The sequence below is a fragment of the Chamaea fasciata genome, unplaced genomic scaffold, assembly GCF_029207755.1.
Source record: "Chamaea fasciata isolate MVZ Bird 193981 ecotype frontalis unplaced genomic scaffold, bChaFas1.0.hap1 SCAF_65, whole genome shotgun sequence".
NCBI classification, from domain to species: domain Eukaryota; kingdom Metazoa; phylum Chordata; class Aves; order Passeriformes; family Sylviidae; genus Chamaea; species Chamaea fasciata.
This window is the reverse complement of record NW_027094150.1, coordinates 483,516-627,694: the sequence shown is the minus strand read 5'-3', so window position 1 is coordinate 627,694 and position 144,179 is coordinate 483,516.

Here is a 144,179-nt window from a genome sequence, read left to right as displayed (position 1 = left end):
AAATCATCGTCCTTCTGTCTCCTGAGCCTCTCCTGCTCTTCTGCTCTGCAAAAGAAAAGCGGCAAAAGATGGTTTGCCCGGAGGGAAAAGCCTGCCAAAGCAGGGAACTGCTGTTATTTGAGTGTTAGTTCCTATTTTAATGTTGTTGTTGTTGTTTGAACACCTAGGAAACGCTTTGGGGCAGCAGGTGAACGACCCTGAGAGGCGCAGGGCTCAGTAACTCAGTGTAAAGAAAGAGAGAGGCTGATTTCTGCAGGTTCCTTTTATTTCACTCCAAGATTTCAGTAGAAAGAGAAACCTTTTGGTTTTTCCCCAGATTACAAGGTGCTCCTTTTAGGATTTTTTCAGATGTATCTCAGGAGGAAAGAGCATTTACCTCTCTCACCTGTGGAAGCAGCCTGGGTTTGTGCACACTGCCAGAAAGAGTCAAACATGCCCACAGGCTTCAGTGCGTGTTGCTTAAACACATGCTCTGGACATTTTCCTACTGGCAGCAGAAAGGATGATGGGGACAGTTACATCAATCGAACTGAACTCTAGAATTCCATATCTAGTTTTTTAGTTCCTTTTTTTATGCATTTGCAAACCATCATCTTACCTTCTGCCCCTTCTCTTACTGTTATTGGATATTGTCTTGTTGGATGTAATGTTTTAGGGTAGCTCAAAATAAATTTTAACAGCTTGAGATTTCCTGACACCTTAATTATAGAGGTTGTAAGTCAGTCCGTATTTTTTTCTGACAGATGCCTCATTTTTATACCTCAAGCTTAGTGTATTAAAGTCTCTACTGTTTCAGAACCCACAGTTATCATGGATACAAAGAACAGTTTAAAATGCATCATTTAGTAATAGATACAAAGCTGAGGGGCAAATGGGCATCATGCACCCTTTGTGAGAAACCAACTCTAAAAGCTGTACAGACACATTGCCACTCACATCTCAGGGAAGGGATAGATTTTTTCATTTAGGTCAGCAGGAAATGGAAATTTTCTGGCAGTTTGAAACTTATCACCAACTCCTGAAGTTTTGTGCAAAATCCCAGTGTGCAACATCTGGGTATTTTGCAAAGTCACCTGGCTGCAAACCTCAGCCTCCAACAAATGAAGTGCAGCTCAGCTGTGAGGATTTTTCTGTAACATCTTTAGAACATAAGAGGTAATTAAAACCAGTTCTGTTGCCTAGTGTTACAAAATTGATTACAACTGCATGCAGTAACTGCTTTAGACTTGGGAGTTATTTTTAAAAGAAAAAAAGTCCACCGCATAAAACATTGCCCAAAAAATCCCCTTGCAAGGTAGTTTTAATGAATCTTTCATGGTTCAATGAGCTATTGTATTAGGTCATTCTCCTGATGAAGCAATGCTCCAATCTCATTACATTTAGTCAGAAAGAAATAAGCTGCTAGTGTTATTGGATTTCTTATAATTAGTTAAAAAGCAATTTTTTAGGATTTCCTTTCATAGGGTTGGGGGAGGAGGGAAGTTGAGACAAGTAATATTGTGCTGCATATAAGTAAAATATAGTGCTCCACACACAATAACCATTCCCAGCTGAGATGTGCTTTAAGGTTTGGGTAAGTCAGCCTCTTTCTCCTGTATCCTTCCTTCCCGCTCCTGTCATCTCTGCTTTTCCAAACAGCAAACCTGAGAACAAGCTCAAAAGGCTGAAAGTCCAAAGGAAAAACACCAGGCAGTCCCCATAGCTGGTGGTAATTAATAGAAAGTGAATCAGTTGCTTTGTATAGCAGATAAAGGAAAAGCCCAGCCAGAATAACCTGCCTCATCACCACATTGTGTTCCCAACAGAAATTAATTCTGTGAGCTGTGGGAGTTTGAAACAAACATGTGAGGGCTAAAAAGACCTAATGCCATCATCCCAGCGTGGAGAGGAAGATTGAAAGGTGCTTTCAGGAGAACGGCTGCAGTGTCTGGGTAGGGACAATGTTTTCCCCCCTGTGGCCTTTATGAAAAAAGAGTAGAATAAATAGTGCCACATGTCTGCACAGCTGGAACATCTGTGACTGGTTGGCACAAATTTACAATCCTACCTGACCGCCTGAATCTGGCTGTAATTGACAGACACGGCCGTAATGGCAACATCCTATCGATCTTCCCTGGGACCAGAGCACCTCAGGCTTGAACGACTAAATTGTGGTAAAGGAGCACGAGATCCCTCAAACATTCACAGAGAAAAAAAGCATTCTCACATTTTAGAACGTACGCCTGATTTTTCATACGAGCCCAAAGGCAGCCTGCACAAGTTGATGTAAAGGCATCTGATGAAGGTTGCTAAATACACAGAAGCTCATTAAGTGCCTGCTTCAAAAGAGCTGGAGCCTGGAAAAACTTTTCAAAATACCAAGTATGCTTATCCGGCATCTGGGTAGAAATCTGCTGCCAACACAGCTAGAAATGGGCTCATTGAACTCCATGGAGTTCTCCTAAATCCTTGTTTAACACGAGATACAACGGATGTGATTGCAAGTCCTTGTATGTAGGTGATAAAGCAGCCCATCCACAACAAAATAAATGCTATTTTATAAAACTACAGCTTCTTATTCAACATGCTGAAGGCACCTAAAAGTTTTGCAGTGCAGCATGAACTATATTAGCCCAAGTAAACACCATGAAAACACAACTGGTGCGAGCAAAAACCCTCTCAGGTTTTCAATACCTCCACTCTCCTCCCCACATTCGAGTTTCCTCTAGATTCAAGATTATTCTAGTATAAATTCCTAAAGACATGATTCCATCTTTATACTAGTTGGCATTTTTATTTATTCCCACTAAAATGTGTTTTGCAGAAAAATATTTTCCAATACAAAACTCCAAAACATTTCACAGACATACTTCAGAAAAGAAGAAAATCATAGGTTTGCTAAGGAATTCACAGGCCTGCCGTGCATAACTACAAACCTCTTTCAGCTGTGATCAAGACACCTTCTGTATTTATAAATCTTAAAACTTAAGTCTTATTTACTGGATAGAAGCTTGGGGTTTTTTTGTTTTAGTTTTTTGGGGGCTTTGGGGGGGTTTTTTGCTTGGTTAGTTTTTGAGGTTTTTGGTTTTGGTTTGGTTGGTTTTTATTTTGATTATGATGGTTTTACAAGAAAGAAAAAGCATGCTGTGATAAGACTGTGAGATTTTTTTTTCCTGGGTTCATTTCTTGCTTTGGGAAGCACTGCCTTTTTAGCAATATTTGCAAAAGAGGTTCAGGGATACACTGAAACACACTCTAAAATACTACAGAGATAAACAGGGATCCAATCCCTGTGCCCTGGATTCCTATCCCTCATTCCCACTCCTGGAAATGCTTTTGATAACAATAAAACATGTTGAACTCTTTTTTGTACTCGCTGACACCACTGCTAAATCCCAATAAGATATAAAAGTTTGGCAGCTTGCTTGGATTTACATCCAAAAGAAACAAAAGGCACAAGACCGGGAAAGGGTGAAAAGTCCTCCACAAAAGCAGTCATGCTTTGCAATGTCCAAATGAAGGAAGACACACAAATATTTTCAGGAAGACCGAATGTAGAATGGAAACACTTGGAGACGGGCAAAAATAACAGAAAAGTGAGCAACCTGAAACTCCTGGCATGCCCAGAGACCTCCTGACACCACGCCAGCCTTAAAACAGAGCTACTGCTGCTCACAGAATAACCATTCTAGGGAGGCTATTTTGAATTATTTCACACAATTTCAGTTCCCAAAGGGGCTATAAAGCACTATTGGTAGTCATCTGTACTACAATCATTGATCTTAACTTTAATTATTATTAATGCAAAAATATTTATGAACCAAAGCTATTCCCTTCCATTTCTCTGTCCCTTTCAAAGCTGCTAAGAGCTGGATAACTAAGCAAAGGAGTGCCCTCTGGGAAGTCAGCGGTGATTGCCTCATCCTCAAACGGGAAATTGGGAATTCAGAGTAGGGCAAGAAGCTTAACTCCAGCTATTGAGCAGCTGCCATAAAAGAAAGAGTTAAGTAGACAAGGGCACTTGTGTGGAGAAGAGGCAGCTGAAGAAAAGGTAAAAACCAGACAGCTGTGAATGCAGGCACTGAACAGAAAGCAATGATTCTTTTTTAGAAGAATATGGAAACATCAAACTAAACCAGCAGAATGAAGACCAGGATTCCTCGCAATGTGCAATGGGGACACTTTTGGACAATCCTATGTCCCAGGTGCACAGTTAGGGACTCTTCCAGAGCCAAAAGACTAGACTGGAAATCTCCTTAACTGGATTTAGCACACGCCTGCAGCTTCATTGTGTTCAGAGGAACACTCACCGTAAAGGTAAAATCCCCAGGAAGCCACACACAGCACACTGTGGAACAAGCAATTTCCTCTTAACCCATTTTAGTTCCTTTGCCAAGACCCAAAACCAGAAGAATGCCAGCAAAGTGGATTTTTCCCCTTATATACCTAATCTTTCTATCAATTAAATGTGTTCCCAAATGCTTTAATGGACGGGTTTTAATTATTACTTCTACCACTTAAAAAAATAGTCTCAATAATTTCCTTAAAAATCGCTGAAGCAAGGCACCGTTCAAATGAAGGATACAATTAAATGGGGCTATTGATAAAAATTTTCTCCATATTCAGAATTTTTCCTGTGATTTACATGCATTAGCAAAAGCAGTATCAACTCTTCCCTGCCAGAGTAGTTGAGCATCTTCCTGCTACTAATTCAGCACACATATTTCAGCCATTACCCAGGGAATGCAGTGATTAGGCAGCTTTCCAGTAAACAGTCCTTAAAACAGTTCATAAAAATTCCATTTAGAAAAAGGTTGGTTTCCTGCTCGAGAATTTGATAAGATGTTGCAATTACTGCTTAGGGATATATTTCAAGTCCACCAAGTGAGGTAAATTCCATTTCCACACACGCTATCATAGCGTTTGCAGGTTAAAATGCCATAAAGTAGTTCTTATGTACTCAGAAGATGGAATTAATTTGGGTGCTGCTCTTTTAGAAACACACGCTTAGAAAATCCTAAAAACTTGCAATGAAAAAAGTGAAAATACCCATAAAACAGGCCACAAAAGGCAGATGCTCAAGTAGAAATCTAGTGGCATTGTCTGAATCACAACTTGCCCAGATCAAAAACTGTTCCTAGTAATGGAGAGAAAACAGCATCACAATCTATATATTCTTTTGACATCCCACCTGAGGTAAGACCCCTAGTTCAAAGGTCCCAGAATAACCAGAAACAGTCAGTTTTACAGGTTACAAGGAAATCAAAGAAATACTCAAATTTTGGCACAGTAATTACTAAACTTAGAGCATCAGTTTGTTATCCATAAATGGAAAGCATTTAGCTTGTTTTAACAACTTCCTAAAAAAAACAAGATTCAATTGCAACATTTATTATCTAAAAGCGTTCTGGTCAAAATAAAAATGAAACTCAAAATTATGAACTCTTTTTATGAAAATAGCTGATACTTATTAAGCAATAAACTCTTGCTCTCTCCTGTTTTTATTTCCTCAAAAAAGCAACATAAACTAAAACAATGTAATCTCATGTGTTCAGGCTCCATATTTGTTGTTTTGAGAAAAGGCTTTATAACAGCTTCATTGAAGGCTCTTTAAGAAACTAAATCTTTCTAGTTTAATAGAGTGACAAGGTGTACATGAGGGCATCAAATGAAAAGGAAAATGAGCTGTCACAATAAAGTACTACTGAAAGCCTTAGCACAATCTGCATGACAAGCTAAAAGAAAAAGTATTATTTTGTTCCTTTTGCTTTAACCAAAGTCCTAACACTTAGGACCTGCAAACCGCTGCCATTTTAGAGCCAATCTGTATTTTAAGTGGATGTAACTAGCCCTAGCAAACGTAGCAAAAAGTGAAATGTTCTCAAATTGGTCTTAGCATGTGCACTAATCCATCCACACCACATCAGACGTATCTTGTAGTTGATAATATTTTACATGCTTACAATAATTACTGTAATTCAGAACCTTGACACCCATTTTCCTAAGATAAATCAACGTAAGAAAAATTATTCAACCTCCCTTTTCTTCTAAGGGTAAATGCAAAGCAGTTTGAAGCTCACTGTAGGTTTAAATTTTAATCCAAGGGCTGATGGTCTGCAATATGATTACAGTCCTTCCAATGTCAAAAGTTAACAGAGGAGTGGAGTCTATTTCAAATGACTGGCTCTAAACATCTCATAATTACATTAGATAAATTACACTTTACACATAATTGCAACAAGTTTTTGCCGTATTAGGCACCGGTCTGAAATACTTGGCAGTTTCACAGTGAAACACTATTCCTCTTGATGCATTTGGATGAGGTCCTTACCCTTCTACCATCACAGTCAGGGATCTGCCACTGGCATAAAATTCCAGATGGATAATGCCAGCAATCCTAACTACTTCACAAAACAACAGGTAAGGAGGGAAATTGATTAATATGCTGTTCTTATCCCCTTTCAACTGACAGAAGTTTTGCATGCTTAAAAAAAACAATCCGGTTTTTCCACGACATCATTCGGCTTGAATACTAATGCTTTTCCTTAATGCAACTACATGTACACGGATGTACAACTTCTCTTCACACAGAAGCAATGCCCAACTTTACATGTTTTTCTTTACTCTGTTTCCCCTGATTATAATTCTAAGATCCTTTCTGATTTTTATGCCATTTCCCTGTCTTAATTCTTCAGTGTTGTTAAATGAAGTGTCCCTCTCCATTCTGTGAAGATAGAGTGATTTACAGCAGCTGAAAATCAGGGGATTGTGCAGTAATTACAGCTTTTCTCAGTAAAGTAGTAGTATTGGATTCATTAACAGTGTTTGGATTCATTAACAATTAAAGTTTATTTCACTGAACAACAAGAACAAAGCTGGGTCAAGCTCCCTTGTTAGGCTTTGACACTTCCTTCAGGAAGACTACAATTCAACCCAGGGTTTCATTTTCTGTTTGGCTGCTTGTAAAATAGAAGGCATCTTGAAAATGATACTTCCATTTAGGGCTCTTACTGTGGACCTTACAGGCACTGTAAATGTGGAGTGGCTTTGTCTTAAACAGCCTAATCCTGCCCATTCCACAGAACAGACATTTGGAGTACAGCGACGATGGAAGCATGAAAACGCAGCATTAACAACTTCTTCATTGCAAAGAGTAAGCGCAATCCAAGTCTTGCTGTTTCCTTGGTAAGACCATAAGAAATGAGGCAGGGAAAGTGAATGTTTTGGGCTTGCAAGCCATTTTCCTTGAGCTGGGACATCTGCTGATTGCAAGGGGTTTCAGTTTTGAACTGAAGGCATGCTTTTTACACCGCTGCCATTAGACAGATTCTATCTGACACCCTACTTCAAAATTAAAACAGCAGGCAAGTGGATAAATAGGAGCAAAAATTGAAATTTTCAGTACTTGCTCACACCTTATTTTCAGATATTCTCCAAAATAGGGAGCAGCACCAGTGAAAAGCACGTTTGCATCAACAGGGCCTGGATGGACTATCCCAGGTGATACAACCACTAACCCACAGATGACGTGAGAGGTTTCACAGCACAGTGTTTAAAATTCAAGCAGCAGAAGCCCTTCCACCAGAATTTCACCCTGCTTTGGGAACAGATCTTCTGTCTGTATCATTAATTTCTTTGTTTTCCAACTGAGTTGCCGTGCAGCAAGTATTGCAGCATCACTAAAGAAACAGAGCTGGAGCACAGAGCAGCTCAACTGAGTGAACTTGCAGCTCAAACCATCAGAACCACCAAGAAAAAAAAGGCTGGGCCAGCTTTCTCAGCAGCCTGCTTGTGGCACTCAGACCTGAAATTACTCACTGCAAGTGTTCTCTCTAGGGTCTGACAGGACTTACATATATTGGAATATATATAACAAAATGATAATGCAGCTTCAAAGAGTGACTCACAGAAAACCGGTGCTGGAGCACTCAGAATTCATAAGGGACTTTAACCACAGTCACAACCCTCAGTTATTTGGTTGGCCTCCTTTATTCCTTTATTCTTGGGCTTTTCTTCCAGCTTTCTATCAACTGTGATATAAAACCATACTAATTAATCCAAATAAGCACATGTGCTATGTATTTTTTTCAAGATGGGATAACTACACACTCATCATTCCTGAAAACAAGCCCACAGTAACCAAAACCGGTCAAAGCAACACTGTTGTTATAAATTATAGCCCACAGCCATGGGTGTTCCTTGATGGAAGAAGAAGAAATATCAACCCAACCTCCTGGTCTGCTATGAGAACATTTGTTATAAATCATGTTTTTCCAGTGTTCTATTTCAACTGCATAGATCAGTATCCAATAGAGAGCTCCTGAAGTCACAGACAAACCCACAAAAACTGCTTAAGACCAACATTCCACAAAAACATGGCAAAAAAATTCAAAGCAACCTTACAGTAGAGAAAATGCGGATTTAATAGGAGCTTAACATTAAGAATCCCATCCTCAAAATAATGCAAATTGATTTAAAGTGGATTTAGGTTTTTAAATGTTAAGAGCATAAAATTGAAGAATTATTGAATTTACTGTCGGTTCAACATTGCTAATGTAAATGATAGATAACTGTATCGGTCATTCTTGACTAAATTAAGCGCTATCTACCATTATTACATGACTAAAGGCTTTAAAAAATTCTGTTGTTAAATGCAATCAACTTTAAATTAAACTATGTGCATTCAGTCAGTGTCTTAAGCAATGATGAGGCAGAGATGCCTTAAGGTGGTAGTAGGGATTTAGACCTCCACAACTTCTGATGTAAAATTTAAATAAGTTAGAATTTGAAAAAGCAAATTAACCTGTACTGCATTTTGCCCACAAAGCTCTTCCTTCCATTTTGATTTACCACTGGTCTCCACTCATTAGATCAAAGCTCACAAAGTATTTTTGAGACCAACCAGCACTTTCAGCCCAATTTAAAAGTCACTGAAGGCAATGAAAATTACTTCTGTCGGCTTCAGTAAGGCCTTCCACAATCTCAGTACTCAGTAGCTACAAGGAGTAGGACGGAGAGGGTCTGACCAACTTTGCTGAGGATATCACTTGGCAATCAAACATCATTGGAAAAAATCAGAGATTACTATTTATATTGCTTCAGCACAGCCGCTGCTGTTCTGAGATTACCTGCTGCACAATGGAAAAAGCAAAAAAAACGGATGTGAAAATACATATACCGACACCTGACTTATACACATCAGTATTCATCAATTAAAAGAGCCTGTGATGACTTCTCCAAACTGTCACTGGGGAATGACAAGCAACAGTCATTTCAGCCAAACTGGTACTCACATATCCTCTTGGCTGTGGGAATTCTGGGTCACACCCATTTCTTTTACCATTTTTTCCTGCAATGTAACTGAAAGTGACATTGACATTTGTCCCTTGGAAAAGTTACTGTTATCCTCCTTGTTGTCAGGATTATTCTACTGCCTGATGTTTTGTTTATTTTCTAAGCAATTGTCAAGAATACTGTCTGTGCCTGTCATCTGTCTACATGTTGACTGGTATCCACGCATCACACTGGAAGATCAGAATCCTTAAAAGAAACTTTCCTTCTCAACTCTTGAAAAGACATTCCCAACACTGCCGGTAGAATCTGAAGATGCCAGCTATTAGGAGACAGAATTGACCACAATTTAGTCAAAGTGCACCATCACACCTCCTACTAAGAAGGTTTTAAGAACTGGAAAGTCCATTCTTGTGGGAAATCCGCAGCGGGAGAAATGTGGCACTCAATATGAGTGATCGGCAAATCTCGTTTATTGTTAATTCACACAATGCTTTTATAATAACACTAATAAGCTCATGCACATTGCAAAAGTTAAGCTCAGGATTGGTGCTCAGACTAAAAGTCAGCTACGCCTCTTTCTACATTTCTTTGTGGTTACATAGTTTGAGTAAGTTTTTGTTTTACCGTGCTTCTCCCTCATATCTTTCAGCTACAAGGCCTAACAATCCAGGCTCGTATCCCAGCTGTGCTCAAGGACATGCGAAGCTTGCCGCCTTGCTGGTTCTCATGAGAGTGCCTGTGTGCTCAGCAAAGCTCTCTCATGTCTACGTGACCTTTTGCAGCTAGCCAGTTATCAATCACACTCTCCACATGTTCTATTCCTACTGTACAAGTCCTTGACCACGTAATTCCCATCTCCTGCGCTGGCCACTGACAGCTTTTCTACACAAAGTACATTAAGCAATCATCAACTCATTCAAGTTTGACTGCTGAAAAGTGCCATTAAGTATTAGCAAACATTAGACACAATTAGTTTTGTCTGAGGGCAGGTAATGTTCCTAATCACATTTCCCTCACTCCCACATTTTAGGGATGAAAGTAGATCTTCTGACAGACCTGAGCTTGCTTCCATCATAAATCAAACGGGGTAAATTCCTGCAGCAATGGGTTCAGAGATCTCTTCCCTGCTTTGGAGGAAGGAGGAGGCTGGACAAGCATGGATGGGGTTGCTGAGGATGCAAAGAGACTCCACAAACACTGGATGGACATGTCAGACCCCTGAATAGCTCCGCTCCTGTGAAATTCCCAAGCTCAAGGCATGATTCACTAATAAATTGAATGGATTATGCAGCATTTGCTTGAGGACAGATGTATCACTGCCTTCTGCAGGACAAACTGTCAGGCCCTCTCTGTGTTCATCAGTTTACAATTTTCACACCTTCTAGTGGCTGATCTGGAAAACACATCAGCCATTACCACGATGGATATAAACAACTAATATCCAAAATTCTTGTGAGGCAGCCCCTTCAGTACAGCTTGATAGCACAGGACATAGGTAGCCTAGGATAAATGCCAAACAGAGCAGAGAATTTCACCCCTGAACTGACATTTAAGAGTACATTTCAATGGCTTATGCAGTGCAGACTTTCTGATGTTCTTTCTCCATCATTTTGTTAAGATTACACATCCAAACTTTCAAAGCACAGCATCCAAAATACAGAAATGCTCTCCCTAGACTGAATTTCTCCCCAGAGTTAATGACAGGATCAGATCAGCTGCAAAGCTACTGGTATTCAGATGTAAAACTTTTCAATTGAAGCAGACTATTGTCTTGGACAAAATCAATTAAGTGCAATAAATTTCATACATAGACCCCAAGGCTGGCAAGTGTCCCCTAATGTCACACTGAAGAAACCTGAGCCAAACAAATACCACCCTCCTCAGTCCTTTTCACGTACTCTTTTTGCTCATCAGTTGCACGAGAAAAGAAAATGCCCGTTTTTCCTGCTTGCTGGAGAATAGAGATACACATACCTTCAGTTAGACGTGGTTTTGGTAACACAAGTGATCTATAAAGTGTTCCTTTCGGGGTACAACAAAGAAAATAACACCTTCCAACAGTTTCCAACATAACCTTAACCAGCTGAGGAGACAATTCAGAGAGAAGAGCATTTAAATTACTGTACACGCTCAAATAGAACATTTTTGTTCCTCAGCACATTGCTAATGTACAGACTGCTGCACCTTGTGACAACACCATGGAGATGGGCCGCTAAAAAACTACCCTTTATTTTTTACCTTCTATTAGTAAGGGTGTACGACTTTTCATATGCTCCCAGATAGATGCAAGATAACAGAAACCCACTCCATAAAATATTTCAAAACACACTCAAGAAATTTACATTCCAGAAGCTTGGATTCTTGATGCCTATTCCTGCTACCTCATGTAAAGACCTTTTAAGGAAAGCACACAGTAAGCAGTATTTCTGATTCTGTTTTGAAGAACTCCACCATTAAAAGGAATTATTTATCTGCTTTTTTCTACAACTTCCTAAGAAAGTATCATTTATATTACACACTTATATTATTTAGACTAAAAAGGACTGATTTCAGCATCAAGACTGTGTAGTGATCTCAGTTTCATCTTTCTATTCAATCCCTTTAAACTCACATTAAAAGAATATTTAAATGCATAGACAGAATATTTCAAATGCAAAAATACTATGGCAAACACATGGATACAAATGGACAACTAAAACTTAGCCTGCCAGGCCTACATGCAATATTTTTCTCTCTCTCTTAGGTTAACTGTGCAATTTAACAAACACAAAAAATGGCACGCAAATTATGGATGTTGAATGTGAATGCTCTTGTAAATTAGGTGACACAGCAAACAAATCAAAACGAAAATACACTAAGAAAAAGAAAAATTGGAAATATTAACATAAAGCAGGCTTCACAAATGTATTCAGGAAATCCTAACAGTTGCTTAGGGAAAATAGGAAATTAGCAGCTGCATTTTTAAGGAACTACGTAGTGTTTCAATAATGTATATATGTGTGTGTATATATATATATATATATCTCAAAGATACAGAAACAAGAATGGGGGGAACAAATTTTGAAAACACCTTAATGTACCTTGATAATGTTGAAAGGCAGAAGTCATTTAAACAACAGGAAACCCACAAACCCAATAGCCAACATGAAAGAAACAATACTAACACTTAAGATACTGATAACAAATATTAGTTTTCATTAGGAATGTAAGTGTACCATCAGGCCCATAGTTCCATTTAACCCCATCAGAAGGGGTTAATTAACATTAACTTTTGGTAAATTTCTGCATAAGAGTTGAGCTAGTAAATACTGAACCTCTCTGAGCAGAGGTGAGCAGGCAGGAGCAGTACAGCATTACTCAGATCACAAAGGCCATCGTGACCCCAAAGAGCTGTGACAAACCTGCAGCAAGCAGAGGGTATGGCTCTCAGATGTGGACACCAGGAGGATTAATGGTCAATTTAGTCGAAGACACAGGGTTCAGAGGGCTTTGCTCCCCAGACTGTCCTTTAAGCCCTACAGAATCTCCAGATTTATGAATTTATGCAGGGAGTCACAGAAAATACAACTCCCTTCTTTTAGAAGGTATATGGAAATGCAAAATACAACTCCCTTCTTGAAAAAGGTGTATGTAAATATATGGAAAACCTACACATGGACCCACCAACACAATCCAGTCATTTCAATGTTGGCCTGAATGTACCACCAACATGTAATTTTGGAATACATTCAAGTTACACTAGAAATGAGCATAAAAAAACACAGAAAATCCTGCCATATTTCTGACATTCCTTGAACGTTAGGAGACTACATTATTTTCCAACTTATTATCAACTCTATGAAAATAGAGAGTGACATTCCTTCTAGCTAGAAGAAAACATGTTTATATTTAGTTTACTCAGAACTGCAACATTGAAAGAACATTTATTCTCCCAAATGTGAAATAGCCTCCTACCTTGAATGATCTGTTCAGCGTGTTGCTTTTCAAATCAGCGAAATGATCTTTTTTTTTTGACAGATCACTAAATAAGCTGGAGAAGGCAGTGCATCAGCAGCACAGGACAGTTATTGCCTCCGACACCTGGCTGCGGCAGAGGAATTCCTTTGCAATGGAATGGAGAGTAACTAACCCATGCCTCTGCTGACTCCAGCTGTCAGTCAGCACTGCCAGCTGGATGCATCACACACCTCAGAGATGGAACCAGAGCCCCACACTGGACAGACAGCAACATTACGGGACTGGATTTGGACAGCCAGAGGAACACGAGTGGTGTTAGTGAGTTTTAGACACTCGAAAATACCGTGGGCCGTACACAGAGTTTGCCTTCCCCTGTTGTTGTTGCAAAGTAATGCTGGAGACATAAGCGTAGTGCTTGGGTCGGGCACGAATCCTACAACCAGGGAATGCGTCCTGACAGTGTCTGAGCCTCAGCAGGGACAATGCACAGCAGCGACCGAGGGAATTCCTCCGCCACGGCGCAGGAGTCAGGCCTCTGGATCTGGGCTCAGCACGGCCAAGTTGCCGTGTTTGGAGCGGCTCGGGGGCTGCCCCCGGGGAGCGCGGGGCTCGAGCGTGGAACGGACACGCGGACAAACGGCCCCAGGGCTCCAGTTGCAGCGGCGGCAGCGGCAGCAGCGAGTCTACGGAGTCTACGGCGCCTACGACCCCTCCCCGTCCCTCTCTTGTTCCTCCTCTCCCTCTCCCGCTGTGCCGCACTCTGTCTCGGTGTCCCGCAGCCTCTCCCGGTGTCCCTTTCCCGACCCCCCCGGCCCCTCTCGGCGTCCCCGTCCCGGCCTGTCCCTCTCCCCCCGCAGGGCTGGGCCACGCCCCGGGCCCGCCCCCGGCCCCGGGCGTCCGGCCCCCGCCCCCGGCCCCGGGCCCCGCCCCCGGCCCCGGCCCCGCCCCCGGCCCCGCCCCGGCTCCTCCCGGGCCCCGCGGAGGACACACGCGACGCGGCGCGGCCGCTCCCGCCGCCTCCGCCGCGGCTTGCCCGGCCCGAGCTCCGCCGCTCGGCAGCGCAGCCGCCGGCCTCGAGCCGCCGGGGCCCGGGGCGGGTGGGGATGGCCGGCCCGGGGCGCTCGGGGGGCGGTCGGGGGCCGTGTCTGGCCCCGGGCCGAGCGCTGAGGGCCGCGTGTCGCCCGCAGGGGAGGCGCGGGAGGCCCTGCAGGACCGGTCCCGGCTGGGTTCGCTGCCGGGGCGCGGAGGCTTCGGCAGCGTCTGCTCGGGGACGCGGCTCTCGGACGGCGCCCCGGTGAGCGGCGGGGCTGGCGGCGGGCGGAGGAGGAGGAGGAGGGCGGAGGAGGAGGAGGAGAAGATCGGGGCGCGGCGGGGCAGGCGGCGAGCTGAGCCCGCTGCTGGCCTTTGCTCGCAGGTGGCCATCAAATGCGTGCCCCGGGCCCGCATCCGGCACTGGGGCGAGCTGGTGAGTGAGCGGGGCCAGCGGGAGAAGCTGGGGCCCGGCATTGTGCAGGTTGCATTGTGATTTTTGTGTAGCATGAGGTGATGTTGAAAAGAGCAGTTGGAATAGAGTTTGCAAAGGCAAAACTGTGATCTTAGAACTGTCAAACAGTAGAGAATTCCTTCAATATCTTTATCCCCCATCAAGTTCAGGTGTGGTATTCAGTGAAGTTAGTGGAAATTGGAGGGATTTACTACTGTACAATCTCGTGCCTATTGCAATTAGAAGAATAATGAGATTTTAGTAAATCAAAAGGTAGTTTTCATTCAGTTTGGACTTGGATACGTAAATTACTCCTGTTGGAAAAAAATGGATTAGAGATTGTAAATGTTTAGAAGCTGAAGCATAATCCCTGCTTTGGCTATAAATAAGGAATATCATACACAGAATGAATTATTCTGAACCCCCGTCGGAGGCCTTCAGAGTCAGCCTTACAGGTCTCATGGTATCAAAACTGGGAGGAACTATCCTGTATCTTTTCTCTTAATTCTTGCTCTTTAGAACTTTAATTATTCTGGATTACTCAAATAATCCACAGGAATAATAGAATAGGCATGATGATAGGATGATATGGCAGTATATCTTTTTGTGGTAATTATGTAATTATGCTCAATGACTTGAGAAAGGAAAATATTTAAATGATCAATCATATTCTTGAGCTAAATCTTGATATCAATACAGAAGGTTACACATGATTTCAAATCTATAACCTTTGACTGTATGTTTAAAAGACATTAATTATAAGTACATAAAAATATTCCAATGACAATAAGCATGGTAATTGTAGTTTATGAATTCAGTCTTTTGGAGTGGATAAATTAAGCAAGCAGAGAAAGGCTCATGAGGAAGCATTCAGAGAATGCAGAAATTGTGCCTAATATGAAGTGAACAATGATAGGCCCTATCCTTTCTCGACTTTATAATGGTCAATAAGGCAAAAAGTTAAACCCAAGCATGATAATATAGCACAAAATTGATCTAATTAAATACTCTGAAGAGAAATTAGAAGGTGGGTTCAGTGGCACTCAAACTGGCACCAAGCAAACTAATAACAAGGCCAAAACCTCTGGGGAGAGTAGTGAAAGGCCCCAAGGTTTTTTGTGGAGAGTTGCAGTGAAAAGTGTGTTTACAAACTTCAGTCTCATGTTGGCAGCTGCTCTAATTCTCTAGACTCCATCCATTTCCCCAGTGCAGTGTTTTGGTGGACGCATGGTTATCTTCTAAATAATCTTGGACTTCCTCCTAATTGTTCTGACTTTTTTTCTGTGTGAGAGAGACAATTTTAGGCCAAGCATTGTTTGCCATGCTCTGGTTTTCATGGCTCTACTCTAGTACCTTTACGTGGTGTCCACTCTAGCCAGAAGATCAGGCAAATGTCTTCTTTTTGGCAGTATTTCCTGGAGTGAATGTCTGTCATACACTGGTCGGGCAGAGCTGGAATTTATAAGACAGGATAGCCCACTTGGTTTGCCTAGTAGCTTGGAAGATAATAAAGGTGATGAACAAATCTCCAGTAACTCTAAATGGAGTTACCTAGATATACTAACTCTAAACTGAGTTACCTGGATATCCTGAGATGAGAACAAGTCCGAGGGGTTCAAGAAGAGACTGTAGGAAAAGCTCTTGAATGTTGACCTCTTAGATGTTGATGTGAAATGAGGAGACAGGGGAAGGAGGCAGCTCTTAGGAACAGAATTATTCCTTTTATCCTCTATATGCCTGTTGAAGTACTGCCTTCCCTTAGGGGGATAACTCAAGCAAACACCTGTTGGATGCCATTGTGTTTTTGTGGATGATTTAGGGATGGCTGCCCATTTCTAGTGATCCTGTTCAGAAGTGATTTAAGATGTGCGGTAGTGTACACAGAAAGTCAAGCTAGAGCTGCTGTGACAGTGCTTCCAGCATGTGTCAGCATCCTGAGTGTTGTGAGCTAAACCTGAAATTTGATTTGAACTGCCTGATATCTGCCAAGGGGCAGGATATCCTTGCTAGAGAGAAATCCTCTCATCTTCCGCGACTCCATCCCCAGTCAGATGGAAGAACAGGTTGGTATCCAGAGGTGAATGGCACTGGACCTTTGCGAGGCACAGAAATCATCCATATCCCCATGCTTTTAAGGAAAAGGATTCTGAGCAGAGGGCCCTTTGACTCTGCAGCAGAAACTGTTTGGAAAAACTTGCTTTAATAATAAGATTCTGACTGAAGGCTTTTGCAGAGGATGGTCTGTTTATGGAAATGGTCAAGTGGTTGTTCTGGTATTTGGACACCAGGTTACAAAAGGAGGAAAACTACTGTATCGGTATACATGAAGTGAATGAAAAAGAAGATTAAAGGAAAAGTTCAGAAGCCAAAGCTGGAGAGAGGTTCAGAGTAACCCAAAATTGCCATCCAAGATCTTGGGGAGGAGGGTTGTAATCTTTCTGAAATATTACTGCGCATGTACTCCCTAACTAATACATTGAGTGTGTTAGACCAAACCAGACAATAATTTTTAACACAGAAGGACTTTGAGGACAACTCTGACACCCAGAGGAAAGAAAAGGCTTTATGGAAAGTTTGCATCTTAGAATCACCGCTAAAGTAGAAGTGCAGTTTTGTTAGTGGAAAATGTCAGTGAAATTTGCAATAATTGTGTCTTCCTGAGAGGTGTCACTACAGTAAATCCCCTTTGTGGAATGGTTAAGTCACAATTGAAATTTGGTGGTGTGCAGTAGTCCATTGTTCTGGTACTTAAACTCTTTGGGGAACAGTCCCCATAAGGGGTAATGATTTGCTGGTGGCCAAGAAGTGTATTTTCTGTATGATCCAGGTGGAGAAGTAAAGGCTGAAATGCTGTGAAATAGACACATTTTTTGTACACCTTCACGTCATTACCGTGCCAACCCATGACAGTTAATTTTTTGGCAAAATGAATCCATAAGGACAAATGGTTTCAGTCGATTTCTTCTGCAGATTCTGCAGTAGCTGTGCAGATCTGTTGATTAGCTCAGCCTGCTTGGAAGAATGAGGACTGCCCCATTTGTTGTCCTTGGGGACAGTCATGGCTGGGTTATTTCTGTGGGCCTGTCAGCTCACAAGGAAATGCCCTTCAGCTGACTTAGATCAGCATGAGGAACATCATGACATAATAGTTAATTTTTTTAATAGTTTTTAATGTATTTGTTAACTTGTACTGCTGCTGCATAAATTCGTTAAGAGTCTCTATGGAATGCTGAGCATGGTTGTGGAAAATGAGTTTTGCAGATGTGGACTGGTGGAATTGCAGTTTGCCCTGCAGTGTGTTTTAGTCTCCTTTGTGAGTGTTTCCCCACCCCTCACCTGGCTGTAAGATGTATAAGTGCCTAAGTGAGCAGTTATTTACCTGTGGCAAGTCTGTTGAACCTAAACTCAGGAAATTTTACACCTTCTGGCCCTATTTACCTTGATCTTATTCCATAAAATCTTCATGCTGATAATCTGTGCGGCTCAGAGGCACGGAAAGATGATCTGCAAACAGAGGGAATACTTGCTCTGAACTCTATGGAGGCCCTCAGGAGTCATTCTGATTGATGTCTAGGGATTTCACAAGGATTTGACCTGCTTGATCTTGAGCTTGTAATTAATTGTCAGAGCTGCTATCAGCTTTCGAAATGGGTTTCTACTAACTGGCCCAAAATAGTGATGTTGGGCTTTGAAACTGTTGCCGTTTATGTGTGAAATCAATTGCACCGAGAGCGTGTTCTTTTCCCCAGTAACAAAAAGGATCCTGTTCTGTAATGTCATCCTATCTGTTAGAAAATGTAAGCACCTCTCATTTCACAAGGTTTTTTTTTTTTTTTTTTTTGTACACGGCAAGGATGCATTAAATTTAGTCACATGCAGAAAGAAATCTGCAACTGGATACTCGTAAAGGCACTAGATATGTGTGATTTCTCTGTATTTTAACACTTATTTGAATACAATATACTAAGCTGCTCAGATGATGAAAGGGCTCTTGGGCTATTGAAAGTCCTCTTGCCCCCTCATCTCTCCTACTGTCAGTGTATGCCTGATAGTTAATAATAGCTTGACACTGGTATAGTTTCAAGCTATTTTTTCCCCATTTCCCTCTTGGTTGCAATAAAAAGAACAGGTTCTATTAGGGGAGCCTTTCTTCCTGCAAGTAAATGGATGTTTAGTGAAGAGAAAATGCATGGCAGTGGTGGAAACTTAGCAGAGCTTCCTGCTCCTGCTGCACTGCTCATCATCCCATTTATCCATGGGGAAGGAAGGCAGTGTCTCTCTTTAGGATATCATGGCCGGACTCGGGGAGATTTACCTGGTGGTCCCACCCCAGAATGGTCCATAGGAAGCCTGGCAGGCTGCCAATTTCTTGCTTAGACCAAGGAATCTAAGGGACTAAAACCAGGAGAATATGTTCTGCCTGTGTTACATGATAGACATGAGCAATGTGTTATCACAAAGATGTGACAGGGACCTCGTTAGGCCCAGCAGATGTTTTAGTCCTGGCTCTCACACTCTGAATGTGAGAGCTGGAAACATGCTGGAAGTGTAGTGCACATCCTCAGAGGACGGAAGGTAATTTGACAGCTCACTTCAACCCTCTTCAATAATGTTGACTCTTCTGGCATCTGTTTGTTGAGAATGTGGCTTCTCATGTGGAAAACCGAGACTTCTTGCAGTAAAAATAAGGATTTCTTTTCCTGATTTGATTTTCTTTTTTTTCTGGCTTAGGTTAGAAGAGAGAAATATTTGAATGTAGCATTGATGTGTTTAATTTCTAAGCTTTATTTGGAGACTTTGAAAAGGTGAAAATATGTAAGCATTATTGAGGGAAGAAAGTGTTCTTGTTTGATGCATTAAACTGTTTTCTTTCTGAGAGTCTGTGTTTTTAGAGATCCCAGGCAGTACTTTTTCCTTTAGCAGTACCAGAGTCCTGCTGTCTGTCTCAAGAGAAGCCAAAAAAGGTCAGATAAGAACTGTTTAGATAAGATAGGTGGCATTTCTGTCAGTTCTCACTAGCTGGTGAAGCAGATGAGGAGCTGCACAAAACTGAAAACAAACAAGTAATGTTGCTCTGTCCCTGTCCCCCAAGTCCAAAAACTCCTCTCAATGCCCTTAAGCGGCCGTCTTTGTGAAGGGAATCTTTTCTCTTGAGTGGAAGTTTAGAAAGTGTTTTGTTGTACTGGTTATGTTAATTCAGGCGATCTTTGTTTCACAAGACAGGAATTGAGAGGGCTGTCCTGCTCTGCATAATTACCTGTCACAGCAAAGAGAATATATTAAGATGGGAAACTGAGATTGGTGTAAAATTCTGTCTTATCTGCAAGGTATATCAGCAGTGTATTTCATAGAGCTTGATTGTATCCAAGATTCCAGGGGGCTCCTGGTGTCAGGTGAGAATCCTTCTTTACGGAAAGCACTTGGTCTTTTCCTGTTGATATTGGTGAGCCAAAAATACTATTTTTTGCTGCTTCTTGTAGCAAACCGAGTGTGAAATGTGAGATGTAACAGCGCTGCCCAAGGCTCTCTGGCAGCCTCATGCATTAGCCTGCTTTTAATATTGTTTGGTAAGATGACAGCACTTTGCTGCCGGTCTGTGAGGTATCCATGTAAGGTGGGTTATCTTTGCTCAGGTGCCTGGAGACTTGTTCTTACAAGAGATACAAACAATGCATTCGAGAATTTGGCACATCTGGGACATTTTATCTTGCTCTTGGAGAAAAAGGTCAAATGCTCCACAGCCTGTTTCTCTTAAATAGCAGAAAATCCCAGCCTGGATTGAAGATTTGACCCCCATTAAAATACATCGCTTCATGTCTAACCTAGCTATGGGGTTTTAGCTGTGTGCATAAATACATAACTGCAGATGAATATTGAAGTACTCCTAGTGTAAACAGAAATACGCAGATGCACATGCTAGGCATACTCATGCATGCCTACAGCTGCAGAGAAAATGTACAGCAGGCAAAGGACTTTCTGATACAATGAAATGAATGTCTTTATTAAGATCTTAGTTCCTCATTAAAAATGCTGAGAAGTAGAACTTGTATGAAAGACTAAAGCTGGGATTTCAAATTAATGTGTATGATAGTCAATATGAACTCAATTCTGAAACGTAAGAGTGTCTATGGAGATCTGTTGAACTGTATTCATATATATCACTGTTTTTTCTTGTCCCAAGTTGTTTTTTTTTTTAAATTTGGGGTTGCCATTGCGGTTTTGGGAAGGTTAATATTTAGTGCAATTTAGAAGTCCTAAAGAAAACAATTGTTTTAATACAAGACATTTCTCCCATTGTTTTAAGAGGAAAAAATGATCTTGTGTCAATGGTATGGACTCTTATCCTCCTGCTTCAGTATTCAATTCTTTTGATTCTTCTAAATTTTCAGCATCACGTGCATATGAAATTGGTCTCTTAAGTGATAGGTATTTTTTGAAGGTTTGCTCAATTGTGCTTTCAGATTTTTCATTCACCTTCTGGTGGCTTGGCTGGGTCTACATACACAAGTGCATGAACTGAACTATCATTAGCAAGTTCAGTTTTTCCTCTTGTACGCTTTGTGGCCTCTAAGTTTTTCTTGTCTGCTGTCTTTGCAAACCAGTTTTTCTGCAGGGTCACTTTAAATCACCCAGTGTAACAAACCTGAGTATGACAAATGTGTGCATTAGGGAATGTGTCTTGCTGGTTGTGGCCATCAAAATAGGTTTCACATGGTAGAAATTTGATAGTGTATTTACAGTTCTCAAATCTTGCTTTTGCCAGTGTCCTTGAGTTCAGTTTTTTAACAGTCTCAATGAGTTACTGACTAACTGGCATTGGATAAATTTGACTTTATCCTCAGGGGCCACTGTAGGCTTTGTTCTGATAAATACTTGCCCAAACGTCCCCATTATTTTTTCTTCAAGACATAAAATGTGACACAGGGTCTTGTGCCTATTATCTCCCACCTGGACTTGTTTGGTTGTGGCTTTTTGGGGGGTTTTGGTTTTTTTTTTTGTTTTTTTTTCCTTTGAGAGAAACTTCAACCTTTTTATTCATTGACCTGGTGAATAGTTTATCAATGTATTAAGGTCCTTTTATTAGTGTGGATTTTTTTTTGAAGTTTAAAATAAAAGTCAGGGAAATATGCTATTTGTATGATTTATGTGGTTTGCTCTACTCTAGAAGAAGGCTTAATTGTTGAAGTATTTCTGAGTTCCTTGTGTTCTGATTTTTTGAGTAGTCTGTGCTAAGTCTTGAGCAGAAGCTTGCAGAAGAGCTGCAGGATTGAAGGAGAGCAGAAGTGACACAAAGTAAAGCTCTCTTGGGAAATCTTATGGAGGTTAAGCAAGTGCAGCAGGATTTGAGCAATGCTGCTTAGTCCACTTGTTCATGTGTGGATGCCAGGGTGGAGGAGACTGGAATTGGGAGCCAAGATCGCTTAGAGGTGTGTCTGTGAGAGAAGCCAACTGCAATCTGCTGGTTTCTGGTGATTTTAGAGGTACCTGTCCAGTGTTCGTCCTGTCTCGTACTGGAGCAAACTATTGATCACTTGGCCAAAAATGTTGCTGCTTTAAAGAACTTCCCCAAACTTTAGGGAATAGTGGGACTGTCATTAAGAAAGAGATGTAATTCCCAGCACTTTCTCTTGGTTTTAAATGCTGACTTCATGGGGTTTTTTCCCTAAGAGTAGGAGAGCTTCATGTAAGTCTTGAAACTGCTGGTGGTTGATAGGCTTCTATTTATTTAATCAGGGCAGTGCATGTTACAGAACTGACAGCAAAGGGATCAGGACTGGAAATATTTTTTACTAGACATCAACGTGCTGCTGTGCTGTTGGGAGAAAGTGGAGATTGCTTTGCCAGCACCATCTGGGAGCCTCTGCTTGGCTGTATGGTAGGCAGACCTTTTGTGAATCAGAGAATTGCCTTTGGAATAAAGCCTCTTGGTGACAGGTTTTTTTAATCTGCTGCACTGACAGAACTGCTCCATCTTGTCCTCTTACTGCAAGCGTGTGTGCCAAATCTGCCTGAAGGGATCTGTATCCAGGAGAGAAGGAAGTGGTGGTGCCGCTGAAAGGTGCTTGCCTTCTTTTGCGAGACAAAATAAACTTTTGGTGGCTTTGTGGGGCTGCAGCCGGCACTCTTGGGTTATATATTCTTCTTATATAAATGTAGTACACACTTTAAATTTATTGTTAGAGGAAAGAATAGAAATGTTGGCTATAACTTGCAGAGGCAGACAGCATATGCTGTGTGTATAATTGTCATTCAGCCCAAAAGATGTGTTGAAAATGTGCACTTTTTTTGTGTGGCGGGCAAAAAAAAAAAACCCAACCAAACATTTGTTAATCTTTGTGCTTTATGGGAGCAGGTTACTCAGTTGTCCTTAATAGTTGTGATGGAATGACCAAGCAGATTGTGGGTAAAGATACTTTTGGGTTGAGGTGGTTACACAATTAAATGAATAAAAGGTGATAGTTCTGCATTGCCAATACGTCAAAAACTTAGAGCTTTGGTAGCAGAATTTTAATTAAATCCATAAGACAGTCTCGGCCGAATTAAGAAAGCCAAAATTATGCATCACCACTACTTCTGTCCATGTAAGTATTATAATAAATGTAAAAAGAAAGTCATCACTATCATTCAGAATGCTAGGAATAGAAATTGGACAATAACCTGGCTGGCGTAAGCATTTATAGTTCTAAAAGAGCGGAAATATATTTAAATCCTCTTCCAGGTTTAATGACCAGGCAAATATAGGGTAAAGTAAAACTTTGAAAGTTGTTATAAGTTGAGTTTTGTTGCGTCTTTTTAGTTCTTGAATATCTTTCAAAGAAAGTCAAATCTCAGAGCTCTGAGACCACCTGTAGCTACAAAGCCTTGAATCCTGTTTGCTGACTCCCAAATTCAAATCTCAAATTTGTGTGGACTGCCTGGAGCCACGAATGACACAGTGAGAGCATTCAGGCTCAAATACTGTCTGCTTTTCTCTAGCTCTAGGGGCAGATTAGGCAGCACTTCAAGTCCTGTTTCTGGTTTCAGTCCTTCCACTCTTCTAAAATTCACTCTCCATCCAAGTTGGCCACTTTGTTAATGACTATATTGGAGTTCAGGCTGTCTTGTGGCAGTGAATGGTAGTATCTTCAGAGCACGAGCAATAAGGTTTTTTCTTCATCTTTTAAGTGTTTCAGAAAACATGTTGATTGAAATAAGCTCGTTGCCATCAGTGAGACAAGAGAGAGAATGGTGTGCTTGCAAAAGAAAAGAGTGCTCAAATTTTGTACTGTTCAGTAGGTGTTTTCTGCAATTCCCTTCTTCCAAGTGGCCAAGGATCAGAAGAGAGGTCCTGACCTTGTGCAGTTTTGCAATTCATAGATGTCCAGCGTGATTTAGGATTTTGGAATTAAATGGCTTGAGTTTGCTAAGTTGTAATTGAGCTGTTGGATTTCATTCACAAAACATAGTCTGGTCAAACAACTGACCCGTATTTTGGTTGGTTATTTGATGTTCTGAAAAATAACCTGCCTTGTGAAATGCAAAATTGAGGTCAAGCCTTTCATGTGCCTCATTCAAAGGAGCTTTTCGCTCAAAATCACTTGAATTGAGCCACGTCTTGGTACTGTGGGGAGTTTGTCTAGAGCTAAGGATTATGGTTTATTGTCTTTGAAATCTATTTTTCTGTTAAATTCTCAATGAATACCCTCATCTGAAAGTAGATGTCGTGGTGGTATTTACCGTTAAATTCCTACTTCTTGCTCAAAAGGTCTGTCTGAACTTCTCTATCTGGTATTGACAAAGTTTGCCTTTTTGTCTGAAAAGATCCTTCATAGCATTTGGTTAGGTATTGTCCCTGCCCCATCCCAATATAAGCTTGCAAAAAAAGGAGGTCAGAGAGAGCTCTTAGGGATGTGTTTCTCCTCCCTTGTAGTACTACCGTGAGAACAGTTTTTCATGTTTTGCTTCATTGCAGGGAGGTACTCTTTTGGGTAGGTTGTACAATGTGTAAAACCTTTCACTTCCAGGTATAATAACTATGGTAAGGAAAGAGCAGTGAAAGGCAGCCCTGTTCAGTTCATGTCCCGGTCAGCACTGACAGTTGTGCTTCATGCAGATTCTCACTGGGCTGATGGGCTTTGGTACCCAAGCACTGGGTCTCTCATCCTTACACTATTGATGGTGTGACTGAACTGCTCCCTGCTCTGGCTGTGCAGTTTGCTTTCTTGACAAATATCCCCTGCTCAGGAAAATGGGTACTTCTGAGGGAGCTGCTGCTGACAAAATAACTTCAGTTGCTTATCCTTTTGAAGTAAGGTTTCTTGAGAACCTCAAGGAAACAGTCTGTTTAACTTTTATCTCTTTGCAGACAGTCATGTTTAGTGGAGAGAAGTATTTCAGCCAGATGCCCAAGTGGTAGTAGTAGTTTAGGCTGTAAATTCATAAAAGTCACACCAAACCATGTGCTCTGTGTTGGTAACATCAATACCCTTGCTGGTTTCTAAAAAGTATTTGTATTTCTGGATAAAGAAAGAGCTTCTATGAAAATTGACTCAGCTGCTTTAGAAATCTTGTTTTGCTTCCTTTGGATTCACTGTGTGTTTTAGAAGCTCTTAGGAAGGGACATGGCACAATCTGGTCACACTCGTAAATAATTTGTAAATATACTTCAGGCGTAGAAGCTGGAGAATCACCTCCCTCTTTGGAGAGTGCATCTGATTTTGTATCAGGAGGTGGAAATAATCTGATGAGTGTGTTACTTATATGAAAAGGAAGTGTGCTGCCCTGTAGTGGAAAGATTGCTGTCCAAACATCTGAAGACCAGCCTTCCAAATGTTTGGAAAGTAAGATAAAGCAATTTTACAGAGATTTGTGCACCTTGAGAAAAATTAGATGTTGAAAAAGCACCATTAATATTCTATTACCTAGTAATCAGCAGTCATGAGGTAGAAAACCAATTTGTGATGCATTTTGTGGTCACAGTTTTTGCAAATGAGCCTTCAGTAGCAGAGCTAGATATAAACCATTTCTGTCAGTGTCTTGGAATTGGGATTTGTGAAGTTTTATCTGTGGTGGGTTTTGTTACTGTTTTCTTACTTCCTCTGGCAACTTTTGTAAATTTGTGATACTCTAAAAGAAAGCACAGTTATCCCTGTGTTTTCAAATGGGCCAAGAGGCTTTTTGTTCATCTTTGAAAGGCTTACAGTAAAATGAATTTGATTGAATCTTTCAGGGGTTTCTTTGTATGCACAATTCAGCAAAAAAAAGTCTTGGTAATGAATTGCTATTTCTGATCCACAGGCTGTTTTTCTCCAGTCAGACAGTGGTTCAATACCTGCTTTAGATGTTTACAGATCAGTATATTAATGACACTCTACTGTGCAGTTATTCTCACTGGAGCAGTGCCCATTCCTACAGAAATGCCAAGGAGAAACACCCAGCATAGAGCAAGCAAGACCAAATGTCACTGGTCAGAAAGGGGGGAACGCTTGAGAAACTGCTTAAAGCTTTCTCTCCGGTCCCTTAAAGTGTGGGAGTGCCTTCCTGTCCTTTCCCAAATTCCTTGGTGTTTCAGGCATTATTGAAATCACTGATTTGGGTTTCGTGGTGAGTGATGGATTTAAGCCTCCTGCAAACTAAACCTAAACGTCAGTCTGGGATAATGCAGAGAACAAAGCAAGTGAATTGTGGGGACAGCCTCAAATTGCTGATGTCCACCAACAGAATTAGTCAGAGGAAAAATGTTAATTACTTAAAAAATTTAGTAATTCTATAAGCATAAAGGAGAAGCTGTTTTCAGAAAGGATTAAGCCGGTCTTTGAGATAGGACAATTACTAGGATGCTCAACAAAAACAGCATTTGAAAGAATTGTTTGACGTAGCAATGGCACTTAGGGTAGAATGCAGTTTTCTCTCATTCTGACAGTATACTGGATGTAGGAGGAACAGTGAAATTAAATGTGGAAAAATTTAAGTTAGTCACCTTAGCAAAAACAGTTTTCTGGACCCAAACAGAGGAATTTGTAATTCTGCATGGAATCCATGAGGGACTTTGTTCCCAGTACTTCCCCTTCTTAAAATGGGCGCAGATATCAGGTAATATGGGCATTTTAAACACTGGCTGGGTAAATCATCACACTCTACACAGAGCAGCTCCTGTGCATCAGCTGCCTCATGGGAAGGGTGCCTGAGCAGCCACTGGCCTTTGTTCCTCACAGTTTGTGCTGTGGAGCTGCTGATGTGCAGATACACTTGTCTGGTTTTCTGTGAAATTCTTGCAGATGTGGATCCTAGTGAGTTTGGATTACAAAAATAACTCGTTCCTTAAGCCATGTTGCAACTGATTTTAAACCTAACTGCTACCCTACATTGACATGTTTGTAAGGCAGCTGTATAGAGTACACTGAACAAGCAGAAAGGACATCCAACTCCAGAATTGCCATTGTTATGCCCAATGGCATCCATGTTCACGTGCATAAACATAGTGTACAGCAGGTAATTTTCCATCTTGCTTTCCTATGGTCTGTAAAAATATTACAGTTTCTGGTTGGGACTGAGACATTTGAAAGCATCCACGTGGTTAGTGGAAATGAACGGCAGCTTTAATGATTAGGCCACTCGGAGAATTGCTGGCTGGCACACTTACTAACATTTTATAACCAGTTTTAGTCCACTCCTCTTTATGGGAGTTGGGAGGGAGAGTAAAATTCAGGTGTATATTTTTTAAGGAGAAATAACTGATCAATAGGGCAGTTCAGTCAGGAACTTGAGAGAATTGCTCACCTACAGTTAAATTAGTTCAATGTGATGCATAAACCTTTATATGCAGTGAATGTCTTCTAGCAACACCAAACAAGGAGTGTTTCAGCTGGAGTATGAAACAGCTCAGTTACAATTATGTGCTGGTAAATTAGTGTCTCATCTTCAAAAAAAGAGCTTTTGTTATTTATTTATTGGTAGTACTTGGATGCTGTGTCATCCTGAAGTTGCGACACAGTTTGGAAATCGATCATTAGTGGACCTAGAGGTAGAACAGACTGCATGAGTTGTAGGACATGGCTGTGATTTCTCTGAAGGGGTGTCACGATCCGCTCACACAAGCGGGGTTCGTGATGGTTCGTTTTAGGGATCTCAGAGCACAAAAGACACAGCGGGGGACAAACTCAGTTTACTCAATCACAAATGCACCTTTATTTAGTGCCAACAAATGCGATAGTGGGGAGAGAAAAGGAGAATAGTAAGAAGGACAGAAAAAGAGGGGAAGGGGATTATAGCTACCAACATGGAGGGTCGAGTCCTCGAGGCTTTTGAAGATGTTTATAGACGCGAGTTTCTCCAGTGGGATGATCACACAAGTGAGCGGGGGTCTCCAGGGTTTTTATAGTCCTCTCCGAAGCGACAGGCAGTTGGCCAAACAGGTGGGGGAAATCATTGCAGTGTGTTCATTTAGAGAACCCAGAACAAGTCAGTCGTCAGCAGGTACAGCGTCAACCAGTACAGTGTCAGCAGGCACAGTCACTTCACCGTGACTTGCGCATCGTTTCTGCTCAGGTTCTGATGTTCCCATATGGGTGCTGGGTTTTTCCATCGAACACACCTGCAGGCAGCACTTGGCCAACATCCCACCTCAGCCAGGCCAGAACTCCTGTATTGAGATTTTAAAGTCCCTTTTAGGGGTTTCAGTCTCTGTCCTTGACGATGGTCGTGAGGCAGATGAGGGATCTTCAGACCGTCTCTTACACCACCCCGTGACTCATGATTGTCGTCAAGAGAGCTCCTTCTGCAGGGTTCCGTAGTCTTGCGAAGTCTTCAGGACTCGTCCATGTCAGTAGCATATCCCGGAAAAAACAGGGACAGTAGAGAGTGTGTGTGAAAGAGAGAGAGAGAGAGAGAGAGAGAGAGAAATAGGAAAAGGAAATAAAAACAAAACAATATCAATCAATATTGATTTAAAACAATTTCTTCAAAATAATCAGAACAAATCGTCAAATTTCTTAAAGTTATAACAATTTTCAAACAAAAGCTTAATTTTGACTACAATATAACATAATTAAAACAAATAACAATAATCAAAACAAGCCATTAACATTTTCAAATTAATCTGCTGTTGGAGGCCTAATTTTTACTGTTAGGGTAGTACATCTCGTGTCAATAACTTTGGGAGTGTCTTTTGCAAAAGGGGTATTGATTAAACTGTGTGCTTCCATTAGAAATGCCAAGTGTGTCAACTTTTTCATCATTTTCCAATTTAGGATGTATAAAATGACTGATAAAACAAAACAAATCAAAACCAAAATCAAAAAAAACCAACAGTGGGATGACACACTTTGTTCAGGATACCTGTAGCCGTAGGTGACCACCCAAAAAGGGTATCCCACCACCTGTGTTTAGCATCTTTTCTTACCCTTTCCATGACATGATGTATTTCTCTCACATTGTGATGAATAGTTACCAGGGCTTTCTGCCTGTTTTTCTTGATCTTTTTCAAAATCTCAGGTAAGTCCTGATGAAGCAACAATTGCTTCACCAAAGTAAGATTCATCCCATTAGGGGGAGGCAATAATTTGTGCATCACTGTATAATCAGATTGTAAAAGGTGATAAGAGGTAACTGGGGCTATGTACAAAAAATCACATCCTGTAATTGTAGTAAAGTTACAAACACAATAATTTGAGTGATTCTTAAGATTCACTACTATTTTTTCTACAAACACTACATCACAAGCAGTTTTAAAGCATGCACAGCCATTGCCTATATATATTAGCACTGTTTTAGAAGTCTGGTTAGGGTGAATTTCAAAGTGGCAGATATTTTGTTCAGTGTCCAGACAAATGTCTTGAGCTATGATTGCATTACTCTCACAGATGAAACCTTACTGTTCCTGAACAATACATGATTCTAAACTAACAGTTTGCCATCTCTTGCCATTTTGACGGGCCCATTCTCTGTGCTCAAAAGCATAGAGAATAGCTCCATCATGATTCAGTCCTAATGCAATGATAGGAAATATCGAGTGTACAGAGGCATTACATATGGTTAACACAAAAGTTGTAACTGTGTTGGTATTGGGGTTATAGGTAAAGTTTACTAATTTCCACCAGGATTGGAATTGTTTTTCAAAATCATTTGCATTGTCTCAAATTATTTTCCAAATTTCAGTAGGAAAAATGCCTTTTTCTCCTTTCCTTATGATTGAGGCAACAACTGTCTGCATCCAAAGCTGTGTCTGGATGCAGCTAAGAGCCAAAGAAACATTGTTTTGTGTAGCACCAAGAGCATCAATTATCATTTTGTGATCATTCACATTTACCTTTTCCCAATTTGGTAATATGTTTGATAGCAACCACTGATGTGTCCCCAAAGCCAATAAGGATAACTGCAATGGTTGTTGTAATTTGGTCAAATCCCTAGTTTTGGCAGCCAATTTTTTTTATTAATACTTCTAAAAATTCCCAATTTAAAATATTTATCATGGTTTATATGGCCTTCATGTCCCTCGGAGTTCTCCTGTGAAAAGTAAGCACAACAGAATCTGCCACCAGAAGGCAGAAAGTTAGAATGATGGAAATTCTCCAGTGTGCATTTATTCGATACTCTTTCCCTGGAGCATCAAAGGTTACCCATGTGTATTTATTCAGAGGGGGTTTTAGCACTAGTGGTACCTCTCCCACTGTGGGGAAGTCCACCAAAACAGGTTGTCCAGGGTAACGTGCTGGATTCTTGGAATCACTTGGTCCCCGTAGTGAGGGAACTATGCTTGGAGCTGTTGGGCCAAAAGGAAAAGCATCAGTAAACCAAGGAATTGCTGACTGTTTGGGAGAAAAGGGAGGGGTAATGACTGAGGCAGGTTTGTCTTGGATGCTATCCAAGTTTTCTGCTTCTTGTACTGCCAGTTTTTTTTCACAGCTCTTTCGGTTATTGAGAAGATGTTACAATAATATTCAATCTGAGCACACCACTTTCTTACTGAGGCTGTTTGGGCCACCCTGTCAGATGGGGGAGTCCCAGTAGTGACTGACTTAAAAACTTGGAAAGGCCCTCTCCAAACAACTGGTTGTTGTTGTATAATCTTCTCTACTTCTATGAGAACTAGGCTAACCACAAACAAGCCTTTTTCCCAGATAATATACCTCTTTTCAGCATCTCTGAAACCACGGGAATAAAAACCAACAGGCCATGTCGGACCCTCAGGACCCCACTGCCATATGTGTACTGACAACCCTGAGGAAGCAAGTCCCCATTCTACCTGAAAAGGAGCTGTTGAGTGGATCGGGCCTAGGGCCTGATGAGCAGTTGCTTCAAAAATCAACAGTTGTAATGCTTTTTCCTGAGAAGGGCTCCAGTCCCATTTTACTCCCTTTCTCAACAAATCATAAAGAGGTTTGGCAAAAATTGAAAAATCTGCAATGTGTTTTCCCCAAAACACTAATAATCCCAAGGCATGCTGTAGATCTTTCCTGGACTCAGGCACTTTAATTTGATCTAAGGTGGTTAGGGTGTCAGGTGGGATGCATGTCATACCTCCTTTCCACCAGATACCCAAAAATTTTCCTTCTTGAGAAGGTTTTTGTATTTTTTTTGAGGGGATTTGCAAAACAAGGCTTTCTAAGTGGGAAGTTATTTTCTGTTGAACACCCCCCACTTGCTGTGTCTCATTGTTTAAAACTTGTGCTAGGGAGTGCTGTGGCTTGTTGCCCAAGGTTTGTGGAAGAGGAGGTGCGCTGGGTTGTTGGTTGGATGATTCCAACACAATGGGTTTGGGACAGGGCCAATTAGAAATTATTTTAGCCAATTTATCATAAGGCAATTTATCCATAATTTTTTGCGGCACTCCCCTTTTCAGTCCTAGTGACCACAGCTGCTGCTGGTTGGAAATTTGTTCTCCCTTTTCTGATTTTTCATTAGGAGAAGCAATGTGCCTGACTCCTCTGGGTTTTTCTGGTTTGTCCTCTGAGTACTTCACTGGTCCATATTTTCTACTGTAACTTATTAACTCTTCTGCTACCCCACTCCATGTCCAAACTTTATGACTGCTGTTATATTGTGTGCTAGGAGTAGTAAAAGGTGAGGAGTCAGTTGAGTCAGTGGAACCAGTTCGATCTCTTGTATATCCAAGAAATCTTTCAAGTCTCTCTACCGGAGAGATAGATGCTATTGTTTTTTGAAGAATTGCTGTTGGTTTAAGAGACTCTGGCAAACCTCGAATTAAAGAGGTCATAATCTCAGGTTTGACAGGCTGTTGCATTGGTGACTCATAGCCAGAGATTAATTTCCTTTCATGTATCATTTGCAAGCATGCAGCTTTGTGCATGTTTTCTAGGAGTTGGTCTGAGGTGCCGACTATTGCCAGAGGGTCACCCCTCTCAAGGGGGTTTAACTCCCCTGCCCAGTAAGCTGCACGCTGTGTCAGGGACCATGGAGCATGTGTGTTTCCTGTTGTTAAGAAAACTCCATGTCCCCAATAGCCACTTGCTTCTTGTTCACTTAATTTAATTTGGTCGCCCCCTGTGAGGGAAACTCTAAAAACATACTCCGTCTCTGATTCACTAGGGAGGCGGGAGTATTCTTTCTTTAATTTAGCTAATTCAGTGGCTGTGTATGGTATTTGGTGGTTATGTGGGGATCATGATCCTCTTCATTTATATAATTATATTCTGTTTTAATGAGAGGTCTCAAGTTGGAGCAACAGTGTTCCCCACAATTTTGCACGTGTACTAATTCTTTCTGAGGGTATATTTGTTTAATGTTGTATGTCTCCTTTCCTTCTATTTCTGTGGATGAATCTGCAGATTTTAAGTTTTTGCTTCGCTCTTCTGCAAGGGAAATCTGCAGCAAATAATTCTGATTTCTTTCCTGTTCTAATTGTTTTTGCAAAGCTTCTACCAAATTTTGCAGGGATTCTATTACTGCTTTTTCTTCACTTACCCGTTCAGAACGGGTTTCTATGGCTGCCAAAAGGCAGGCCTCCAAAACTGAGCAAAGAATGGTTTTATTTCTGCCCAGTTTGTATCTAGCATCATGTTGCAAAGAATATATTCTATCTACAATGTTTTCAAAGTTAAACCAATTATTCTGTGCCCACCTTTCTCCGTCTGGAGAAGGTCTAGCACTATGTTTTGCTAGCAAAGCATAAAATGCATTCTTACGTTTTTCACTCATTTTGTGAAGGGACCAAAACCACTCTCAGGGAGGTATGCTTAAAGTTACACCAAAGGCACAGCTAAAACTGTGTTTCCCTTCGCTTCCCTGGAATGGGCGAGGAGACCAAAACTGCCTGGGAGGTTCACTTTGGTTACAAATGGTTGTCTCCTCAACTACACCAAGCAGCCCAAAACACACAAAAAACCTAACTACAGTCTCATCTTTTGCACAATGAGATCCTTTTGTGAAAATCCTGATGACAGGGAGTGCTATACGCCTGGGTATATACAGTTTGCGGGAATTTTCCCTCGCCCCCCTTGCTTTCTAACAGCGCTCACCGAAGTGGCGTGCTAGGTGCGGCTGAGACGAGGGTCCTTCCCCTGTTACAAACTATATAAAACCCGCAATCCCTCTGTCCATCAAGATCCTGTCCGTGACGCCAATTTAATGTCACGATCCGCTCATACAAGCGGGGTTCGTGATGGTTCATTTTAGGGATCTCAGAGCGCAAAAGACACAGCGGGGGACAAACTCAGTTTACTCAATCACAAATGCACCTTTATTTAGTGCCAACAGATGCGATAGTGGGGAGAGAAAAGAGAATAGTCAGAAGGACAGAAAAAGAGGGGAAGGGGATTATAGCTACCAGCATGGAGGGTCGAGTCCTCGAGGCTTTTGAAGATGCCTATAGACGCGAGTTTCTCCAGTGGCGTGATCACAAAAGTGAGCGGGGGTCTCCAGGGTTTTTATAGTCCTCTCCGAAGCGACAGGCAGTTGGCCAAACAGGTGGGGGAAATCATTGCAGTGTGTTCATTTAGAGAACCCAGAACAAGTCGGTCATCAGCAGGTACAGTGTCAACCAGTACAGTGTCAGCAGGCACAGTCACTTCACCGTGACTTGCGCATTGTTTCTGCTCAGATTCTGATGTTTCGATATGGGTGCTGGGTTTTTCCATCGAACACACCTGCAGGCAGCACTTGGCCAACATCCCACCTCAGCCAGGCCAGAACTCCTGTACTGAGATTTTAAAGTCCCTTTTAGGGGTTTCAGTCTCTGTCCTTGACGATGGTCGTGGGGCAGATGAGGGATCTTCGGACCGTCTCTTACAAGGGGGAGCAGTTTTTAGTGTAGCCTAATGACACCTGCAATTCTTGGGTTTGGTGAAAATACACAGGTATAAATAAGCCCTTTTCTTAAGTAACTGCAAATTGCATAAATCTATATCTCCGAGTCTGCTGTATTATCCTACCACAAGTGATTTGAGGCTTGAAATAACAAGTATTTGTGAAATGGATTTAGAAAAGTTGCCTTATCACCGAATTTATATTTTTTTCTCAAAGCCTTTGGCCTTTGGCATTGATATTTTATCACAGGGGGAGGTGTTTCCAGTAGGCAGTGCTGGTGTGGCTGTGCATGCGGGTGTGTGCACACAGCCTGGTGTGGACCCTTGTTTGTTTTGCAGGTGTCCTGTTAGCTTGGCTGTTTCCTTCTCCTTCAGCTGTAGGACAGAATTTTCTCGTTGCCTTGTTCCCTCCTTAAACTGTCTTTCTCCCTCCTCTGAGGTGCTGCTGTGCTGCAGTCTCCTTGTTACATTTCACAGTCTGTAAATAGCCCAGACACAGAAGTCGGGGTTGTCTGGGGCAGCATGATTCCAGTGATGAAAAGGCGTAATAATAATTCCCCCTCAGTCCACTTGCACTTAGTGCTGTTTGATCCTGCGACTCAATCAGGAGTGGACAACATAGCTGTATTTTCCTGCTCACTTTGCCTGATTAGTGACTGATCTGATTTCCCCCAGGTTTGTAATTAATTTTCCCACAGAAGTATGCTTAGGTTTATGGCTTAAATAATAAGTGATGGTGACTTGTGCTACTGTCTACATGTTTTAATCCTTTTCCACGTCTAGATGGACTAAACAAATGCATAGTTGTTGCATCTGCCCTGCTGTAATGATTACTGTGGTGAAGACATTTTTTATTTTAATTTTTGTAAGCTGCTGTTTTATTTTGCAAGAAGTTATTGAATTACACCTCCAGAAGGCTACTAAAGTAAGAGGTTTATGGCTTTTATTGTCCTTCTGTTCTATGAACAGTTAATGGACAAGTAGGTAGAAAGTACTGAAAATTTGGGTTCTACTGTAAAAATGGCATCAAACCCAGTCTTTCCTGGATACAATTACTGAGGTGTATAGTCCTATGTAAAAAAATCCCAAGCATTAAAACCTGAAGCAAAATCCCCCAAGTCATGAGTAGATATCGAAGATAGAAGTGAAGGCAATTAATATTTGGGAGAGCCAGTGAATGCAGCACGATGAGCGTGACAAAATGTCCTGGGAGTTGGGTGCGTGTAAGGGCCAAATCTGTGCTATTGATTTATACTCTGAGTTTTCTGGGTGAACTTGGAAAGAAAGGCAGTATTGTTGTTGGGAAATGTAAATTGCTGTATTTCATTTCTCTCTAAGGGAAAACTTGTCTCTTCAGGAATTTCCCATCCAGTATTTACAGCTGCTTCTATCACTTCTGACTAAAGTTACTTTTCCAATTGTCTTCTTAGTCAATCTTTTTTAAAAAGTTGACTTTTTGCTAGAGTAGTTCAAGATGAAATGCTGTTATGTGTGGTCAAAGATAGTTATGCTTGTTCTAGAAATTGTTTCATTTCCAAGGAAAACTTGTTGTAGGAGAATTTGAGTGAAATGGCTATTTAAAGCTACTTGTCACAAGAGGAATTAGCTAGAGATTAACCTGTTGGAGCAGGACTTTTTTTTCTCTCAACTTCCATTTAGACTTCAATTTTATTATCCCTTGTTTTGGCATGAGTTTGTTTTCTTGTGTGCTTGCAGTTAATAGTGACATCTGACTTCTCTCAAGACGCTTACCCTGCTATGTTAGAAGGAAAGAGAAATCTCTCCTGTTTCCATCAATATTGTATGGCTGATGAAGAAAAAGCAGTGGATATTCTATATTAGGGGGATGTATTTTTGTTATGCTGTTTCGTTGTTGGACTCATGTCTGTGTTGCAGTGTAGTTGTGAAAGAGATATATATTTATCCTTAAAATAAATAACTTTTAATATGCTGAAGTAAAAGTGAATTCTCATGCTAGGTCGTATCTATTTATCAGGGATAATTTGGTTGGTAGAAATGCTGAACACTGATTATGTGGCTCCTCTAACTGCCAGTGGGTTTCTGTACCTTGTCCTATAAAGAAGGTAAAGCTGAGGATGCCCTGGTATATTTGAAATGCTACTGAAACTTAACAGGCTTCAGTCACAGCATTTAGGAGTTGAAGGGAGGTACTTCTTTCCTAAAATGCCCTGTTCCATTTTACAAGTGGCATAAAGCATGAATGAGGCCAGGTCTGATAAAAAACCACTGTACTTAAAACTCTAGCAAGACCAAGTTCCTTTGCAAGTGAAGTTCTTGGATGTGGTACCAAGACCTGCATTTACATGCTTAGAAAAAATCCTTTTTTTAAATTTATTTTTCTGTGTTTAGAAACTACCCTTGTTTTGCCACCCTAGTCAAGATAGAACGGTGTTTTGTGGGCTAGGTGATTTTGCTATTAAAATCTCACGTTATTGTTTTAAATGTGTTGTATTGAACAAAATAAAGCACCTGACTTTCAGCAGTAATTTAAATAACAAATAGTTTATATACAAAGAACATTTCTTAAAATGCCTCCCTGAAAGTAGATGTTCCTAAATATTCAGGGAGACCTTACATCCTTTGTGATTAAGTAGTGCTGAAATTATTTCAAAACCTAAATTTTTGAAATGCTGCTGTAATTAATGATTAATAGGGAGCTTAAATCCAGCTAAGTATCTGCCTGAGAAGTGCCAGTGCTGCTTGGTTTTCTGTGTTTGCCTCTCCTAGCAATGCTTTTTGTGTTCATGTCGAAACTGGAGGTAAACAGTTTACAGATAAAATGGAGCCTCCTCCATAAAACTGCGGCACTGGGGAGATGTCAGGATACATCCAGTTTGGAAACAAGCCCTTGACTGTTAACAAGAACAAACAAAGCGTGTGACCCATGCCGTGCAGCTGGCGAGGGGGCTCAGAGACTGTGCAGTGATTCTCCCAGCCTGATAGCTCTGGCAGCTGGGCTGCAGCACATTGTTGGTGTGGATTTCCTGCAGGGCCATGTTTATGTTGGAGGCGGTGCACAAGCTGCTGTGTGGACATCAAATTATTCTACTGGTTTGAGGATCAATGAGGTTAAATTAGCTCAGTCGTTTACTGCACGTTTTGTTGAGGTTCAAGCTGTCCAGGCTGTTGCAGTTAATAGGAGCAGCCCAGAATGCTGCCGGTTAAATGTGAGTTACTCACCAGGGATCCAGAGTTCATTATTGGAAGGAATAGGACAACTTTACTCCTGAAAAAGTTCAGCTTGTTGGGAATACTCTTCCCTGTGTTGTTTGAGAGGCAGAACTGGAGAGAGTATCATTGATCAGCAGCACAGCAGGATACCTTGATGATAGGTTTAGGGTGGATGTACTGCTCTCTTAATAGCTGTTGTACAGATAGAAGTATTGGTGATAAAATAAACTCCTTTGGGCCTTTGATTTGCATAAAAAATAATGTCCCGTTCACTAATGAAAAAATTATTTGGAGCTAGAGGGAAGTGAAGAGCTTGGAATGAGTATCTCTGCTTAAAAACCAAACCAAGGTAAAGGCAGCCAACTGAAGCGTCTGTCAGAAGAGTTGGGCCCTGTTTGGGAACAACTGGAAGAGACGTTCTTTTCGTCTTAATCTTCTTCCCTTTCTTTTCAGAAATACTACTTTTAGAGCTATCCTGATAATACTTTCTAAGCCTAAGTGCATTGTATAACACATGGCATAAGTGATGAGAACATAGGCCATGGATCTGGTTCGATATTAAGGAGAGATTCTTGAATATACCACATTGGGCAATTCTTTCCATTTCTGGATCCTTGGCTTCTGTTGAATGGCAGTGCTACAATTGAGTGCAATTATGTGGGATATGTCAAATAGGAACTTTGACTCTGTATCACTAAATTAGGAAGCCAGAATAATACTGTGTTTTAGACTCTGTAAGCTTTCCTAAGCATTAATTTGGTTGGCACTGGGTGCTTGCTATGGTTTTTTAACAACAATTTGCCTTCTTTTTTTTGAAGTTCAAAGACTCTCCACGGTTTCTTTGTGGTTTTTTTGTTTGTGTGTTTTAAATTTTTTGTTGTAGCTTCTTTGCTTTCCCATTTCTGTGCCTATTAAAAAATACTGAGAAGCTGCTGGAGAGCTTAGTGATCCATCAGGACAGTTGGTGCGGTCAGTGACAACAAAGCCATCACCTTTGCAGGTCAGACAGTTTGGAGAAGTGAGTTCAGGAAGCAACCTTGACCACAAATTGTCCTCCTTATGGAAATGATGTTAGTGAGGCTGATGGGGCTGACAGGCAAAGTCTGCTGAAGGCTTTTTTTCAGGTGTTGTCCCTTTGTCACTTCTTAATTGATGCTCACGTGGGAGATGCTGTTAGTTATGTCTAACTCTTCAAATGGGTTGGGAAGGTCTTCCTTTACTAAGTCTTTGTGATCTCTTCTCTTACCTGTTTTACCTCATCAGTCCAGAGTGCTTCTGGACCCGAAAGCAGATATCCCATAGAATGGATGTACAAAAGGAGCTGAGCAGAGGTTTTCTGGTGAAACAGGATTTATCTGGAGTGGGGAAATGTGATTTCATAAAAATGGGAGCTTGTTTTGTAGACTTCATTTCAGTGAAACTTTAAAGAGGGCAACCCTGCCACTCTCCCAGTTCCAGACTGTCAAATGTAGGAGGAGGGAAAGGGGAAGAGATCAAATCTTACATGTCATGCTTCTAGTTAATGCTCTGGCTTATTAAACCAGACTCTTGCATATTTCCTGGGGGTACATGAGAAGCAACCTAAAAACTCTGCACTCCTTTGGGAATAGTGGCCTTTCTGTGACTCGTGGAACAACTTCTGATCATCCTGAATTTCATTCCATGTGTACCCTTTTTTCTCCTATGAATACACCTTGAGCTTGTTTGGGGGTGGTCTCACTTCCACGTGTCTGCAGTCCTGAAGGTTTGACTACCCTTTTATCTCCTACAAATGGACCTTGAGCTTCTTTTTGGCAGTCTAACTTCCATTTGTCTGCAGTCCTGGAAGCTTAACCACCCTTTTTTCTCTAAAAATTGCACCTGCAGCTTCTTAGAGGGGTGGCACTTTCATGTGTCTGCTGTCAACAAGCTTATGGTCAATTTACAAATGAAAAAATGGTAGTCAAGCTTCCAGGACTGCAGACAGAGAAAAGTGACACCCCCCCAAAAAAAAGCTCAAGGTCCATTTGTATGAGAAAAAAAGGGTAGTCAAGCTTCCAGGACTGCAGACACATGGAGGTGAGACCACCCCAAACAAGCTCAAGGTCCAATTTTTGGAGAAAAAAGGGTAGTCAAGCTTCTAGGACTGCAGACATATGGAAGGGAGACCCCCCCCTAAACAAGTTTAAGGCTTATTGTAGGAAAACGTCAAGTAGTCAGGTTTTAGGATTGCAGACACATGGAAGTGAGACCACCCCAAACAAGCTCAAGGTCCAATTTTTGGAGAAAAACAAGGATAGTCAAACCTCCTGAACTGCAGAGACATCAAAGTGAGAACACCCTGAAAGTTTTGCTCCCCGTTTTTCTCCTACAAATGGACCTTGAGCTTCTTGTTGGGGATCTCACTTCAATGTGTCTGCAGTCCTGGAAGCTTGACTACCCATTTTTCTCCTACAAATGGACCTTCAGCCTGTTTGGGGGTGGTCTCACCTCCATGTGTCTGCAGTCCTGGAAGCTTGACTACCCTTTTTTTTTATTATAAATGGACCTTGAGCTTGTTAGGGTTTTATGGGGAATAAAATCTCGAAACAGAAGGTTCATATAAAGTGTCTACTTAAGTAATCACAGTGTTCCGTGTTGTAAATGTTTGTATCAATTGTTAATGCTACGTCACACCTGTACCCTTGTTAGTGCTCGTAGCTGCTCATGCCCCATTCCGTAGGGACATAAGTTACCGTTCCACGTTTACTAGGTTAAAGACTTATTTAAAGACTTATCCATTTGTATCCGTTATTGTTCCAAGTTTGCATGTGAATAAGTTCATTTGTATACCTTTACCGCTCTCCCTCACCCCCCATTTTGTAGCGGTGTCCATTTTGAAACTGTCTCCTTCCCGTGGGGCCGTGCTTCCGCTGCTCCCCTCACAGCCCTGATGGCGACACGCAAACCAGAGAACTCCCTGGGACTGCAGTGCCCACAGGAAGTGGAGTGGACACCTAAAAACCGGGGCAGCGGCTTGAAGCCAGCGCGCCCGTCCCGCCCGTCCGGCAGCGGCCGCGCCCTGGGGAGCTGCTGGGAGCCGCAGGGCGGGCGCCTGCGCCCCTCCCGCCCCGCCGCCGGCCGCTGCCTGTTGGCCGCGCTCCGGCGCCTGATGCGGAGCAGGAGGTCGGGGCGGTCGCGGCGAAACCAGGGGTTGGTGTAGTGGCGCCAGGCGCCGGCATCGCCAGGCCGGCCCGGCACCTAGCGGCAGCCGTAGCGGTTGAGCTGGCGCAGGAAGTTGCGCAACCGCGTGGCCCGGAAGGTGTGCGGGGCCGGCCCCTGGGAGCCGCCCGGGCCGAGCGGCTCCCGCTCCAAGAGGGAGCGCTCGATGAGCAGCCTCCGGGCCTGGCTGTCCCAGTGCACGGAGCGGACGCGGGGGCTGTTCGCCAGGCGCCACAGCTTGGCGGGGAAGGTGCCGGCGCTGAGCCCGGCGGGCAGCGGCAGCTCCGCCATGGCGTCCATCGCCGACTGTGGCCACAACGGCCGGAGGGCAATGGCCGCGGCTCGGCTCGGCTCGGCTCAGCACAGCTCGGCTCGGCACGGTAGGGCACGGGAAGCCCGTGGCCAGGGCGGGCTCTGGGAGCAGTGGTGGACTCTGTCCCCACGCTGCATCCTGTACCTGAGTCATCGTCGGTGACGGAGGAAAAGGACATTGCTTTGTCTTGGCTGGGGAAAGGATGAAAAGGGGACATGGGAAAGCATTCTTTTGGTCACCTTTTCAGCAGACTAGCTGTTTTTTTCTCGCCATCTCTGCCTGTTTTTTGCAGAGTTGGAACATCTCTCATGATTTGGAGTCAGCAACAGCAGCAGGAAGGGGCAGTGATTTTGTCAGCATTGTCATCAAAACGCTAGTGCTGCCCCATGGATGGATGTTGCTTTAGGCAAGGGATGAAAGGCCTTCACTTGTAGGGAGCTCATGCCGGTGTCTTCCCAAAGGACGTTGCCATTTTCTTTCCTCAGGAATCGCTTCTTCTGTTTTTCCCCCCATCAGGGGAGATTTCCAATGCAAATGCCTCCTGCAGCCAGCTCCTGCCAATGCAGACTGACCAAGGAGATCTTGCAATGGACAGAGACTCCCTCGGCTGGTGTGGAGAGGTGAGGGGGCAAGGTTTGTCCTTTAGTCTTGAAGTCTTGTTGGGGAGCTGATTGTGCTTTGGGGGACTGACAAAAATGATGTGTCCTGAAAGACCACAGAGACTTTGGGGTTGTCATGTTGGGGCAGAAATTTCTGTCTGAGAACTTTTTGAAATGCTTCATTTATATATATATATATAATTTTTTTTTAAATTTTTTTTTTTTCCCCCTCTATAGAGAACCTTTTCGTACCTTTTGGGGAACTTCCCTCTGCTGGTCTCCCAGATCCGGACGTTTCCCAGGGTTCCTTCCCAAAGTGAGGAGTAGCCCATGGCCTCCACTCTCCAGCTGGAACAGAAAGAAGCACAGAGCTTGCTATTGCAGGAGAAGAGGTTCTCTTTCCTGCTGGCTTTCCCTTTGGGGCAGGTTGGTATGTGCTCATTTGATAAAGGGTGGTTTAACATCGGGAGGAGTTGCATTTCAAACTGCTCCAGCCTCGAGCTCTTGTGTGGGTATCCTTGGACAAAAGGCCTCCCTGTGTGAGCTCCCAGTGGGCTGGTTCAGTAAGGAAGTTGATATTTCAGGCTTGTGACTGCTGAAAGCAGTTGGTTTCTGGAGGTGTCCGGAGCTGGGAGCGACGACTTTTCTCGCCTGGCTGCAGAAAAGGTAGTTGGAAAGTGGGGATTGCACTTGCAGAGATGGCAATCAGGGGTGTTTTCCGAGAAATGGGCTGGCAGAGAGGCAGGTCTTGTGCTCAACTGGCTGTGTGTTTGTTTTGGTGGTGGGGAGATGTTGTAATGAATCAGCCGAGACTCCATATCCTTCATGCCGATAAAGCCAATTCTTTATTCACATCACTTATTTTATCCAGTTTTCAGGGACCTCATGTGCAGCACCCATTGACTGGTAGTTTTCTTACTGCCTCATTTATTGGTCAGAAGGTCATTTGTGTGTATGTGCTAAGTTTCAGGTTGTTTACATTTTTCCTTGGTGGGTTCTGATGGAACAGAGCTAATATTTATGCAGATGCACTTGTTTTTCTCCCTAAGAATAGGTTGTTGTGTGAACAAACTTCTCTTTCTCTAAACAGTTTTCAACTGGGAGCTTGCAGGCTATTGCTAGCTGCTTAGCTAAAGTAGCATGGCCTCATCCATATTCCATAAGACCTTTCTTTGATAACATTTTTTACCTGTCTGCAACAGGGAGAGACAGACACCAGCTGAAGCAACAGTGTAATTTACTATCATGCAGGAGTGCAAAGGCAAATCAGAAAAGAAGAAGGTAAGCAATGCACCTTATCACTGGTACAAAAGGTTGCCTCTAGTGGTTAAGAAAGATACATCAGCAGACACCCTTTTTATTTATCCTTCATCCAGATCCACTCATCAGGTGGGGAAAGCTGTCCCAGCAAAGCTCGGGAAAGTCACTGCGAGGAACTAGGAAATCCTACACTGCCTCCCCCCTTCTTGGCCACCAGGCTTCTGACTGCACTGTGAGAGTAGCCCAGCTTTGACAGTGGTGAACGAGCAATCTGACAGACCTTCTGGGGCAGGAGATCTGATTTCCTTCTCCTCTTGGTTTTCTCCCTGAGCCTGTCCAGGGCTCAAGGAGGAAGCAAGGCCAGATGTGGCCTTGTCTGATTTCTTCATGCTGAAAGATAAAGACGTGTTTCACCAATGAATGAATGCATCGATCCTATTGATAGTAAGGCTTGGTTAAGGAGCAGATCATTGAACGTTTGGTTGGAAGGGTCATCCAGAGGGCAGATTTAGCTCAGGACCTGTTGTTCAGGCCTTAGTCCTTCAGTATGTTGTGGTGCAAATCAATGCCCTGGAAAGCTGGAAACAGACAAATCCCGCTTGAGCACGTTTCAGACCGGGAGCAGGATTAGCCCTGCAAGGCCGGGCTAGGGCTGAGAGCAGAGGGCCAGCAGGCTGCATTTGCCCAGAGGCAGCCGTCCAGACCAAGAAGGCCACTGGTGCCCAGGGCCTGAGGTGCCCGAGGCTGCCTCCCCGCTGTGCAGCTCTGCAGAGCCCGTGGAGCGCAGGGTCCCGGGCAGCCAGGGCGGCCTGGCTGCCTTGGAGCACGAGGGGTGTCCCAGAGAAGCTGTGGCCCTTTGCTTTTTAACTGTTGCTCAGAGTCTTGTCATTAGTCCACACTGTCTGACATGTTTTCCTTTCCTCTCACATATTGAAGAGAGCTTTTTGAGAAAAGTGGCTGATGTAGTTTCTGCTGGTGCTGGTGCTTTTGTCTGCAGGTCAGGGCAGGTGGTTTGAATCAAGGACGGAGTCCGCAGTTAACACTGCAGTTTTGCCAAATCAAGAAAACCGTTCACAACTGGGTGACCGATGCTGAGCCGCTTTGCTAGTTTTTGGAAAGTTATGACCTTAAAAAACCCAACAAATGTTCCTACATGAGGGTACCAACAGTGTACCAAAGATCCCAACTTTTTCCACCTCTTTTCTGTGTCTTTGGTGTTTCTAAGTTCCCCATTCCCCAGCAGGAATGAAAGCATGGATGATAATGTGAGTGATTTGAGAGCTGTGTGTTGTGCCCTGCCACATCAGCGTTGATGACAGGCTGGACATGGACAGGTGTGTCGAGTTCAGTTCATCCCAGTTCTGTGCCAACAGCAGCCCCAAGATGCCGAGAAGAACAAGGACGGTGGGTGGGTGTGCATGCACAGCCCTGTGGCCTGACTGCTGTGTGGGCAGAAGGTTCTCAACAGCAGTACATCTTCACTCCCCCAAGTGGGAAGAATATATCAAATCTATATGAAATGAAAGTATTTATGAAAATGCACTCAATGGTACATATTTATATGTATCATATATGCAATTTATCAAATATAATGCTGCATATTATATATTCTGATATGCCATAATCAATAGAATATATCAAATATATAGTTGATCTTTTCCTAAGCTATTGCCTGTGGGTCCTAGAGGCCATCTCCTAGTGTTACTACGTTTGTGCCTTCTGGTACTAGTTCTTATAGCAGCAACTCCCCTGGGAGTTCCTCCAGGGAACTTCACAGCAAGGGCTTCCATCACTGTCGTGGCTGTGGGAACTTGTTGCTTGCCAGTTCTCCCCCAGAATCCTTGTGGATTCTGGAGCATGTCAGCACAGGTGTCCATGGCCCTTCCTTCATCGCCGGCCTGCAGCACTCACAGCCCCTGCGGCCTCCCCCTTGCTGCAGCTCATTTGCAAAGTGCTGCCAAAGGCAGCGGAGCTGGCTCAGGATCCCTGTTGGCTCCTGGGCTCCAGGATGACCTTCAGAGGGACACTTGGAGCGCTTCCTGAAGAGCTGTCCATGGCATGGGGGGTGGATTTGTCCTCCCTGGGTGGCTCTGGTTGGAGCTGGATGCTTCGTGGAGTCCCAGAGTTTTCTCAGCTGCCTTTGTAGCGAGTTCTCAGCCAAGGTGTGGCTCTGCTGCCATCCCAAATCTGCACCTGCCCTGCCCAGCCTGAGTGAAAGTGGGGCATGTGCTGGGCATGGATGGAGATTTCCACGGCCAAAATCCTCCAATATTTACAACTGCTCATTGCTCTGGACAGCACAAATCACAAAACACCCATCGCAGTTGACAATTGTAATTTCTTGCAGATTCCTGCAGCTGCGCTGCTGATCAACAAGTACACCAGAATTGATTTCACATGGAAAATGTCATTTATTACAAATCGCTACACCCGCGCTGACAATACAGAACTATGCTGATGTCAATTTAAGTTTAAAAAAAGGAATTTATTAGATTTTTACAACAATGCTATGTAAAAATATAGAAATACCCACTTCAGTTAAGAAAACCTTAATTTATTGCCAACATCTACAACAACTGACTAGAGACAAAGATCAATTAGGTGTTTAACAACTTAATTTATTACATATTACTGCAAGCCTAAAGCCCATCTAGGAATACAAAAATATCAGTATTTCTATCTAAACAGTCCTCTAGGAAGATCTCAATTGATACAATGATGCAACTATACATCTCCATACATGCTGAAATAAAAAGATACACCCAGATACACCCACCTCAAAATACAGAAGTAAATGCACATGTGTAAATATAAAGCTAGATATATTTATATTGCTCTTTCTCGTACGTGGGAAGATCGCACATAATCAATATGATTTATAAGCAAGCCTCACTTTCTTGATCAAAAGGCACACATTATATTGAGGCTACTTCTTATTATGCACACTTGTTAACATTTGATTGGTTACAGTAAAAGAAAACTATATACTTGTTATCACTAAGCTTCTCCCTCAAACTTCTGGACCCCAAGGCTTTGTTATGGTAACACAGCTGCGTTCAGGGTCATGCTGACCTCGCAGGCTTCTGTGCAAGTGATTTCAGCAAAGCTCTCTCATGTCTACTTGGCCTTGGTCATGTAGCCATTCCTCAACATATTTACTTCTAGGAATACCAATATACCTATTTAAAGAGCCATATAACTCCAACTGCATAAATAGAAATACCTACACAACTGTATTCATAGGAAATAGAATTAAACACACATAGAACAGCGTACTTACATATACATATACTTACATCCATATATACATATGTATTACAAAGACGTATGCATATATACAGACACAAAAATACATAGCATACATTTATAAATATAACAACATACAGATAGAAATATTCCCATACAAATAGCACATACCCACATGTATAAATATCCATATAATTATCCCTCTCTATGTTCAAGTCCATATATCTTTAAAAAGAACTCTAAGCAGAGGGATTCCAGCCACCCCATCTTCAAAGCCTTTCACTCCATCCTTGCTTTCCCCCCTGCAGAGCAGCACCCCTGGACAAGGACAGCAGATGGCACTGGCTCAGGGGACAGTGCCTGGGGCCACCGGCAGCTCCCAGCGCTCCAGGGACACCCGGGGCTGGAACTGCTGCTCCGCCCGGCCCGGCCGCCAGCTGGGACCCAGCACAGCAACAGGGGACACAGGGGGCACAGGGGGAGAAACAAGAGCTGAAACAGGCAGCTGAGCGGGGAAAGAGGTAAAAATGCAGCCTAGGCCTACACAAACATCAGTCTCTCCATCTGTATCAACTCACAGACCAAGGCAGAGCATTTGCTTTGTGATGTCAGGGCACGGTTGCCACGTGGACGTGGTGACATCACAAGGTTGCCTTGCTGCACGGAAGGCCTCAGGGGTGTCAGAGCAGCTCTTGAGCTTGCCCAGTGCAGGAGCGTCCTGCAGCTTGAGGCGACTGTCAGTGGGCACGTGCACACTGACAGGAGACTTGCTTTTTGATAGTGTTAGAGAACAGTTGGCAAACTTGCACAGCAGTTGCCACAATGATTGGGCAACTGGCTGCTGTAGTTTGCTCCGTTTATGGAGTTGGATATTCCACCTATTTCCTGACTCACCTGGCACGTAAGTAGAGGTTTTCCCTGGGTGTCACCTAACTTGCCTTTTGTATGTCTTCCTGCTCTTTCTTGGGGACTGAGTTGATTTGGAAACAGAAAGACCTTTTGGATGCCACTTGGGTAAAGGTGCTGTCAACACGTTCAGCTCAAAATGGGCTGTCTGTAGCCACGGCCGTGCGGGCAGCATTTGCAAGGGAACCTGCAGGGGTTGCGTTCCCTCCATGGGAGCGTCTGTGGCAGCAGAGTCTGTCATTTCCTCCATTTGCTGAGTCAAGCAGGACAACTCTGAAAATGTAGACTGGGAGGCCTTCTTGGAAGATCTTCTAAAAATGCTGTGGTTGTCTCCAGTTTTCTCAAAGCATCTGCTTCATTTTCCCTTGCCCACTGCAGGTCACCTGAGCCGGGTATTCAGAGGTTCTGATGCTGAGGTGAGTAAGAAAGGCACATTTGATGTTCTTGGCGTTTAAGAATTGTGCAGCAAGCTGTGAGCTTGGCCTGTGGCAGTAGAGTGTAGAGGGCCAGCTGAGTAGGCTGCAAGAAAATCCATTTCCATGTCTACAGCAGGAAGAGCAAAGGCATCACCGGCTATTTCCTAATTTTCCATTCCAGAGCTTTAAAAGAACTAAAAGCCCAGTTTTGCTGAGAGAACGTTGCTTCCTGATAGTAGCCAGGGGGGAATATCTAATTCAGAGGAATTTGCCAAGTCCAGTTGAATCAGCCCATTAGAATTTAGTCTGAGGGACTTAGAATCCCATTGCTCTCCAAGTTGATGATTTGTGCTTAGTAGAGCTGGTTCTAGAGCTGAAGAGAAAGAAGGTTCTAAATGAGCCTGTGTCTCACGCTCCTGTCTGTCCACAGATCACTGAAGGAAGAACAGACTCCCCTCCGGCTTCCTCTGCTCCTGGACGAGAAGCCAAGGAGGAGCCAAATGACCACAAGGCTCCAGCTGTGGTCACACCACAGCCGCAACTTTCCCAGCCAGTAAGTGCCACTTCTGGAGGGTGCTGTCTTTAGTGCAAGGCAGAGCTGCAAGTTTCTGAGCAGCCAGCTCGTGCTGTTGGTGGCTGAGGATGCCGAGTGCTGCAGTCCTGCCAGACCTAGCCATTCCTCTCAGCCAGTGACAGCTGGAAAATGGGCTTTGAGCTGCCATGTTTAGGCCCCAGCTTGCTGGGATTCTGATAGAGGCCAGCCTGGAGCAGGAAGGTTCCCTGTGTGCAGAGGAGGGAGCATGTCAAAGGCACTGCGCTCAGCCTTGGTGGATACGTAGGGGACGCTGCGGTCTGGGGACACCTGTCCCCCTCCACAGACTCGCCAAGTACCCACAGGCACAAAAAGTATTGATGTGACAACACAAGCTTTTTGGGGCGGTTTGTCCCCACGAGCTTCTTGGCTGTGCTTACCTGGGAGCATTTCAGAGACACACTGGGGACGTGGAGTTTCTGCTTCAAGTCAGGGATTTTGGTGCCTTGGTTGCCAGGTTGTTCTTTTGGTAAAATGGAAGCAGAGGTGGGCAGGGAAGCAGAAAGAAGTGGCTGAATTAATGTGAATTGTGGGCAGAAAGGTGAAAAAGCTGAGCCTGACAGCAGCTCCCAGTCACTGGCTGACAGCACCTTCCTAAGGGCTTGCATTTAAAATGGGATCTGGGGCTAATCTCTGCCAGCCACTTTTCTGACACAAACTCTTTTGTTGTCTCAGATCTCCACAGGCTCTTCTATTGAAGCTGCAGCAGCAGGAGCAGCAGTGTCACCTGAAGGGGCCTGGCCTGCCCCAGCTGAGCAGTGGAGCCTGGGCAGTTCCTTCATCTCCAGCACTGACAAAGCTGCTGCTCAGCAACAGGAGATGGAGTATGATGAGGATGACTTCCTGGGGTTCATGAGTACGTCTTGTGTCTTTCTTCTCTGAGGGACAGTGTATTGTGAGCATGTGTCAGCATAGCTGGACCCATTGATCCTCCTCATCTCAGTGCCCTTTGTGATTGTACAGCACAAGTCATTGAAGCTGCTTCTTGCCCAGAGCAGCTGCCCGTCCTGTGCCCTCAGATAAGACCTGGTGGGGCTGAGAAGAGAGCCCAGCTGACTCTCTGCCTCCCATCACCTGTTGGCACAAAAGGGCACTGACGTGCACCTGGGTGTGTCTGCTCTCCAAGCCAATCCTGCTGTGTCCTCAGTGGGGGCAGCAGCTTGGAAGGGGCTGGGTGTGGCCGTGCCTTCTTGCCATTGCTTGTCAGTGCTGGTGCCTGGGCTTTGGCAACTTTGTGGCGGTGGCTGCCCTGGCCCTGAGGGCTGGTGTGAGCGCCGAGGCTGGAGCCTTCCTTAGCTGGGAGAATGCCGCTGCCGGCCGGCCGCTGCAGCGCGGAGCTGCCCCGAGGCAGCAGCCCCTGCTCTGGGCCGGCTCCTGCACGGCCTGGGCTGGGCTCACAGAGGGTCAGCATCTCCTCTGGGCAGCTGTCCGTGTCCCGCCGGCACCTGAGGAGCACTGCTGTCCTTGCTGCCCTTGCCCGCTGCGGGAAGGTGGGCACGTGTGCGGGGCTGAGAGGGCGAGTGCAATGGCAGGGACTGATCCCTGCTGTCAGGGGGAGGAGAAGCAGTGTGGTTCTTCACATGGGCCACGGGCAAGGGCGTCTTCCAGCTCAGCCTGCTCATCAAGGGTGAGGGTCCTGCTGCTGAAGGCCCCTTGGGGTTGGTTAGAGCATGAGCTGCTTGGGTTTACAAAGGGAAAGGCATTCCTTTGGGAAACTGGTGCAAGGTGGGGAAGATGCCCTCCTCTCCTGGGAATGCATCTCCCTGTGCTTTGTTTTCTGTCAAGAGATCTCTTCAAAGGACTGTAGAAAATCATTCTCTGTGCTGATCTGCTTGTACTGCAGAGCTGCCTGTCATGTTGCAATTGTTGTTGTTGTTGTTGTTACCCAGCTGGCCACAAAGGACTCAGAAGGCCAGACTGTAGAGCCCCAGCAGGGCTGCCTTTTGTATCTCTTGGATGGTGGGATGTCTGCTTTCAAGTGAGCATTTTGCATTTTGTTTCCCTCAGGGCAAATGGTGAGCACAGAAAATCCCCGGAGGAAATACACCGAAAAGGAAATTGTTGGCAGAGGGTGAGTCCAACCACAGTTGCTTCTACACAATCATGGGGCAGCTGATTTGCTGCTGGAATATCTGTCAAGTGTGAAGTCAGGCAAGCTGCAAACATATTCAGACACTGGGGTTAGTCTGCCCCATCTCTCAGTACCGGCCAGAATTTGGAAGTGTGGTCAGAAGGCATTATCAAAGACACTTCTATTTCATTACCAGAAACAGCAACCTACCCCCTATCATAGCAGTCAGATAACACTTCTCAGGAGCATTTATTCCCAAGAGTTTGCTGAAAGAAATTGTGTGTGGTGAGGATAAAAACCGCCCAGTTTAGAAACTGAAATCCACGATGAAAGAATCACCTGGCCTTTGGAGCTGAGGCACTAAACCCCAATGCTTCAGAAACAGGCCCAGTGCCCATGCACTGGAGAGGAACATGCATCATCTGCCTTCTGGCAGTGCCCTCCTGCATGCTGCAGGTTGGAGGCATTTCCAGCAGACATCTCCTGTCTGGGCTGGCTTTCACTCCAAGGTCTAAATGGCTTCTCCTTTCTTTGCTGCTGTTTTGTTTCTAGGGCTTTTGGAGAGGTTTGCAGAGCGATCGACACTGCCACAGGAGAACAGGTAAATGTCAAGAGCCCCTGCAGATTCTGCTGCTCTCCAGGGCTTTCCTGTCTCGTGTCAGCTGCGGCTGCAGCTGTGGCTAGAGCTGTGCTGCAAAGGCACAAGAAGCACAGACTGGTGCCAGCCTGCCAGCTGCATTTGGGACAGTCTTTGTCCTGCTCAGCTGCCAGAAGGAAGGCAAGGAGGGCAGCGGTTCCTTTCAGAGAAGGATGCTCTCCCTGGCTCTCAGATGCTCCAACAAAGGAGCATCTCACTGCTCTCTGGGGCTACGGCTTCAGAGTCCTGAATTCTCATTTCTGGCTGCCAGCAAATACATCTGAATGTTCCTGGCAGTTCCTTAGCCACCTGCAGTGCTGCACTTGGGAACTGCACATAGGGAGAGATCTGCAAGGCGTCCCTAAAAGCCCCAAGCCCTGCCTATAGCCCGAGATGTATCCACAGAGTACCAAGTCACGCATTACTTCTTCTCAAGTACAGACAGACAGAGAGTGTGCTCAGAGCTTTGGGGATGATAGTTGACACACCATTGCTAACAAGTGGACAAGGCAAAATGTGGTCAGTGGCCACGTGTCCTGGATCTGGCTCCCAAAGGAGCAGAGAAATGGGCTGTAGGAATGTCACTTCCTAATTACTCCTTTGTCTAATTACAAGGCACTTTGGCACGGCTTGGTGGTGTCATTGCAAAATCTCTCTCCCCATGTGTGTTTTGGTCTCATTCCGCCAACTTCTAAAGTTACTGATTTTCAATGTCATTCTAGGTGGCCATCAAGAAAATCTATCTTCGGGGACCGAGCGAGATGGAGGATATTGTTACTGAAATCACGGTCATGAAGAGGAATATGAGTCCCCATCTTGTCCATTATTTAGACGGGTGAGTGGTCATGGTCTCATCCCATGAAGGTTTGTTTACATAGTAAAAGTATGCAAGGTTAAAACCCCACTTTGGACACTGGCAGAAAAGAAAGCTGTTAATTATTACTTCATTATTATTTCTCTACTCATCTCCAATGGATGGGAAGAGAGTGCAGTTTATCTCCGTGAGTCATCCCTGGCTTTCCAACACATAGTTGAAAAATTGTTCAAAAACCTGCATCAACTCTACCATAAGAAGTCAGTACCCTGTAAGTTGGCTGCCTCCATGTTGTCTCAGGATGGATTTTTTAAGGTTTCTTCAATGCTGATGAAGCATGCTAGGGAGGATTTCCCTTGGATTATTGCCCCTCTTTTCCAGGGCTGACCATGCCAGGAACACTAGGTGCTTCTTTCCAGAAATACCACGCGGGACAGGTTTTTCATCTTGGCTGTTACTAAACTGCACTTTTTGATTGCTGGCCATCAGAGACATCTCCTTTTGACAGATGTGCTGTTCTCCTTGAGACTGCACAGACTGCAAACAACCCACAGCCCGGAGGGAATGTCTTTAATTCTTTTAATTCTGTCCTTGTCACAAAGCAACCCGGAAACAAGAATCAAGCAAAGGAGCCAACGAATGCATGTTCATCTGCATGGCCTTGTTCCCGTTTTTCAGCTACCTTGTGCATGAAGAACTGTGGCTGGTGATGGAGTACATGGATGGAGGCAGTCTTTACGACACAATCCAAAAGACTCGCCTGACAGAAGACGAGATCGCCATCATCAGTCGGGAGGTCAGTCGGGGATCCCAGCTGTGCTTCCCAGAGCTTGGGCAGGATTGTCTGGGAAAGGGGCTCAGAACAGGAGCGATTCCATGAGCCAGGCTTTGTTTCTGTGTGGCTGATATGCTCTGGGCAAGCAAGAGCATCTCAAATGAACTGCCTGCCAGTGCCCCTGCACTCACTGGACTCTGTTCTTGTCCTCTTCTCTCCTGCTGTTGCATTTTCACTCTGGCTCTTGTATTTGCTCTTCTCCATCTTGCCTCTCTAAACTTTGATCTGTTGGCACTGCATTCCTTGCCTGTAAAAGCAAAGGTGGTGATGGTGGGAGCATTTGAAAGGACCAGCAAAGAAGAAAGAGAGACTCATTTCTCTGAGTCCTCAGCTGGAAAGGTTAGCAGTGCAGCCAGAGTGCTCTGTACTCCTGAGCACATCCAGTGCAGCAGCAGTCATCCTGGCTGGTTTGCAGGGCAGAGTCTACACCAGCAGTTGCTGTTGCTCTTTGGCAAGCTGACACGCCTTTCTTTAGAAAGGTGCTGCTCTGCCTGTGTTGGAGCAGCGAGCTCTTCCCCTCAGTGGCACTGTGTTCTGCCATTACTCCTCATTCCCCTGGAGAGGGAATCTTGGAGAGCTGTTTCCTTTCTTGTGTGATGAAATCACATCACTGATTTTTGCCCTCCTGTTTCTGGTTTCTCTCTCAGTGCCTGCAAGGACTGCATTTTCTCCACGCCAACCACGTGATGCACAGAGATTTGAAAAGCCTCAACATCCTTCTCAAAACGGATGGCTCTGTCAAGCTGGGTCAGTATATTCTTGGGCAGGTGCAGCGTTCCAGGGATATGTGGGCTGTGGGGCTGCTTTTGAGTGAGTGCCAGCCCCCCCAAAATGGCGCTGGTGGCAGTGCAGGGAGCCTGTTGTGAGCTGACCACGCGGTGGCAACGTGCACAGACCTATGGCAAGGCTCGAGCAGTCCACAGTGGCATTGCTCTGTGCGTGTCCCTTCCAGAGGGAGGGAGCTACATGTCTAAAGTTTGAAAAGCCCCTGCTGGAGGCCGTGTAAAAAATGTGGGGATTTCTGAAGCAGCCAGCACCATAATTCCTTGGCTAAAGTCCTGAGGAAACAGAGCAGGGACAGTTGTCCAGGAGATTCAAGAGCACATTCTCAAACTTCTACCGGGAAATTCTTTTGCGTGCTTTCCTAATTGCACAGGATTCAAATAAAAACGGTCTTTTGCTCTCTCCCCAGCTGATTTTGGCCTCTCTGCTCAACTCACCCCTGAGCAGAGTAGACGGAGATCGGTGGTCGGGACTCTTCAGTGGATGGCACCTGAAGTGAACGGTGAACCCTATGGGCCCAAAGTGGACATATGGTCTTTGGGAATCGTGGTCATTGAAATGGTGGAAGGAGAAGCTCCTGACTGGGAGGAAAATTCTGCCATGGTAAGGTGTAAATACTCTCTGATCCCGCTGTCTTTCTCCCCCATCCCACTTTGTGTGTGCCACTGGACAAAATGCCATTGCCATCTGCTGGAACTACTTCCACCACAGTCCCTTTCTGAAAATGTCCCGGCAGCACATCAGCATCTGCTGGGGTTTTGGTTGCATCCGTGGGGGAACTCAAGCCTTAGCCCAGGCAAACAATCTCCCTTCTCAGGCAACACTGGGCTTTGGCTTAGAAGTCGTTCCAGCTCTTTTGGCTTTGTAGACAGCCCTAATAGCAGCAAACAAGCATCTTAGAAGTGGTGTTATCTTTCCTGAAATGAAGGAAAGTAACCCAAACCCGAGGATGTTTATAAAACAGTGGTTTGGAGAGAAGAAGTGCACCCCCATTCTTCTCACAAGGAAATTTGCCTGAAACCTTAACAAGAGGGTGTGAAGGCCACAGAGTCTCTTGTGCTTCTTGTGCGGTGCTGCTGAAACACTCAGTGACCGTCTTTCTTTCCTAACCCAAGCCGTCACCTCCATGTCACTAAGATGAAGCCTGGCCATGTGGAGAGCCGGCCAAACCCACCCCTTTGTTTCCAGGCACTTTCTAGGATGGCCATGCCATTAATGCATTGACTTGAGTGTCCAAATGAGCAGAGGGCTACCACATGGATGGCGTTTCTCCCTCTTCTGCTTTGACCACCAAAATTTTCCTTTTGCTGCCTAAGGGAAGCTGAAATTTGCAGTCTGATGAGAGACGGAGGTGCAGGTGTTTCCTGTGTGCCCAAAGAGGCATTTTCGTCCCAAGACATTTGTGCATGCATCTTCATGTGTCTGTGTGGAAGATGAGATTCCAAATGTTTGTTTCCTTACCTGAGGAATAACTGAGGGATTTCCTTTCTTTGCTTGCAATTCCCATTGTTTTCAAGAACCAAGGAAAAAGCTTGATGACTTTGGTTTGATGGCAGCTGTGCTTAAGGGACCAACAAGAGCTGCAGAGATGCTTTTCATGTAATTATCTTTGGAAATAGTAGAGTGAGTTAGTAGAGCAAAGTCCCTCTTCCAAATAGCCTGTCAAGCTGCTCAGGTGAATCCTCAGAGAAGGAAACCTGCTTTTGCTGCTATTGTTTCCACTAACAAGGCCAGTCAATGAAATCAACTGCCAAGGCAAGAGCTGCTGGATGCAGGGAAAGCTGTGGCTGCATTGGGCTTTGGGTGTTTTGTTGGTCCAGGAAAGTCATCTCTGCCTGTGTGCCACGGCAGAAACTGCCACTTCAGAGTGCAGCTGAAACAATGGGATCTGGGAGAGCAGTTCCAGACGTGAAAGAAGCGGGTGAGAAACTCGTGTTTCCTTTTTCTCCAGGCTCAACTCCTGAAAGCCACCAAAGGGATCCCAAAGCTGCAGCAGCCCAAGCTCCGCTCCCCTTTTCTGCGTGACTTCCTGAGCTGCTGCCTGCAGAGAGACGAGGAGCGGCGCTGGTCTGCCAAGGAGCTGCTGCAGGTAAAATGCCAAGGGGCTGCAGGGGAAACAGTGTCCCAGGGACGGGCTCCTCCTGCACTGAAGTGCAAGGCATCAGGGGAGCCTCCTCCTCCTCACCTCCACTCTTGGTGCTGTTCAAATGAGAACAGTCAGGAATCCTAGACTGGGCTGGGCTGGCAAGGGCCTGTAAGGGTCATCTGCTCCAAGTGCCCTGCAATATGACCAGGGACCTCTTTCAAGAGATCAGGATGCTCAGACCGGAGATATTTCCAGGCCTGGGGCACTTAGCAGCTCTTGCAGCAAGCTGTGCCAATGTGGCCCCACTGTTGCTCCTTAGACGTACTCTGATTCAGTCTCCTTTTCCTTTGATAAATATTTCCCTGCCTTTGGGGCTCTTAGCTTCCAAAGTAATGGTTCATTCTTGTTTTTTTTTTCTTTGTGCAGCATCCATTTGTAACATCAGCCAAGCCTGTGTCCAGCCTGGTGCCACTGATCACTTCAGTGAAAGAGTGGAAGGAGGAGACAGGAATCAGACAACTGTTTTCTCCAACACCAGTATAGAGAAGGATTGTAGAATAGGACTGTAGAGTAGGATTGCAGCTAGGACAGTGGAGTAGGATAGTAGCATAGGATTGGAAATAAAGTTTGTGAAACCTCAACTCCTTTCAAAGATTCCCCTCCTTCTGAGCCTCTGACAAAGCTCAACATTTTCTTCTGAAGTGTCAGTTTTTTCTTAGAGGTGGAGAGTGACGTTGATGGCTTCTTTGGTACAGTTGGAAAGTGGGGAAGGCTCTCCCGAGGGGAAGCGTGGCCGTGCTGGGCACAGCACAGACCGGTGGCATCGGCCGTCCGGAGCGTGCACAGGAGCAGAGAAAGGCAAACCACAGGCGAGGGCTGCAGGCCTGGCTGAGGATTGCCACCCTTGTGCCGGCTGCCCTCTAACTCCTGGCCAAGGTGAGCAGTGTGTGCAGCGCTCTGGGCACAGGGGAGGGAGCCGGGCTGCTCCTCAGGCTCCGGCACAGGGCAGCCTCCTTCAGGCACGGCGCTTCTGCCAGGGGAAGCGAGGCCAGCGGCAGGCAGGGACAGCTTGTCAGCTCACATCTGCAGGAGCCGGGGCCTCACACGGCTCTGGGAGGAAGCGCCTGCAGTGCTGGAGTTGTGCACTGAGCCAGAGCAAAAGAGTGAAATGCAGAGTGTTCTGCAGAAATATTCCGGGGCGCCAGGCCAGCCTGCTTTGAGCTCTCTGGCACACAGCAAGCACTGTGCAATGCAGCCCTGAGCTGCTGGGAGATAGAGAGGTGTTAGAGAGGAGCCAACTGTCAGATGAAATTTAATGGGGTGACAACGTCATCAAAGCCAAAGAGAACTGTTTTTTAGGATGGATTCACCTGAGCTGGGTGTGTATCTCCCTCTCCCAAGAGCCAAACACACACACAACACACACACAGAAAATGCTGCTATTTATTGCCTTTCCCAGCCCAGGGCGAACCGTGTCCCCTTTCCCTTTGGCCGGGAAATAGGAAACTTGTATTCTGTCCCCACCGCCTCCTTTTCTGTCCCCTCCCCTCTTCTCCTACTTCCCTTTTGGTTTGGTCTTCACGCTGGCCCCTCTCCCAGCTCACAGCAACACCCAACAAATCAACTAGAACAAACCCAAACCCTAAATAACAACCCCAAGAACCAACAGCTTTCGTTCTTTCTTCTCATAACCCTGCAGCTGCAGCAGAATATTACCTCCTATCTCACAGAGGGAATCGGGCAGGAGCCTGTGGCTCGTGCTTGAGCAGTGAACTGATTTGGAAGGGAGCAGAAGGGTTTCAGCAGGCAGTTTGTGTTTTTCTTCTGATTTGCTGAAGGAAAGACACAATGTGGCTTCAGTCAGCAAAAACATTTTCAAGGTGAATTAAAGAAATGCTTGTGAGCAATGCCCAGAGAAGGCAGGTTTTGAGAAAATATTGAACTGTAACAAATTGTGAATTCCCTTTGCATTAACAGACTGTTGAGCCCTCTATTCCTCCAGAGCAGTGATTGATGTGTGCAAGTGACTACCTTAGCCTTGAGAATAGTCTTCCCAAGAATGTAGCTGGAATGCATTCAAGGGGAAAAGAGTGGTTGTAGGAGGCTCTTGAGCATCAGAGGAGAATTGCAGGAATGGGATGTTCCCCAAATGACCAGCCGAGACTCTCAAGAGAGCCCTACTCTCCTGTCAGTAACTTCTGAGAAGTGATTTAAATATGTCAACTAATTTGAGGGAATGTTTAGCCTGTGAGTTTCAGCAAAGTAATGAGTAGGTCTTATTTCCATGGTTACAAATGAGTAGGTGGGATTTCTGGCTGAGCACGTGTTAGGAAAGTGATTCCCCACGCACCCAGCACTGAAATAAAGTCAACTATTGACAGGTGAAAATGAAACCTTTTCCAGCTGTTCCCCTCGGGTTTACCTTTCTGGGGGCCAAAGCTCTGTGCTGCAGGTGGCCCGGGTGTGTGCAGAGCAAGGCAGCCTCCACAAAGCCCTTGGTTTCCCCACAAGTCGTCATGATTTGTTGCCAGGTGTGCCCAGCTGTGGCAGGAGAAAGAGCCCGCAGTGCAGTGGGCGCCGTGCCCTGCCCGGTCAGGGCTCTCTGGCACAGAGGAGCAGCAGCAGCACCTTTCAACCCACTCCTGCCCTGGCCTCACCTGGGACACAGAAGCCTCTGGAAATCAGCACCACCTGGCCCCTTCCCAGCTTGGAGCAGCTCCTGCTGGTGGGCACATCCTGCACTTCTACTGCTTCCAAACAGGAATCAAGGCACAGGGGGAGACGGACATACAGAGAAGCCCTGGGCTAGTGCAATAAATGGGCAAATGCATGGGGGAATGTGTTAGGAATCATTTCAGCTGTCATGCCAATCCTGACTTCTCTCCTTTTCTCCCTTCACATTTCCTGTTCTTTTCCCTCTCACATTTCCACCCCTTCCCCCTCTCGAGTCTCACAGTTTTCCTCTCATGTTTGCCTCCCAAGTTTTACTCATTTTCCCCACCCTTTTCAGCTCCCTTTCCTCACGCTTTGCCTCTCACATTTCCCCAACTTCCCGCTTTTTCCTGCTTTTTTGTTCTCCCACGATTCTCACAATTTTCCCCTCACTTATCCTGCCCTTTTCTCCCCTCATGCTTTTCTCCTTTCCTCAGTCATTTTTCTCCAAGTTGTCTCCTCATGTTTCTCACTTTTGCCCTCATGTTTCCCAGGCTTTCCCTCTTACATTTCTCCCACTTTTCCCCTCACGTTTATCATTCTTTCCCCCTCATGTTGCTTCTACTTTTCCTCTAGCATTTTCTGCCCTTTTTTCACTCCTGTTTTCTGCCACTTTTCCCATCCAACTTCTTATCCTTTTCCCCCCCCTCATGTTTTCTGCCTTTTTCTGCCCTCTGGTTTCTCCCTCTTTTCCCCTCAGGATTCTCACAATGTTCCCCTCACATTTGCTGCCTGTTTCTCTCTCTCTGCCAGTAATTTTCTCACTCTCTTCCCCTCACATTTCCCTCCATTTTTTCCTCTTTGTTTTTCAGCCTTCCCTGATCATGTTTCTTAGAATTTTCCCGTCATATGTCCTGCCTTTTCCTCCTCTCACCTTCCTCTCCTACTTTCACTCACATCTTCACCATTTTCCCCTCCGTTTTCTCACCCTTTCCCACACAGGTTTCCTTCCCTTTTCTTCCCTCACACTTCCCTCCTTTTTCCACTCCCATTTCTCACACTTGTCACCTCATGTTTTCTGCCTTTTTCCCCCTCACATTTCTTAACCCACTGCTTCCTGTCAGTGACTCTTCCTCTTCAGTAGTTGATGAGCTTCTTTTCTTCTTTCCTGCAATCCCCTCCTCCAAAGAATGGGTGCCAGAGCAGCGCTCCAAGAAGCCCCTGCCCGTGTGTCTGCTGAACAGAATGGCTGTGCTCGACTTGAACAATCTCGTGAAGAACAACCTAAACTGCAGTGGACTTTCAATTCCCTCTAGTCTTCATAGTGTTCTAAAGAAATAGGTACCCTGAGGGATACACGTCGCAGGTGCGCAGCCGCTGCACCATCCGCCTCAAGCAGATCCCATCTCCGTTTTCATCACCTCACAGTGACTGTGACTCCTGCCTGGACGAAACCACTTGTGATGCTGCTTGATGCTAATTGAAGTCCATGTGCACAAGGAGTGCTTTTAGCCCTCTTTCAAAAAAAAAAAAAAAAAAAAAAAAAAAAAAAAAAAAGTTTTTATTTTAAAACGTTCAATGCCTGGAGTTTTGTATTTTCACCTATTTGAATTGCCTTGACATCAAAGTACTGCCAGTTGGCGTTCCAAACTGGCTGGTCTATGTTTGTGTGCACAGAGCAAAGGTGCCAGACCGTGTCCTTTTCCCGGGTGTCCGTTAATGTCCATTTCAACAGGCACTGAAGGGGGGCTCTGCCTGCCCCACACAGGATGGCAGCCAGAGGGCTGAGGCTGCGCCTCCTAGTGAGATCAGCCGCCCTGGCAGCCCAGCCCCAGCCGCCATCTTGTGTGTGGCTCTCCAGCCCTGGCCGCCATCTTGTGTGTGGCTCCCTCAGCCCTGGCCGCCATCTTTTGCACTGACCTAGTCCAGCTCTTAAGCGAATGTGTTGCTGTTTTGTCGGCAGTCAGGGTCCGCCCCAAAGACACCAACACCAGCAGGACAGGCTACAGGGAATGGCACGGGTTTGGCTCAAAGCAGCCAGCCCTGACTTGTCACTGTCCTTTATCCATGAACACGTCCCCATATGCAGCCACAGCAAATGTCCAACAGCAGCTCCATCAGCCACTTCCTCCCGCTGGCGTTGGCAGACACGCGGCAGCTGCAGCTCCTGCACTTCTGCCTCTTCCTGGGCATCTCCCTGGCTGCCCTCCTGGGCCACGGCCTCGTCACCAGCGCCGTAGCCTGCGGCCACCACCTGCACAGCCCCATGTTCTTCTTCCTGCTCAACCTGGCCCTCAGCGACCTGGGCTCCATCTGCACCACTGTCCCCAAAGCCATGCACAATTCCCTCTGGGACACCAGGACCATCTCCTACGCAGGATGTGCTGCACTGCGGAGGATTTCGGCGAGGGAAGAATGCAATCAATCAATATGATTGGTAAAGCATTGTTCAACTTTATTGCTCATAACATCCGTTCTTATACTTTTGCCCCAAGCATTCAGCATACTTGTCAAATTATAATTGGTTAGCATACACTACTCGTCTATACTTGATTGGCTATATCAAGCGTGAGAAGGTTCCTCCTCTTGGCATGCTGAAAACTTTGTATACGTGCTTACTGCTACGCTCTATTAAGCACAAGTTCTTTTATCTTTGGCCTGTATCCGTGCTTACTGCTGTCCCAAGGACAGCTTATCTTAGCAGCGCGTAGGCTGCTAGCACTTGGTATCGGGCCATGAGGCCTCTAATGATCCGTGGCCTTGCTCTGCTAAGCATTCTTCAACAATTCCCTCTTTTTTATTTTGTGCAGCAAACGCAGTGTGTCGAGTAGTTACTGTTTCTGCTATGCGATACATCATCTGTTGCAAGCAGCAAAAAAAGCAAGATACAAAAAGTACAAGCAGTATAATAACAATCACAATATTGATTACATGTTGCAGTAGGGAGGTTATCCAAGGCCCTAGCCCGAAAGATCATAGCCAATCTGTTAAACCCAAGCCTGTGTCTTGCTGCAAATGACTAGTGAGTTCTTACAACTTAGCTATTTGGGTATGAATTGACATGGAGTGATCTCTCTGTACTACCTTGTCAAACTGCCAGAGCAGTTGTAGGTTTTCTCTTGCCCTTAAGTCTTCAATTAAGTGTACCCCCTCTAACCCTGGCTGTCCAGTATCGATGTCGCTCTTGCAGGGTCATTAGCAGGACGGATCCATTTACTAGGTATCCACTGGGGCCCTGTGGGGGTAAGAACACAAACATAACCTCTACCCATGTACTGAACCTCTGCGGGACCTTCCCATACTCCAGTTTTGGGATCTCGGTACATGACTTTAAACAATGGCTTAGTTGCTTCCTCCTTTACTCCGCCTGAGTGGATGACCGCAGGGGGCTCCGAGTGGTCCCCCATTACACACAGATAGTTTAATACAAATAGTGTTTTTGATAGCATGGTCTGCACATCCACCTCCTCCTTATATTTTAACAGATAATCCTTGAGTGTTTGGTGGGCTCGCTCCACAATCGCCTGACCTGTTGGTGAATGTGGGATACCTGTGATGTGTGTCACACCCCACTTCTGTAAGAACCTTTGGATCCTGCTGCTCACATATGCAGGGCCATTATCTGTCTTAATCTGTTCTGGCACCCCCATCACCGCAAAGCAAGTAGTTAGGTGTCGTACCACGTGGAGAGCTTTCTCTCCCGGCTGCGCTGAAGCCCAAATAAATTTACTGAAAGTATCAATTGTAACATGCACATATTTCAATCTACCAAAGGAGGATACGTGAGTTACATCCATTTGCCAGATCTGATTGGGTCCAAGGCCCCGTGGGTTTACTCCCATCCCTAGTCCAGGCCCATGCTGACTACAGAGAGGACAGGATCTGACAATACCACGGGCATCATTCAGAGATATGCGAAACTGTTTCTTTAGGCCTCGCGCATTCTGGTGAAAAGTCTCATGAGCAATACGTGCCTGCTGAAATCCGTCTTGTGGTACTGCAACAGAAACCAACTGATCAGCTATGGCATTACCCTGACCCAAACCTTCTGACCATTTGTGGCTTCGAATATGCAAAATCGCAAAAGGAGCTGAGCGCAGCCGAACAGCTTGCCTCAGCTGCCTCAAAAGTTCCCATAACCTGTCATTCTTTATATCCTTTATCAATGCATCCTCAATCCGCAGCACCACCCCTACTACGTATCATGAGTCTGTGACAATATTTACACCCTGATCAGGCCAATTCATAATGATCCAAAGGACAGCCCTTAATTCTAGCATCTGCAATGAGTCCTCAGTAGTCGAGTCCACGTGCCCTCCTCCATCCATCCAGATCAAGGCAGAGCATTTGCTTTGTGATGTCAGGGCACGGTTGTCACGTGGTCGTGGTGACATCACAAGGTTGCCTTGGTGCACGGAAGGCCTCAGGGGTGTCAGAGCAGCTCTTGGCCTTGCTCAGTGCAGGAACTTGGTCCTGTGCTTGAGGCTTTTGTCAGGGGGCAGCTGCTGACTGACAGGAGACTTCTTTTAGCTAGCGTTAGAGCGCAGTCTGCAAACTTGCACAGCAGTTGCCACAATGATTGGGCAACTCGCCGCTGCAGTTTTCACTGTTTATGGAGTTGCCTATTCCTGCTATTTCCTAACTAACCTGGCAGGTAAGTAGAGGTTTTCCCTGAGTGTCACCTAACCTGGTTTTTGTGTCTTCCTGCTCTTTCTTAGTGACTGAGTTCATTTGGAAACAGAAAGGCCATCCAGATGCCGCTTGGGTAAAGCTCCTGTCAACATGTTCAGCTCAAAAGGGGGTGTGTGTAGCCATGGCCGTGCGGGCAGCATTTGCAAGGGAGCCTGCAGGGGTTGCGTTCCCTCTGTTGGAGAGTCTGTGGCAGCAGAGTTTGCCAATTCCTCCCTTGCTGGGTCAAGCAGGACAACTTTGAAAATGTAGACTGGGAGGCCTTGGAAGGTCTTCTAAAAATGCTCTGGTTGTCTCCAGTTTTCTCAAAGCATCTGCTTCATTTTCCCTTGCCCACTGCAGGTCACCTGAGCCGGGTATTCAGAGGTGCTGATCCCAAGGTGAGTAAGGAAAGAACATTTGATGTTCTTGGCGTTTAAGAATTGCGCAGCAAGCTGTGAGCTTGGCCTGTGGCAGTAGAGTGTAGAGGGCCAGCTGAGTAGGCTGCAAGAAAATCCATTTCCATGTCTACAGCAGCAAGAGCAAAGGCATCACTGCCTATTTCCTAATTTTCCATTTCAGAGCTTTAAAAGAACTAAAAGATAAGTTTTGCAGAGAGAATGTGCTTCCTGATAGTAGTCAGGGGGGAATATGTAATTTGGAGCAATTTGCAGTGTCCAGTTGAATCAGCCCATTAGAATTTAGTCTGAGGGACTTAGAATCCCCTTGCTCTGCAAGTTGATGATTTGTGCTTAGTAGAGCTGGTTCTAGAGCTGAAGAGAAAGAAGGTTCTAAATGATAGGTCATGGCCTGTGTCTAACGCTCCTGTCTGTCCACAGATCCCAGAACCAAGAGCAGACTCTCCTCTGGCTTCCTCTGCTCCTGGACGAGAAGGCAAAGAGGAGCCAAATGACCACAAGGCTCCAGCTGTGGTCACACCACAGCCGCAACTTTCCAAGACGGTAAGTGCCACTTCTGGAGGGCGCTGTCTTTAGTGCGAGGCAGAGCTGCAAGTTTCTGAGCAGCCAGCTCTTGCTGTTGGTGGCTGAGGATGCCGAGTGCTGCAGTCCTGCCAGACCTAGCCATTCCCCTCAGCCAGTGACAGCTGGAAAATGGGCTTTGAGCTGCCATGTTTAGGCCCCAGCTTGCTGGGATTCTGATAGAGGCCAGGCTGGAGCAGGAAGGTTCCCTGTCTGCAGAGGAGGGAGCATGTCAAAGGCACTGTGCTCAGCCTTGGTGGATACGTAGGGGACGCTGTGGTCTGGGGACACCTGTCCCCCTCCACAGACTCGCCAAGTACCCACAGGCACAAAAAGTATTGATGTGACAACACAAGCTTTTTGGGGCGGTTTGTCCCCACGAGCTTCTTGGCTGTGCTTACCTGGGAGCATTTCAGAGACACACTGGGGACGTGGAGTTTCTGCTTCAAGTCAGGGATTTTGGTGCCTTGGTTGCCAGGTTGTTCTTTTGGTAAAACGGAAGCAGAGGTGGGCAGGGAAGCAGAAAGAAGTGGCTGAATTAATGTGAATTGTGGGCAGAAAGGTGAAAAAGCTGAGCTTGACAGCAGCTCCCAGTCACTGGCTGACAGCACCTTCCTAAGGGCTTGCATTTAAAATGGGATCTGGGGCTAATCTCTGCCAGCCACTTTTCTGACACAAACTCTTTTGTTGTCTCAGATCTCCACAGGCTCTTCTATTGAAGCTGCAGCAGCAGGAGCAGCAGTGTCACCTGAAGGGGCCTGGCCTGCCCCAGCTGAGCAGTGGAGCCTGGGCAGTTCCTTCATCTCCAGCACTGACAAAGCTGCTGCTCAGCAACAGGAGATGGAGTATGAGGAGGATGACTTCCTGGGGTTCATGAGTACGTCTTGTGTCTTTCTTCTCTGAGGGACAGTGTATTGTGAGCACGTGTCAGCATAGCTGGACCCATTGATCCTCCTCATCTCAGTGCCCTTTGTGATTGTACAGCACAAGTCATTGAAGCTGCTTCTTGCCCAGAGCAGCTGCCCGTCCTGTGCCCTCAGATAAGACCTGGTGGGGCTGAGAAGAGAGCCCAGCTGACTCTCTGCCTCCCATCACCTGTTGGCACAAAAGGGCACTGACGTGCACCTGGGTGTGTCTGCTCTCCAAGCCAATCCTGCTGTGTCCTCAGTGGGGGCAGCAGCTTGGAAGGGGCTGGGTGTGGCCGTGCCTTCTTGCCATTACTTGTCAGTGCTGGTGCCTGGGCTTTGGCAGCTTTGTGGCGGTGGCTGCCCTGGCCCTGAGGGCTGGTGTGAGCGCCGAGGCTGGAGCCTTCCTTAGCTGGGAGAGTGCCGCTGCCGGCCGGCCGCTGCAGCGCGGAGCTGCCCCGAGGCAGCAGCCCCTGCTCTGGGCCGGCTCCTGCACGGCCTGGGCTGGGCTCACAGAGGGTCAGCATCTCCTCTGGGCAGCTGTCCGTGTCCCGCCGGCACCTGAGGAGCACTGCTGTCCTTGCTGCCCTTGCCCGCTGCGGGAAGGTGGGCACGTGTGCGGGGCTGAGAGGGCGAGTGCAATGGCAGGGACTGATCCCTGCTGTCAGGGGGAGGAGAAGCAGTGTGGTTCTTCACGTGGGCCACGGGCAAGGGCGTCTTCCAGCTCAGCCTGCTCATCAAGGGTGAGGGTCCTGCTGCTGAAGGCCCCTTGGGGTTGGTTAGAGCATGAGCTGCTTGGGTTTACAAAGGGAAAGGCATTCCTTTGGGAAACTGCTGCAAGGTGGGGAAGATGCCCTCCTCTCCTGCGAATGCATCTCCCTGTGCTTTGTTTTCTGCCAAGGCATCTCTTCAAAGGACTGTAGAAAATCATTCTCTGTGCTGACCTGCTTGTACTGCAGAGCTGCCTGTCTTGTTGCAATTGTTGTTGTTGTTGTTGTTGTTACCCAGCTGGCCACAAAGGACTCAGAAGGCCAGACTGTACAGCCCCAGCGGGGCTGCCTTTTGTATCTCTTGGATAGTGGGATGTCTGCTTTCAAGTGAGCATTTTGCATTTTGTTTCCCTCAGGGCAAATGGTGAGCACAGAAAATCCCCGGAGGAAATACACCGAAAAGGAAATTGTTGGCAGAGGGTGAGTCCAACCACAGTTGCTTCTACACAGTCATGGGGCAGCTGATTTGCTGCTGGAATATCTGTCAAGTGTGAAGTCAGGCAAGCTGCAAACATATTCAGACACGCGGGTTAGTCTGCCCCATCTCTCAGTACCGGCCAGAATTTGGAAGTGTGGTCAGAAGGCATTATCAAAGACACTTCTATTTCATTGCCAGAAACAGCAACCTACCCCCTATCATAGCAGTCAGATAACACTTCTCAGGAGCATTTCTTCCCAAGAGTTTGCTGAAGGAAATAGTCTGTGGTGAGGATAAAAACCGCCCAGTTTAGAAACTGAAATCCACGATGAAAGAATCACCTGGCCTTTGGAGCTGAGGCACTAAACCCCAATGCTTCAGAAACAGGCCCAGTGCCCATGCACTGGAGAGGAACATGCATCATCTGCCTTCTGGCAGTGCCCTCCTGCATGCTGCAGGTTGGAGGCATTTCCAGCAGACATCTCCTGTCTGGGCTGGCTTTCACTCCAAGGTCTAAATGGCTTCTCCTTTCTTTGCTGCTGTTTTGTTTCTAGGGCTTTTGGAGAGGTTTGCAGAGCGATCGACACTGCCACGGGCGGAGAGGTAAATGTCAAGAGCCCCTGCAGATTCTGCTGCTCTCCAGGGCTTTCCTGTCTCGTGTCAGCTGCGGCTGCAGCTGTGGCTAGAGCTGTGCTGCAAAGGCACAAGAAGCACAGACTGGTGCCAGCCTGCCAGCTGCATTTGGGGCAGTCTTTGTCCTGCTCAGCTGCCAGAAGGAAGGCAAGGAGGGCAGCGGTTCCTTTCAGAGAAGGATGCTCTCCCTGGCTCTCAGATGCTCCAACAAAGGAGCATCTCACTGCTCTCTGGGGCTACGGCTTCAGAGTCCTGAATTCTCATTTCTGGCTGCCAGCAAATACATCTGAATGTTCCTGGCAGTTCCTTAGCCACCTGCAGTGCTGCACTTGGGAACTGCACGTAGGGAGAGATCTGCAAGGTGTCCCTAAAAGCCCCAAGCCCTGCCTATAGCCCGAGATGTATCCACAGAGTACCAAGTCACGCATTACTTCTTCTCAAGTACAGACAGACAGAGAGTGTGCTCAGAGCTTTGGGGGGGTGAGAGTTGACACACCATTGCTAACAAGTGGACAAGGCAAAATGTGGTCAGTGGCCACGTGTCCTGGATCTGGCCCCCAAAGGAGCAGAGAAATGGGCTGTAGGAATGTCACTTCCTAATTACTCCTTTGTCTAATTACAAGGCACTTTGGCACGGCTTGGCGGTGTCATTGCAAAATCTCTCTCCCCATGTGTGTTTTGGTCTCATTCCGCCAACTTCTAAAGTTACTGATTTTCAATGTCATTCTAGGTGGCTATCAAGAAAATCTATCTTCGGGGACCGAGCGAGATGGAGGATATTGTTACTGAAATCACGGTCATGAAGAGGAATATGAGTCCCCACCTTGTCCATTATTTAGACGGGTGAGTGGTCATGGTCTCATCCCATGAAGGTTTGTTTACATAGTAAAAGTATGCAAGGTTAAAACCCCACTTTGGACACTAGCAGAAAAGAAAGCTGTTAATTATTGCTTCATTATTATTTCTCTACTCATCTCCAATGGATGGGAAGAGAGTGCAGTTTATCTCCGTGAGTCATCCCTGGCTTTCCAACACATAGTTGAAAAATTGTTCAAAAACCTGCATCAACTCTACCATAAGAAGTCAGTACCCTGTAAGTTGGCTGCCTCCATGTTGTCTCAGGATGGATTTTTTAAGGTTTCTTCAATGCTGATGAAGCATGCTAGGGAGGATTTCCCTTGGATTGTTGCCCCTCTTTTCCAGGGCTGGCCATGCCAGGAACACTAGGTGCTTCTTTCCAGAAATACCACGCGGGACAGGTTTTTCATCTTGGCGTATACTAAACTGCACTTTTTGATTGCTGGCCATCAGAGACATCTCCTTTTGACAGATGTGCTGTTCTCCTTGAGACTGCACAGACTGCAAACAACCCACAGCCCGGAGGGAATGTCTTTAATTCTTTTAATTCTGTCCTTGTCACAAAGCAACCCAGAAACAAGAATCAAGCAAAGGAGCCAACGAATGCATGTTCATCTGCATGGCCTTGTTCCCTTCTTTCAGCTACCTTGTGCATGAAGAACTGTGGCTGGTGATGGAGTACATGGATGGAGGCAGTCTTTACGACACAATCCAAAAGACTCGCCTGACAGAAGACGAGATTGCCATCATCAGTCGGGAGGTCAGTCGGGGATCCCAGCTGTGCTTCCCAGAGCTTGGGCAGGATTGTCTGGGAAAGGGGCTCAGAACAGGAGCGATACCATGAGCCAGGCTTTGTTTCTGTGTGGCTGATATGCTCTGGGCAAGCAAGAGCCTCTCAAATGAACTGCCTGCCAGTGCCCCTGCACTCACTGGACTCTGTTCTTGTCCTCTTGTCTCCTGCTGTTGCATTCTCACTCTGGCTCTTGTATTTGCTCTTCTCCATCTTGCCTCTCTAAACTTTGGTCTGTTGGCACTGCATTCCTTGCCTGTAAAAGCAAAGGTGGTGATGGTGGGAGCATTTGAAAGGAACAGCAAAGAAGAAAGAGAGACTCATTTCTCTGAGTCCTCAGCTGGAAAGGTTAGCAGTGCAGCCAGAGTGCTGTGTGCTTCTGAGCACATCCACTGCAGCAGCAGTCATCCTGGCTGGTTTGCAGGGCAGAGTCTACACCAGCAGTTGCTGTTGCTCTTTGGCAAGCTGACATGCCTTTCTTTAGAAGGGTGCTGCTCTGCCTGTGTTGGAGCAGCGAGCTCTTCCCCTCAGTGGCACTGTGTTCTGCCATTACTCCTCATTCCCCTGGAGAGGGAATCTTGGAGAGCTGTTTCCTTTCTTGTGTGATGAAATCACATCACTGATTTTTGCCCTCCTGTTTCTGGTTTCTCTCTCAGTGCCTGCAAGGACTGCATTTTCTCCACGCCAACCATGTGATGCACAGAGATTTGAAAAGCCTCAACATCCTTCTCAAAACGGATGGCTCTGTCAAGCTGGGTCAGTATATTCTTGGGCAGGTGCAGCGTTCCAGGGATATGTGGGCTGTGGGGCTGCTTTTGAGTGAGTGCCAGCCCCCCAAAATGGCGCTGGTGGCAGTGCAGGGAGCCTGTTGTGAGCTGACCACGCGGTGGCAACGTGCACAGACCTATGGCAAGGCTCGAGCAGTCCACAGTGGCATTGCTCTGTGCGTGTCCCTTCCAGAGGGAGGGAGCTACATGTCTAAAGTTTGAAAAGCCCCTGCTGGAGGCAGTGTAAAAAATGTGGGGATTTCTGAAGCAGCCAGCACCATATTTCCTTGGCTAAAGTCCTGAGGAAACAGAGCAGGGACAGTTGTCCAGGAGATTCAAGAGCACATTCTCAAACTTCTACCGGGAAATTCTTTTGCGTGCTTTCCTAATTGCACAGGATTCAAATAAAAACGGTCTTTTGCTCTCTCCCCAGCTGATTTTGGCCTCTCTGCTCAACTCACCCCTGAGCAGAGTAGACGGAGATCGGTGGTCGGGACTCTTCAGTGGATGGCACCTGAAGTGAACGGTGAACCCTATGGCCCCAAAGTGGACATATGGTCTTTGGGAATCGTGGTCATTGAAATGGTGGAAGGAGAAGCTCCTGACTGGGAGGAAAATTCTGCCATGGTAAGGTGTAAATACTCTCTGATCCCGCTGTCTTTCTCCCCCATGCCACTTTGTGTGTGCCACTGGACAAAATGCCATTGCCATCCGCTGGAACTACTTCCACCACAGTCCCTTTCTGAAAATGTCCCGGCAGCACATCAGCATCTGCTGGGGTTTTGGTTGCATCCGTGGGGGAACTCAAGCCTTAGCCCAGGCAAACAATCTCCCTTCTCAGGCAACACTGGGCTTTGGCTTAGAAGTCGTTCCAGCTCTTTTGGCTTTGTAGACAGCCCTAATAGCAGCAAACAAGCATCTTAGAAGTGGTGTTATCTTTCCTGAAATGAAGGAAAGTAACCCAAACCCGAGGATGTTTATAAAACAGTGGTTTGGAGAGAAGAAGTGCACCCCCATTCTTCTCACAAGGAAATTTGCCTGAAACCTTAACAAGAGGGTGTGAAGGCCACAGAGTCTCTTGTGCTTCTTGTGCGGTGCTGCTGAAACACTCAGTGACCGTCTTTCTTTCCTAACCCAAGCCGTCACCTCCATGTCACTAAGATGAAGCCTGGCCATGTGGAGAGCCGGCCAAACCCACCCCTTTGTTTCCAGGCACTTTCTAGGATGGCCATGCCATTAATGCATTGACTTGAGTGTCCAAATGAGCAGAGGGCTACCACATGGATGGCGTTTCTCCCTCTTCTGCTTTGACCACCAAAATTTTCCTTTTGCTGCCTAAGGGAAGCTGAAATTTGCAGTCTGATGAGAGACGGAGGTGCAGGTGTTTCCTGTGTGCCCAAAGAGGCATTTTCGTCCCAAGACATTTGTGCATGCATCTTCATGTGTCTGTGTGGAAGATGAGATTCCAAATGTTTGTTTCCTTACCTGAGGAATAACTGAGGGATTTCCTTTCTTTGCTTGCAATTCCCATTGTTTTCAAGAACCAAGGAAAAAGCTTGATGACTTTGGTTTGATGGCAGCTGTGCTTAAGGGACCAACAAGAGCTGCAGAGATGCTTTTCATGTAATTATCTTTGGAAATAGTAGAGTGAGTTAGTAGAGCAAAGTGCCTCTTCCAAATAGCCTGTCAAGCTGCTCAGGTGAATCCTCAGAGAAGGAAACCTGCTTTTGCTGCTATTGTTTCCACTAACAAGGCCAGTCAATGAAATCAGCTGCCAAGGCAAGAGCTGCTGGATGCTGGGAAAGCTGTGGCTGCATCGGGCTTTGGGTGTTTTGTTGGTCAGGAAAGTCATCTCTGCCTCTGTGCCACGGCAGAAAGTGCCACTGCAGAGTGCACCTGAAACAATGGGATCTGGGAGAGCAGTTCCAGACGTGAAAGAAGCGGGTGAGAAACTCGTGTTTCCTTTCTCTTCAGGCTCAACTCCTGAAAGCCACCAAAGGGATCCCAAAGCTGCAGCAGCCCAAGCTCCGCTCCCCTTTGCTGTGTGACTTCCTGAGCTGCTGCCTGCAGAGAGACGAGGCGCGGCGCTGGTCTGCCAAGGAGCTGCTGCAGGTAAAATGCCAAGGGGCTGCAGGGGAAACAGTGTCCCAGGGACGGGCTCCTCCTGCACTGAAGTGCAAGGCATCAGGGGAGCCTCCTCCTCCTCACCTCCACTCTTGGTGCTGTTCAAATGAGAACAGTCAGGAATCCTAGACTGGGCTGGGCTGGCAAGGGCCTGTAAGGGTCATCTGCTCCAAGTGCCCTGCAATATGACCAGGGACCTCTTTCAAGAGATCAGGATGCTCAGACCGGAGATATTTCCAGGCCTGGGGCACATAGCAGCTCTTGCAGCAAGCTGTGCCAATGTGGCCCCACTGTTGCTCCTTAGACGTACTCTGATTCAATCTCCTTTTCCTTTGAAAAATATTGCCCTGCCTTTGAGGCTCTTAGCTTGCAAAGTAATGGTTCATTCTTGTTTTCTTTTTTTCTTTGTGCAGCATCCATTTGTAACATCAGCCAAGCCTGTGTCCAGCCTGGTGCCACTGATCACTTCAGTGAAAGAGTGGAAAGAGGAGACAGGAATCAGACAACTGTTTTCTCCAACACCAGTATAGAGAAGGATTGTAGAATAGGACTGTAGAGTAGGATTGCAGCTAGGACAGTGGAGTAGGATAGTAGCATAGGATTGGAAATAAAGTTTGTGAAACCTCAACTCCTTTCAAAGATTCCCCTCCTTCTGAGCCTCTGAGAAAGCTCAACATTTTCTTCTGAAGTGTCAGTTTTTTCTTAGAGGTGGAGAGTGACATTGATGGCTTCTTTGGTACAGTTGGAAAGTGGGGAAGGCTCTCCCGAGGGGAAGTGTGGCCGTGCTGGGCACAGCACAGACCGGTGGCATCGGCCGTCCGGAGCGTGCACAGGAGCAGAGAAAGGCAAACCACAGGCGAGGGCTGCAGGCCTGGCTGAGGATTGCCACCCTTGTGCCGGCTGCCCTCTAACTCCTGGCCAAGGTGAGCAGTGTGTGCAGCGCTCTGGGCACAGGGGAGGGAGCCGGGCTGCTCCGCAGGCTCCGGCACAGGGCAGCCTCCTTCAGGCACGGCGCTTCTGCCGGGGGAAGCGAGGCCAGCGGCAGGCAGGGACAGCTTGTCAGCTCACATCTGCAGGAGCCGGGGCCTCACACGGCTCTGGGAGGAAGCGCCTGCAGTGCTGGAGTTGTGCACTGAGCCAGAGCAAAAGAGTGAAATGCAGAGTGTTCTGCAGAAATATTCCGGGGCGCCAGGCCAGCCTGCTTTGAGCTCTCTGGCACACAGCAAGCACTGTGCAATGCAGCCCTGAGCTGCTGGGAGATAGAGAGGTGTTAGAGAGGAGCCAACTGTCAGATGAAATTTAATGGGGTGACAACGTCATCAAAGCCAAAGAGAACTGTTTTTTAGGATGGATTCACCTGAGCTGGGTGTGTATCTCCCTCTCCCAAGAGCCAAACACACACACAACACACACACAGAAAATGCTGCTTTTTATTGCCTTTCCCAGCCCAGGGCGAACCGTGTCCCCTTTCCCTTTGGCCGGGAAATAGGAAACTTGTATTCTGTCCCCACCGCCTCCTTTTCTGTCCCCTCCCCTCTTCTCCTACTTCCCTTTTGGTTTGGTCTTCACGCTGGCCCCTCTCCCAGCTCACAGCAACACCCAACAAATCAACTAGAACAAACCCAAACCCTAAATAACAACCCCAAGAACCAACAGCTTTCGTTCTTTCTTCTCATAACCCTGCAGCTGCAGCAAAATATTACCTCCTATCTCACAGAGGGAATCGGGCAGGAGCCTGTGGCTCGTGCTTGAGCAGTGAACTGATTTGGAAGGGAGCAGAAGGGTTTCAGCAGGCAGTTTGTGTTTTTCTTATGATTTGCTGAAGGAAAGACACAACGTGGCTTCAGTCAGCAAAAACATTTTCAAGGTGAATTAAAGAAATGCTTGTGAGCAATGCCCAGAGAAGGCAGGTTTTGAGAAAATATTGAACTGTAACAAATTGTGAATTCCCTTTGCATTAACAGACTGTTGAGCCCTCTATTCCTCCAGAGCAGTGATTGATGTGTGCAAGTGACTACCTTAGCCTTGAGAATAGTCTTCCCAAGAATGTAGCTGGAATGCATTCAAGGGGAAAAGAGTGGTTGTAGGAGGCTCTTGAGCATCAGAGGAGAATTGCAGCAATGGGATGTTCCCCAAATGACCAGCCGAGACTCTCAAGAGAGCCCTACTCTCCTGTCAGTAACTTCTGAGAAGTGATTTAAATATGTCAACTAATTTGAGGGAATGTTTAGCCTGTGAGTTTCAGCAAAGTAATGAGTAGGTCTTGTTTCCATGGTTACAAATGAGTAGGTGGGATTTCTGGCTGAGCACGTGTTAGGAAAGTGATTCCCCACGCACCCAGCACTGAAATAAAGTCATCTATTGACAGGTGAAAATGAAACCTTTTCCAGCTGTTCCCCTCGGGTTTGCCTTTCTGGGGGCCAAAGCTCTGTGCTGCAGGTGGCCCGGGTGTGTGCAGAGCAAGGCAGCCTCCACAAAGCCCTTGGTTTCCCCACAAGTCGTCATGATTTGTTGCCAGGTGTGCCCAGCTGTGGCAGGAGAAAGAGCCCGCAGTGCAGTGGGCGCCGTGCCCTGCCCGGCCAGGGCTCTCTGGCACAGAGGAGCAGCAGCAGCACCTTTCAACCCACTCCTGCCCTGGCCTCACCTGGGACACAGAAGCCTCTGGAAATCAGCACCACCTGGCCCCTTCCCAGCTTGGAGCAGCTCCTGCTGGTGGGCACATCCTGCACTTCTACTGCTTCCGAACAGGAATCAAGGCACAGGGGGAGACGGACATACAGAGAAGCCCTGGGCTAGTGCAATAAATGGGCAAATGCATGGGGGAATGTGTTAGGAATCATTTCAGCTGTCATGCCAATCCTGCCTTCTCTCCTTTTCTCCCTTCACATTTCCTGTTCTTTTCCCTCTCACATTTCCACCCCTTCCCCCTCTCGAGTCTCACAGTTTTCCTCTCATGTTTGCCTCCCAAGTTTTACTCATTTTCCCCACCCTTTTCAGCTCCCTTTCCTCACGCTTTGCCTCTCACATTTCCCCAACTTCCCGCTTTTTCCTGCTTTTTTGTTCTCCCACGATTCTCACAATTTTCCCCTCACTTATCCTGCCCTTTTCTCCCCTCATGCTTTTCTCCTTTCCTCAGTCATTTTTCTCCAAGTTGTCTCCTCATGTTTCTCACTTTTGCCCTCATGTTTCCCAGGCTTTCCCTCTTACATTTCTCCCACTTTTCCCCTCACGTTTATCATTCTTTCCCCCTCATGTTGCTTCTACTTTTCCTCTAGCATTTTCTGCCCTTTTTTCACTCCTGTTTTCTGCCACTTTTCCCATCCAACTTCCCACCCTTTTTTCCCCCCTAATGTTTCCTGCCTTTTTCTGCCCTCTGGTTTCTCCCTCTTTTCCCCTCAGGATTCTCACAATGTTCCCCTCACATTTGCTGCCCGTTTCTCTCTCTCTGCCAGTAATTTTCTCCCTCTCTTCCCCTCACATTTCCCTCCATTTTTTCCTCTATGTTTTTCAGCCTTCCCTGATCATGTTTCTTAGAATTTTCCCGTCATATGTCCTGCCTTTTCCTCCTCTCACCTTCCTCTCCTACTTTCACTCACATCTTCACCATTTTCCCCTCCGTTTTCTCACCCTTTCCCACACAGGTTTCCTTCCCTTTTCTTCCCTCACACTTCCCTCCTTTTTCCACTCCCATTTCTCACACTTGTCACCTCGTGTTTTCTGCCTTTGTCCCCCTCACATTTCTTAACCCACTGCTTCCTGTCAGTGACTCTTCCTCTTCAGTAGTTGATGAGCTTCTTTTCTTCTTTCCTGCAATCCCCTCCTCCAAAGAATGGGTGCCAGAGCAGCGCTCCAAGAAGCCCCTGCCCGTGTGTCTGCTGAACAGAATGGCTGTGCTCGACTTGAACAATCTCGTGAAGAACAACCTAAACTGCAGTGGACTTTCAATTCCCTCTAGTCTTCATAGTGTTCTAAAGAAATAGGTACCCTGAGGGATACACGTCGCAGGTGCGCAGCCGCTGCACCATCCGCCTCAAGCAGATCCCATCTCCGTTTTCATCACCTCACAGTGACTGTGACTCCTGCCTGGACAAAACCACTTGTGATGCTGCTTGATGCTAATTGGAGTCCATGTGCACAAGGAGTGCTTTTAGCCCTCTTTCAAAAAAAAAAAAAAAAAAAAAAAAAAAAGTTTTTATTTTAAAACGTTCAATGCCTGGAGTTTCGTATTTTCACCTATTTGAATTGCCTTGACATCAAAGTACTGCCAGTTGGCGTTCCAAACTGGCTGGTCTATGTTTGTGTGCACAGAGCAAAGGTGCCAGACCGTGTCCTTTTCCCGGGTGTCCGTTAATGTCCATTTCAACAGGCACTGAAGGGGGGCTCTGCCTGCCCCACACAGGATGGCAGCCAGAGGGCTGAGGCTGCGCCTCCTAGTGAGATCAGCCGCCCTGGCAGCCCAGCCCCAGCCGCCATCTTGTGTGTGGCTCTCCAGCCCTGGCCGCCATCTTGTGTGTGGCTCCCTCAGCCCTGGCCGCCATCTTTTGCACTGACCTAGTCCAGCTCTTAAGCGAATGTGTTGCTGTTTTGTCGGCAGTCAGGGTCCGCCCCAAAGACACCAACACCAGCAGGACAGGCTACAGGGAATGGCACGGGTTTGGCTCAAAGCAGCCAGCCCTGACTTGTCACTGTCCTTTATCCATGAACACGTCCCCATATGCAGCCACAGCAAATGTCCAACAGCAGCTCCATCAGCCACTTCCTCCCGCTGGCGTTGGCAGACACGCGGCAGCTGCAGCTCCTGCACTTCTGCCTCTTCCTGGGCATCTCCCTGGCTGCCCTCCTGGGCCACGGCCTCGTCACCAGCGCCGTAGCCTGCGGCCACCACCTGCACAGCCCCATGTTCTTCTTCCTGCTCAACCTGGCCCTCAGCGACCTGGGCTCCATCTGCACCACTGTCCCCAAAGCCATGCACAATTCCCTCTGGGACACCAGGACCATCTCCTACGCAGGATGTGCTGCACTGCGGAGGATTTCGGCGAGGGAAGAATGCAATCAATCAATATGATTGGTAAAGCATTGTTCAACTTTATTGCTCATAACATCCGTTCTTATACTTTTGCCCCAAGCATTCAGCATACTTGTCAAATTATAATTGGTTAGCATACACTACTCGTCTATACTTGATTGGCTATATCAAGCGTGAGAAGGTTCCTCCTCTTGGCATGCTGAAAACTTTGTATACGTGCTTACTGCTACGCTCTATTAAGCACAAGTTCTTTTATCTTTGGCCTGTATCCGTGCTTACTGCTGTCCCAAGGACAGCTTATCTTAGCAGCGCGTAGGCTGCTAGCACTTGGTATCGGGCCATGAGGCCTCTAATGATCCGTGGCCTTGCTCTGCTAACCATTCTTCAACAATTCCCTCTTTTTTATTTTGTGCAGCAAACGCAGCGTGCCGAGTAGTTACTGTTTCTGCTATGCGATACATCATCTGTTGCAAGCAGCAAAAAAAGCAAGATACAAAAAGTACAAGCAGTATAATAACAATCACAATATTGATTACATGTTGCAGTAGGGAGGTTATCCAAGGCCCTAGCCCGAAAGATCATAGCCAATCTGTTAAACCCAAGCCTGTGTCTTGCTGCAAAAGACTAGTGAGTTCTTACAACTTAGCTATTTGGGTATGAATTGTCATGGAGTGATCTCTCTGTACTACCTTGTCAAACTGCCAGAGCAGTTGTAGGTTTTCTCTTGCCCTTAAGTCTTCAATTAAGTGTACCCCCTCTAACCCTGGCTGTCCAGTATCGATGTCGCTCTTGCAGGGTCATTAGCAGGACGGATCCATTTACTAGGTATCCATTGGGGCCCTGTGGGGGTAAGAACACAAACATAACCTCTACCCATGTACTGAACCTCTGCGGGACCTTCCCATACTCCAGTTTTGGGATCTCGGTACATGACTTTAAACAATGGCTTAGCTGCTTCCTCCTTTACTCCGCCTGAGTGGATGACCGCAGGGGGCTCCGAGTGGTCCCCCATTACACACAGATAGTTTAATACAAATAGTGTTTTTGATAGCATGGTCTGCGCATCCACCTCCTCCTTATATTTTAACAGATAATCCTTGAGTGTTTGGTGGGCTCGCTCCACAATCGCCTGACCTGTTGGTGAATGTGGGATACCTGTGATGTGTGTCACACCCCACTTCTGTAAGAACCTTCGGATCCTGCTGCTCACATATGCAGGGCCATTACCTGTCTTAATCTGTTCTGGCACCCCCATCACCGCAAAGCAAGTAGTTAGGTGTCGTACCACGTGGAGAGCTTTCTCTCCCGGCTGCGCTGAAGCCCAAATAAATTTACTGAAAGTATCAATTGTAACATGCACATATTTCAATCTACCAAAGGAGGATACGTGAGTTACATCCATTTGCCAGATCTGATTGGGTCCAAGGCCCCGTGGGTTTACTCCCATCCCTAGTCCAGGCCCATGCTGACTACAGAGAGGACAGGATCTGACAATACCACGGGCATCATTCAGAGATATGCGAAACTGTTTCTTTAGGCCTCGCGCATTCTGGTGAAAAGTCTCATGAGCAATACGTGCCTGCTGAAATCCGTCTTGTGGTACTGCAACAGAAACCAACTGATCAGCTATGGCATTACCCTGACCCAAACCTTCTGACCATTTGTGGCTTCGAATATGCAAAATCGCAAAAGGAGCTGAGCGCAGCCGAACAGCTTGCCTCAGCTGCCTCAAAAGTTCCCATAACCTGTCATTCTTTATATCCTTTATCAATGCATCCTCAATCCGCAGCACCACCCCTACTACGTATCATGAGTCTGTGACAATATTTACACCCTGATCAGGCCAATTCATAATGATCCAAAGGACAGCCCTTAATTCTAGCATCTGCAATGAGTCCTCAGTAGTCGAGTCCACGTGCCCTCCTCCATCCATCCAGATCAAGGCAGAGCGTTTGCTTTGTGATGTCAGGGCACGGTTGTCACGTGGTCGTGGTGACATCGCAAGGTTGCCTTGGTGCACAGAAGGCCTCAGGGGTGTCAGAGCAGCTCTTGGCCTTGCTCAGTGCAGGAACTTGGTCCTGTGCTTGAGGCTTTTGTCAGGGGGCAGCTGCTGACTGACAGGAGACTTCTTTTAGCTAGCGTTAGAGCGCAGTCTGCAAACTTGCACAGCAGTTGCCACAATGATTGGGCAACTCGCCGCTGCAGTTTTCACTGTTTATGGAGTTGCCTATTCCTGCTATTTCCTAACTAACCTGGCAGGTAAGTAGAGGTTTTCCCTGAGTGTCACCTAACCTGGTTTTTGTGTCTTCCTGCTCTTTCTTAGTGACTGAGTTCATTTGGAAACAGAAAGGCCATCCAGATGCCGCTTGGGTAAAGCTCCTGTCAACATGTTCAGCTCCAAAGGGGGTGTGTGTAGCCACGGCCGTGCGGGCAGCATTTGCAAGGGAGCCTGCAGGGGTTGCGTTCCCTCTGTTGGAGAGTCTGTGGCAGCAGAGTTTGCCAATTCCTCCCTTGCTGGGTCAAGCAGGACAACTTTGAAAATGTAGACTGGGAGGCCTTGGAAGGTCTTCTAAAAATGCTCTGGTTGTCTCCAGTTTTCTCAAAGCATCTGCTTCATTTTCCCTTGCCCACTGCAGGTCACCTGAGCCGGGTATTCAGAGGTGCTGATCCCAAGGTGAGTAAGGAAAGAACATTTGATGTTCTTGGCGTTTAAGAATTGCGCAGCAAGCTGTGAGCTTGGCCTGTGGCAGTAGAGTGTAGAGGGCCAGCTGAGTAGGCTGCAAGAAAATCCATTTCCATGTCTACAGCAGCAAGAGCAAAGGCATCACTGGCTATTTCCTAATTTTCCATTTCAGAGCTTTAAAAGAACTAAAAGATAAGTTTTGCAGAGAGAATGTGCTTCCTGATAGTAGTCAGGGGGGAATATGTAATTTGGAGCAATTTGCAGTGTCCAGTTGAATCAGCCCATTAGAATTTAGTCTGAGGGACTTAGAATCCCCTTGCTCTGCAAGTTGATGATTTGTGCTTAGTAGAGCTGGTTCTAGAGCTGAAGAGAAAGAAGGTTCTAAATGATAGGTCATGGCCTGTGTCTAACGCTCCTGTCTGTCCACAGATCCCAGAACCAAGAGCAGACTCTCCTCTGGCTTCCTCTGCTCCTGGACGAGAAGGCAAAGAGGAGCCAAATGACCACAAGGCTCCAGCTGTGGTCACACCACAGCCGCAACTTTCCAAGACGGTAAGTGCCACTTCTGGAGGGCGCTGTCTTTAGTGTGAGGCAGAGCTGCAAGTTTCTGAGCAGCCAGCTCTTGCTGTTGGTGGCTGAGGATGCCGAGTGCTGCAGTCCTGCCACACCTAGCCATTCCCCTCAGCCAGTGACAGCTGGAAAATGGGCTTTGAGCTGCCATGTTTAGGCCCCAGCTTGCTGGGATTCTGATAGAGGCCAGCCTGGAGCAGGAAGGTTCCCTGTCTGCAGAGGAGGGAGCATGTCAAAGGCACTGTGCTCAGCCTTGGTGGATACGTAGGGGACGCTGTGGTCTGGGGACACCTGTCCCCCTCCACAGACTCGCCAAGTACCCACAGGCACAAAAAGTATTGATGTGACAACACAAGCTTTTTGGGGCGGTTTGTCCCCACGAGCTTCTTGGCTGTGCTTACCTGGGAGCATTTCAGAGACACACTGGGGACGTGGAGTTTCTGCTTCAAGTCAGGGATTTTGGTGCCTTGGTTGCCAGGTTGTTCTTTTGGTAAAATGGAAGCAGAGGTGGGCAGGGAAGCAGAAAGAAGTGGCTGAATTAATGTGAATTGTGGGCAGAAAGGTGAAAAAGCTGAGCTTGACAGCAGCTCCCAGTCACTGGCTGACAGCACCTTCCTAAGGGCTTGCATTTAAAATGGGATCTGGGGCTAATCTCTGCCAGCCACTTTTCTGACACAAACTCTTTTGTTGTCTCAGATCTCCACAGGCTCTTCTATTGAAGCTGCAGCAGCAGGAGCAGCAGTGTCACCTGAAGGGGCCTGGCCTGCCCCAGCTGAGCAGTGGAGCCTGGGCAGTTCCTTCATCTCCAGCACTGACAAAGCTGCTGCTCAGCAACAGGAGATGGAGTATGAGGAGGATGACTTCCTGGGGTTCATGAGTACGTCTTGTGTCTTTCTTCTCTGAGGGACAGTGTATTGTGAGCATGTGTCAGCATAGCTGGACCCATTGATCCTCCTCATCTCAGTGCCCTTTGTGATTGTACAGCACAAGTCATTGAAGCTGCTTCTTGCCCAGAGCAGCTGCCCGTCCTGTGCCCTCAGATAAGACCTGGTGGGGCTGAGAAGAGAGCCCAGCGGACTCTCTGCCTCCCATCACCTGTTGGCACAAAAGGGCACTGCCGTGCACCTGGGTGTGTCTGCTCTCCAAGCCAATCCTGCTGTGTCCTCAGTGGGGGCAGCAGCTCGGAAGGGGCTGGGTGTGGCCGTGCCTTCTTGCCATTGCTTGTCAGTGCTGGTGCCTGGGCTTTGGCAGCTTTGTGGCGGTGGCTGCCCTGGCCCTGAGGGCTGGTGTGAGCGCCGAGGCTGGAGCCTTCCTTAGCTGGGAGAGTGCCGCTGCCGGCCGGCCGCTGCAGCGCGGAGCTGCCCCGAGGCAGCAGCCCCTGCTCTGGGCCGGCTCCTGCACGGCCTGGGCTGGGCTCACAGAGGGTCAGCATCTCCTCTGGGCAGCTGTCCGTGTCCCGCCGGCACCTGAGGAGCACTGCTGTCCTTGCTGCCCTTGCCCGCTGCGGGAAGGTGGGCACGTGTGCGGGGCTGAGAGGGCGAGTGCAATGGCAGGGACTGATCCCTGCTGTCAGGGGGAGGAGAAGCAGTGTGGTTCTTCACGTGGGCCACGGGCAAGGGCGTCTTCCAGCTCAGCCTGCTCATCAAGGGTGAGGGTCCTGCTGCTGAAGGCCCCTTGGGGTTGTTTAGAGCATGAGCTGCTTGGGTTTACAAAGGGAAAGGCATTCCTTTGGGAAACTGCTGCAAGGTGGGGAAGATGCCCTCCTCTCCTGCGAATGCATCTCCCTGTGCTTTGTTTTCTGCCAAGGCATCTCTTCAAAGGACTGTAGAAAATCATTCTCTGTGCTGACCTGCTTGTACTGCAGAGCTGCCTGTCTTGTTGCAATTGTTGTTGTTGTTGTTGTTGTTACCCAGCTGGCCACAAAGGACTCAGAAGGCCAGACTGTAGAGCCCCAGCAGGGCTGCCTTTTGTATCTCTTGGATAGTGGGATGTCTGCTTTCAAGTGAGCATTTTGCATTTTGTTTCCCTCAGGGCAAATGGTGAGCACAGAAAATCCCCGGAGGAAATACACCGAAAAGGAAATTGTTGGCAGAGGGTGAGTCCAACCACAGTTGCTTCTACACAGTCATGGGGCAGCTGATTTGCTGCTGGAATATCTGTCAAGTGTGAAGTCAGGCAAGCTGCAAACATATTCAGACACGCGGGTTAGTCTGCCCCATCTCTCAGTACCGGCCAGAATTTGGAAGTGTGGTCAGAAGGCATTATCAAAGACACTTCTATTTCATTGCCAGAAACAGCAACCTACCCCCTATCGTAGCAGTCAGATAACACTTCTCAGGAGCATTTCTTCCCAAGAGTTTGCTGAAGGAAATAGTCTGTGGTGAGGATAAAAACCGCCCAGTTTAGAAACTGAAATCCACGATGAAAGAATCACCTGGCCTTTGGAGCTGAGGCACTAAACCCCAATGCTTCAGAAACAGGCCCAGTGCCCATGCACTGGAGAGGAACATGCATCATCTGCCTTCTGGCAGTGCCCTCCTGCATGCTGCAGGTTGGAGGCATTTCCAGCAGACATCTCCTGTCTGGGCTGGCTTTCACTCCAAGGTCTAAATGGCTTCTCCTTTCTTTGCTGCTGTTTTGTTTCTAGGGCTTTTGGAGAGGTTTGCAGAGCGATCGACACTGCCACGGGCGGAGAGGTAAATGTCAAGAGCCCCTGCAGATTCTGCTGCTCTCCAGGGCTTTCCTGTCTCGTGTCAGCTGCGGCTGCAGCTGTGGCTAGAGCTGTGCTGCAAAGGCACAAGAAGCACAGACTGGTGCCAGCCTGCCAACTGCATTTGGGACAGCCTTTGTCCTGCTCAGCTGCCAGAAGGAAGGCAAGGAGGACAGCGGTTCCTTTCAGAGAAGGATGCTCTCCCTGGCTCTCAGATGCTCCAACAAAGGAGCATCTCACTGCTCTCTGGGGCTACGGCTTCAGAGTCCTGAATTCTCATTTCTGGCTGCCAGCAAATACATCTGAATGTTCCTGGCAGTTCCTTAGCCACCTGCAGTGCTGCACTTGGGAACTGCACGTAGGGAGAGATCTGCAAGGTGTCCCTAAAAGCCCCAAGCCCTGCCTATAGCCCGAGATGTATCCACAGAGTACCAAGTCACGCATTACTTCTTCTCAAGTACAGACAGACAGAGAGTGTGCTCAGAGCTTTGGGGATGATAGTTGACACACCATTGCTAACAAGTGGACAAGGCAAAATGTGGTCAGTGGCCACGTGTCCTGGATCTGGCCCCCAAAGGAGCAGAGAAATGGGCTGTAGGAATGTCACTTCCTAATTACTCCTTTGTCTAATTACAAGGCACTTTGGCACGGCTTGGCGGTGTCATTGCAAAATCTCTCTCCCCATGTGTGTTTTGGTCTCATTCCTCCAACTTCTAAAGTTACTGATTTCAATGTCATTCTAGGTGGCTATCAAGAAAATCTATCTTCGGGGACCGAGCGAGATGGAGGATATTGTTACTGAAATCACGGTCATGAAGAGGAATATGAGTCCCCATCTTGTCCATTATTTAGACGGGTGAGTGGTCATGGTCTCATCCCATGAAGGTTTGTTTACATAGTAAAAGTATGCAAGGTTAAAACCCCACTTTGGACACTAGCAGAAAAGAAAGCTGTTAATTATTGCTTCATTATTATTTCTCTACTCATCTCCAATGGATGGGAAGAGAGTGCAGTTTATCTCCGTGAGTCATCCCTGGCTTTCCAACACATAGTTGAAAAATTGTTCAAAAACCTGCATCAACTCTACCATAAGAAGTCAGTACCCTGTAAGTTGGCTGCCTCCATGTTGTCTCAGGATGGATTTTTTAAGGTTTCTTCAATGCTGATGAAGCATGCTAGGGAGGATTTCCCTTGGATTGTTGCCCCTCTTTTCCAGGGCTGGCCATGCCAGGAACACTAGGTGCTTCTTTCCAGAAATACCACGCGGGACAGGTTTTTCATCTTGGCTGTTACTAAACTGCACTTTTTGATTGCTGGCCATCAGAGACATCTCCTTTTGACAGATGTGCTGTTCTCCTTGAGACTGCACAGTCTGCAAACAACCCACAGCCCTGAGGGAATGTCTTTAATTCTTTTAATTCTGTCCTTGTCACAAAGCAACCCAGAAACAAGAATCAAGCAAAGGAGCCAACGAATGCATGTTCATCTGCATGGCCTTGTTCCCTTCTTTCAGCTACCTTGTGCATGAAGAACTGTGGCTGGTGATGGAGTACATGGATGGAGGCAGTCTTTACGACACAATCCAAAAGACTCGCCTGACAGAAGACGAGATTGCCATCATCAGTCGGGAGGTCAGTCGGGGATCCCAGCTGTGCTTCCCAGAGCTTGGGCAGGATTGTCTGGGAAAGGGGCTCAGAACAGGAGCGATACCATGAGCCAGGCTTTGTTTCTGTGTGGCTGATATGCTCTGGGCAAGCAAGAGCCTCTCAAATGAACTGCCTGCCAGTGCCCCTGCACTCACTGGACTCTGTTCTTGTCCTCTTGTCTCCTGCTGTTGCATTCTCACTCTGGCTCTTGTATTTGCTCTTCTCCATCTTGCCTCTCTAAACTTTGGTCTGTTGGCACTGCATTCCTTGCCTGTAAAAGCAAAGGTGGTGATGGTGGGAGCATTTGAAAGGAACAGCAAAGAAGAAAGAGAGACTCATTTCTCTCAGTCCTCAGCTGGAAAGGTTAGCAGTGCAGCCAGAGTGCTCTGTACTTCTGAGCACATCCACTGCAGCAGCAGTCATCCTGGCTGGTTTGCAGGGCAGAGTCTACACCAGCAGTTGCTGTTGCTCTTTGGCAAGCTGACATGCCTTTCTTTAGAAAGGTGCTGCTCTGCCTGTGTTGGAGCAGCGAGCTCTTCCCCTCAGTGGCACTGTGTTCTGCCATTACTCCTCATTCCCCTGCAGAGGGAATCTTGGAGAGCTGTTTCCTTTCTTGTGTGATGAAATCACATCACTGATATTTGCCGTCCTGTTTCTGGTTTCTCTCTCAGTGCCTGCAAGGACTGCATTTTCTCCACGCCAACCATGTGATGCACAGAGATTTGAAAAGCCTCAACATCCTTCTCAAAACGGATGGCTCTTTCAAGCTGGGTCAGTATATTCTTGGGCAGGTGCAGCGTTCCAGGGATATGTGGGCTGTGGGGCTGCTTTTGAGTGAGTGCCAGCCCCCCCAAAATGGCGCTGGTGGCAGTGCAGGGAGCCTGTTGTGAGCTGACCACGCGGTGGCAACGTGCACAGACCTATGGCAAGGCTCGAGCAGTCCACAGTGGCATTGCTCTGTGCGTGTCCCTTCCAGAGGGAGGGAGCTACATGTCTAAAGTTTGAAAAGCCCCTGCTGGAGGCAGCGTAAAAAATGTGGGGATTTCTGAAGCAGCCAGCACCATATTTCCTTGGCTAAAGTCCTGAGGAAACAGAGCAGGGACAGTTGTCCAGGAGATTCAAGAGCACATTCTCAAACTTCTACCGGGAAATTCTTTTGCGTGCTTTCCTAATTGCACAGGATTCAAATAAAAACGGTCTTTTGCTCTCTCCCCAGCTGATTTTGGCCTCTCTGCTCAACTCACCCCTGAGCAGAGTAGACGGAGATCGGTGGTCGGGACTCTTCAGTGGATGGCACCTGAAGTGAACGGTGAACCCTATGGCCCCAAAGTGGACATATGGTCTTTGGGAATCGTGGTCATTGAAATGGTGGAAGGAGAAGCTCCTGACTGGGAGGAAAATTCTGCCATGGTAAGGTGTAAATACTCTCTGATCCTGCTGTCTTTCTCCCCCATCCCACTTTGTGTGTGCCACTGGACAAAATGCCATTGCCATCCGCTGGAACTACTTCCACCACAGTCCCTTTCTGAAAATGTCCCGGCAGCACATCAGCATCTGCTGGGGTTTTGGTTGCATCCGTGGGGGAACTCAAGCCTTAGCCCAGGCAAACAATCTCCCTTCTCAGGCAACACTGGGCTTTGGCTTAGAAGTCATTCCAGCTCTTTTGGCTTTGTAGACAGCCCTAATAGCAGCAAACAAGCATCTTAGAAGTGGTGTTATCTTTCCTGAAATGAAGGAAAGTAACCCAAACCCGAGGATGTTTATAAAACAGTGGTTTGGAGAGAAGAAGTGCACCCCCATTCTTCTCACAAGGAAATTTGCCTGAAACCTTGACAAGAGGGTGTGAAGGCCACAGAGTCTCTTGTGCTTCTTGTGCGGTGCTGCTGAAACACTCAGTGACCGTCTTTCTTTCCTAACCCAAGCCGTCACCTCCATGTCACTAAGATGAAGCCTGGCCATGTGGAGAGCCGGCCAAACCCACCCCTTTGTTTCCAGGCACTTTCTAGGATGGCCATGCCATTAATGCATTGACTTGAGTGTCCAAATGAGCAGAGGGCTACCACATGGATGGCGTTTCTCCCTCTTCTGCTTTGACCACCAAAATTTTCCTTTTGCTGCCTAAGGGAAGCTGAAATTTGCAGTCTGATGAGAGACGGAGGTGCAGGTGTTTCCTGTGTGCCCAAAGAGGCATTTTCGTCCCAAGACATTTGTGCATGCATCTTCATGTGTCTGTGTGGAAGATGAGATTCCAAATGTTTGTTTCCTTACCTGAGGAATAACTGAGGGATTTCCTTTCTTTGCTTGCAATTCCCATTGTTTTCAAGAACCAAGGAAAAAGCTTGATGACTTTGGTTTGATGGCAGCTGTGCTTAAGGGACCAACAAGAGCTGCAGAGATGCTTTTCATGTAATTATCTTTGGAAATAGTAGAGTGAGTTAGTAGAGCAAAGTGCCTCTTCCAAATAGCCTGTCAAGCTGCTCAGGTGAATCCTCAGAGAAGGAAACCTGCTTTTGCTGCTATTGTTTCCACTAACAAGGCCAGTCAATGAAATCAACTGCCAAGGCAAGAGCTGCTGGATGCTGGGAAAGCTGTGGCTGCATTGGGCTTTGGGTGTTTTGTTGGTCCAGGAAAGTCATCTCTGCCTCTGTGCCACGGCAGAAAGTGCCACTGCAGAGTGCAACTGAAACAATGGGATCTGGGAGAGCGGTTCCAGACGTGAAAGAAGCGGGTGAGAAACTCGTGTTTCCTTTTTCTCCAGGCTCAACTCCTGAAAGCCACCAAAGGGATCCCAAAGCTGCAGCAGCCCAAGCTCTGCTCCCCTTTTCTGTGTGACTTCCTGAGCTGCTGCCTGCAGAGAGACGAGGCGCGGCGCTGGTCTGCCAAGGAGCTGCTGCAGGTAAAATGCCAAGGGGCTGCAGGGGAAACAGTGTCCCAGGGACGGGCTCCTCCTGCACTGAAGTGCAAGGCATCAGGGGAGCCTCCTCCTCCTCACCTCCACTCTTGGTGCTGTTCAAATGAGAACAGTCAGGAATCCTAGACTGGGCTGGGCTGGCAGGGGCCTGTAAGGGTCATCTGCTCCAAGTGCCCTGCAATATGACCAGGGACCTCTTTCAAGAGATCAGGATGCTCAGACCGGAGATATTTCCAGGCCTGGGGCACATAGCAGCTCTTGCAGCAAGCTGTGCCAATGTGGCCCCACTGTTGCTCCTTAGACGTACTCTGATTCAATCTCCTTTTCCTTTGAAAAATATTGCCCTGCCTTTGAGGCTCTTAGCTTGCAAAGTAATGGTTCATTCTTGTTTTGTTTTTTTTTTCTTTGTGCAGCATCCATTTGTAACATCAGCCAAGCCTGTGTCCAGCCTGGTGCCACTGATCACTTCAGTGAAAGAGTGGAAGGAGGAGACAGGAATCAGACAACTGTTTTCTCCAACACCAGCATAGAGAAGGATTGTAGAATAGGACTGTAGAGTAGGATTGCAGCTAGGACAGTGGAGTAGGATAGTAGCATAGGATTGGAAATAAAGTTTGTGAAACCTCAACTCCTTTCAAAGATTCCCCTCCTTCTGAGCCTCTGACAAAGCTCAACATTTTCTTCTGAAGTGTCAGTTTTTTCTTAGAGGTGGAGAGTGACATTGATGGCTTCTTTGGTACAGTTGGAAAGTGGGGAAGGCTCTCCCGAGGGGAAGCGTGGCCGTGCTGGGCACAGCACAGACCGGTGGCATCGGCCGTCCGGAGCGTGCACAGGAGCAGAGAAAGGCAAACCACAGGCGAGGGCTGCAGGCCTGGCTGAGGATTGCCACCCTTGTGCCGGCTGCCCTCTAACTCCTGGCCAAGGTGAGCAGTGTGTGCAGCGCTCTGGGCACAGGGGAGGGAGCCGGGCTGCTCCGCAGGCTCCGGCACAGGGCAGCCTCCTTCAGGCACGGCGCTTCTGCCGGGGGAAGCGAGGCCAGCGGCAGGCAGGGACAGCTTGTCAGCTCACATCTGCAGGAGCCGGGGCCTCACACGGCTCTGGGAGGAAGCGCCTGCAGTGCTGGAGTTGTGCACCGAGCCAGAGCAAAAGAGTGAAATGCAGAGTGTTCTGCAGAAATATTCCGGGGCGCCAGGCCAGCCTGCTTTGAGCTCTCTGGCACACAGCAAGCACTGTGCAATGCAGCCCTGAGCTGCTGGGAGATAGAGAGGTGTTAGAGAGGAGCCAACTGTCAGATGAAATTTAATGGGGTGACAAAGTCATCAAAGCCAAAGAGAACTGTTTTTTAGGATGGATTCACCTGAGCTGGGTGTGTATCTCCCTCTCCCAAGAGCCAAACACACACACAACACACACACAGAAAATGCTGCTTTTTATTGCCTTTCCCAGCCCAGGGCGAACCGTGTCCCCTTTCCCTTTGGCCGGGAAATAGGAAACTTGTATTCTGTCCCCACCGCCTCCTTTTCTGTCCCCTCCCCTCTTCTCCTACTTCCCTTTTGGTTTGGTCTTCACGCTGGCCCCTCTCCCAGCTCACAGCAACACCCAACAAATCAACTAGAACAAACCCAAACCCTAAATAACAACCCCAAGAACCAACAGCTTTCGTTCTTTCTTCTCATAACCCTGCAGCTGCAGCAAAATATTACCTCCTATCTCACAGAGGGAATCGGGCAGGAGCCTGTGGCTCGTGCTTGAGCAGTGAACTGATTTGGAAGGGAGCAGAAGGGTTTCAGCAGGCAGTTTGTGTTTTTCTTATGATTTGCTGAAAGAAAGACACAATGTGGCTTCAGTCAGCAAAAACATTTTCAAGGTGAATTAAAGAAATGCTTGTGAGCAATGCCCAGAGAAGGCAGGTTTTGAGAAAATATTGAACTGTAACAAATTGTGAATTCCCTTTGCATTAACAGACTGTTGAGCCCTCTATTCCTCCAGAGCAGTGATTGATGTGTGCAAGTGACTACCTTAGCCTTGAGAATAGTCTTCCCAAGAATGTAGCTGGAATGCATTCAAGGGGAAAAGAGTGGTTGTAGGAGGCTCTTGAGCATCAGAGGAGAATTGCAGCAATGGGATGTTCCCCAAATGACCAGCCGAGACTCTCAAGAGAGCCCTACTCTCCTGTCAGTAACTTCTGAGAAGTGATTTAAATATGTCAACTAATTTGAGGGAATGTTTAGCCTGTGAGTTTCAGCAAAGTAATGAGTAGGTCTTATTTCCATGGTTACAAATGAGTAGGTGGGATTTCTGGCTGAGCACGTGTTAGGAAAGTGATTCCCCACGCACCCAGCACTGAAATAAAGTCATCTTTTGACAGGTGAAAATGAAACCTTTTCCAGCTGTTCCCCTCGGGTTTGCCTTTCTGGGGGCCAAAGCTCTGTGCTGCAGGTGGCCCGGGTGTGTGCAGAGCAAGGCAGCCTCCACAAAGCCCTTGGTTTCCCCACAAGTCGTCATGATTTGTTGCCAGGTGTGCCCAGCTGTGGCAGGAGAAAGAGCCCGCAGTGCAGTGGGCGCCGTGCCCTGCCCGGCCAGGGCTCTCTGGCACAGAGGAGCAGCAGCAGCACCTTTCAACCCACTCCTGCCCTGGCCTCACCTGGGACACAGAAGCCTCTGGAAATCAGCACCACCTGGCCCCTTCCCAGCTTGGAGCAGCTCCTGCTGGTGGGCACATCCTGCACTTCTACTGCTTCCAAACAGGAATCAAGGCACAGGGGAGACGGACATACAGAGAAGCCCTGGGCTAGTGCAATAAATGGGCAAATGCATGGGGGAATGTGTTAGGAATCATTTCAGCTGTCATGCCAATCCTGCCTTCTCTCCTTTTCTCCCTTCACATTTCCTGTTCTTTTCCCTCTCACATTTCCACCCCTTCCCCCTCTCGAGTCTCACAGTTTTCCTCTCATGTTTGCCTCCCACGTTTTACTCATTTTCCCCACCCTTTTCAGCTCCCTTTCCTCACGCTTTGCCTCTCACATTTCCCCAACTTCCTGCTTTTTCTTGCTTTTTTGTTCTCTCATGATTCTCACAGTTTTTCCCTCACTTATCCTGCCCTTTTCTCCCTTCATGCTTTTCTCCTTTCCTCAGTCATTCTTCTCCAAGTTGTCTCCTCATGTTTCTCACTTTTGCCCTCATGTTTCCCAGGCTTTCCCTCTTACATTTCTCCCACTTTTCCCCTCACGTTTATCATTCTTTCCCCCTCATGCTGCTTCTACTTTTCCTCTAGCATTTTCTGCCCTTTTTTCACTCCTGTTTTCTGCCACTTTTCCCATCCAACTTCCCACCCTTTTTTCCCCCCTAATGTTTCCTGCCTTTTTCTGCCCTCTGGTTTCTCCCTCTTTTCCCCTCAGGATTCTCACAATGTTCCCCTCACATTTGCTGCCTGTTTCTCTCTCTCTGCCAGTAATTTTCTCACTCTCTTCCCCTCACATTTCCCTCCATTTTTTCCTCTATGTTTTTCAGCCTTCCCTGATCATGTTTCTTAGAATTTTCCCATCATATGTCCTGCCTTTTCCTCCTCTCACCTTCCTCTCCTACTTTCACTCACATCTTCACCATTTTCCCCTCCGTTTTCTCACCCTTTCCCACACAGGTTTCCTACCCTTTTCTTCCCTCACACTTCCCTCCTTTTTCCACTCCCATTTCTCACACTTGTCACCTCATGTTTTCTGCCTTTTTCCCCCTCACATTTCTTAACCCACTGCTTCCTGTCAGTGACTCTTCCTCTTCAGTAGTTGATGAGCTTCTTTTCTTCTTTCCTGCAATCCCCTCCTCCAAAGAATGGGTGCCAGAGCAGCGCTCCAAGAAGCCCCTGCCCGTGTGTCTGCTGAACAGAATGGCTGTGCTCGACTTGAACAATCTCGTGAAGAACAACCTAAACTGCAGTGGACTTTCAATTCCCTCTAGTCTTCATAGTGTTCTAAAGAAATAGGTACCCTGAGGGATACACGTCGCAGGTGCGCAGCCGCTGCACCATCCGCCTCAAGCAGATCCCATCTCCGTTTTCATCACCTCACAGTGACTGTGACTCCTGCCTGGACGAAACCACTTGTGATGCTGCTTGATGCTAATTGAAGTCCATGTGGACATTCCCAGCACTTTTTCCTGCACTTTCTGCCCACTAAGCAGAAATGGAGCTTTTTAGAAGCTTCTTACAGTGACACCTGAAAGAGCAGTGCTGCCGTCAGCACGTTCCCAGCCTTTCTTCCCTGGGAATATTTCTTTCCCAGAGCCAGCCTCACACCCTGTGTGCCCCGTAGGAAAAGTGCTTTCCTTACAAAACTGAAGGGATTTTCAGGGAGTCCCACCCAGCAGAAAATTCCTGAGAGGGGCTGTGGATGGTGTCCAGCAGCTCCTCGTGGCCCAGCAACCTTCCCCAAACACCAAGCGCTTCCAGGAAACGGGAAAGAAACACACATCCCATGGGCCTGGGAAGAGGGCCTGGCTGAATCTCTGCTCCTCACACACATCTTCAGGGGAAGGAGGAAAAATAAACAGGCTCCAAACAGGATAAATGGCTCCCTGCGGGGCTTGGCTGGGGGTTTATCCTACAGCCACAGCATCCCAGTCCCAATGGATGCAGGGCCTGGCTCAATCCCAGTTTGGGGCTGGAAGAAAAGCACCAACAATCAGCTCTGCTGAGGCAGCAGCCTGTGGTGGAGCTGTGAGAAAACCTTTGTGCTGTTGCAATGTTTTCCTCATTGCTTTTGTGCGCTCTGCAAACAGATTTGGTAAGCAGGCATGGTTACCCTGGGATCCTCCTCCAGGATTTATTGGGGGTGTTTAATACCTGCCACAACCACCCTGCATTTCCCTGAGCTGGCACTAAATGCTGGCCCTGAAGTGACAATTTATGGTTGGGTCTGTTGTCTCAGAATAAACCACAAAGCCAATAGTGGTTGTAAAAGTGCCACTCCCAAAGCGTCCCACTCCCAAAGAGTCCCCTTCCCAAACTGTCCCAAAATGTCCCATTCCCAGTGTCCCATTCCCAGTGTCCCATTCCCAAAGTGTCCCATTCCTAGTGTCCCATTCCCAAAGAGTCCCATTCCCAGTGTCCCATTCTCAAAGAGTCCCATTCCCAAAGAGTCTGATTCCCACAGTGTCCCCACTCCCAAAATGTCCCAATGTGTCCCATTCCCAGTGTTCCACTCCCAGTGTCCCACTCCCAAAGTATCCCATTCCCAAAGTGTCCCACTCCCAGTGTCCCATTCCCAGTGTCCCCTTCCCAGTGTCCCACTCCCAGAGCCTGGGGAAGCTCCTGCTGGTCGTTCCCATCACCTCCCAGCTGAGGGACAAGGAAGAAAACCCAGGGATAAAATGTCTGCAACTCCTGTTCTGATAACAGCTGGGAAGGTGCTTTAGCCCCCAGGCACTGCTGCCTCCAATCCAGGTTATCTTTGGGTTGGAATCATGGAATTTGGGATGGAAGGACCTTCAAGCCCCACCCTGCCACGGGCAGGGACACCTCCCACTGTCCCAGGGGCTCCAAGCTGGCCTTGGACACTCCCAGGGATCCAGGGGCAGCCACAGCTGCTCTGGGAATTCCAGTCCAGCCCTCCCCACCCTCCCAGGGAGGAATTCCTTCCCAAGATCCCATCTAAATCTCTCCTCCTGTAGTTTAAAGCCATTCCCCCTTGTCCTGGCACTCCAGGTCCTTGTCCAAGGTGCCTCTGCAGCTCTTTCAGGCTCCCTTGTGGTCTTGGGAGGCCCCAATGAAATCTCCCCAGGTCTTTCTCTTCTCCAGGCTGGACAGCCCCAACCCCCGGTCTGAGCAGTCTCCTGCAGCCAGCTGCAGAAAAACGCAAAAATATCCCACAACTTCTCCAATTCTGCATTTTTAGTTAATGAAACAGATTGATGAGGGAAAACCCAAATTGCTTTATCAGCAAGGCTGAGCTGAACCAGCCCCTCCTAAACTCCTGCCCCTTCCTTGCTTTGGAAACCCAGCAAATGGAAAGATGGAAACAGATGGAAACACAGCAAAAACAAAAGAAGGAAGGATTAATTTGGTTTGATTTTTGGTATTGACCTTCTACCCCCTCACATTTCTTTTAGCACACATCCCATTTCTGTTGCCTTCTCCAGCTCACTGAAACCTTCTGGGACTGCAGTGATGGCCCCTCCTGAGCCAGGCTTCTCTTGCCCTGGGGCAGAATTGTTTTCTGTTCCCTTCATGATGAGCAATGAGATCACTGCTGCCAAAAAAACCTGGGTGAGTTCAGCCCAGGTGCTGTGACTCTTCCCCTGGCACTGCCAGGCATTTCCTCTCCCAGCCACATGAAATATTAACATCCCTCCCCTCCCTTTTCAGAGTCTTGTGAAGAAATGGCAATTTATCCCTAAATCCAATTTACTCTGCTGCCCCTCAAACCCTGCAACCACCACAACAATCATGGAAAGCTGATCATTAGACTTCAGAAGGCTGGGAAAAGGAATTGATTACAAAGAAATCTCTGACCTTTGGAGCTGTTCAGATCAGTGTAACTCCCCCAGCAGCACCTTCTGAATGCACCAGGAAGGTGGATCTCGGATGTCTCCTTGTGCCACTGGAATACAGGAGTTTTCCAGGTTGATAACAATTCCCTCAGGGAAGAGGCTCGTGGATCCCGAGGCTGGAGCAGAGCCAGAGGATTTGCCAGGGGAAGGAAAAGGGCTCAGTGGTGAGGGGAGCGTTTCCCATGATTGTGCTGTAAATACCCTCAGCACTCACTCCCCTCCCATTGTTCTCCTCTGGAATCAAGGGCAGGCAGGATCAGGGGAAAAAAGGAAAGCAAAATGTCAACACAGGTTGGAGCTTTCTGCAGGGAAACTCTGCAATGGCTAACACACACAGAAAGGGGAAAGTTCTCCCTTAAATACTCAAATTAAAAATCCTTCCAGAGGGAAAGGTGGGTGATATCAGGGGTTCAGGCACAACATCACTTCAATCATGGGTTACACTATATATATATAGATGTATTTATTTATAATTTATGTAGATGTGGCACTGTGGTGTTGGTAAACACATCACCAATCTAAAGAGATCTATGCTTAATAAATAATTATAGCAGCAGGCTCTTAACTGGCAGCAAATTATTTCATCTGGGATAATTTCATTCATTTCATCCATACAAATAGTTCAGCACATTCTAGAACCTGGAAGAATAAAATTCCACAATTCTGAAGGGATTTTTGTTTTGGAAAAAAACCCAAATTACCTAACCCGTCCTGGACATGCTTTTATATCCTAAGCCAAACCCAAATATTATAACCCAAATCCCTCCCTGGGAGGGTGGTGAGGGCTGGGATGGAATTCCCAGAGAAGCTGTGGCTGCCCCTGGATTCCTGGAAGTGTCCCAGGCTAGACTGGAGCAGCCTGGGACAGTGGGAGGTGTCCCCGCCCATGGCAGGGCTTGGGAATGAGAGATTTAAGGTCCCTTCCAACCCATCCAGCGTGGAATTCCATGGTTCTGTGAACATTTGAAGGTACCGAATCCTCATTTGCCTCCACCCACCATGCCACCGACGCCACATAGAGCAAATAGACTGCCCTCATCACACAGCGCACCCGTATTAAAAACACAAATCACCCATAAATTTTAAAAATAATTACAAACTGACCAGAAAAGAGAAAAAAAAAACAACTTTAGTCTCACAGACAAAGAAAAGCAAGAACAAGTGACACAAGCTAAAAAAGCTCCTCCGTACAACCAACTGCTGGCGAAAAAACCACGCTACGCCCTTTTCATTGACGATTCCTGTCGCATTGTAAAAATGAACCATAAGTAGAAAGCAGCCGTATAAAACCCCACATGACAAGTTGCAAAAGCCACTGAAAGGAAAAAAAAAAATCAAGTCAGCTTGCTAAACTCAAAGCTGTCCAATTAACCCTTGACATTGCTAAAAACAAAGAGTAGCCAAAGCTCTACCTCTACACTAATTCGTAAGTAGTAGCCAATGCTCCGTAGAGTTGGCTAAAAAAGTAGAAAAAGGCCAACTTGCAACATAAAAAAAAAAAAAAATCTAGGCTGCTGATGAATAAAAAAACATTGCCACTCGCGTAAAAAACTACCTGTAAAAATCCGCCACGTAATTCCCATATGTTCCCAAGAATCAAGCTAATAAAAACCACCAAAATAATAAGCAAGTCAATCAAGCTGCCAAAATAAAAGTATCAAAATTTAAATTAGCAAGACAGAAAAAAGTTGTTCCTAGCTCAATAAGCCCATAATGCCTCGAATCATCCAAGCAAAAATGCCACCTCTAAGTGAGCCCAAAACCAAGAAGTAAATTTAACCATAGACAGCATTTCTCAAGTTATCCATAACTATAAAACACGTGCTGCAATCAAGCAAGCCAAGCAAGTAAAGCCCTTATGGTATAGTAAGCAGTAGTCCAAATATAAATATAAAAAACCCTAACAAATTAACTACATCAGCCTTCTCCAAACCCGCCAGGGCAGGTGCTATGTACTAACCACAGGAAAAGTCATCACTAAATAGTTAAAAACCTACCCTGTGCCTCATGCTACTGTCCAAAACACCATCCTGAGCCTAAAAAAACAAGTCCTGTGAAAACACAGCACCCCTGAAAAAATCAAATCAAACAATAAAACCCATTTCAAAAATTGTCTTATAAGCACCTAAGCTAAAAAACATGGCATTAAGTAAGTATGCCATATTCCTTATCATGCACCAGCGGTCGAAAAAATTAAACAGTGCAATAACCTGCTTAAAGCTACCTTAAAAGCACTAAGTAAAAAAACTTTCAAAAACTAAAGTATTAATTTAGCAAAAGCCACATAGCTAGTAAACACTCAAAGTTCCACCAACCGAGCAAATCCTGCCCAATCTAAGCCCGTGCAAACAACAACAAAAAATAAAGTTCCAATAGTACACATGAAAAGTATACTGAGAAAACCTGTTTAAATTAATCCTGCCTCCAGCAAAAACAATCCCATCCGTGAAATTGTCTTTGCTCAGAAACCAAGTTGCACCTGGCAAATAATGCAAAAAAATAATAAAAAAACCCCAATGCATACCTCAAAAAAACCTTGTCTTAAAGTAAACTACCCATGACAATGTGACTGTATCCATATTTGCATGTATATATATATAAATATATATATATATTTTAACAGTTTAAACTCAATATAATATGTTAGTATAAAAAAAAATTCAAAGTAGATAATGTTGGGAGTTAGGTTTGTTCCTTCTTTCTCTAAAGAATTTTTTCCCCATAAGTTACCAAAGAGACCAAAGGTTAAACACTTCAAAATACTTAGCCGAAACAAAAACAGAAACAAAGTAACAAAAAACCCCCACGCAAGTAAAAAACAAAGCTTAAAGCAGCTAGAAGCTGTCCTTTTTTTTTTTTCCCCCCTCTCCGGACCTTCAAAAAAAAAAAGAAAAAAACCGGCTAAACTGTTGCTAACTGGAAAAGTTTCACTGTAGCCAAAAAAAATCCAGTCCTCAAAAATCTACTCTGGCCAGTTCAGCCGGAATCCGGAGCCTTCTCTGCCACCCGCAGGAGTTAAGCCAGCCCTGCCCCGCCTTCGGCTTCTTCAGCGCTGCTCCTCTTGCTGCAGAGTGACCCTGCAGCCCCGCGCTGCCGGGACACCCTGCCATCCCAGCTACCTGCCCGAAACTTTCCACTCTTTCAGCTTGCTGCTCTAAAAATCCTGCAAGAACACCCAAACCAAACTGCCCTAAGTTTTGTAAAACAAAGCCCTCAAAGTTCTTAATACTGTTTTTCTTTTGTTATTAACACTGTAGTTATTTGAAGGGGGTTTGTTTGTTTACTTTGTAATACATACTAATAAAAAACTGCTATTCCTATTTCCCAAATCTTTGCCTAAAAACCTCTAATTGTAAATTTATAATTTAGCAAAAAAAAAGTTTACGCTCTCCATTCCAAAAAAACCTCCAACTTTTACCTAGCAAATACCTGTCTTCCCAAACCAAAACAAGTTGCCATGCTCATCCATAAGGATAAAGTGGCTAATCCAGCCTTTGCCAACTCAGCTGAGTGGAAGGGGGAAGAGGAGGAGAGGATCAGCAGTGACCCAAAAAGAGAAATTAAAGAGGAATTGGTCATTTTGGATCGAGCAGCCTTTTGGAGATCTTAGCTGCCCAAGGGTTTGCCTGCACTGAGCTGGCTTTGAAGTGAAAGCCTGACTTTGGTTGAAGACAATTATCAGCTGAGAGAAGGGAGGCCGTGCCAGCTTCTGCGGCAGGCCCCGTGCCCTTCCCGCTGCGGCTGCGTCGGCAGCCCTGGGGGCTCCTTCTGCCGCCCTGAGCCCGCAGAGCAGGGCAGCGGTTGCCGATGGCTCGAGCCATCAAATCATTCAAGGTCCTGTTGGGCTCTCTTAGACACTTGGGCCGAGGGATTCCTTCCGACCTGGGCCACTTTGGGTGGAGCGGGGGCAGGGCCGGGGCAGGTGGCAGGGTGTGCATGGGCCCTTTGTGACACGGTGCAGCAGCGTGGTCACCGTGGCAGGGAACAGCACAGGGTGTCCCGAGGAGCCTTTGTGACACGCGGTGACATAGGTGCTGGCAACAACGCAGCCACGCCACAGTGCTCGGAGCACGCCACGGGACAGGACGCGCCAGAGAGGTGCTGTGAGGAGTTCCCACACAGCCCGCTCGTTTGTGCCCGACCCGGAGCCTTTCCGAAGCGCTGCTCCTGCAGCTGACCTCGCGGCCAGACTGCGGGACTTGGTGACTCGGAGCTTTCCCGAGGCATCTCCCAACCCTGCGGTCGGTGCCCTCGCGGCCAGACCACAGGATCTGGTGACCTGAAGCACCACAAGGAGTCTCCTGTCATTGTGGCAGGAGCCCTCAAGACCAGTGTGCAGGACTTGCTGTCCTGCAGCCTTCCTGAGGCTTCTTTGTCGCAGGTGCCTTCAAGGCACAACTGCACGACTTGTTGCCTCAGGGTTTTCCCTAGTTTCCTCAGAGGCATCTGTCTGAAGGTGCCCTCGAGGCCAGACGCTGACATGGCGGGCAGATTTCACGACCTCCTCACAGTTTGCTGGAGGAGAAGAAATACAAGCCCTGGAGATGCTCCAGCAAAACCCCCTCAAGAGCTGGAGCAGTTCCAGCCACAGCAGGATGGTGAGTGGCAGAGCCGGGCCACAAGGCCGATGGCTGCGGACAGCTTGGCCCCATCCCATCCCATCCCCGTTCCCATTCCGCCCACTGACAGAATGGAAGAGGGGCCGAGGCTGCCCCTGCAGCAGCTGTGCTCCATCCCCTGGGGCATCCCGGGGCTGTCCCTGCCTGGGGAGAGCAGGGCTGGCTTCTCTGGCCTCTCCTGCAATCCCTCAGCTCTGGCTGCGCTCGCTCTTTGCCAGATGCAACCATGGAGCAGACACAGGAGAAGAAGCCCACCCGTGGCCGCTTCCGCAGATCACTGAAGGTACGTGCAGCCATCCCCGCCTGGGCTGGGCCTGCTGTCACTGCTCGGCCGAGCTCCGCGCTTGGAGCACTCCATGGAACGTGTCTCTCTTCCCTGTCCTTTGCTCTTCTGCAGATGTTCCGGAGGCTCGTGCCCATTCGGCGTAGGACGACCAGAAGCCGTGCAACAGCTGAGCCTGACCGCAGGCTGACTGAGCTCCAGGCAGAGCCCAATGTCAGCCCGAATTTGGCTCAGCGCTTGGATGCTGCAATCAGTGACGCAGCAAATACAGACATGGCAGTGACTGAGTGCGTGGCCTTCAGAAATACCAACACAAAAGAGACCCTGAGTCTTGGAGGCCAGGAGAGTGTGGCGGGAGGGGAAGCACTTCTTGGGGAAAGCTGCTCCCTTGGACAGCGCTCCAGGTCTTCCCCATGTCTCCTCCAGGTGCCAGCCATGGTGAAGGACCTTCACCAGAGACTGGCAGCCTGTGTCACTTTGGATGCCAGGATGCGCTTGGACTTTCTGAGGCTGGCTGAAGAGCAACCTGCTGATGTTGTGCTGACCCTCCTGCGCTGTGCCCCAACGTGTGACAGGTATGGGGCCCACCTGCCTTGAGAGCTCAGGGCTCAGCAGCCTTTAGGGCCCATTGCCCTGCAGAGCCTGTCCAATGGGCTCTGCCAGACAGGCGGAGCGGTCCAGGACCCTTGGGCCCCTCTGTTCCACCAGCCTGCTGCCATGCTCCCTCCCTGCCCCTCAGGGCACCAGGGCTCTGTCACCTGGGCCTCCACAGCTGCACAGGGCATGCTACTGTGACTGAGACGGCCCTGACACAGAGCTCCAATCCCACAGAGCTGCTGCAAGCATGTGGAGAGCCATAGGCTCATCGACTGTGACAGCGGAGAAGGTGCTGCCAGCACTCATCCGCGTGATGGAGGATTGGCCTCTGCATACAACGACCACCTCCGATGGCGACGACGAGGACGTTTTTGCCCTGGCGGTGAGCTTCTGGAACCGGCCTCTGCTCGCTCCCCGGTCGCCTCTCCATCAGCTCTCCGTCCTCTCCCTGCCTCAGGCACTGGCTTAGGGCAGGCTCAGGGGGCTCCAGGCCCGTCGCTCCCCCCGCGTCTCCCCTCGGGCCCTGCCACACGGACATCTTAGCACTGAGCTCTGTCTCGGGCTGCTTCTTTTGCAGGCAACTCTGGGGCTGTGGCTGACTGTCCAGGTGCCCAAATGCCACAGGGCAGTGCTCCTTCATTCAGCCCGTCTGTTTGTTGCTCTCCTCTTCCACATTGTCATCACCACACAAGAGATGCCAGTGGAAGTTGCTAACTTCTGGAGAGCGTGCCAGGAGGAACACGGCCTTCCCAGCAACCCCAACAGGTGCCAGTCCTCCTGTCTTTTCAATGTCCTTGTGGCCGGCGCCAGCGCTCGCCGTGTGACCTGGGTTTTGCTCTGCACACAGGTTTGCAGTGCAGGCCATGAAGGCTCTGTTCAGCCAAATGTGGTGGAACACAGAGATGATGGCTATGGAGCGCAAGCGTGGCTGGGACACGCTGCTCTGTGCTGACACCCAGCACTATGCCGTGGGTCTGCTGGCCAGGTGAGAACCCCTTCTCTCCCATATTTGTCCCCTGTGCCCCACACAGTCCCTGTGCTCATGGCCTCGAGGGCCTCGTCACCGAGGGCCGGCCAAGCCGACTGGAAAAGGCTGGCAGAGGAGGGTGCCCAGAAGGGGCCGCCTCCCAAAGCGCCCACATCCCCCTCCAGAGATACTGGGGAAAGACCGGACCTGTGAGTTAGACCTCCTGGGAGAAGACTGTCCCCCCACCTCAGGCTCTTGCTGCCTTTTTCCCCCTGACAGGGAGATGCGCCGTCACTTGGGCCACACCTGTTCCCGCATTGGCTTCTACCTACTCCAGCCACTAAGCAGGGAGGAGCCACGCTGGGATCTGCCCTCCCTGGCATTCCTGGTGGAGGTGAGCCAGCGCTGCCTCGCTCAGCTGCCTCTCAGCCCTCTGCCCTCTCGTAGCTGCAGCTGCCTGGGCCGGTGCCCGAGCCCTGTGCTGCTGCTGCTGCTGCTGCCTGGGCCCGGCCCTGTGCGCTTCTGGGCTCCTGCTGTTCGGGTCACCTGTCACTGCCCTGTGCCTTTCAGGTCATCAAGTTCCTGGACCTGAGGGAATGCGCAGGCCGTGTCCTGGAGGAGATGTCAAGGCACCTGCGGGGCACGTGCAGGCAGAGACGTCACCTGGCGCTCAAAGGCCTTGTGCTGCTCAGCGAGGAGCCCTCGATGGTGAGAAGGGGGCAGCGGCTGAAGCTGCGCTGGGGAAAGCAGCCCCTTGGGCTGGCTGGGCTTCAGGAGCTGAGGCAGCTGCTCCCAGCTCTCCTGCCTCCTGCTCCAGCTGCTCGAGTGCTTCGGGACAGGCCTTTGGCCTCTGGGCCCAGCAGCGGCAGGGTGGGCTAGCAGAGCCAGGGCGGTGTTGGCGCTGCAGCTCTTGGTGGCTTCCCAGCACAGCCTTGTGTTCCATACAGGCCGGAGGTGTACGCAGCCTGCTTCCAAGCCTCCTGGAGCGGCTTGGTGATGCCGACGGAGAGGTGGTCGCCATGTCCCTCGCTGTGCTCACCAATGTGTGCCAGCGGAAAGACTCCGTGATCGGCAGGACCACTGCCCTGAAGCTAGCCGACCTCCTCCTGTCGCTCTTTGGAAACGTAAGGCTCTGCGTGCCACGGGCATTAGCTGCTGCCCAGAAACTTTGTGCCCTGGGGATTTTTAGGCTTTTGCCCGGCTGGGCTGGAGAAATTGGTGCTGAGGCCTCCTCCGCTTCCTTTCCTTCAGGACAACAGCCAGGTGCAGCTGCTCTCCATTCAGCTTTTCCAAAAGGTGATGGGCTTGGTAGCGGATGAGGGCAAAGAGCCACTGAACACAGTTGTGAGCCAGAGCCTGCTCCCACTCTACTTGCACTGCCACGAGGTGAACGAGCGCGTGGCCAAGGTGAGGCGTTGTGTGATGCCGGTGCATCCCTGACAGGGGGCTCGGCTGCCTCCTGCCCGGGCACCTCTCCCGGCTCGCAGCCTCCTGCTGGCCCTGGCGCAGGGACGCAGGGCCCGTGCCCTGGGCTGGGCTGCGCTGCCAGCTCCTGTCTCTGCTGCTCTCCAGGCCTCTCGGGAAACGCTGCATTGTGCGGCCGGCTTCCTGAAGAGGAGCGACCTCGAGCACGTGCTGAAGACGGAGAAGCTGTTCAAGTTCGCCGAGTGCGTGGTAAGGACGGCCTCTGGAGAAGCCCCCTGACGGCGGGGCTCGGTGTGCGGGGCTGGCAGCCGTGGTCCCTGCCCAGCGCCGCACGCAGGGGCTCCGGCCTGCGCCCCACACGCCGCTCCCTTCCATGGGGCCGCGCGGGCTCTTCTCCAGGCTCCTGTGCCCCGAGTCGGGCGCCGACGGAGCGCCGGCCCAGCGGGGCCGCGGGGCGGGGCGGCACCGCGGCTCCCCGGGCAGCACCCGGCCCTCCGCCCCCTCCGGAGCCCGGCGCCCGCTGGCCGGGCCTCGGGGCTGTGCGGGCAGCGCAGGCCGGGGCTGGGCACCGGGAGCGCCCGGCCGAGGGGCTGAGCCCGCGCCAACCCTTCCCTCCCTCCTGCCGTTCTCTCCAGCTGGCAGACGACAGGAGCCGAGCGGCCGAACACCTGCGCCTGGCCCTGCCCTACCTGGAGCACCCACAGGAGCCCCTGCGAGAGGCGGCCATCAAGCTCATCGGTGAGCCACGAGCCCGGGCTCCCTCCCAGCCCCAGCCCCCGTCCCGGCAGCGGCATCCGCGCCCGGCGCCGTGGAGCCGCGCCTGCCCTCGGGGCTGCTGCCGCCCTCTGCGGCCGTGCCCTTGGGCGGCAGGATGCGGCAAGGGCCCGGGCCGAGCCCTGCCGGGGCAGGAGGCCGTGTGGCCACAGGGCTGGCAGCGCCGCTGGCAGGGCGCCGTGCCGCTGGGGCCCTGACAGGCTCTGTGTTCCCAGGGATCGCCGGGGTGCGCCTGAGGAGGCAGAAGGAAGAGCTCCAGGCCCTCAGCGAGGGTGAGTGAGGGCAGCGGGTTCTCAGCGGGGCTGCCGGGGGGAGCCGCAATGCTCGCGCAGGGGGCTGCAATCCCTGTCCTGCCTGCGGAGGGCCTGGCTCCCTGTGCGGACAAGGGCTGGCGTGCGCAGAACACGGAGAGATTTCGGGGACGCGGGCGGGGCGATTCGTGTTTAGCACCTTGCGGCGAATCCCGTTGGCCCCTCTCTCCTCTCTTGTGGTGGCCACGGCAGGAGCTGGCTCGGATGGCCCTTGGCAGGAGGGTCTCCTTGGACTCCCGCACATCCGGGCTCTGACCGGGGCTCTGTGCCTGTCTCTTCCAGCTCTTCAGGCCCTGAGAGACGACGACAGCCCCTCCCGGATAAGCCTCTTTGTCCAGCTGATGTTCGAGGAGCGAGTTGCAGAACTGCAGTCATCTGCTAGCTCAGAAGAACCGGTGGCCTTAGAAGACCTTCAGGGGCCACAGAAGATGAGACCGCCTGGAGACGGAGGAGCCGGAGCTCCAGGCACAGCTGATGATTGACGCAGCTGATGCCTGTGGGAAGCTCCCGTGCTTGTTTGTTATCCATAAATGGAAAGCATTTAGCTTGTTTTAACAACTTCCTAAAAAAAAACAAGATTCAATTGCAACATTTATTATCTAAAAGTGTTCTGGTCAAAATAAAAATGAAACTCAAAATTATGAACCCTTTTTATGAAAATAACTGATACTTATTAAGCAATAAACTCTTGCTCTCTCCTGTTTTTATTTCCTCAAAAAAGCAACATAAACTAAAACAATGTAATCTCATGTGTTCAGGCTCCATATTTGTTGTTTTGAGAAAAGGCTTTATAACACCTTCATTGAAGGCTCTTTAAGAAACTAAATCTTTCTAGTTTAGTAGAGCAACAAGGTGTATATGAGGGCATCAAATGAAAAGGAAAATGAGTTGTCACAATAAAGTACTACTGAAAGCTTCAGCACAAACTGCATGACAAGCTACAAGAAAAAGAATTATTTTGTTCCTTTTGCTTTAACCAAAGTCCTAACACTTAAGACCTGCAAACCACTGCCATTTTAGAGCCAATCTGTATTTTAAGTGGATGTAACTAGCCCTCGCAAACGTAGCAAAAAGTGAAATGTTCTCAAATTGGTCTTAGCATGTGCACTAATCCATCCACACCACATCAGATGTATCTTGTAGTTGATAATATTTTACATGCTTACAATAATTACTGTAATTCAGAACCTTGACACCCATTTTCCTAAGATAAATCAACATAAGCAAAATTATTCAACCTCCCTTTTCTTCTAAGGGTAAATGCAAAGCAGTTTGAAGCCCACTGTACGTTTAAATTTTAATCCAAGGGCTGATGGTCTGCAATATGATTACAGTCTTTCCAATGTCAAAAGTTAACAGAGGAGTGGAGTCTATTTCAAATGACTGGCTCTAAACATCTCATAATTACATTAGATAAATTACACTTTACACATAATTGCAACAAGTTTTTGCCGTATTAGGCACCGGTCTGAAATACTTGGCAGTTTCACAGTGAAACACTATTCCTCTTGATGCATTTGGATGAGGTCCTTACCCTTCTACCATCACAGTCAGGGATCTGCCACTGGCATAAAATTCCAGATGGATAATGCCAGCAATCCTAACTACTTCACAAAACAACAGGTAAGGAGGGAAATTGATTAATATGCTGTTCTTATCCCCTTTCAACTGACAGAAGTTTTGCATGCTTAAAAAAAACAATCCGGTTTTTCCATGACATCATTCGGCTTGAATACTAATGCTTTTCCTTAATGCAACTACATGTACATGGATGTACAACTTCTCTTTTCACAGAAGCAACGCCCAACTTTACATGTTTTTCTTTACTCTGTTTCCCCTGATTATAATTCTAAGATCCTTTCTGATTTTTACGCCATTTCCCTGTCTTAATTCTTCAGTGTTGTTAAATGAAGTGCCCCTCTCCATTCTGTGAAGATAGAGTGATTTACAGCAGCTGAAAATCAGGGGATTGTCCAGTAATTACAGCTTTTCTCAGTAAAGTAGAAGTATTGGATTCATTAACAGTGTTTGGATTCATTAACAATTAAAGTTTATTTCAATGAACAATAAGTACAAAGCTGGGTCAAGCTCCCTTGTTAGGCTTTGACACTTCCTTCAGGAAGACTACAATTCAACCCAGGGTTTCATTTTCTGTTTGGCTGCTTGTAAAATAGAAGGCATCTTGAAAACGATACTTCCATTTAGGGCTCTACTGTGGACCTTACAGGCACTGTAAATGTGGAGTGGCTTTGTCTTAAACAGCCTAATCCTGCCCATTCCACAGAACAGACATTTGGAGTACAGCGACGATGGGAGCATGAAAACGCAGCATTAACAACTTCTTCATTGCAAAGAGTAAGCGCAATCCAAGTCTTGCTGTTTCCTTGGTAAGACCATAAGAAATGAGGCAGGGAAAGTGAATGTTTTGGGCTTGCAAGCCATTTTCCTTGAGCTGGGACATCTGCTGATTGCAAGGGGTTTCAGTTTGGAACTGAAGGCATGCTTTTTACACCGCTGCCATTAGACAGATTCTATCTGACACCCTACTTCAAAATTAAAACAGCAGGCAAGCGGGTAAATAGGAGCAAAAATGGAAATTTTCAGTACTTGCTCACCCCTTATTTTCAGATATTCTCCAAAATAGGGAGCAGCACCAGTGAAAAGCACGTTTGCATCAACAGGGCCTGGATGGACTATCCCAGTTGACACAACCACTAACCCACAGATGACGTGAGAGGTTTCACAGCACAGTGTTTAAAATTCAAGCAGCAGAAGCCCTTCCACCAGAATTTCACCCTGCTTTGGGAACAGATCGTCTGTCTGTATCATTAATTTCTTTGTTTTCCAACTGAGTTGCCGTGCAGCAAGTATTGCAGCATCACTAAAGAAACAGAGCTGGAGCACAGAGCAGCTCAGCTGAGTGAACTTGCAGCTCAAACCATCAGAAACACCAAGAAAAAAAAAGGCTGGGCCAGCTTTCTCAGCAGCCTGCTTGTGGCACTCAGACCTGAAATTACTCACTGCAAGTGTTCTCTCTAGGGTCTGACAGGACTTACATATATTGGAATATATATAACAAAATGATAATGCAGCTTCAAAGAGTGACTCACAGAAAACCGGTGCTGGAGCACTCAGAATTCATAAGGGACTTTAACCACAGTCACAACCCTCAGTTATTTGGTTGGCCTCCTTTATTCCTTTATTCTTGGGCTTTTCTTCCAGCTTTCTATCAACTGTGATATAAAACCATACTAATTAATCCAAATAAGCACATGTGCTATGTATTTCTTTCAAGATGAGATAACTACATACTCATCATTCCTGAAAACAAGCCCACAGTAACCAAAACCGGTCAAAGCAACACTGTTGTTATAAATTATAGCCCACAGCCATGGGTGTTCCTTGATGGAAGAAGAAGAAATATCAACCCAACCTCCTGGTCTGCTATGAGAACACTTGTTATAAATCATGTTTTTCCAGTGTTCTATTTCAACTGCATAGATCAGTATCCAATAGAGAGCTCCTTAAGTCACAGACAAACCCACAAAAACTGCTTAAGACCAACATTCCACAAAAACATGACAAAAAAATTCAAAGCAACCTTATAGTAGAGAAAATGCGGATTTAATAGGAGCTTAACATTAAGAATCCCATCCTCAAAATAATGCAAATTGATTTAAAGTGGATTTAGGTTTTTAAATGTTAAGAGCATAAAATTGAAGAATTAATTGAATTTACTGTTGGTTCAACATTGCTAATGTAAATGATAGATAACTGTATCGGTCATTCTTGACTAAATTAAGCGCTATCTACCATTATTACATGACCAAAGGCTTTAAAAAATTCTGTTGTTAAATGCAATCAACTTTAAATTAAACTATGTGCATTCAGTCAGTGTCTTAAGCAATGATGAGGCAGAGATGCCTTAAGGTGGTAGTAGGGATTTAGACCTCCACAACTTCTGATGTAAAATTTAAATAAGTTAGAATTTGAAAAAGCAAATTAACCTGTACTGCATTTTGCCCACAAAGCTCTTCCTTCCATTTTGATTTACCACTGGTCTCCACTCATTAGATCAAAGCTCACAAAGTATTTTTGAGACCAACCAGCACTTTCAGCCCAATTTAAAAGTCACTGAAGGCAATGAAAATTACTTCTGTCAGCTTCAGTAAGGCCTTCCACAATCTCAGTACTCAGTAGCTACAAGGAGTAGGACGGAGAGGGTCTGACCAACTTTGCTGAGGATATCACTTGGCAATCAAACATCATTGGAAAAAATCAGAGATTACTATTTATATTGCTTCAGCACAGCCACTGCTGTTCTGAGATTACCTGCTGCACCATGGAAAAAGCAAAAAAAACGGATGTGAAAATACATATACCGACACCTGACTTATACACATCAGTATTCATCAATTAAAAGAGCCTGTGATGACTTCTCCAAACTGTCACTGGGGAATGACAAGCAACAGTCATTTCAGCCAAACTGGTACTCACATATCCTCTTGGCTGTGGGAATTCTGGGTCACACCCACTTCTTTTACCATTTTTTCCTGCAATGTAACTGAAAGTGACATTGACATTTGTCCCTTGGAAAAGTTACTGTTATCCTCCTTGTTGTCAGGATTATTCTACTGCCTGATGTTTTGTTTATTTTCTAAGCAATTGCCAAGAATACTGTCTGTGCCTGTCATCTGTCTACACGTTGACTGGTATCCACGCATCACACTGGAAGATCAGAATCCTTAAAAGAAACTTTCCTTCTCAACTCTTGAAAAGACATTTCCAACACCGCTGGTAGAATCTGAAGATGCCAGCTATTAGGAGACAGAATTGACCACAATTGAGTCAAAGTGCACCATCACACCTCCTACTAAGAAGGTTTTAAGAACTGGAAAGTCCGTTCTTGTGGGAAATTTGCAGCGGGAGAAATGTGGCACTCAATATGAGTGATCGGCAAATCTCGTTTATTGATAATTCACACAATGCTTTTAATAATACACTAATAAGCTCATGCATATTGCAAAAGTTAAGCTCAGGATTGGTGCTCAGACTAAAAGACAGCTACGCCTCTTTCTACATTTCTTTGTGGTTACATAGTTTGAGTAAGTTTTTGTTTTACCGTGCTTCTCCCTCATATCTTTCAGCTACAAGGTCTTGTTATCGTATCCCAGCTGTGCTCAAGGACATGCGAAGCTTGCTGCCTTGCTGGTTCTCATGAGAGTGCCTGTGTGCTCAGCAAAGCTCTCTCATGTCTACGTGACCTTTTGCAGCTAGCCAGTTATCAATCACACTCTCCACATGTTCTATTCCTACTGTACAAGTCCTTGACCACGTAATCCCCATCTCCTGCGCTGGCCACTGACAGCTTTTCTACACAAAGTACATTAAGCAATCATCAACTCATTCAAGTTTGACTGCTGAAAAGTGCCATTAAGTATTAGCAAACATTAGACACAATTAGTTTTGTCTGAGGGCAGGTAATGTTCCTAATCACATTTCCCTCACTCCCACATTTTAGGGATGAAAGTAGATCTTCTGACAGACCTGAGCTTGCTTCCATCATAAATCAAACGGGGTAAATTCCTGCAGCAATGGGTTCAGAGATCTCTTCCCTGCTTTGGAGGAAGGAGGAGGCTGGACAAGCATGGATGGGGTTGCTGAGGATGCAAAGAGACTCTCCACAAACACTGGATGGACATGTCAGACCCCTGAATAGCTCCGCTCCTGTGAAATTCCCAAGCTCAAGGCATGATTCACTAATAAATTGTATGGATTATGCAGCATTTGCTTGAGGACAGATGTATCACTGCCTTCTGCAGGACAAACTGTCAGACCCTCTCTGTGCTCATCAGTTTACAATTTTCACACCTTCCAGTGGCTGATCTGGAAAACACATCAGCCATTACCACGATGGATATAAACAACTAATATCCAAAATTCTTGTGAGGCAGCCCCTTCAGTACAGCTTGATAGCACAGGACATAGGTAGCCTAGGATAAATGCCAAACAGAGCAGAGAATTTCACCCCTGAACTGACATTTAAGAGTACATTTCAATGGCTTATGCAGTGCAGACTTTCTGATGTTCTTTCTCCATCATTTTGTTAAGATTACACGTCCAAACTTTCAAAGCACAGCATCCAAAATACAGAAATGCTCTCCCTAGACCGAATTTCTCCCCAGAGTTAATGTTAGGATCAGATCAGCTGCAAAGCTACTGGTATTCAGATGTAAAACTTTTCAATTGAAGCAGACTATTGTCTTGGACAAAATCAATTAAGTGCAGTAAATTTCATACATAGACCCCAAGGCTGGCAAGTGTCCCCTAATGTCACACTGAAGAAACCTGAGCCAAACAAATACCACCCTCCTCAGTCCTTTTCACGTACTCTTTTTGCTCATCAGTTGCACGAGAAAAGAAAATGCCCGTTTTTCCTGCTTGCTGGAGAATAGAGATACACATACCTTCAGTTAGACGTGGTTTTGGTAACACAAGTGATCTATAAAGTGTTCCTTTCGGGGTACAACAAAGAAAATAACACCTTCCAACAGTTTCCAACATAACCTTAACCAGCTGAGGAGACAATTCAGAGAGAAGAGCATTTAAATTACTGTACACGCTCAAATAGAACATTTTTGTTCCTCAGCACATTGCTAAGGTACAGACTGCTGCACCTTGTGACAACACCATGGAGATGGGCCGCTAAAAAACTATCCTTTATTTTTTACCTTCTATTAGTAAGGGTGTACGACTTTTCATATGCTCCCAGATAGATGCAAGATAACAGAAACCCACTCCATAAAATATTTCAAAACACACTCAAGAAATTTACATTCCAGAAGCTTGGATTCTTGATGCCTATTCCTGCTACCTCATGTAAAGACCTTTTAAGGAAAGCACACAGTAAGCAGTATTTCTGATTCTGTTTTGAAGAACTCCACCATTAAAAGGAATTATTTATCTGCTTTTTTCTACAACTTCCTAAGAAAGTATCATTTATATTACACACTTATATTATTTAGACTAAAAAGGACTGATTTCAGCATCATGACTGTGTAGTGATCTCAGTTTCATCTTTCTATTCAATCCCTTTAAACTCACATTAAAAGAATATTTAAATGCATAGACAGAATATTTCAAATGCAAAAAAAAAACTATGGCAAACACATGGATACAAATGGACAACTAAAACTTAGCCTGCCAGGCCTACATGCAATATTTTTCTCTCTCTCTTAGGTTAACTGTGCAATTAAACAAACACAAAAAATGGCACAAAAATTATGGATATTGAATGTGAATGCTCTTGTAAATTAGGTGACACAGCAAACAAATCAAAACGAAAATACACTAAGAAAAAGAAAAATTGGAAATATTAACATAAAGCAGGCTTCACAAATGTATTCAGGAAATCCTAACAGTTGCTTAGGGAAAATGGGAAATTAGCAGCTGCATTTTTAAGGAACTACGTAGTATTTCAATAATGTATATATGTGTGTGTGTGTGTATATATATATATATCTCAAAGATACAGAAACAAGAATGGGGGGAACAAATTTTGAAAACACCTTAATGTACCTTGATAATGTTGAAAGGCAGAAGTCATTTAAACAACAGGAAACCCACAAACCCAATAGCCAACATGAAAGAAACAATACTAACACTTAAGATATTGATAACAAATATTAGTTTTCATTAGGAATGCAAGTGTACCATCAGGCCCATAGTTCCATTTAACCCCATCAGAAGGGGTTAATTAACATTAACTTTTGGTAAATTTCTGCATAAGAGTTGAGCTAGTAAATACTGAACCTCTCTGAGCAGAGGTGAGCAGGCAGGAGCAGTACAGCATTACTCAGATCACGAAGGCCATCGTGACCCCAAAGAGCTGTGACAAACCTGCAGCAAGCAGAGGGTATGGCTCTCAGATATGGACACCAGGAGGATTAATGGTCAATTTAGTCTAAGACACAGGGTTCAGAGGGCTTTGCTCCCCAGACTGTCCTTTAAGCCCTACAGAATCTCCAGATTTATGGATTTATGCAGGGAGTCACAGAAAATACAACTCCCTTCTTTTAGAAGGTATATGGAAATGCAAAATACAACTCCCTTCTTGAAAAAGGTGTATGTAAATATATGGAAAACCTACACATGGACCCACCAACACAATCCAGTCAATTCAATGTTGGCCTGAATGTACCACCAACATGTAATTTTGGAATACATTCAAGTTACACTAGAAATGAGCATTAAAAACCACAGAAAATCCTGCCATATTTCTGGCATTCCTTGAACGTTAGGAGACTACATTATTTTCCAACTTATTATCAACTGTATGAAAATAGAGAGTGACATTCCTTCTAGCTAGAAGAAAACATGTTTATATTTAGTTTACTCAGAACTGCAACATTGAAAGAACATTTATTCTCCCAAATGTGAAATAGCCTCCTACCTTGAATGATCTGTTCAGCGTGTTGCTTTTCAAATCAGCGAAATGATCTTTTTTTTTTTGACAGATCACTAAATAAGCTGGAGAAGGCAGTGCATCAGCAGCACAGGACAGTTATTGCCTCCGACACCTGGCTGCAGCAGAGGAATTCCTTTGCAATGGAATGGAGAGTAACTAACCCATGCCTCTGCTGACTCCAGCTGTCAGTCAGCACTGCCAGCTGGATGCATCACACACCTCAGAGATGGAACCAGAGCCCCACACTGGACAGACAGCAACATTACGGGACTGGATTTGGGCAGCCAGAGGAACACGAGTGGTGTTAGTGAGTTTTAGACACTCGAAAATACCGTGGGCCGAACACAGAGTTTGCCTTCCCTTGTTTTTGTTGCAAAGTAATGCTGGAGACATAAGCGTAGTGCTTGGGTCGGGCACGAATCCTACAACCAGGGAATGCGTCCTGACAGTGTCTGACCCTCAGCAGGGACAATGCACAGCAGCGACCGAGGGAATTCCTCCGCCACGGCGCAGGAGTCAGGCCTCTGGATCTGGGCTCAGCACGGCCAAGTTGCCGTGTTTGGAGCGGCTCGGGGGCTGCCCCCGGGGAGCGCGGGGCTCGAGCGTGGAACGGACACGCGGACAAACGGCCCCAGGGCTCCAGTTGCAGCGGCGGCAGCGGCAGCAGCGAGTCTACGGAGTCTACGGCGCCTACGACCCCTCCCCGTCCCTCTCTTGTTCCTCCTCTCCCTCTCCCGCTGTGCCGCACTCTGTCTCGGTGTCCCGCAGCCTCTCCCGGTGTCCCTTTCCCGACCCCCCCGGCCCCTCTCGGCGTCCCCGTCCCGGCCTGTCCCTCTCCCCCCGCAGGGCTGGGCCATACCCCGGGCCCGCCCCCGGCCCCGGGCGTCCCGCCGCGGTCTCGGCTCCGCCCGGCTCTGGCGGTGCTGGCTGTGGCGGTGCTGGGCGGGCATCAGTGCCTGGGGCCAGGGCGGCATCGCTGCGCTTTGGCTGCGCCTGTCCCGGCCCCGGCCCCGGCCCCGCCCCCGGCCCCGCCCCGGCTCCTCCCGGGCCCCGCGGAGGACACACGCGACGCGGCGCGGCCGCTTCCGCCGCCTCCGCCGCGGCTTGCCCGGCCCGAGCTCCGCCGCTCGGCAGCGCAGCCGCCGGCCTCGAGCCGCCGGGGCCCGGGGCGGGTGGGGATGGCCGGCCCGGGGCGCTCGGGGGGCGGTCGGGGGCCGTGTCTGGCCCCGGGCCGAGCGCTGAGGGCCGCGTGTCGCCCGCAGGGGAGCCGCGGGAGGCCCTGCAGGACCGGTCCCGGCTGGGTTCGCTGCCGGGGCGCGGAGGCTTCGGCAGCGTCTGCTCGGGGACGCGGCTCTCGGACGGCGCCCCGGTGAGCGGCGGGGCTGGCGGCGGGCGGAGGAGGAGGAGGAGGGCGGAGGAGGAGGAGGAGAAGATCGGGGCGCGGCGGGGCAGGCGGCGAGCTGAGCCCGCTGCTGGCCTTTGCTCGCAGGTGGCCATCAAATGCGTGCCCCGGGCCCGCATCCGGCACTGGGGCGAGCTGGTGAGTGAGCGGGGCCAGCGGGAGAAGCTGGGGCCCGGCATTGTGCAGGTTGCATTGTGATTTTTGTGTAGCATGAGGTGATGTTGAAAAGAGCAGTTGGAATAGAGTTTGCAAAGGCAAAAGTGTGATCTTAGAACTGTCAAACGGTATAGAATTCCTTCAATATCTTTATCCCCCATCAAGTTCAGGTGTGGTATTCAGTGAAGTTAGTGGAAATTGGAGGGATTTACTACTGTACAATCTCGTGCCTATTGCAATTAGAAGAATAATGAGATTTTAGTAAATCAAAAGGTAGTTTTCATTCAGTTTGGACTTGGATACGTAAATTACTCCTGTTGGAAAAAAATGGATTAGAGATTGTAAATGTTTAGAAGCTGAAGCATAATCCCTGCTTTGGCTATAAATAAGGAATATCATACACAGAATGAATTATTCTGAACCCCTGTCGGAGGCCTTCAGAGTCAACCTTAGAGGTCTCATGGTATCAAAACTGGGAGGAACTATCCTGTATCTTTTCTCTTAATTCTTGCTCTTTAGAACTTTAATTATTCTGGATTACTCAAATAATCCACAGGAATAATAGAATAGGCATGATGATAGAATGATATGGCAGTATATAGTTTTTTGGTAATTATGTAATTATGCTCCATGACTTGAGAAAGGAAAATATTTAAATGATCAGTCATATTCTTGAGCTAAATCTTGATATCAATACAGAAGGTTACACATGATTTCAAATCTATAACCTTTGACTGTATGTTTAAAAGACGTTAATTATAAGTACATAAAAATATTCCAATGACAATAAGCATGGTAATTGTAGTTTATGAATTCAGTCTTTTGGAGTGGATAAATTAAGCAAGCAGAGAAAGGCTGATGAGGAAGCATTCAGAGAATGCAGAAATTGTGCCTAATATGAAGTAAACAATGATAGGCCCTATCCTTTCTCGACTTTATAATGGTCAATAAGGCAAAAAGTTAAACCCAAGCATGATAATATAGCACAAAATTGATCTAATTAAATATTCTGAAGAGAAATTAGAAGGTGGGTTCAGTGGCACTCAAACTGGCAGCAAGCAAACTAATAACAAGGCCAAAACCTCTGGGGAGAGTAGTGAAAGGCCCCAAGGTTTTTTGTGGAGAGTTGCAATGAAAAGTGTGTTTACAAACTTCAGTCTCATGTTGGCAGCTGCTCTAATTCTCTAGACTCCATCCATTTCCCCAGTGCAGTGTTTTGGTGGACGCATGGTTATCTTCTAAATAATCTTGGACTTCCTCCTAATTGTTCTGACTTTTTTTCTGTGTGAGAGAGACAATTTTAGGCCAGGCATTGTTTGCCATGCTCTGGTTTTCATGGCTCTACTCTAGTACCTTTATGTGGTGTCCACTCTAGCCAGAAGATCAGGCAAATGTCTTCTTTTTGGCAGTATTTCCTGGAGTGAATGTCTGTCATACATTGGTCGGGCAGAGCTGGAATTTATAAGACAGGATAGCCCACTTGGTTTGCCTAGTAGCTTGGAAGATAATAAAGGTGATGAACAGATCTCCAGTAACTCTAAATGGAGTTACCTAGATATACTAACTCTAAACTGAGTTACCTGGATATCCTGAGACGAGAACAAGTCCGAGGGCTTCAAGAAGAGACTGTAGGAAAAGCTCTTGAATGTTGACCTCTTAGATGTTGATGTGAAATGAGGAGACAGGGGAAGGAGGCAGCTCTTAGGAACAGAATTATTCCTTTTATCCTCTATATGCCTGTTGAAGTACTGCCTTCCCTTAGGGGGATAACTCAAGCAAACACCTGTTGGATGCCATTGTGTTTTCATGGATGATTTAGGGATGGCTGCCCATTTCTAGTGATCCTGTTCAGAAGTGATTTAAGATGTGCGGTAGTTTAGACAGAAAGTCAAGCTAGAGCTGCTGTGACAGTGCTTCCAGCATGTGTCAGCATCCTGAGTGTTGTGAGCTAAACCTGAAATTTGATTTTAACTGCCTGATATCTGCCAAGGGGCAGGATATCATTGCTAGAGAGAAATCCTCTCATCTTCCGCGACTCCATCCCCAGTCAGATGGAAGAACAGGTTGGTATCCAGAGGTGAATGGCACTGGACCTTTGCGAGGCACAGAAATCATCCATATCCCCATGCTTTTAAGGAAAAGGATTCTGAGCAGAGGGCCCTTTGACTCTGCAGCAGAAACTGTTTGGAAAAACTTGCTTTAATAATAAGATTCTGACTGAAGGCTTTTGCAGAGGATGGTTTGCTTATGGAAATGGTCAAGCGGTCGTTCTGGTATTTGGACACCAGGTTACAAAAAGAGGAAAACTACTGTATCGGTGTACATGAAGTGAATTGAAAAGTAGATTAAAGGAAAAGTTCAGAAGCCAAAGCTGGAGAGAGGTTCAGAGTAACCCAAAATTGCCATCCAAGATTTTGGGGATGAGGGTTGTAATCTTTCTGAAATATTACTGCGCATGTACTCCCTAACTAATACATTGGGTGTGTTAGACCAAACCAGACAATTAATTTTTAACACAGAAGGACTTTGAGGACAACTCTGACACCCAGAGGAAAGAACAGCTTTATGGAAAGTTTCCATCTTTGAATCACTGCTAAAGTAGAAGTGGTGTTTTGTTAGTGGAAAATGTCAGTGAAATTTGCAATAATTGTGTCTTCCTGAGAGGTGTCACTACAGTAAATCCCCTTTGTGGAATGGTTAAGTCACAATTGAAATTTGGTGGTGTGCAGTAGTCCATTGTTCTGGTACTTAAACTCTTTGGGGAACAGTCCCCATAAGGGGTAATGATTTGCTGGTGGCCAAGAAGTGTATTTTCTGTATGATCCAGGTGGAGAAGTAAAGGAAGAAATGCTGTGAAATGGACACATTTTTTGTACACCTGAAAAGAGACTTGGATGTGATATGCAGGCAGATATCGGCTTTAAATTAGATGTAGTCAATGTTAATGGTATTAACATACAGATCTTTATCAGCAGAGGTGTATTCAGGCTTCTTCTATTTTCCTGTCCATTTGCTTCAGTGTAGCAGTGTGAGATGAAAGCCCAAGGCTTTGCAGACTGGCTCCTCCTTTGTGCCCCAGGTGTGTGATCATTGTTTGAGGCAGGGAACAGGTAGACCTGAGAAACAGTGAGAATGCCAGCACAGGGGCTCCTGCTGCATGTGCTGATACATCCCTTGTATGGGATGGAGACTGCCCACTTGGTTTGAGGATTTGCTTCCAGGCACCTAATTTCTCTGAGATGGTGTCATTTTCTCTGTAAATGTGCCTCTATGGCTATAGCTGCAAAGAGTTTAGTCTGAACAGTATTCATCGGTTTGATTGTTTCCTGCTCCCTCTGACTTTGTGGTGCACAAGTCGACCTAAATGTCTCAATAATGAATTATTGCTGGGTAATTAATCAGCTTCCCCTGCTTTAGAGAGTTGCCTCCTAGAACTTACCATAATTCACCTCCATCAGCCAATACATACAGACATTAATTGCCTCATAATATTGTCAGGAAGATGTCAGGTAGTACTGACAGGGTGTGAGTGCATCTCTTTGATCTAAGCAAATTTTGTTAGTGTTTTGCCCCTAATCTCATTCTACACATTTATCTTGCCAGTACCATGAGCTGGACTGAGGACACATCATCAGGGTGCAGTCAGGAGCAATTTGTCCATATGAACAGTGATTTCAGATTTGCAATGGGAAGTGAGTAATTCCCCAGCAGGTAAGTCACAAAACCAGTTACTGACAGCTGGGACAGTGGAAATTCTCCTTGTAGTGGCCTTGTTTTAAACACCAAGATGAAAATATGATGCATGCTTCGAAGGTGCAAACAATGTCTACTCTCATTTCACTCAGTGAAATTTGCTCAGCTTCATCTTGGAGCACTGGAGATATTTTAGTATTTCAAAGTGTATCAAACTATTTGCCCAGTATTTGGAAAAGCTACTCAGATTTAGTGGAAATGTTTCTATTTCAGACCCAAACCACTTTGATATTTGTTAATTTTATTAGTGTATTGAAGTTGATTGACACTGGGAAAAGTGATCCTGTTTCTTCAATTGATAACACCACAGGAATTGCCTTTTTCTTAATCTTTATTTGGATGCCTCCCTGTCCCCATGGAACAATGGGTTTGAAGATGCAGTGAGGTAAACCACTGGAAGGAAAAGGCCAGGCTAAATATTCCTTGCAATAAATAGGCCTCTTTCCCTTGACTTCAAAGGAAAAAAAAAAAAGCCTAATTAAATACAATTGAGGGGAAGAGGAAAAAAATGAGATCCTTTGATTTGAACACACTTTGGAGCAGAGCATGGAGAGATAGGAGAATGATCTCTGTGAGATGAATAAGTTGCCTCTCCTGCTGCATTTGTTTTGGGGTGGGTGAATCATTTCTTGAGGATTTTTTTTTTAAAAGTTGGATTTGACTTGGTTGATATTCCTTTCAGCATCTAGATTTTCTATTTTGGCTTGTATTTTTCATACAAGAACCATGTTTTTAGAGCAGATAGCTGGTCCTGCAGTATAGGCAGATCTCATAAGGGCAGGAGGATAAGGAAATACACCGGAAAGGACAATATTGAAGATTTTATCAAGTTTGACCTCCTGGCAGTTGAAGCAAGTTGTCCCTCAAGGTCTTGTGGGAGCTGTTTCAAGTGAAGAGAGCACGAGTCACAAACACAGTGAAGATCTCTGACTAATTCTAAATCGGGTAAAGAATTAGCCCCTTCACCATCACGCCTGGATTTTTACCTGGGGAGAATGTCTATGGAAAAAGATTGTGGCTGTTCTGAAGGGATAATGTCCAAGGCAGCCGAAAATCTGCATTGGCTGATGTGTTGTGTGTCCTCCCTCCTCCCAGTGTTTTCAGTCAGTGTGTCAGAGCCTTTCCTGGCATGTGAGCCATTCCTTGAAGTGTTGAAATGGTTCCTTGGGACTCCCTCACTCTTGGCAAAAAAAGTAGGAGGAGGAAGGACAAATCTCGCTCCCTCCACTTCCAAGGAGTGTATATTGTGTGTTGTATACTCCCTTGGGGTGTTTGCCACCTTTCCTGAGGGTGAACTTGTAGGATTTGTTGCAAACTTATTCACAAGAAATGTTGTGTGTACCTATTAGAGTTTTACAGTGAGTTAGGGATTTGGCAAAGGTGAATTGTTGAAGTTGAAAATAATTTTGGGGTGTAACAGATCAACCTCTGCATAACACAGATAAAAATACTTGCAAGAACCTTTCCCTTTTTCATTTATCATTATGCACACTGCTTCACTGGAAAAGGCCTCACAGGATGTGTTTGGAGAGGAGCCTGCTTTTCCATTAAACAACAAGGAATATTTTACTTTTGAAAGAAAGAGACAAAAACATGCCATTTTTTTTAATGGCATGTTCTTAGTTATCAGATTAACAACATTTCTGGAGGGGTATTCAAGCAAGTGTTAAGTGTAAAACATACAAATAAATGTACTCTTACTTTCAGCAATCCTTTAAGAACTAGAGACTTATCTTAAAGCAGGATCACTTTCCTTCTGGGTGGATCACCTTTAGGTATTCCTCCAAACAAGCTGCAGCTGTCCCATATGACACTGGCAGGGGCAGCTGTGGGCTGTGGTGCTTCCCCAGGAGTTTTTGGCGGCTGACTCTTGCTTAGGTAATTTAGTAATTGTGCTGCCACCTTCGGGATCCCCAAAAGGTCTGTCTCCCACGTGCCTGCATGTTGCAAGACTATATTTCTTTCCCATATGTTCCTCTTTTCTGTGCATGATTGGTCTTTGTACAGATAAAGGAGGGGTTTTAGCACTTGTTAATGAATTAACTAAATGGTGGATGTAGTGATGTAATCTATACAAAATGATTCTGTTAGATACTTTGGAGACTTCTGTTTTGCTTGTGTGATCTTTACTATTTGAGGGAAACTTTCAAACTCCTGATGGGCCTTGAGTGATTTTTACTTCTTGGACAGACCGTGCTTCTCTTGTCTTTCTACTTGTTGTCCCCTTAATTTTAGCCCCTAGAGGGCTAAACTTTCCAGTTTCATTAAATAAATCATAAATATTTCAGTTTATAAATAATATAGATGTTCATTGTATATTTTATATAATTTAATTTTGTCCCCTACAGGGTTAAAATTTGGAGGGTGAGTGCTACTCTTCAGGAAAACCTGGTGATGGAACAAATGAGGTGCAGCTGGCATCAATCAAGGTTGCAGTTAGACAGAGTGGAAACACTGCAGTTGGACCAAGTGCCTTCATCAGAGCAGCAAGTTCCAGAGCTCCTTCACTGTGGCACCTTCAGGCTTGGTGGAAGGAGAACCTGACACAGTGAGTGTAAAGCAACGACACCTGAGCTTGCAGAGTCTGTGGCTGAGTAAAATCTGGTCTAAGTTCTGTTGTTTTACAGAAGAAAAATGTTGTAGCTGATCTGTCAAACACGGTAGACTCAAAGTGAGGGCCTGGAAGTGACTCTGTAAGAAGAAATGGCTTATAAAAGAGGGTAAAAAAGTGTGAGCTGGCTGCTGAAGATTGATAGCAGAGATTTTTTTTTGTCTTAGTTGTCGCACTAGTGATTCCACGTAGTATGTTTGGATGCTTTTCAGTTTAGATTGCTATACAAGTATGAAGGTTGTCTTGCCCTCTCTTTGTTGGGCAGCTTTATGGCCATGATACTCAGTAAATGATGAGCTTTCTTTAGGTTGATTTATACTGTTGGCTGGGGATTATTTGTGGGTTTTTTTTCTGCTTGAGGTCTCAACCATTAACAAACAGACGTGTGCTGGACTTCAGCTTTGTGCATAAACCTCCAAAGTGGAAAAAGGCCTTTGATATTTCCTGCATTTCTGTTATAAAGTAGCTATAAGTGGTACAGTTTTGGGGGTGGGTGACTCACTTCTTGAGGATTTTATTTTTAGAAGTTGGATTTGACTTGGTTGATATTCCTTTCAGCATCTAGATTTTCTATTTGGGCATGTATTTTCCACGTTGACTTTAATGATCATAGTGTCAAAAAGTCAATATGCTGTTGTAGAAGTGAGAAGTTTGCCTGAGTACTGGATTCCAGGGAGGAGAAATAGAAGAAAATAAGTAAATACTGTTGCAGTTTGTCTATTTAAAAGCTCTATTTAATATATTTTTTACCGTGTTGCTTGCTGAGTTTAATCAGAGTCCGAATAGATTTCAAAGCTTCTCTCCAGTTTTAGGAAGCTTGGAGATGGCAATTTCGAGATTATCTCATCTTGTTGGCGTGGTTTCTTTCTAGGAAGGCTAAATGGTACATCAGAATCTACTTTGTTTTTCCAGAAGCATCAGTACTTCATGGTATTGTGGAAGAGTTCAAGTCTTTACCGTGCCAGCCCGTCACAGTTAATTTTTTGGCAAAATGAATCCATAACAAGAAATGGTTTCAATCGATTTCTTCTGCAGATTCTGCAGTAGATGTGCAGATCTGTTGATTAGCTCAGCCTGTTGGAAGAGTGGGGTCTGCCCCATTTGTAGTCCTTGGGGACAGTCATGGCTGGGTTATTTCTGTGGGCCTGTCAGCTCACAAGGAAATGCCCTTCAGCTCTTACCCTGACTTAGATCAGCATGAGGAACATCATGACATAATGGTTATTTTTTAAAAATGTTTTTAATGTATTTGTCAACTTGTACTGCTGCTGCGTAAATTCGTTAAGAGTCTTTATGGAATGCTGAGCACGGTTGTGGTCAGTGAGTTTTGCAGATGTGGACTGGTGGAATTGCAGTTTGCCCTGCAGTGTGTTTTAATCTCCTTTGTGAGTGTTTCCCCACCCCTCACCTGGCTGTAAGATGTATAAGTGCCTAACTGAGCAGTTATTTACCTGTGGCAAGTCTGTTGAACCTAAACTCAGGAAATTGTACACCTCCTGGCCCTATTTACCTTGATCTTATTCCATAAAATCTTCATGCTGATAATCTGTGCAGCTCAGAGGCACTGAAAGATGATCTGCAAACAGAGGGAATACTTGCTCTGAACTCTATGGAGGCCCTCAGGAGTCATTCTGATTGATGTCTAGGGATTTCACAAGGATTTGACCTGCTTGATCTTGAGCTTGTAATTAATTGTCAGAGCTACTATCAGCTTTCGAAATGGGTTTCTACTAACTGGCCCAAAATAGCGATGTTGGGCTTTGAAACTGTTGCCGTTTATGTGTGAAATCAATTGCACCAAGAGCATGTTGTTTTCATGAGTAACAAAAAGGATCCTGTTCTGTAATGTCATCCCATTTGTTAGAAAGTGTTAGCACCTCTCATTTCACAAGGCTTTTTTTTTTTTGTACACGGCAAGGATGCATTAAATTTAGTCACGTGCAGAAAGAAATCTGCAACTGGATACTCATTGTAAAGGCACTAGATATGTGTGATTTCTCTGTATTTTAACACTTATTTGAATACAATAGATGAAGCTGGTCAGATGATGAAAGGGCTCTTTGGCTATTGAAAGTCCTCTTGCCCCCTCATCTCTCCTACTGTCAGTGTATGCCTGCTAGTTAATAATAGCTTGAAACTGGTATAGTTTCAAGCTATTTTTTGCCCATTTCCCTCTTGGTTGCAATAAAAAGAACAGGTTCTATTAGGGGAGCCTTTCTTCCTGCAAGTAAATGGGTGTTTAGTGAAGAGAAAATGCATGGCAGTGGTGGAAACTTAGCAGAGCTTCCTGCTCCTGCTGCACTGCTCATCATGCCATTTATCCATGGGGAAGGAGGGCAGTGTCTCTCTTTAGGATATCATGGCCGGACTCGGGGAGATTTACCTGGTGGTCCCACCCCAGAATGGTCCATAGGAAGCCTGGCAGGCTGCCAATTTCTTGCCTAGACGGAGGAATCTAAGGGACTAAAACCAGGAGAATATGTTCTGCCTGTGTTACATGATAGACATGAGCAATGTGTTATCACAAAGATGTGACAGGGACCTCGTTAGGCCCAGCAGATGTTTTAGTCCTGGCTAAAATCATAATCTGAATGTGAGAGCTGGAAACATGCTGGTAGTGTAGTGCACATCCTCAGAGGACGGAAGGTAATTTGACAGCTCACTTCAACACTCTTCAATAATGTTGACTCTTCTGGCATCTGTTTGTTGAGAATGTGGCTTCTCATGTGGAAAACCGAGACTTCTTGCAGTAAAAATAAGGATTTCTTTTCCTGATTTGGTTTTCTTTTTTTTCTGCCTTAGGTTAGAAGAGAGAAATATTTGAATGTAGCATTGATGTGTTTAATTTCTAAGCTTTATTTGGAGACTTCGAAAAGGTGAAAATATGTAAGCAGTGTTGAGGGAAGAAAGTGTTCTTGTTTGATGCATTAAACTGTTTTCTTTCTGAGAGTCTGTGTTTTTAGAGATCCCAGGCAGTACTTTTTCCTTTAGCAGTACCAGAGTCCTGCTGTCTGTCTCAAGAGAAGCCAAAAAAGGTCAGGTAAGAACTGTTTAGGTAAGATAGGTGGCATTTCTGTCAGTTCTCGCTAGCTGGTGAAGCAGATGAGGAGCTGCACAAAACTGAAAACAAACAAGTAATGTTGCTCTGTCCCTGTCCCCCAAGTCCAAAAACTCCTCTCAATGCCCTTAAGCGGCCGTCTTTGTGAAGGGAATCTTTTCTCTTGAGTGGAAGTTTAGAAAGTGTTTTGTTGTAGTGGTTATGTTAATTCAGGCGATCTTTGTTTCACAAGACAGGAATTGAGAGGGCTGTCCTGCTCTGCATAATTACCTGTCACAGCAAAGAGAATATATTAAGCTGGGAAACTGAGATTGGTGTAAAATTCTTTCTTACCTGCAAGGTATATCAGCAGTGTGTTTGATAGAGCTTGATTGTATCCAAGATTCCAGGGGGCTCCTGGTGTCAGGTGAGAATCCTTCTTTACGGAAAGCACTTGGTCTTTTCCTGTTGATATTGGTGAGCCAAAAATACTATTTTTTGCTGCTTCTTGTAGCAAACCAAGTGTGAAATGTGAGATGTAACAGCGCTGCCTAAGGCTCTCTGGCAGCCTCATGCATTAGCCTGCTTTTAATATTGTTTGGTAAGATGACAGCACTTTGCTGCCGGTCTGTGAGGTATCCATGTAAGGTGGGTTATCTTTGCTCAGGTGCCTGGAGACTTGTTCTTACAAGAGATACAAACAATGCATTCGAGAATTTGGCACATCTGGGACATTTTATCTTGCTCTTGGAGAAAAAGGTCAAATGCTCCACAGCCTGTTTCTCTTAAATAGCAGAAAATCCCAGCCTGGATTGAAGATTTGACCCCCATTAAAATACATCGCTTCATGTCTAACCTAGCTATGGGGTTTTAGCTGTGTACATAAATACATAACTGCAGATGAATATTTAAGTACTCCTAGTGTAAATAGAAATACGCAGATGCACATGCTAGGCATACTCATGCATGCTTACAGCTGCAGAGAAAATGTACAGCAGGCAAAGGACTTTCTGATACAATGAAATGAATGGCTTTATTAAGATCTTAGTTCCTCATTAAAAATGCTGAGAAGTAGAACTTGTATGAAAGACTGAAGCTGGGATTTCAAATTAATGTGTATGATAGTCAATATGAACTCAATTCTGAAACGTAAGAGTGTCTGTGGAGATCTGTTGAACTGTGTTCATATATATCACTGTTTTTTCTTGTCCCAAGTTTTTTTTTTTTTAAATTTGGGGTTGCCATTGCAGTTTTAGGAAGGTTAATATTTAGTGCAATTCAGAAGTCCTAAAGAAAACAATTGTTTTAATACAAGACATTTCTCCCATTGTTTTAAGAGGAAAAAATGATCTCGTGTCAATGGTATGGACTCTTATCCTCCTGCTTAAGTATTCAATTCTTTTGATTCAGCATCACGTGCATATGAAATTGGTCTCTTAAGTGATAGGTATTTTTTGAAGGTTTGCTCAATTGTGCTTTCAGATTTTTCATTCACCTTCTGTTGGCTTGGCTGGGTCTGCATACACAAGTGCATGAACTGAACTATCATTAGCAAGTTCAGTTTTTCCTCTTGTAGTCTTTGTGGCCTCTAAGTTTTTCTTGTCTGCTGTCTTTGCAAACCAGTTTTTCTGCAGGGTCACTTTAAATCACCCAGTGTGACAAATGTGTGCATGAGGGAATGTGTCTTGCTGTTTGTGGCCATCAAAATAGGTTTCACATGGTAGAAATTTGATAGTGTATTTACAGTTCTCAAATCTTGCTTTTGCCGGTGTCCTTGAGTTCAGTTTTTTAACAGTCTCAATGAGTTACTGACTAGCTGGCATTGGAAAAATTTGACTTTATCCTCAGGGGCCACTGTAGGCTTTGTTCTGATAAATACTTGTCCAAACATCCCCATTATTTTTTCTTCAAGACAGAAAATGTGACACAGGGTGCTGTGCCTGTTATCTCCCACCTAGACTTGTTTGGTTGGTGTTTTTTTTTTTTCCTTTGAGAGAAACTTCAACCTTTTTATTCATTGACCTGGTGAATACTTTATCAATGTATTAAGGTCCTTTTATTAGTGTGGATTTTTTTTAAAGTTTAAAATAAAAATCAGGGAAATATTCTAATTGTATGATTTCTGTGGTTGGTTCTACTCCAGAAGAAAGCTTAATTGTTGAAATATTTCTGAGTTCCTGTGTTCTGATTTTTTGAGTAGTCTGTGCTAAGTCTTGAGCAGAAGCTTGCAGAAGAGCTGCAGGATTGAAGGAGAGCAGAAGTGACACAAAGCAAAGCTCTTTTGGGAGATCTTATGGAGGTTAAGCAAGTGCAGCAGGATTTGAGCAATGCTGCTTAGTCCACTTGTTCATGTGTGGATGCCAGGGTGGAGGAGACTGGAATTGGGAGCCGAGATCACTTAGAGGTGTGTCTGTGAGAGAAGCCAACTGCAATCTGCTGGTTTCTGGTGACTTTAGAGGTACCTGTCCAGTGTTAGTCCTGTCTCGTACTGGAGCAAGCTATTGATCACCTGGCCAAAAACATTTTGCTGCTTTAAAGAACTTCCCCAAACTTTAGGGAATAGTGGGACTGTCATTAAGAAAGAGATGTAATTCCAAGCACTTTCTCTTGGTTTTAAATGCTGACTTCATGGGGTTTTTTCCCTAAGAGTAGGAGAGCTTCATGTAAGTCTTGAAACTGCTGGTGGTTGATAGGCTTTTATTTATTTAATCAGGGCAGTGCATGTTACAGAACTGACAGCAAAGGGATCAGGACTAGAAATATTTTTTACTGGACATCAACATGCTGCTGTGCTGTTGGGAGAAAGTGGAGATTGCTTTGCCAGCACCATCTGGGAGCCTCTGCTTGGCTGTATGGTAGGCAGACCTTTTGTGAATCAGAGAATTGCCTTTGGAATAAAGCCTCTTGGTGGCAGGTTTTTTTAATCTGCTGCACTGACAGAACTGCTCCATCTTGTCCTCTTAATGCAAGCGTGTGTGCCAAATCTGCCTGAAGGGATCTGTATCCAGGAGAGAAGGAAATGGTGGTGCCTCTGAAAGGTGCTTGCCTTCTTTTGTGAGACAAAATAAACTTTTGGTGGCTTTGTGGGGCTGCAGCCGGCACTCTTGGGTTATATATTCTTCTTATATGAATGTAGCACACACTTCAAATTTATTGTTAGAGGAAAGAATAGAAATGTTGTCTACAGCTTACAGAGGGAAACAGCATATGCTGTGTGTATAATTGTCATTCAGCCCAAAAGATGTGTTGAAAATGTGCACTTTTTTTGTGTGGCGGGCAAAAAAAAACCCCCAACCAAACATTTGTTAATCTTTGTGCTTTATGGGAACAGGTTACTCAGTTGTCCTTAATAGTTGTGATGGAATGACCAAGCAGATTGTGGGTAAAGATACTTTTGGGTTGAGGTGGTTACACAATTAAATGAATAAAAGGTGATAGTTCTGCATTGCCAATACGTCAAAAACTTAGAGCTTTGGTAGCAGAATTTTAATTAAATCCATAAGACAGTCTCGGCTGAATTAACAAAGCCAAAATTATGCATCACCACTACTTCTGTCCATGTAAGTATTATAATAAATGTAAAAAGAAAGTCATCACTATCATTCAGAATGCTAGGAATAGAAATTTGACAATAACCTGGCTGACGTAAGCATTTATAGTTCTAAAAGAGTGGAAATAAATTTAAATCCTCTTCCAGGTTTAATGACCAGGCAAATATAGGGTAAAGTAAAACTTTGAACGTTGTTATAAGTTGAGTTTTGTTGTGTCTTTTTAGTTCTTGAATATCTTTCGAAGAAAGTCAAATCTCAGAGCTCTGAGACCACCTGTAGCTACAAAGCCTTGAATCCTGTTTGCTGACTCCCAAATTCAAATCTCAAATTTGTGTGGACTGCCTGGAGCCACGAATGACACAGTGAGAGCATTCAGGCTCAAATACTGTCTGCTTTTCTCTAGCTCTAGGGGCAGATTAGGCAGCACTTCAAGTCCTGTTTCTGGTTTCAGTCCTTCCACTCTTCTAAAATTCACTCTCCATCCAAGTTGGCCACTTTGTTAATGACTATATTGGAGGTCAGGCTGTCTTGTGGCAGTAATGAATACTAGTATCTTCAGAGCATGGGCAATAAGTTTTTTTCCTAATCTTTTAAGTGTTTCAGAAAACATGTTGATTGAAATAAGCTCGTTGCCATCAGTGAGACAAGAGAGAGAATGGTGTGCTTGCAAAAGAAAACAGTGCTCAAATTTTGTACTGTTCAGTAGGTGTTTTCTGCAATTCCCTTCTTCCAAGTGGCCAAGGATCAGAAGAGAGGTCCTGACCTTGTGCAGTTTTGCAATTCATAGATGTCCAACGTGATTTAGGATTTTGGAATTAAATGGCTTGAGTTTGCTAAGTTGTAATTGAGCTGTTGGATTTCATTCACGAAACATAGTCTGGTCAAACAACTGACCCGTATTTTGGTTGGTTATTTGATGTTCTGAAAAATAACCTGCCTTGTGAAATGCAAAATTGAGGTCAAGCCTTTCATGCACCTCATTCAAAGGAGCTTTTTGCTCAAAATCACTTGAATTGAGCCATGTCTTGGTACTGTGGGGAGTTTGTCTAGAGCTAAGGATTATGGTTTATTGTCTTTGAAATCTATTTTTCTGTTAAATTCTCAATGAATATTCTCATCTGAAAGTAGATGTAGTGGTGGTATTTACTGTAAATTTCTACTTCTTTCTCAAAAGGTCTGTCTGAACTTCTCTATCTGGTATTGACAAAGTTTGCCTTTTTGTCTGAAAAGATCCTTCATAGCATTTGATTAGGTATTGTCCCTACCCCATCCCAATATAAGCTTGCAAAAAAAGGAGGTCAGAGAGAGCTCTTAGGGATGTGTTTCTCCTCCCTTGTAGTACTACCGTGAGAACAGTTTTTCATGTTTTGCTTCATTGCAGGGAGGTACTCTTTTGGTAGGTTGTACAATGTGTAAAACCTTTCACTTCCAGGTATAATAACTATGGTAAGGAAAGAGCAGTGAAAGGCAGCCCTGTTCAGTTCATGTCCTGGTCAGCACTGGCAGTTGTGCTTCATGCAGATTCTCACTGGGCTGATGGGCTTTGGTACCAAAGCACTGGGTCTGTCATCCTTAAACTATTGATGGTGTGACTGAACTACTCCCTGCTCTGGCTGTGCAGTTTGCTTTCTTGACAAATATCCCCTGCTCAGGAAAATGGGTACTTCTGAGGGAGCTGCTGCTGACAAAATAACTTCAGTTGCTTATCCTTTTGAAGAAAGGTTTCTTGAGAACCTCAAGGAAACAGTCTGTTTAACTTTTATCTCTTTGCAGACAGTCATGTTTAGTGGAGAGAAGTATTTCAGCCAGATGCCCAAGTGGTAGTAGTAGTTTAGGCTGTAAATTCATAAAAGTCACACCAAACCATGTGCTCTGTGTTGGTAACATCCATACCCTTGCTGGTTTCTAAAAAGTATTTGTATTTCTGGATAAAGAAAGAGCTTCTATGAAAGTTGACTCAGCTGCTTTAGAAATCTTGTTTTGCTTCCTTTGGATTCACTGTGTGTTTTAGAAGCTCTTAGGAAGGGACATGGTACAATCTGGTCACGCTCATAAATAATTTGTAAATATACTTCAGGCGTAGAAGCTGGAGAATCACTTCCCTCTTTGGAGAGTGCATCTGATTTTGTATCAGGAGGTGGAAATAATCTGGTGAGTGTGTTACTTGTGTGAAAAGGAAGTGTGCTGCCCTGTAGTGGAAAGATTGCTGTTCAAACATCTGAAGAGCAGCCTTTCAAATGTTTGGAAAGTAAGATAAAGCAATTTTACAGAGATTTATGCACCTTGAGAAAAAGTAGATGTTGAAAAAGCACCATTAATATTCTATTACCTAGTAATCAGCAGTCATGAGGTAGAAAACCAATTTGTGATGCATTTTGTGGTCACAATTTTTGCAAATGAGCCTTCAGTAGCAAAGCTAGATATAAACCATTTCTGTCAGTGTCTTGGAATTGGGATTTGTGAAGTTTTATCTGTGGTGGGTTTTGTTACTGTTTTCTTACTTCCTCCGGCAACTTTTGTAAATTTGTGATACTCTAAAAGAAAGCACAGTTATCCCTATGTTTTCAAATGGACCAAGAGGCTTTTTGTTCATCTTTGAAAGGCTCACAGTAAAATGAATTTGATTGAATCTTTCAGGGGTTTTTTTGTATGCACAATTCAGCAAAAAAAAGTCTTGGTAATGAATTGCTGTTTCTGATCCACAGGCTGTTTTTCTCCAGTCAGACAGTGGTTCAATACCTGCTTTAGATGTTTACAGATCAGTATATTAATGACACTCAACTGTGCATTTATTCTCACTGGAGCAGTGCCCATTCCTACAGAAATGCCAAGGAGAAACACCCAGCATAGAGCAAGCAAGACCAAATGTCAGTGGTCAGAAAGGGGGGAACGCTTGAGAAACTGCTTAAACCTTTCTCTCCGGTCCCTTAAAGTGTGGGAGTGCCTTCCTGTCCTTTCCCAAATTCCTTGGTGTTTCAGGCATTATTGAAATCACTGATTTGGGTTTCGTGGTGAGTGATGGATTTAAACCTCCTGCAAACTAAACCTAAATGTCAGTCTGGGATAATGCAGAGAACAAAGCAAGTGAATTGTGGGGACAGCCTCAAATTGCTGATGTCCGCCAACAGAACTAGTCAGAGGGAAAATGTTAATTACTTAAAAAATTTAGTAATTCTAAAAGCATAAAGGAGAAGCTGTTTTCAGAAAGGATTAAGCCGGTCTTTGAGATAGGACAATTACTAGGATGCTCAACAAAACCAGCATTTGAAAGAATTGTTTGACGTAGCAATGGCACTTAGGGTAGAATGCAGTTTTCTCTCATTCTGACAGTATACTGGATGTAGGAGGAACAGTGAAATTAAATGTGGAAAAATTTAAGTTAGTCACCTTAGCAAAGACAGTTTTCTGCACCCAAACAGAGGAATTTGTAATTCTGCATGGAATCCATGAGGGACTTTGTTCCCAGTACTTCCCCTTCTTAAAATGGGCGCAGATATCAGGTAATATGGGCGTTTTAAACACTGGCTGGGTAAATCAACCCACCCTAAACAGAGCAGCTCCTGTGCATCAGCTGCCTCATGGGAAGGGTCCCTGAGCAGCCACTGGCCTTTGTTCCTCACAGTTTGTGCTGTGGAGCTGCTGATGTGCAGATACACTTGTCTGGTTTTCTGTGAAATTCTTGCAGATGTGGATCCTAGTGAGTTTGGATTACAAAAATGACTCGTTCCTTAAGCCATGTTGCAACTGATTTTAAACCTAACTGCTACCCTACATTGACATGTTTGTAAGGCAGCTGTATAGAGTACACTGAACAAGCAGAAAGGACATCCAACTCCAGAATTGCCATTGTTATGCCCAATGGCATCCATGTTCACGTGCATAAACATAGTGTACAGCAGGTAATTTTCCATCTTGCTTTCCTATGGTCTGTAAAAATATTACAGTTTCTGGTTGGGACTGAGACATTTGAAAGCATCCACGTGGTTTGTGGAAATGAACGGCAGCTTTAATGATTAAGCCACTCGGATACTTGCTGGCTGGCACACTTACTAACATTTTATAACCAGTTTTAGTCCACTCCTCTTTATGGGAGTTGGGAGGGAGAGTAAAATTCAGGTGTATATTTTTTAAGGAGAAATAACTGATCAATAGGGAAGTTCAGTCAGGAACTTGAGAGAATTGCTCACCTACAGTTAAATTAGTTTAATGTGATGCGTAAAGCTTCATATGCAGTGAATGTCTTCTACCAACACCAAACCAGGAGTGTTTCAGCTGGAGTATGAAACAGCTCAGTTACAATTATGTGCTGGTAAATTAGTGTCTCATCTTCAAAAACAGAGCTTTTGTTATTTATTTATTGGTAATACTTGGATGCTGTGTCATCCTGAAGTTGCGACACAGTTTGGAAATCAATCATTAGTGGACCTAGAGGTAGAACAGACTGCATGAGTTGTAGGACATGGTTGTGATTGAACTGAAGGGGGAGCAGTTTTTAGTGTAGCCTAATGACACCTGCAGTTGTTGGGTTTGGTGAAAATACACAGGTATAAATAAGCCCTTTTCTTAAGTAACTGCAAATTGCATAAATCTATATCTCCGAGTCTGCTGTATTATCCTACCACAAGTGATTTGAGGCTTGAAATAACAAGTATTTGTGAAATGGATTTAGAAAAGTTGCCTTATCACTGAGCTTATATTTTTTTCTCAAAGCCTTTGGCCTTTGGCATTGATATTTTATCACAGGGGAAGGTGTTTCCAGTAGGCAGTGCTGGTGTGGCTGTGCATGCGGGTGTGTGCACACAGCCTGGTGGTGACCCTTGTTTGTTTTGCAGGTGTCCTGTTAGCTTGGCTATTTCCTTCTCCTTCAGCTGTAGGACAGAATTTTCTCGTTGGCTTGTTCCCTCCTTAAACTGTCTTTCTCCCTCCTCTGAGGTGCTGCTGTGCTGCAGTCTCCTTGTGAGGTTTAACAGGCTGCAATTAGCCCAGACACAGAAGTCGGGGTTGTCTGGGGCAGCATGATTCCAGTGATGAAAAGGCGTAATAATAATTCCCCCTCAGTCCACTTGCACTTGGTGCTGTTTGATCCTGCGACTCAATCAGGAGTGGACAACATAGCTGTATTTTCCTGCTCACTTTGCCTGATTAGTGACTGATCTGATTTCCCCCAGGTTTGTAATTAATTTTCCCGCAGAAGTATGCTTAGGTTTATGGCTTAAATAATAAGTGATGGTGACTTGTGCTACTGTCTACATGTTTTAATCCTTTTCCATGTCTAGATGGACTAAACAAATGCATAGTTGTTGCATCTGCCCTGCTGTAATGATTACTGTGGTGAAGACTTTTTTTTTTAATTTTTATAAGCTGCTGTTTTATTTTGCAAGAAGTTATTGAATTACACCTCCAGAAGTCTACTAAAGTAAGAGGTTTATGGCTTTTATTGTCCTTCTGTTCTATGAACAGTTAATGGACAAGTAGGTAGAAAGTACTGAAAATTTGGGTTCTACTGTAAAAATGGCATCAAACCCAGTCTTTCCTGGATACAATTATTGAGGTGTATAGTCCTATGTAAAAAAATCCCAAGCATTAAAACCTGAAGCAAAATCCCCCAAGTCACGAGTAGCTACCGAAGAAAGAAGTGAAGGCAATTAATATTTTGGAGAGGCAGTGAATGCAGCACGATGAGCGTGACAAAATGTCCTGGGAGTTGGGTGCGTGTAAGAGCCAAATCTGTGCTATTGATTTATACTCTGAGTTTTCTGGGTGAACTTGGAAAGAAAGGCAGTATTGTTGTTGGGAAATGTAAATTGCTGTATTTCATTTCTCTCTAAGGGAAAACTTGTCTCTTCAGGAATTTCCCATCCAGTATTTACAGCTGATTCTATCACTTCTGACTGAAGTTACTTTTCCAATTGTCTTCTTAGTCAATCTTTTTTAAAAAGTTGACTTTTTGCTAGAGTAGTTCAAGATGAAATGCTGTTTTGTGTGGTCAAAGATAGTTATGCTTGTTCTAGAAATTGTTTCATTTTCAAGGAAAACTTGTTGTAGGAGAATTTGAGTGAAATGACTATTTAAAGCTACTTGTCACAAGAGGAATTAGCTAGAGATTAACCCGTTGGAGCAGGACTTTTTTTTCTCTCAACTTCCATTTAGACTTCAATTTTATTATCCCTTGTTTTGGCATGAGTTTGTTTTCTTGTGTGCTTGCAGTTAATAGTGACATCTGACTTCTCTCAAGACGCTTAACCTGCTGTGTTAGAAGGAAAGAGAAATCTCTCCTGTTTCCATCAATATTGTATGGCTGATGAAGAAAAAGCAGTGGATATGCTCTATTAGGGGGATGTATTTTTGTTATGCTGTTTCGCTGTTGGACTCATGTCTGTGTTGCAGTGTAGTTGTGAAAGAGATATATATTTATCCTTAAAATAAATAACTTTTAATATGCTGAAGTCAAAGTGAATTCTCATGCTAGGTCGTATCTATTTATCAGGGATAATTTGGTTGGTAGAAATGCTGAACACTGATTATGTGGCTCCTCTGACTGCCAGTGGGTTTCTGTACCTTGTCCTATAAAGAAGGTAAAGCTGAGGATGCCCTGGTATATTTGCAATGCTACTGAAACTTAACAGGCTTCAGTCACAGCTGTTAGGAGTTGAAGGGAGGTACTTCTTTCCTAAAATGCCCTGTTCCATTTTACAAGTGGCATAAAGCATGAATGAGGCCAGATCTGATAAAAAACCACCGTACTTAAAACTCTAGCAAGACCAAGTTCCTTTGCAAGTGAAGTTCTTGGTATGTGGTACCAAGACCTGCATTTACATGCTTAGAAAAAATCCTTTTTTTAAATTTATTTTTCTGTGTTTAGAAACTACCCTTGTTTTGCCACCCTAGTCAACATAGAACGGTGTTTTGTGGGCTAGGTGATTTTGCTATTAAAATCTCACGTTATTGTTTTAAATGTGTTGTATTGAACAAAATAAAGCACCTGACTTTCAGCAGTACTTTAAATAACAAATAGTTTATATACAAAGAACATTTCTTAAAATGCCTCCCTGAAAGTAGATGTCCCTAAATATTCAGGGAGACCTTACATCCTTTGTGATTAAGTAGTGCTGAAATTATTTCAAAACCTAAATTTTTGAAATGCTGCTGTAATTAATGATTAATAGGGAGCTTAAATCCAGCTAAGTATCTGCCTGAGAAGTGCCAGTGCTGCTTGGTTTTCTGTGTTTGCCTCTCCTAGCAATGCTTTTTGTGTTCATGTCGAAACTGGAGGTAAACAGTTTACAGATAAAATGGAGCTTCCTCCATAAAACTGCGGCACTGGGGAGATGTCAGGATACATCCAGTTTGGAAACAAGCCCTTGACTGTTAACAAGAACAAACAAAGCGTGTGACCCATGCCGTGCAGCTGGCGAGGGGGCTCAGAGACTGTGCAGTGATTCTCCCAGCCTGATAGCTCTGGCAGCTGGGCTGCAGCACATTTTTGGTGTGGATTTCCTGCAGGGCCATGTTTATGTTGGAGGCGGTGCACAAGCTGCTGTGTGGACATCAAATTGTTCTACTGGTTTGAGGATCAATGAGGTTAAATTAGCTCAGTCGTTTACTGCACGTTTTGTTGAGGTTCAAGCTGTCCAGGCTGTTGCAGTTAATAGGAGCAGCCCAGAATGCTGCCGGTTAAATGTGAGTTACTCACCAGGGATCCAGAGTTCATTATTGGAAGGAATAGGTCAACTTTACTCCTGAAAAAGTTCAGCTTGTTGGGAATACTCTTCCCTGTGTTGTTTGAGGGGCAGAACTGGAGAGAGTATCATTGATCAGCAGCACAGCAGAATACCTTGATGATAGGTTTAGGGTGGATGTACTGCTCTCTTAATAGCTGTTGTACAGATAGAAGTATTGGTGATAAAATAAACTCCTTTGGGCCTTTGATTTGCATAAAAAATAATGTCCCGTTCACTAATGAACAAATTATTTGGAGCTAGAGGGAAGTGAAGAGCTTGGAATGAGTATCTCTGCTTAAAAGACAAACCAAGGTAAAGGCAGCCAACTGAAGCGTCTGTCAGAAGAGTTGGGCCCTGTTTGGGAACAACTGGAAGAGACGTTCTTTTTGTCTTAATCTTCTTCCCTTTCTTTTCAGAAATACTACTTTTAGAGCTATCCTGATAATACTTTCTAAGCCTAAGTGCATTGTATAACACATGGCATAAGTGATGAGAACATAGGCCATGGATCTGGTTCGATATTAAGGAGAGATCCTTGAATATACCACATTGGGCAATTCTTTCCATTTCTGGATCCTTGGCTTCTGTTGAATGGCAGTGCTACAATTGAGTGCAATTATGTGGGATATGTCAAATAGAAACTTTGACTCTGTATCACTAAATTAGGAAGCCAGAATAATACTGTGTTTTAGACTCTGTAAGCTTTCCTAAGCATTAATTTGGTTGGCACTGGGTGCTTGCTATGGTTTTTTAACAACAATTTGCCTTCTTTTTTTTGAAGTTCAAAGACTCTCCACGGTTTGTTTGTGGTTTTTTTGTTTGTGTGTTTTAAATTTTTTATTGTAGCTTCTTTGCTTTCCCATTTCTGTGCCTATTAAAAAATACTGAGAAGCTGCTGGAGAGCTTAGTGATCCATCAGGACAGTTGGTGCGGTCAGTGACAACAAAGCCATCACCTTTGCAGGTCAGACAGTTTGGAGAAGTGAGTTCAGGAAGCAACCTTGAACACAAATTGTCCTCCTTATGGAAATGATGTTAGTGAGGCTGATGGGGCTGACAGGCAAAGTCTGCTGAAGGCTTTTTTTCAGGTGTTGTCCCTTTGTCACTTCTTAATTGATGCTCACGTGGGAGATGCTGTTAGTTATGTCTAACTCTTCAAATGGGTTGGGAAGGTCTTCCTTTACTAAGTCTTTGTGATCTCTTCTCTTACCTGTTTTACCTCATCAGTCCAGAGTGCTTCTGGACCAGAAAGCAGATATCCCATAGAATGGATGTACAAAAGGAGCTGAGCAGAGGTTTTCTGGTGAAACAGGATTTATCTGGAGTGGGGAAATGTGATTTCATAAAAATGGGAGCTTGTTTTGTAGACTTCATTTCAGTGAAACTTTAAAGAGGGCAATCCTGCCACTCTCCCAGTTCCAGACTGTCAAATGTAGGAGGAGGGAAAGGGGAAGAGATCAAATCTTACATGTCATGCTTCTAGTTAATGCTCTGGCTTATTAAACCAGACTCTTGCATATTTCCTGGGGGTACATGAGAAGCAACCTAAAAACTCTGCACTCCTTTGGGAATAGTGGCCTTTCTGTGACTCGTGGAACAACTTCTGATCCTCCTGAATTTCATTCCATGTGAATGAGGGCAAGATAAAATCTCGGGCAAAAACTTATGGAATGTTGGAACAGCTCTGTTAAAAGCTCAGTAATAAAAAGTAATAAAACCTTGGGAGCTTTAGTTACAGCTTTTCAAAAGTTGCTTAACACTGTTATATTTTAATTGATATTGACTTGGAAGGAAATGTTTTCTGAATAAAATTTAGCATATTCTTAATATTTGCAAAAGTCTGTTGGCCTTTGTAGCCCCAAGGGCACAATGCTGGATCATGTTCAGCTGCTGTAACAAGCACCCCCAGGTCCCTTTTTGACTGGGCACTGTCCAGCAATTCTGCCCTTTTCCTGTAGTACTCCAGGAGGTTGTTGGGGAAAAAAAAAAAAAAAAAAAAGGAAAAAGAAAAATAAAAAGGAAAAAAAAAGAGGAGAAAAAAAAAAGAAAAACAAGCAAACCAAAAAACACTGGCCCATGCAGCAACCCACTTGGATGTGTCTGCAGTCCTGGAAGCTTGAGTACCCTTTTTTCTCCTATGAATACACCTTGAGCTTGTTTGGGGGTGGTCTCACTTCCACGTGTCTGCAGTCCTGAGGGTTTGACTACCCTTTTATCTCCTACAAATGGACCTTGAGCTTCTTTTTGGCAGTCTAACTTCCATTTGTCTGCAGTCCTGGAAGCTTGACCACCCTTTTTTCTCTAAAAATTGCACCTGCAGCTTCTTAGAGGGGTGGCACTTTCTTGTGTCTGCTGTCAACAAGCTTATGGTCAATTTACAAATGAAAAAATGGTAGTCAAGCTTCCAGGACTGCAGACAGAGAAAAGTGACACCCTCCAAAAAAAAGCTCAAGGTGCATTTGTATGAGAAAAAAGGGTAGTCAAGCTTCCAGGACTGCAGACACATGGAGGTGAGACCACCCCCAAACAAGCTCAAGATCCAATTTTTGGAGAAAAAAGGGTAGTCAAACTATTAGGACTGCAGACACATGGAAGGGAGACCACCCCAAACAAGCTCAAGGTCCAATTTTTGGAGAAAAAAAAGGATAGTCAAACCTCCTGAACTGCAGAGACATCAAAGTGAGAACACCCTGGAAGTTTTGCTCCCCGTTTTTCTCCTACAAATGGAGCTTGAGCTTCTTTTTGGGGATCTCACTTCCATGTGCCTGCAGTCCTGGAAGCTTGACTAATCTTTTTTCTGCCTCATTTGGACCTTGAGGTTGTTTTGTGGTGGTCTCACTTTCATGTGTCTGCAGTTCTAGAATGTTGACTACCCTTTTTTCTCCTAGAATTAAACTTTGAGCTTGTTGGGGGGTGGTGCCACTTTGATATATCTGCTGTCTAGGTAGCTTGACTACCCTTTTTTCTCCTACAGTTGGACCCTGAGCTTGTTTGTTGGCATCTCACTTTCATGTGTCTCTGTTCCTGGAAGCTTGACCACCTGATATTCTCCTGCAGATAAAACTGGAATTGGTTTGGGGTGGTCTAACTAATGTATGTCTGCAGTCATGGTGGTTTGAGTACCCTTTTTTCTCCAAAAACTGGATCTTAGCTTGTTTAGGGGCTCTCCCTTTCATGTGTCTGCAATCCTGGAAGATAGACTACCCGTTTTTCTCTTAGAAATTGGTTTTGAGCTTGTTTGGGGGTGGTCTCACTTCCATGTGTCCTGCAGTCCTGGAAGCTGGACTACTCACGTTCTCTTCCAAATCCACCTGGGCCTCGTTGGCTGCTGTATCTGGGGAGTGCAGATACCATGTGCTGTTGACACATGAATGGTTTTGTCTGCTCAGGGGGGTTGTTCTCTGCGAGCAAACAGCTTTAGGATGGATGCCCTCAGACTTGGTGTTGTATGGGGCACTCATCTAGCCTTCCAAATCAGTTCAATCAACCGTGGAGGTCAGTGAGGTGATGGATTTTTCAGCCAGACCGCCCTCACGTTCCACTTGGAATAGTGACCTTTGTTTCTGTAATACAGAAAAGCAAGGTTATGTCATTTGTGGCTGTCATTGTTTTAGCATGTAAATATCATTACATTTGAGGCTTGTGTTGCACAAAGTTTTACTCTTCGCTCCTGGCAAAGGCCTTCTACGTTTTGTGTACAAAGTTCTTGCCATTTTTTCATTTCATGCCCTGTGTATAGTGTCACTCATATGTCGGGATGCAGAATAAGGTTTGAAATTGCCTACAATTCTGATGTTGTACATGCACAGTGTGTTTCTGCTGATTGTCAGGGATGTGCTGTGGAAAATTTTGCCCTCTTGACTGTGCTTGTGGTCAAGAACTTGACTCTCTACTAAACAAAGAAGGTTAAGGCCTTCATGTTTTAGACTGTAAGGAGAGGAATGAGGTGGAAAAAACCATCAAAGCTATCCCAAGTATATTTAGAAATAATGAACTCTGATTTCATTTTGCTCTTGGAATAAGTCTGCTACACCTAATGACAAGTGGGTTTTCTGGAGGTTCTGAAATGTGACAGGAAGCTTCTCTGAGTTATATCTTGGGCATAAAGGGTCCTCATGCATGCTGGACTGGGGAGAGAGAAAGCAGCAAGAGGCTGACAATGTGGTAGGAAAAAGGAGTGGGCAGAAGTGACACAAACCAAATAGGAGTTTAGAAGGGTAGTGCCACTACATCGGAACAGGGAGTGAAAGATTGACAGTAACTGGGAAACCAAAAAAGTGATGGTTTCCTCCAGTGAGCTGCCAGGTACTTGTGGCAGTAGAGGATGGAGCTGCGTAGGAATTGTGGGGAAGTTGTAGGTGTGGGACTTATGATGCAGGATTTGTAGAATTTGTAGATGTAGAGTGGTGTTTGCTTTCAAAGGAAAAGGCTGAATAAATTTAGGAAAAGGAGGGCAGACAAGCCCTACTTGTACTTTAAACTCATCCAATATTTCTCTGATGTCAAACATACGTCAAGATAAAAGAAATAATTTTAGCCAGAAATGGAAATTAAAAGTTTTCAGACTGCAGTACAGTGGAAGATCTACAAATAGTCCCTCTGTGTAACAGGGCGGGAATATTGTGTTTTAGTAAAAGTTCCTTTTTTGACTATAAGATCACTAATGTGACTCACTTGTCAAGTAGATCTTGCTCCAGTTACAGGGAACCGTTTCTTGCCCTTTGCATTTTAACTTTGCATTGGGCAAAAAGTGATTTGTGGCAAAGTCACTGTAGTAAAAATTAGCCTATTCTCATTTTTTGTGTACCAGAGAACACTTTTTTTTTTTTTGACACTGTTGTGCTATTTTCATACCTTGATACAGTACACAAGAAGAGACAGCTTTTAGTGCACGTAGTATTCTTTGTATTAGAGCTTAATTTGAAATGTTTGCCACTTTGGAAAGGAGAGAGTAAAGGAACCTGGCTGCAGATTTCAGGGTGACTCATGAGCTTTATCTTTCTATTAAAAATAGAGAATTGCACAAAATCTAGTAAATCAGCAGAAAAAACCTGGCATTTTGTAACACTGAACAAAATCCTGTGTCTTGTGCAGCTGGCAGTTCTTAGCTGTGTTGGCTTAAATACAGCTCTCTTTAATGTGCTTTGAGTTTTGTTAGTTGACTTTTGACTTCCCTGTGTCTGCTTTTCCTTTTCCATTCCGTGCTGAGCTGGGTTGACAAAGTTCTGTTTACCTGCAGCTGTTTGTGTGTGTAATATTTAGACACTCATCTAAAAAAACAAAAACCCTCAGGTAGTGGTGGATGGTTATGAAGGGGTTCTCCTCCATGGGACAAACTTGTGTCTTAACATGGAAATGACAAATTGAAGGTAAATAGTTTCCACATAAAGTAGAAGCTTGAAGCTTCCTAGAGAGAGTTTAATTTGCTGCTTCTGTGGGGTGAGAATTTTCTCTTTTCTCTACCTTTGCATTGATATCATCTGAAACTCCGGTGTGATCCTTCAGATAGGCAGTAACAGGATCCTTTAATGCCCTCTGGATTGGACACTTGTGATGTGATATTGATCACTGCAGCTTTGAATCATCATTACAGACGTGAGCTAATACCTTAAGCTGAGTTTGATGCTGGATGATAACTCCTGTTTCCAGGCTAGAGCAATCTCTTTTGCTTACACCAGGAGATTAGAAAAGGCAGAGTGGCAATGAACAATGTGACTTTGTCTTGCTTAGTTGGGAAAATATTGCTGTGCTCTGCTGTGTTTTGAAACAAAAAAAAAAAAAACCAAAACAAAACCCAATGCTTGTTTTATTTTTCTGAAGGTGTTGTTATGCTTTGGGGAACTTGGGGGTGAAGCAAGATATTATCAAAGAAGTGAAAAACTGTTCATACTAGAAGTAGTATTAGAACCAAAACAATTTGTAGGGGAATTCCTCTTACTTTACAGTCCTTGCAGTGTTCTCTTAATCTTGCTTTCTTTCCCTGTTAATGTGCAGAGGTTTGTATGTGGAGAGTTTTCCATAACGTAGGTTCTCTATAACACTGCTTTTGGGGAATGAGAGAGGAGGAACTTTGTCTTGAAAAGTATTTCAAATCTTCCAGCTGATGGCTGATGGTCTGCAAAAACCCAGTTTTTCCCACCACTGCTAAGCTGCAGCTAAAAACGGTGGAAAGCCTGTTTTTTTGGGAGCAGAGGACACTGCAGCAACACTGCAGAACAGCTGAGAAAACTTGTGGAAATGTTTAAGGTTTGCAAATTTGCCTTGTGACAACTTGCAGTTCCAGCATTTTCCTTAAAGAGAATGATTTGAGGTTGTGTGGACTGCTCTTATGTTTCCAGGATTGTCCTAACAGTCTTCAAACCATTGTTTTTACTTGTTACTTCAAGAGACGGGAAACTTGGACATGTAGTTTTGTCCAAACTCTGGATGAAGCCTTTGAAGGAGTATCTTTCAAAACATATTTCCCGGGCCTATGGAGACATGGTGTCCTACAGTCCTTAAGTGTCCTGTAGGAAATAGTACTTTTTGTTACAGACTTCAGCTTGTAACGAGATTTAATATCAATGCTTTCAATAGATTCAAAATAATTTTCTGTCTGTGGTGGTGCATTCTTTTTCAGAGGTTTTTGTCTCACTGTTCTGCCTAACAGTGTTCCGAAGAAATGAATTTTCAACAGGAATTGAGAAGTTGTGGTTTTGAATCTTATTTCAAGGAGGCATCTCCAGGGATCAAGTTGAAGTGCATTACATTGGTTTGTTTCCATATCTGGGTTAGTAATTGGACAAATACGAAGACAGTTGGAAACACAGAAATAGGGTTTTTTTTCTTTTTGTATTGCTTCAAATTTAATTATTTGAAGAAACCAGATTTTGCTCTAAGTTTAGTTTTTCCTGACTCCTGTCTATCCTTTCTAATAAGCGTTTTTCACTTTTTTAGGGCAGCTTTTTCTTAATGTTTAATTGTAGTGTGTCCCTTACTTGGCAATATTTTGCTCAGGGTGATTTGCAGAGTAAAGTAGCTTGCTCATGAAAGTTGATTTTTTCAGGTCTGTAGAGCCATGTGCTTGTGTGTGGGGGTGAGAAGAGGGCAGAGAAAGGGAAGAAGGCAAGGATTAAGTGAGTCGATATATGTGCGAGAGGTTGCCTGAACTGCAGAGATTAAACAAACCAAAGAAGGGCTCTGTCTGAAATGAGGAATTAAATGTATTTGTGACAAATATCAACATCTATCTCTAATTTGTTTTTACTCAAGAACTAGGCCCTTAGAGATTTGTGAAATCTATTGGCAAACATCATGACTACATTTTGAGAGACAAGAAATGTGTAAAAGGAAGAAAAAAAAATGGGGAAGGGAGAGGGGCAAGAGAATTATTCTGGTCTGAAGAGGATGGATGACTTTCTAGAGCCTATCTGGAAAAAATATTGACAGATTCAACAGCAAATAACACATGGATGAGAGGTTTTTTTTCCAAAGTAATTGGTGCCAGATGTAGCCCGTCCTTTAACTTGATAAAATAATAGTTTTGGTGTAGGAAGTTCATTATCTACACTTAAGAAACATGTCTGTGTAGTACTCTATGGGAAATTACAAAATAAGGTGTTAAAATGGTGGTTGGTAAGGTGGACAGGGAATGATTGAAGGGGAGAGCAAGAAGCTGTACTTGGAAGGGAAGAATTGGTCTGTTAATACAGATCCTCAGGGTTTGTCTTGAGACTGTTCTTCAGCATGAACTAAATGCTATGGCACAGGATTAAGAGACTTTGGTAGGCTGGAGGAGCAGATAATTCCTGGAAGAGCTGGATGGTCTCAACAGCCTGGAATGTAAAGCAGGGCACAGTTGAGTAACATGGAGTGAAGTTGATGTGCTAGTGAGAATTGTTGTGAAGGAGAAGCTTTTAAAACAAAAAACCCACCCACCCAACAAGCAGCTGTGAAGGTACTGGGTCACAACAGGCTGGCCATAAGCAGGGAATGTGTTGATGCTGTGGAAAAGGTTTGGTTTCAGTGGAATGGAAAACCAAGCTGTTTTAAGATGGAGAGCTGACAACACTGTCAGGCCACAAGTCACATGTGGGATTGGCAGGGCAATGCCAGGTTTGACTTATTGCTGTTGATTTTCTCCCTAACTGAAACTATATTACTTACCTCAATTTTATAGCTTCTAGAAGGTTCTGGAAAAGATGTCCAATACTACTGTGTTTATAGACTTGTTAGTTTCAGTTCAAGAAAATAGTATTTGTAGTAGTTCTGAAAAGAAACAGCTTTCTTTTATTCTGGATCATAAATTTTAGTGTCACAAACATGGCATGTACAAGAAAATGGATCGAAGCTGAGAAACAGCGTAGAATTATTCTGAGAAACACTTGAAAAAACAGCATAGAATTATTCTTATTCTGAAGCAGGGATGTCATGATGAAGTGAGATCATCTGCAAGGTGTTGCTTAGAACGTGATGGAGGCATAAATCCCCTTAGTGGAGGCATTTACCATGAATTATTTCACTTGTAGATATTTCCATTTAAATATGGTGTGTGGAAGACTTTCTGAAATGAGTCTTTTCTCGTAGTTGTGGAATCCAGTGTAGGAGTCTGTCCAAGAAAAGTGGATTATTAATGTAGTTAAGGACTCTGTGGCCGCCATTTACCAAAGGTGTATTGAAGGCTTCTCTGAAGCGTGTCAGAAGTTAGGCTGTCTTTGTGCTTTTCCTGGTTTGCCTTTGTCTGGAGTTTCCATTTGGGGTGGGGAGAACATTGGTCTGACACCAGGATCATCTGTTTTCACAACTGTTCTAGAAGAGACAAGAACCTTGAATTTTTCTCTGGTCCTGGTATGTATAAAACGGGCTAGGAGGCTGTACTTGTCTTATATAGCTGCATTCCTTTTCCTCTACACCTTTCATTTTGAAGTCTGGATGGCTCAAACTCATTTTATTTGCTTCATTGGCATGTATTAGGGAAAGTATTAACACAAGCGATTTTTCTCGAGAAGAAAAAAAAAAGAGAAAAAAGTATTGTAAAATCAAGATGATGTATAAAGAAAAGTTGTTCTCTTCCTCTGAGTGTATTTGTCATTGCTTTGGATAGAAGACTGAAAGTATGAGAAAGGGACATCGATTTTAACTCTGAGCTATGTTGTGGTTATCTCCATAACAGGCAGGTTTTCTAGTGAATCCCAGTTAATCTAATATTGGATCCTTGGTGAAAATCTCCAAACCAAATAATAAAATAGGTAAAAGCTTTAAAATCCTTATCATAGCATGTGTGCACAGTGGAGGATTGGTGTCTTTCTTCTAAACAGAGCTTAGGAATCAGAAGAGCATGTTGGACTCAACAATGCTTCAAGTAGATGCAATAATAGGATGGTTTGAAGAGTGGGGATACTTGAAAGGAATCTCTTCATCTTCCATGTGAAATATAATCCTGAAGGAATTGATTTCCTTTTATGCTTTGATGTAAATTTGACTTATCTGTTTCTCTCAGATAAACATGGGTGATCTGAGGCAATTGGATATCAGCTCTTGGATTCTGCAGGCAGTGTGATTTTCATTCCTTGAGGGAGAGAAGGGAAAGGGAGGAGGCATTAGGTTATAAAGTAGTATAAGCTCATCCTTACATAGAGCTTCTTACAATACTAAATACATCTAAACCAAATCTTCTGCATTTCCAGCTGTTGTATTTTTCTCTGATTTCTATCGCTTTGTGTCATTCAGTGCTATCTGATCCCATTAGCCCAAATCCCTCTGCATGAAGTATGTAATGCTGCTCTAATAACAAAAAATGCCCAGTGGGGTTGTTCCCTGGGGGGCCTTGTACTGGAGGCGAGCTCCCATCACCTGACAGGGATCTGATGATCGCAGTGCTGTCTCTGGGATCAGAGGTGCTGGGCTGGCTCAGGCTCTCCTCCCAAACTCCATGGTGTTGGCTCTGTTTGCATTCCGTGCCTTTTCGTATGTCCTCGCTGTGACACAGGCATCAGGGGAATCACAAAGGCGGCAGATGGTCTGTGCACAGCTCCCTCAAGCGTAAAACAACATTTCTGTGCTTGTTGTCAGGACCTTAAATTGCACACTGTTCTGTTTGGTTATTTTCAAACCCTGTGTTGGCCAGAGGGGCTCGGATGAGAAATATTTGCATATCACAAAGTGGGAGCAAGGGCTGAATTAAAGTGGCAAGCAACTGGATTGAAACTAAATTCTAAGTGGAAGTTGTATGTGCTCATTTTTAACAAGGGTTTATTTTGTTATTTTTAATGAAAGCAATGACCTCTACTAGAATTGAACAAGACACAGGTTGTGTACAGTGTGTTTATGGGATTTTTTTGCTGCTTCCCCTCACCAAATATACTGGAGTTGTTAATTTTTGCACAAAGCCTGGACTCAACCCCCCCCCCCCCCATAATACTGTAACATCTACACCTGAAATGTATATTCAAATGTAGGCTAAAGAACGTTCCAAATGGGCTTATTATCCTTAATGTTCTTCTGCTGCAGTTCAAGTAAATGTAATGTATTAGTTGCTCATTGAATGCGCAGTACCACTTTTAAAAATTCACTTTGCTGTGCAGGATTTTTCCCAAGATACATTAGATAATGTCAAGTTTAAATCTGTCCGTGAGTCTACAGAGATTGCCATGCAGATGGAGCTGTGGAAAGCCAAATGAAAGATTTTCATATAAGCACACTGGGCTTAAACAAATCTGTTTAATTTGTTTTCCTCCCAGCCCCTGTTTTCAACCACTTGAATTCCTCAGATATTCAAAGTTATTTTGGAAGTGTTTAACACAGAAAGTGAAAATGCAGCCTGAAGATAAGGATTGTTATTTTAAGAGAGGAATATTTGGAAAATGGTGGGAACAAACAAAGGTACAAGTTCATTATGACATGAATTTAGTCTCAGACTAAATGGTTTTCTTCTGTGTCCATGCTAGGACAAAGAGATTGCTTCCCCCAGTTTGTCCTCCCCTTGCTGCATGAGGAAACTTCAGTTACCAAATACAGGATCTTGTGCATCTTCATGCGTCTTGGTACATAATGGCAGTTTAAACACTTTGCTTTGTGTAATTTTGTCAGCGGATGGGATAGGGAGAAAAATCTGATTCGGATGATTCCTGGATATTTTTATCAGGTCAGGGCTGTAATATTGGCCACTGGTGAGTGGTAATTTGTATTAGGGGAGATTTCTTGTCTTTCATAGCTCCCCTAGATTAGTGTACAGAGGATATTGAGAAAATGCTTGGGCTGAGGTTGGCCAGAGTCTCATGGTCAGTCACTAGGTATTTCTAAGGGTTTTCTGAGCTTCTGTATCTATCTGTGCATCATCCTGTTGCCCCAATGCAAGGAATTAATTGATCCAGTCAGGATAATAAGCTGCCAAGAATAGCAATCCTTTGGTAGATAGATATACAAAATTCATTTTATCTGTCCAAGCACTGATGAAATGCAGGACCTGGGCTGATGCTTTGCTAGTGTAAACCAATTCTTGTGTTTGGTAAAGATACTTTCTTTAGGCATTAAAAAAAACCACTCAAATTTGTCTCTTCAACGGGCTTTAGTACAATTACGTGGTAGTAAATGCATCAACAAATACTGGTTTTAGTTATTTTTTGAAATAGCTCTTAAAAAACATCCCAAATCTTGATAATTCATTGGAGCCTTCTGTAATTGTTTGGCATTTCAGTGTGTGCAGGCAGTAGAGCATGTGAGCAGCTGTAACCACGTTCATGCGGTCAGTTTTGCAAATACATGAAAAAACTTGCTTATGGGAGAGTCACAGCCCACTTGTGTTTACAACCTGAGACTGGTACAGTGAGTAAAAACAAGCTGGGATACTTGTAGGAACAACAAAAACCCAGGAAACCTTGAGAAATATTTGGAATCAAAATATTGTGTGTTTATGGCCAATGCAGTGCTAACAGAGCCAGGACATGTGGCATGTTAATGTTTGGGTTTGGTTTTTTAATGTCCACTTAAA